At 50.7% G+C, this 137,280-nt stretch overlaps 8 protein-coding genes and 1 long non-coding RNA gene across 16 annotated transcripts in view; 5 read left to right on the top strand and 4 right to left on the bottom strand.

Annotated features, from left to right (window-relative positions):
• The window catches only part of NPAS4 (neuronal PAS domain protein 4), a 4,713-nt gene extending 312 nt beyond the window's left edge, over positions 1 to 4,401 (top strand). The window contains exons 2-8 of the mRNA XM_055414942.2: positions 565 to 716; positions 897 to 999; positions 1,111 to 1,384; positions 1,569 to 1,678; positions 2,028 to 2,163; positions 2,279 to 3,696; positions 4,373 to 4,401. Of these exons, the coding sequence (XP_055270917.1) occupies positions 565 to 716; positions 897 to 999; positions 1,111 to 1,384; positions 1,569 to 1,678; positions 2,028 to 2,163; positions 2,279 to 3,696; positions 4,373 to 4,401 (2,222 nt within the window). The remainder of the gene's footprint in view (positions 1 to 564; positions 717 to 896; positions 1,000 to 1,110; positions 1,385 to 1,568; positions 1,679 to 2,027; positions 2,164 to 2,278; positions 3,697 to 4,372) is intronic.
• A 12,309-nt stretch (positions 4,402 to 16,710) lies between these two features.
• MRPL11 (mitochondrial ribosomal protein L11) lies at positions 16,711 to 20,172 on the bottom strand. The gene is made up of 5 exons (XM_055415461.2): positions 19,960 to 20,172; positions 19,487 to 19,582; positions 18,605 to 18,698; positions 18,359 to 18,518; positions 16,711 to 16,978 (listed from the first exon to the last, which is right to left on the bottom strand). Exons 1-5 carry the CDS (start codon positions 20,080 to 20,082, stop codon positions 16,873 to 16,875), a joined length of 579 nt encoding a protein of 192 aa, XP_055271436.1. The 5' UTR covers positions 20,083 to 20,172; the 3' UTR covers positions 16,711 to 16,872.
• Positions 20,173 to 35,951: 15,779 nt separating this feature from the next.
• On the bottom strand, positions 35,952 to 37,988 carry LOC129548418 (uncharacterized). The gene is made up of 3 exons (XR_008684339.1): positions 37,886 to 37,988; positions 37,116 to 37,252; positions 35,952 to 36,228 (listed from the first exon to the last, which is right to left on the bottom strand). It is a non-coding gene; the product is annotated as an uncharacterized LOC129548418 (long non-coding RNA).
• Positions 37,989 to 38,124: 136 nt separating this feature from the next.
• Positions 38,125 to 51,130, top strand: PELI3 (pellino E3 ubiquitin protein ligase family member 3). Of its 4 annotated transcripts, none has more exons than XM_055415458.2 (8): positions 38,125 to 38,251; positions 39,398 to 39,550; positions 40,087 to 40,158; positions 42,556 to 42,685; positions 43,516 to 43,617; positions 44,570 to 44,764; positions 45,082 to 45,270; positions 46,866 to 51,130. In XM_055415458.2, exons 2-8 carry the CDS (start codon positions 39,399 to 39,401, stop codon positions 47,406 to 47,408), a joined length of 1,383 nt encoding a protein of 460 aa, XP_055271433.1. In that variant the 5' UTR covers positions 38,125 to 38,251; position 39,398; the 3' UTR covers positions 47,409 to 51,130. The 4 variants fall into 4 exon arrangements, with proteins under 4 accessions (XP_055271433.1, XP_055271432.1, XP_055271434.1 ...); XM_055415457.2 differs by having other exon boundaries at positions 46,839 to 51,130; XM_055415459.2 differs by lacking the exon at positions 40,087 to 40,158 and having other exon boundaries at positions 46,839 to 51,130.
• A 191-nt stretch (positions 51,131 to 51,321) lies between these two features.
• On the top strand, positions 51,322 to 81,513 carry DPP3 (dipeptidyl peptidase 3). The gene is made up of 18 exons (XM_055415456.2): positions 51,322 to 51,474; positions 52,857 to 53,131; positions 60,882 to 60,971; positions 61,570 to 61,707; positions 62,275 to 62,349; positions 63,199 to 63,292; positions 65,603 to 65,733; positions 65,845 to 65,975; positions 66,055 to 66,113; positions 68,363 to 68,557; positions 68,800 to 68,912; positions 69,265 to 69,357; positions 70,999 to 71,061; positions 71,158 to 71,282; positions 71,411 to 71,531; positions 72,898 to 73,077; positions 77,962 to 78,124; positions 80,979 to 81,513. Exons 1-18 carry the CDS (start codon positions 51,423 to 51,425, stop codon positions 81,128 to 81,130), a joined length of 2,250 nt encoding a protein of 749 aa, XP_055271431.1. The 5' UTR covers positions 51,322 to 51,422; the 3' UTR covers positions 81,131 to 81,513.
• Positions 81,514 to 84,056: 2,543 nt separating this feature from the next.
• BBS1 (Bardet-Biedl syndrome 1) lies at positions 84,057 to 100,404 on the top strand. Of its 2 annotated transcripts, none has more exons than XM_055415452.2 (17): positions 84,057 to 84,328; positions 84,676 to 84,752; positions 84,867 to 84,901; positions 88,006 to 88,278; positions 88,393 to 88,439; positions 88,587 to 88,625; positions 88,741 to 88,813; positions 90,385 to 90,516; positions 91,249 to 91,355; positions 92,911 to 93,031; positions 93,182 to 93,340; positions 94,477 to 94,546; positions 95,120 to 95,278; positions 96,148 to 96,281; positions 97,224 to 97,358; positions 98,128 to 98,214; positions 98,429 to 100,404. In XM_055415452.2, exons 1-17 carry the CDS (start codon positions 84,057 to 84,059, stop codon positions 98,513 to 98,515), a joined length of 2,007 nt encoding a protein of 668 aa, XP_055271427.2. In that variant the 3' UTR covers positions 98,516 to 100,404. The 2 variants fall into 2 exon arrangements, with proteins under 2 accessions (XP_055271427.2, XP_088688617.1); XM_088832491.1 differs by having other exon boundaries at positions 84,223 to 84,328; positions 84,679 to 84,752.
• A 4,776-nt stretch (positions 100,405 to 105,180) lies between these two features.
• ZDHHC24 (zDHHC palmitoyltransferase 24) lies at positions 105,181 to 113,399 on the bottom strand. Its single transcript, XM_055415454.2, has 3 exons — positions 113,042 to 113,399; positions 111,556 to 111,833; positions 105,181 to 107,590 (listed from the first exon to the last, which is right to left on the bottom strand). Exons 1-3 carry the CDS (start codon positions 113,320 to 113,322, stop codon positions 107,295 to 107,297), a joined length of 855 nt encoding a protein of 284 aa, XP_055271429.1. The 5' UTR covers positions 113,323 to 113,399; the 3' UTR covers positions 105,181 to 107,294.
• An 815-nt stretch (positions 113,400 to 114,214) lies between these two features.
• ACTN3 (actinin alpha 3) lies at positions 114,215 to 126,219 on the top strand. Of its 2 annotated transcripts, XM_055415448.2 has the most exons (21): positions 114,216 to 114,411; positions 118,085 to 118,199; positions 118,376 to 118,495; positions 118,795 to 118,881; positions 118,961 to 119,048; positions 119,531 to 119,609; positions 119,691 to 119,772; positions 120,505 to 120,590; positions 120,893 to 120,985; positions 121,407 to 121,637; positions 121,768 to 121,915; positions 122,335 to 122,485; positions 123,011 to 123,119; positions 123,215 to 123,355; positions 123,618 to 123,800; positions 124,246 to 124,380; positions 124,460 to 124,639; positions 124,900 to 125,046; positions 125,143 to 125,208; positions 125,688 to 125,846; positions 125,933 to 126,219. In XM_055415448.2, exons 1-21 carry the CDS (start codon positions 114,262 to 114,264, stop codon positions 126,089 to 126,091), a joined length of 2,709 nt encoding a protein of 902 aa, XP_055271423.2. In that variant the 5' UTR covers positions 114,216 to 114,261; the 3' UTR covers positions 126,092 to 126,219. The 2 variants fall into 2 exon arrangements, with proteins under 2 accessions (XP_055271422.2, XP_055271423.2); XM_055415447.2 differs by having other exon boundaries at positions 114,215 to 114,411; positions 124,900 to 125,208.
• A 140-nt stretch (positions 126,220 to 126,359) lies between these two features.
• CTSF (cathepsin F) lies at positions 126,360 to 131,831 on the bottom strand. 3 transcript variants are annotated; one of them, XM_055415451.2, is made up of 14 exons: positions 131,502 to 131,830; positions 131,219 to 131,317; positions 130,806 to 130,890; positions 130,654 to 130,715; positions 130,447 to 130,522; positions 129,420 to 129,530; positions 129,158 to 129,303; positions 128,973 to 129,069; positions 128,813 to 128,893; positions 127,878 to 127,997; positions 127,722 to 127,786; positions 127,368 to 127,458; positions 126,948 to 127,006; positions 126,360 to 126,867 (listed from the first exon to the last, which is right to left on the bottom strand). In XM_055415451.2, the coding sequence occupies exons 1-14, from the start codon at positions 131,712 to 131,714 to the stop codon at positions 126,793 to 126,795; spliced, it is 1,380 nt and encodes a 459-aa protein (XP_055271426.2). In that variant the 5' UTR covers positions 131,715 to 131,830; the 3' UTR covers positions 126,360 to 126,792. The 3 variants fall into 3 exon arrangements, with proteins under 3 accessions (XP_055271426.2, XP_055271425.2, XP_055271424.2); XM_055415450.2 differs by having other exon boundaries at positions 129,420 to 129,533; positions 131,502 to 131,829; XM_055415449.2 differs by having other exon boundaries at positions 129,420 to 129,533; positions 130,654 to 130,890; positions 131,502 to 131,831.
• Between the last annotated feature and the right edge of the window lie 5,449 nt (positions 131,832 to 137,280).

Raw genomic sequence — 137,280 nt, 5'->3', positions numbered from 1 at the left:
TTCCTACTTTGCCTCCTGAGTTCTGTCCAAACCTCACCTTAGTACTGAATAAATGTTAGAGAGCCTGGATAGTGTCCCTAGAGCCAGACTTACAGGAGCAGGAGAGCCAGGACAGAATGGTCCCAGTCCTCACCGGCGCGGAAGCGCTCCGGGAGCCAGGGGACGGGAGCTTGGGAAGTTGCAGGGACGGAGCAGCCAAAGCCTGGGGAAGCACAGCCGCTGTTCGCTATCGTGGAAGGGCTCATGGGCAGCCGGTGAGGCGCTGTCCACGGTGCTGACAGCACCACCGGTTTGCAAGGCGCTGCCCGCGGTGCTGAACGTTCGGCTGGTATTAGAGCGCTGTCCGTGGTCCTGAAACACAGACCCGCCAAACCCTCAGCCCCGACTTAGAAGGGTTCGCTAGTTGAAGAGATCCAGCAACAGGTTCCCCGGGCAAGAGCTGTGGGCAGTAGGTCAACAGGTGTGTGCAGAAGCAGGTCCATGAGAAACTCGATCCAATAGTCTCTCAGTTCTGTTTTGCTTACTAGTCTTACTCCTGATTCACTCTATCTTTTCACTCGTCAGGCACTCCTCTGGCGGGCTCCACAGGGCTTCTCTCAGCTCAAGAGCTTGAAGACATAGTGGCAGCACTACCTGGATTTCTGCTTGTGTTCACAGCAGAGGGGAAGCTGCTATATCTGTCTGAGAGTGTGAGCGAGCATCTGGGCCACTCCATGGTGAGTGCTGAGGATCCTTTCAGCTTGGACTGCAGTGCAGATAGGGACAGGATGCGTTTTCCCCTTCTGAGAGTCTGAGAATTACTGGGAAAGGGGAATTATACCCTACAAGATGCTCTGTGCCAAACACTGGCTTTTGTTGCCTTCACTAATGGTCATCTCTCCTTTACTTTTCTCCAGGTGGACCTGGTTGCCCAGGGTGACAGTATCTACGACATCATTGATCCAGCTGACCACCTAACTGTGCGCCAGCAACTCGCCCTGCCCTCTGCCCTGGATACTGGTGAGAACACCCTCCTTTCTCAATTCAATATCCGTCCTGCTGCCCTGCTTCTTCCCATTTTTGTCTCTCAGCCATTCACGCTCTCACTAGTTTTTCTTTTTACTCACCCAGATCGCCTCTTCCGCTGTCGCTTCAACACCTCCAAGTCCCTCAGGCGCCAGAGTGCAGGCAACAAACTGGTGCTTATTCGAGGTCGATTCCACGCTCACCCACCTGGGGCCTATTGGGCAGGAAATCCTGTGTTCACAGCTTTCTGCGCCCCACTGGAGACAAGACCCCGCCCTGGCCCTGGCCCTGGCCCTGGCCCTGGCCCAGCCTCACTCTTCCTGGCCATGTTCCAGAGTCGTCATGCTAAGGACCTGGCCCTTCTGGATATCTCAGAGAGGTAAGCCCAGAGCATTCAGACCCCGGAAGAAAAGCAGGTCAGAACGAGGGGACCCTAGCTCCTGGAGTCAGGGGTAGGGAGAATGAAATCTAAGGGTGTAGAAGACCTGGGGGTGGGGGAGGGAGATGCCTGGGTATCAAGCAGGGAAAACAGAAAGTTGATCTCATCCTTTTCACCTTCCCAGTGTCCTAATCTACCTGGGCTTTGAGCGCAGTGAGTTGCTCTGTAAATCATGGTATGGACTGCTACACCCTGAGGACCTGGGCCACGCTTCTGCTCAACATTACCGCTTGTGTGAGTGTCCAGAGAGGCTGAGGAAAAGACAGGGAGTGGGGAAGGGCATGGAAAGCCTGACCAAGAAGGGCTGTGACCAAGACTGAAGTTGGGGAGATATCAGAGGCTCAAAGTTTTGAATGCCATAGGGTGAGCACTAGGATAAAGAGTCAAGGTGAGAATAGAATCAGAACTAGGGGACTCTGAGTGGTGAGGTCAAAATGGGGTGTTGAATGGTGCAGGTGAGGGCAGTCAGAAAAGAGGGTGTTATGGTTACCCGAATTCAGTGGAGAGGTCAGTCAGCAAGTGGGGAGTCTGGGTGGTGCTGTCTGATGGTTGTTCTAACTTTGCATCTCTTCTTTCCCCTCAGTGGCTGAGAGTGGAGATATTCAGGCAGAGATGGTGGTAAGACTGCTGGCTAAGCCTGGAGGCTGGGCATGGATTTACTGCCTTTTATATTCAGAAGGACCAGAGGGCCCCATTACCGCCAATAACTACCCAATCAGGTGAGCTGCAAGGCAGGGGACTGGGAGGCAGCTGAGGTAGAGGAAGAGATACAAATCAGAGAACTCTGGGAATGGACACCAAACCCTTACCAGCTGCCTCTTCTTTCCTCTCCAGTGACATGGAAGCCTGGAGCCTCCGCCAGCAGTTGAACTCTGAAGAAACCCAGGCAGCCTATGTCCTGGGCACCCCGACCATGTTGCCCTCATTTCCGGAGAACATTTTCTCCCAGGAGCAGTGCTCCAGCCCTAATCCACTCTTCACCATGGGGCCTCCCAGAAGCACCAGTTTCCCTAGCGTTCCTGAACTAGGTGCTGTCTCAACATCAGAAGAGCTTCCCCGACCGCCCAAAGACCTTGGCTTCAGTTACCTGACATTCCCATCAGGCCCTCAGCCTTCTCTTCAAGCAGACCTGAGCAAGGACCTTGTGTGCACTCCACCCTACACGCCCCACCAGCCAGGAGGCTGTGCCTTCCTCTTCAGCCTCCACGAGCCCTTCCAGACCCACATGCCTGCTCCATCCAGCTCTCTCCAAGAACAGCTGACTCCAAGCACCATGACCTTCTCTGATCAACTGACGCCCAACAGTGCAACTTTCCCAGATCCGCTGACTAGCCCACTACAAGGACAACTGACTGAAACCTCAGCCGGAAGCTATGAAGATCCTCGCACCTCCACCTTCCCAGCCCAGCTGCTTCCCAGCACTGCCACCTTCCCAGAGCCTCTGAGCAGCCCTGCCCAGGAGCAGCTATCTTCTCCCAGCACATCATTCCAAGCACACCTGAGCAGCCCCAGGCAAACTTTCCCAGAACAGCTGAGCCCCAATTCCAGCAAGACTTACTTCGCCCAGGAGGGATGCAGTTTTCTCTATGAGAAGTTGCCCCCAAGTCCTAGCAGCCCTGGTAATGGGGATTGCACACTCTTGGCCCTAGCCCAGCTCCGGGGTCCCCTCTCTGTGGATGTCCCCCTGGTGCCCGAAGGCCTGCTTACACCTGAGGCCTCGCCAGTCAAGCAGAGCTTTTTCCACTATTCTGAGAAGGAGCAAAGTGAGATAGACCGTCTCATTCAACAGATCAGCCAGTTGGCTCAGGGCATGGACCGACCCTTTTCGGCTGAGGCTGGCACGGGTGGGCTGGAACCACTCGGGGGGCTGGAGCCCCTGGACTCTAACCTTTCCCTGTCGGGGGCTGGTCCCCCAGTGCTCAGCCTGGAACTGAAACCCTGGAAATGCCAGGATCTGGATTTCCTGACTGACCCTGATCTGTTCCTGGAGGAGACGCCCGTGGAAGACATCTTCATGGATCTCTCTACCCCAGACCCCAATGGGGAATGGGAGTCTGAGGATCCCGAGGCAGCGGTCCCAGGAGGGGCCCCATCGCCTTGCAACAACCTGTCCCCAGAAGACCGCAGCTTCCTGGAGGACCTGGCCACATATGAAACCGCCTTTGAGACAGGTGTCTCAGCATTCCCCTACGATGGGTTTACTGATGAGTTGCATCAACTCCAGAGCCAAGTTCAAGACAGCTTCCATAAAGGTGAGTCCAGCCAAAATGTTCAAGAACTCAAGTTCCTGTCTTGCCAACAAGGCGCTGGGTGGAACTAGACAAGTAAATTCCCCTCTCTGTACCTCAGTTTTATTAGTGAGATATTTATTATTCTAGTTGTTAGGATAACTTGACTTGCTGTATAGAGCAAGTACGAGTGGAAAATAATATGGAAGTTCTGGATAAGCAGGCCTTGAGGGCAGAGGTTGGGTGTGGGATAAAGTACAAAAGAATCTTGAATAATAGTCTGTGCTTCCTAACTCTATGAGGGACCTAGGTCTGCTATCCCAACCCATTTTACAAATGAAGATAATCAAGGTCCCAGAGTTAAAGAAACTTGCTTAGGGTTACACAACAAATTGATGGAAGAAGGATTAGTACTCTATGCCAGTATTATTTGTCCCCTAAAGGGAATACAAAGTGAGACTTGACAGGAATTTGAGAAAGACAATGGGACTCAGCCTTTGGCTCCATGAGAGAGTCCTTGCTATGGCTCCATCCTTTCCAAAACCACAGCCATAGTTTCACTCCATTCATCCAAACTGCTCCTTTATCTGTTGAGCCTCTGGTGATCAGTCCACGAGACCAATATATTTGAAGCCCATCACACCCTCAGTGTATCTCCTAATAAGCCTAACTGACAGTACGTCTCTCTATCTCTCTGCAGATGGAAGTGGAGGGGAACCAACGTTTTGAATAAGTCTGTGACTTAACGTCGTCAAGTATGGCATATTGTCATCAAGACGTGGAGCCGTTCTCCACCCCCCCGGGATTGTTGGGGGGATTCTGGGGGCCAGAGGGGGATAGATCTGATTCCCCAGGCCCTGCAGGATTTGGGGGGGGGGAGGTGGGAGGACAAGGGAGGGGAGCTTCTTTTTAAAATTTAGAGACATCAAACGATCCCAGCTTCCATTTCAATCTGTATTCACTCGTAGTGAGTTTCCTTGAATGGGATTTCAAGCGGAGAATGGGGGAGTCTCACTTCCCCCACCCCGCGCTGCCCCATGGGCCTGGGCCAGTTCTCCACTCCTGGGGGCCAAGTCACCCCTGGATCTTGGTGGGGGAAAGGCAGTGCCCACCCGGGCCAGCCTGTGCCCTGAGGGGCTCTTGACACCCACGTAGAATTCTCTACACACCAGTAACGGGATTTCAATTCCGATGGACTCTGCCGCCCTGGCGGCCCTTCTTGTGACTTTTGCGCCCCGCGCCTGGGGTGGGGGGCGCGAAGAGACGCTACGTTCCTTTCCGATGGAGGAAGGCAGACCTGCCGCCGTCACACGTGTGCTTGCACGAGTGCGTGTACCTGGTGCGGGACTCACCCGGCTGCCCGACTGCCTGGGCCTGCCCAGGTGGCCACCTCGTGGTGCTGCGGTGACTTTGTAGCCAACTTTATAATAAAGTCCAGTTTGCCTTTTCGGTACTCCTGGTGTCGAGCTCTTCTGTGAAAAGGGTAGGGTGGGGATTCACCAAGGTTGAGAGGCCCCAACAGGAGCCTGGGGGTCAGGAGGGAAACTTCAGATGCGCTGACAGCCCTGGCATTTCTTTGTTCACTCATGTGCTCATTCATTCACGCAACAACTAAGCATTCTACGTGTGGTCCACCCTGCGCTAAGAGCTGGGAGCCGAAACAGATGCTGCGTCTTAGCTTCAGGATGCTTTGGCATCCAGTGCTAGATGGTATTGGAGTCTTGTATCTGGTCCAGACTTCCAGTCCTCCCAGTGTGGGAGGGGGCAGAAAGGTCTGGGGTGGGTAGGAGATCCGGCTAGGCAGTTTCCTGGACGTGAGTGTGAATTTTCAGGACATGAGTTTCTTTCTTCAGCCTGGCCCTACAGGCAGGCAAGTTCCCTGGATTTAAGGCCTGAGATCTTCTCATTGGAGATGGTAACCTCTCCACCTCTCCGCAAGCCCTGCATGCAGCTTTCAGCTGACACTTTTATATCACTTATTCACTACAATAAAGCCTCTGGACAGGTGTATTTCATTGATGGAGAAATTAAGGTAAAAGGGAATTTGCCCCCACAGGTAGTGAGAAGCACAGGTGGGTGACATCCCCATGTCATCTGTGTCCAAGCCCTGGCCTGTCCCCTCTGCCCACAGAGACCATGAATCATCATCTCAAATCATCCATCCCAGATTCCCTGAGAAGGGCAGGCTTAGGCAGGAGCAGGGGCCTCTTCGCCTCCAGGTCTGGGAGCTAGAGCAGACCCCGTACTCCTGAGCAGAATATAACTTAGTCAAGAGAAGAGGTTTCCAAAAACACTGTCTTCATCCAAGCTTGAGGGTCAACAACCACAGAGTATGGTGGGGTCAGGAATGAAAATTAGGAGACAGAAAGACCTGGATTCAAATCCCACCTCCACCAACTATTTGCCGAGTGTGAACTGAGCCTCAGTTTCTCTGCAGGTGAAATGGAGTTAAAGGAAACATCCCCGACCTCCAAAAGATGCTCCCAAAGATGGCACCTCATATAAGGTGAGGAGCACAGAAAGGACTAAGTTATTAAAGTGAATTAGAAGTCAGTGGTGACTGAAAAGGCTCACAAGTTCCTTTCTCAAGGTAGGGAAGGTCCCCACCCCAATCCAGCGAAATACAGGGGCTGGATTCCAGGAACTGAGAGCTCAACATTGAGAATTCTGCAAACCTCCACTTACTCCAAACCCTCTAGCTCTGAGGCCACGCACTTCAGAGGTCCTATGGGAAGGAAGATATTCCAGGGATGATTTTTCCAGTAGTCACGTATGGATGTGAGAGTTGGACTGTAAAGAAAGCTGAGTGCCGCAGAATTGATGCTTTTGAACTGTGGGGTTGGAGAAAACTCTTGAGAGTTCCTTGGACTGCAAGGAGATCCAACCAGTCCATCCCAAAGGAAATCAATCCTGAATGTTCATTGGAAGGATAGATGCTGAAGCTGAAACTCCAATACTTTGGACACCTGATGCAAAGAACTGACTCAATGGAAAAGACCCTGATGCTGGGAAAGATTGAAGGCAGGAGGAGAAGGGGATGACAGAGCATGAGATGGTTGGATGGCATCACCGACTCAATGGACATGGGTTTGAGTAAACTCTGGGAGCTGGCGATGGACAGGGAGGCCTGGTGTGCTGCAGTCCATGGGGTCACAAATAGTCAGACACAACTGAGCGACTGAACTGAACTGATGACTTTTTTCCACCTTGAACACATCCTTGGGTGAAACAGGAAGGTGCAGTCTTGCCCTTAACTTTCCTGTACATCTGTTTTCCAACTTTAAAGAATTGGCCTACAGGCACTTCCTTGGTGGTCCAGTGGTTAAGACTCTGTGCTTCCACTGCAAGGGACACAAGTTCAATCTCTGGTTGGGGAACTAAGACCCCACATGCCGGACATCATGGCCCAAAGGGGAAAAATCTCACTCCTGTGATCCCTAAGAGGACTCTGTGCCTGCTCCACACCTGACCAAGTAAAGGGTCAGACACATGGCTGACACACTAGAAATATTTTATCGAGAGGACCACTTCTGAAAATCAGTCCAAGGATTTGGGTAGAAAGTCAGCAATTTCTACCACAAAACTTTGTTCCTAAGTTCCGCAGAGGCTCAAGAGTTGTAGCTTTCACCTTGGAATCTTAAGTAATCATAAACTCAAGCCATATGCTAGAGTTCCATCTAAAAACCTCTCTGGTTTGTTAGCTAAACTTATTGTGGCAATCATTTTGAAATCAGTTCAGTTCAGTTGCTTAGTCGACTGAACCCTATAAACCTCCCCCGTGGTCCTCAAAATCAAGGGTGAGCAAAATCAGTTCAAGTTTGAGAAGCTGCAACAGTCAACAGGAGCCTAAGGAAACATGATGAAAAAATACAATATATTCTAGATATGATCTTGGAACAGCAAAAAGGACATAGGTTAAAAACTAAGGGATTTCCCTGGCAGTCTAGTGGTTAAGACCCTTGCTTCCCATGCAGGGAACATGGGTTCAATCCCTGATCGGGAAACCAAGGTCTCATATGTCGAATGGCATGGCCAAAAAAAAAAAAAAAACCCACAAAAACAAAGGAAACCTGAATAAAGTGTGGACTTAAGTTAATAATAATGTATTGATGTTTGATCATTAACTGTGACAAAGGTACCACATAAGTGTACAATGTTAATAGTACAGGAAATAATAGGTGTGGAGTATCCAGGAGTTGGTGATGGACAGGGAAGCCTGGCGTGCTGTGATTCATGGGATCGCGGAGAGTCGGACACGACTGAGCGACTGAACTGAACTGAACTGATATGGAAACTACTCTTTTCACGTATCTGTACCTCTGAATCTATTCTGAAATTTAAAGATTCTTTAAAAGGAAAAACTAAATAAAAAACATTATAAAAACTAAAAATATGTGAGAATAGAGAAACACCTCTCTGGTGGTGGCCGTAGGTGATAGTAGAGTGTGTGTTTTGATCTGAAGCCATCTCAGCGTTCATTGAATAGGAGAGCCCAGCCACAAAGTTCTGAAGAGCCAGTGGCTCCACCTGCTGGACAGAGAAGGATCTGCTTCTGTTTCTCTCCCTGGCAAGGTCCCTGTGACTCAGACTGTCAGAGCTTAGAACACATGGATAAACTGAGGCTGGAGAGGAAAGAACTTGCCCAGATGGCACTCCCAGAATTGCTGAAGAAGCCAGATCAAACCCTCAGCCAGTTTCCTTCCCATCAATACCAAACTCTGTCCTGGGAGCAGAATGAAAGAGAAAAGGTTCGATTTTGGGGGGCATAGAGACGGACCTCATGGGCTGGCTCTGCATCCTTATTTTTTAATGTGGTAAATATTTACAAAATCTACATGTGCCAGGGACTGTTCTGGGTGCTTAGCGAAACAGCAGTGAACAGACAAAGTGGGGATTCTCTGCTGGTCCAGTGGTTAAGACTGCCTTGCAATGCAGGGGACATGGGTTCCATCCCTGGCCTGGGAACTAAGATCCCACACGCCATGGAGCAAGTGAGCCCATGCGCCACAACAAGGGAGTCTGTGAGCTTCAACAAAAGATCCCACATGAAGCAATGGAGATCCTGCATGCTGCAACTGACCCAAGGCAGCCAAATAACAAATAAAAAAAAAAAAAAAGATAAAGATCCCTGAGTCCACAGAGCTTACACTCTAATTGTGGGTTGTTATTGTTGTTCAGTAGCTAAGTTGGGTCCTACTCTTTGCAACCCCATAGACTGCAGCACACCAGGCTTCCCTGTCCCTCACTATCTCCTGGAGTTTGCTCAAACTCACGTCCATTGTGCCATCCAACCATCTCATCCTCTTTCGCTCCCTTCTCCTCCTGCCCTCAATATTTCTCAGCATTAGGGTCTTTTCCAGTAAGTTGGCTCTTCACATCAGGTGGCCAAAGTAGTGGAGCTTCAGCTTCAGTATCTGGCCTTCTAATGAATATTCAGGGTTGATTTTCTTTAGGATTGACTGGTTTGATCTCCCTGCTGTCCAAGGGACTCTCAAGAGTCTTCTCCAGCACCACAGTTTGAAAGCATCAATTCTTCAGCGCTGTCTTCTTTATGGTCCAATTCTCACATCTGTGCATGACTACTGGAAAAACCATAGCTTTGACTATACAGACTTTTGTCAGCAAAGTGATGTCTGCTTTTTAATATGCTGTCTAGGTTGGTCATAGCTTTCCTTCCAAAGAGCAAATGTCTTTTAATTTCATGGCTGCAGGCACCATCCATGGTGATTTTGGAGCCCAAGATAATAGAATCTGTCACTGCTTTCACTTTCCTCCATCTATTTGCCATGAGCTATTGTAATGGGAATTCCTAATAAAGTACTTTCACAACCTTGAGAAATTTCACAGAAATAGCACCTGCAAAAACAGCATGTATTAAGAAATTATGTTAATGATTATCTTTCACATTCTCCTTAAGAATAATCTCCTTGTTACAAACCCCAAGGCCAGACCCAGAAGGGAGTATGACTGGGATCATGAAAGCATGGACCTTGGAACACCAAGCTGGTGCCAGGCATGAATGCTGCCTGTGCACTTGCTAATTGTTCCTGAGACCAGCCCAGAAGGGAATGGCCTGGGGTAAACACAAGGCAATCTGGACTATGTCAGTGTAGTCCACGACACTTTGGAGTAGGTGATTAACACGACGTGTGTCTTGAGAAAGATAAGAGCTGAGAAAGTCTTGTAGTCTGGAATTAGGACTAAAAGCCAGACTCAGAGTGAACTATGCACCTCAGTCCAAAAGAGGCTGCAGGTCCCCTGACCCATTGCACCAGATTTCGTGTTCTGTCTTCATTCTCATCACTCGCTCCCAGTGAGTTATTAGGGCAACAAGTGATGGGACCAGATACCATGATCTTAGTTTTTTGAATGTTGAGTTTTAAGCCAGCTTTTTCAATCTCCTCTTGCACATTCATCAAGAAGCTCTTTAAATTCTCTTTGCTTTCTGACATAAGGGTGGTATCATCTGCATATCTGAGGTTGTTGATATTTCTCCCAGCAATCTTGATTCCAGCTTGTGCTTCATCCAGCCTGGCATTTCGTGTGATGTACTCTCCATATAAATTAAATAAGCAGGGTGACATACTCCTTTCCCAATTTTGAACCAGTCTTTTGGCTTCATGTCCAGTTCTAACTGTTGCTTCTTGACCTGCATACAGGTTTTTCAGGTGGAATGATGTTCCCATCTCTTGAAGAATTTTCCATAGTTTGTAGTGATCCACACAGTCAAAGGATTTAGTGCAGTCAATGAAGTAGATGTTTTTCTGGAACTCTCTTGCTTTTTCCATGATCCAGCGGATGTTGGCAATTTGATCTCTGGTTCCTCTGCCTTTTCTAAATCCAGCTTGTACTTCTGGAAGTTCTTGGTTCACGTACTGTTGAAGCCTGGCTTGGAGAATTTTGAACATTGCTAGCATGTGAAATGAGCACAGTCATATGGTAGTCTGAACATTCTTTGGCATTGCCTTTCTTTGGAAATGGGATGAAAACTGATCTTTTCCAGTCCTGTGGCCACTGCTGTTTTCAAAATTTTCTGACATATTGACTGCAGCACTTTAGCAGCAGAATCTTTTAAGATTTTAAATAGCTCAGCCGGAATTCCATCACCCCCACTAGTTTTGTTTGTAGTAATGCTTCCTAAGGCCCACTTGACTTCACACATCAACACGTCTGGCTCTAGATGAATGACCACACCATCGTGATTATCCAGGTCATTAAGATCTTTTTTTTTTGCATAGCTCTTCTGTGAATTCTTGCCACCTCTTCTTAATATCTTCTGCTTCTGTTAGGTCTATGCTGTTTCTGTCCTTTATTTTACCCATCTTTGCATGAAATGTTCCACTGGTATCTTCAATTTTCTTGAAGAGATCTTTTGTCTTTCTATTCTTTTGAGAATAGAAAAGAGATCTCTGTCTGTCTATTCTATTGTCTTCCTCTATTTCTTTTCTCTGTTCAGTTAGGAAGGCTTTCTCATCTCTCCTTGCTGTTCTCTGGGACTGCGCGTTCAGATGGGAATATCTTTCTTTCTCCTTGGCCTTTCATTTGTATTCTTCTCTCTGCTATTTGTGAGGCCTCCTCAGACAACCATTTTGCCTTTCTTGCATTTCTTTTTTCTTGGGATGGGTTTGGTTACCACCTCCTGTACAGTGTTACAAACCTCCAGCCATAGTTCTTCAGGCACTGTATCAAGTCTAATCCCCTGAATCTATTTCTCACTTCCACTGTATAATCATAAGGGATTTGATTTAGGTCACACCTGAATGGTCTAGTGGTCTTCCCTACTTTCTTCAATTTAAGTTTGAATTTTGCAATGATCTGAGCCACAGTCAGCTCCTGGCCTTGTTTTTGCTGACTGTATAGAGCTTCTCCATCTTCAGCTGCAAAGAATGTAATCAAACTGATTTTCGTACTGACCATCTGGTGATGTCTATGTGCAGAGTCACGTCTTGTGTTGTTGGAAGACGGTCTTTGCTGTGACCGGTGCGTTCTCTTGACAAAACTCTTTAGCCTTTGCCCTGCTTCATTTTGTACTCCAAGACCAAACTTGCCTGTTACTCCAGGTATCTCTTGACTTCCCACTTTTACATTCCAATCTCCTATGATGAAAAGGACATCTTTTCTGATGTTAGTTTAGAAGGTCTTGTAGGTCTTCATAGAACCATTCAACATCAGCTTCTTCAGCTGAAGAGGCCGAAGCAGCCGTGGGTAAATGCAACAAAAAGTGAATAAAATCTCAAAGGCGCATACAGTACATGCAGTCAAGGACAGAGCCGCTGCTTTGGTAGAGAACCACAGCTGAATTAGAGAGTCCTGACTTAGAGTGTGGTGATAGGAAGCCTTTTCCTAGGACGTAACATCGAGCTAAGACTTCAAAGATGAGAAACAGGAGTAAGAATGTTCCAGGCCAAAGGAAAGCAAGAGGAGATGGGAAAGGCCTTGACCTGCTTAAGGACTAGCGAGGAAATCGATGTGGCTGGATCCAGGCCAGCAAGAGGAAGAGACATTCGAGAGGAGGGGAAAGATTATTCAGGGCCTAAAACCGTGACAGGAAACTTAGATTTTATCTCCACAGGCAGTAGGAATCCATTGAGGAGATTTAAGCAGGAGAATGACATGATTTGATACACATATTAAAGCCAACCCTCTGACAATGTGTGGAGAAAGGATTGGAGGAGGCAAGAGTGGAAGCCGAGAGACCAGGTGGGCTCCTGCAGTGGTGCAGGCAGGAGGAAATGAGAGCTTTCACCAGGTATGAACGGAAGTAAAGGACTGGATTGGGGATACTTCGGAGATGTGTGTGTGTGTGTGCGTGTTAGTCAGTCAGTCGTATCTGACTCTTTGCGACCCCACAGATTGCAGCCCGCTCCTCTGTCCATGGAATTCTCCAGGCAAGAATATTGGAGTGGGTTGCCATTCCCTCCTCCAGGGGACCTTCCTGACCCAGGGGTTGAACCCGGGCCACTGGATTACAGGCAGATCCTCTGCCATCTTGGCCACCAGGGAAGCCCGCTTTGTTCACAGAACTAACATGATTTGCTGAGGCATTTAAAGCGGGGACGAGGAAATGAGAGGCGCCTGTACCCTGACTTCAGCAACTGGGTGAAGGGTTGATGTTTATTTAGACCGGGATGAGATGAGCATCAGGACTTTTGCAGTACTGTCTGGTGCTGGCAGGCCTAATTGCCAACCTCTCTGGATGAGGGCATATCCATCTTAAGCCTCAAGGAGCTCCCAGAAATAATGTGTCACAGGCATTGAGCAGGACACAATCAAAGATAACCAGACACACAAGGAAGCAAGACAATATGAAGAAGAATTTGCAGAGCAAACAAACACAGTAACATATATTGGAGTAGTCAGCCACTGATTTAAAACAACTATATTTTTTCATGTTCAAAGAAGTAAATTAAAAAGTCAAGAACATCTATGGGGAACATGAAATGTTAACAGTGATAAAGCAGACTTGAAAAAGAACCAATAGAATCTCTAAAAATAAAATAGATGAAAACTAAAATTAAAAAACAATCGGAAGGCTTCCTTGGTGACTCAGTGGTAAAGAATCCACCTGCCAACGCAGGAGACGCAGGTTCAATCCCTGATCCAGAAAGGTCCCACAGGCCTTGGAGCAACTAAACCCGAGTGCCACAATTACTGAACCTGTGCTCTAGAGCCTGGAAGCTGCAACTACTGAGCCCACGTGCCATAACTACTGAAGCCTGCCCATCCTAAAGCCTGTGCTCCACAATAAGAGAAACCACGCAGTGAGAAGCCCGTGCACCGCAACTGGAGGGTAGCCCCTGTTCACTGAAACTAGAGAAAAGCCAACACAGCAACAAGGACCCAGCACAGCCACAGAAAAAGAAAAATAATGGAAAACTGGAAGAGCCAAAAAGCCGTAGTGCCATATGAAGATTTTGTTTGTTTTGGCAAAAAATTATAAAACAATGTGCTGAGTGGCACATTTGTACATTTTCTGAAAATGAACTGCCTATGATCTGGGCCTCCTAATGTATCATAGGCTACTATAATCCAGGGAAAGTTTTAGTGAAAGTAGACAACCCAAAATACTATTTTCTATTTCAGTTAATTGAACTAAAGGAAATAAAATGACACTATTGATATAATGAACACATGTAATTAAAAATCATTATTTTAAGAAAACATTAGTGGCATATACGGGGGTTCCCAGGTGGCACTGGTGGTAAAGAAGCCATCTGTCAAGGCAGGAGACCCAGGTTCGGTCCCTGGGTTGGGAAGATCCCCTGCAAAAGGAAATGGCAATCCACTCTAGTATTCTTGCCTGGAAAACCTCGTGGATAGAGAAGCCTGGCAGGCTGCAGTCCTTGGGGACACAAAGAGTTGGACACAACTCAGCACACACACACACACACACACGCATTGCTGTATACTGCATATGGAGTATAATTATGTCATATACAGTGCCAGTTACTTAAGTGTGATAGTTTATTACCCAATGTTCCATTCTGATAACTAGAAAAGCATTAATAGATTGTAAAACTCAAATTTTACTAGACCGAGAGCCTGTTTCTTGCTGGTTGTCAGTCAGAGGCCACCCTTAGTTCCATTCTCCCTAATAAAACTCATGTTGCCAAAGACATCATAGAGCCGTAGAAAAAACAAGAACCAGATGAACTAAAGTTCCACAGAGGAAAGAGCCCTTCATGTGTGAGCTGATGATCACCAGATGTCTTCCTCCCTAGAGATACCTTCCCATTTTAGGTGCAGGCTGATTGGACTTAGTCCAGGCAGAGGGAACCCACTGGGAGTAAGATTTGGGTGGTCTCTCATAAAGATAGAAAAAGGTGGAGAGAATGTAAATAAAAAAAAGATCAGGCTGACTCTAAGCCAAAGAGAGATTGTCGTTGGTGTATTTAATAATAGACACAAGACTAAGAATGTTTTAAGCAAAGAGTGAATGGGAGATGAAAAGTATAGAGAGTCTGTTTAGATGATTTAAGTGTTACGCTGAAAAAAAACAGAAGCGCCGCAGTGGCCAAAGGAGATGTGCAGGGAGAGACCTGCTTGTTCTGGAATGATACTAGAGTTTAGGTGTATGCTCAATTTTTTTTTTTTTTTTTTTGCTACTGAGTCATATGAGTTCTCTACATACTTTGGATATTACCTCATCAGATATATGATTTAAACATTTTTTCCTCCTATTCTGTAGGTTGCATTTTCGCTTTGTTGATGACTTCCTTCACTGTGCAGAAGTTTTTGTTTGATGTGCCGTTAGTTTATTTTTGCTTTTGTTGCCTTTGTTTTTGAGATCAAATCAAAAAGCTCATTGCCAAAACCAATGTTTTCTTCTAGATTTATGGTTTCAGGTCTTATGCTCAAGTCTTTGATCTACTCTGAATTTTTACTTTTTAAAATATTTGACTGTGCCCGATCTTAGGTGCAGCACATAAGATCTTTGTTGCAGCCTGCAGGACCTTAGTTGCAGCATGTGGGATCTTGTTTCCTGACCAGGAATCGAGCCTCCGCTCCCTACACTGGAAGTGCAGTCTTAATCACTGGACCACCGGGGAAGTGTCTGAATTAATTTCTAAGGCTTCATTCTTCTGCATGTGGTTGTCCACTTTCCCCAGCACCATTTATTGAAGGCCTTTCCCTATTGAATACTCTTGGCTCCTTTGTCCTAAATTAATTGACCATATATGGAGTTATTCCTGCAACCTTTTGAGATAGGCACTATCTTCCCTATCTTATAGATGAGCGTCTAAGTCACAGAGTAGATAAGTAACTTGCCTAAGACTATACAGCTTGGGAGAATGGAACTGAGGGTGGCCCCTGACTTGACAACCAGCAAGAAACTGTGGCCCTCAGTCCAGCAGTTCAGAAAGAACTAAATGCTGCCAACAACCACGTGAGTTTGAAAGTGGATCCTTCCCCAGGCAAGCCTCAGATGAGACCACAGCCTCAGCTGATACAACTGATTGCAGTTTTAGGAGATCCTGAAGCAGAGGACCAAATGATGTTCATCAGAGGGCTGTGTGTTTTTTTGTTGGTTGGTTTTTTTATGCAAACAACAAACTACCCAACAGTTTAGGCCTTGGTAACTAAACAGGAGTCTACTCATAAGACAAAACAGGTATTGTCAGTTAAAAAAAAAAAAAGACAAAACACTAAGTAGCTATTAAAAACTGTTTTAAGAAAATAATGAAAACGTATTCTAAATAATTCCCAAGCTACAAGTAGAATACAACAGTATATAGAATATGAATCAAATTTGTTTTTCTTAAAGCATTACATATAAAGAAAAAACAAAATAGAAAAGATAAATGGCAAAATACTGGCAGGAGTCTCATCTGGGGGGGGGGATTACTTGAGGCTTTTTTTTTCCTGTAGGGTTTTTTCTAAGCTTTCCAAATCTTCTTGGTATAAAACCACGTGCCTGGCACATAACAGGTGCTTGGTAAATGTGAATTCCATTTCTCCCTAGACTCCTCTCTTTTCTGTGAGGACAAGAGTCCATTGTATTATGACTAATAGGAAAACAAAAGGCCAGGTTCCAAGAATTTCTCCCACTGCAGGCAGGAACCTACTGATGCTTTGCTTCTTCTGCAGGTCTGTAGCCATAAACCCCACAATATTCACATTTTGGTATCACCTGACTCTGAGTCAGGGTCAGTTTAACAGACAGGTCTGAGGCAGCCCTTGGGATCCAGGGCACTCTGTGTAGCAACCCTGCTTGGGGCGGTGATCTGAAGTCTTCAAAAGGGCCTGTTTCTGTTGAGGCTGCGAGTCCGCCAGAGACAGGAAGCCTTTCTGACGGAAGCAAGCCCAACATCCACAGTCCCTGCCCGCTCTGTCCATTCTCTCATCTCTAGGAAGGCGGAAAACACAAGATTTTCTCCTCCCTCTGTCAGGTCAGAACTTGGGCAAGTTGGTCTACCTGGCTGAACCTCAGACTACACATCTGAGAAACTCCTACTTCCCAGGGGGGCTAACGTCTGTCCGTGGTGGCTACCGTCAGTACCGTTCCTTTCCCTGGGGTCCCAAAGCAGAAACTGAAAGTGGGTGACAAAACATGTTTACTCAGGCTTGATCCTCTGATAGAGCCATACATAATTTAAAGTCAGAAAGATAAAATCAGCTTGGTGTGACCTCTCTTCCTCCCCTTGGGCACAGCTTTCTCAACTGGCCCCCTTCAAAATCCTAGAGGCTGGGGGACAGGAGTCACTTCTTGGCAGCTTCTGCCTGGGCTGCCAAATCCGCCTCTTTCTGAGCAGCCAGGAACAGGGCTCGCTCCTTCTGGAAAGCTGCCAGCTCTTCTGAACTGAGGCTGCAAGTACAGAGAAACAAACAGTGAGTGAGGGGCCGGTCACGGGTGGGAGCTCACAGCACCCACGTCGCTGTCCCAGAGCCCCTCCCTGCTCCTGGACGTCCCAGGCCCCATATGTGTGTGTGTGTGTGTTAGCCGCTTAGTCTGACTCTTTGTGACCCCATGGACTGTAGCCCACCATGGGATTCTCCAGGCAAGAATACTGGAGTGGGTTGCCACTGCCTTCTCCAGAGGATTTTCCAGACCCAGGGATCGAACCCAGGTCTCCTGCATTGCAGGCAGACTCTTTACCGTCTGAGCTATAGGGAAGACCCTCCCAGCCCCCACACCTTAGCTCATCTCTCTTCTCTGCCAGGAGTGCCACTCTGCCATCACCTCTGCCTTTTACTATTTTCTTAAATCCCTCCTTATCCTTGGAGGATTAGAACAGCTAAATCCCAATCCAGATTAACCTGCCCGTTCTCTGAGCCCAAAAACATTTTGTACAAAGAAGTCATCAGGTGGTATGTGTACGTCTCTCAGAGCAGGGATCAGATTCGCTCACTGCTGTATTCCCAGAGCAAGTAAAGATCTGAGCAAAGTAAATTCCACCGCTGCTCTATGCTCACCCCGCTCTTCTTGGGAAATAAGCAACCAGCAGCCTTTGCCAGGGGTGTGACATCAGCAGCAGGAGGCCAGGGGAGGGCTGAGCGCTACCCCCACTGGCGTGAGGGCCACACGCTCTCCCCCCCAACATCTCACCGTCCTGAGGTCTCCGAAGCCCCAGAAGGAGCCCGCTGTTGGCCTCAGGATCAGGTCTGGATTTGAGAACCAACTAGATCCTGTTCGCCTCACCTCCTACCATGTCCCACTCTATCTCTAGTGTGATACATACACCCCGATCACACCGAACTTCTCTGCTTCACTCTTTCCACCTGACATTCTTCACAGGGATTTTTCCACTTCTTGGAATGCTTGTCCCGAGTCCCTGACCTCCTTTCCCAGGGCTCTGCTTGGATGTCAACTGCCCTGCAAAGCCTTCATTGACACACAGGCAAAATCAGGAACCCTACTCCCTGTTCTCAAGATGCTTGTGGTTTCTTTTATCAGGGCTGACCATCCAGCAGTATAATGCTCCATTATGGATCTGCCTCCATCTCTGGACTGGGAGCTCTTTAAAAGCAAGGCCAAGCATGGCTACCTCCTTCCAGACTGTATCCAGTGTCCAGAACAGTCTCATACACATTGGGTGCATAACAATTATATTCCAAATGAATGAATGAGAATCTAAGATCCTTTAACACAGATGCTGACTCTCCCACTCAGTGGGACCTCAGCCTTGTCCCAGAGTCAAGAACTTTCCAGGCCCTTCTCTCACACTGAGCTTCCCCAGATACTCACTCCTTCACCACACGAATGCCCAGGGAACGGGCAGAGCCAATGATGGAGCGGACGACAGAGGACAGGGGCGCATCTTGGAGGGCAAAGGCATCATCCCGAGCTTTGACGCGGGCGATCTCATACACGTGCTTCAGCGTCACCAGGCCAGCCACCTCCTTCCCTGGAAGCAAAGCACAAGCAGGCCTTCAGGAGCCACTGCTTCCTTCCAGAGCCCCCAGAAGCACAGATGCCCACCCTGCCCCTTACCTGTGTTCCGGGCCCCCTTCTCAATCCCAGCAGCGGCCTTCAGGAAGTAGGAAACAGTGGGTTGGCCAATTTTTATTTCAAATGTTCTGTCAGGCTTAAGGGAAAAAAAGAGTTATGAGAATCTTCCTGCCTGCCCTAAGCCTGATGCCCCAGCCCTGCTGCTGCTGCTGCTAAGTTGCTTCAGTTGTGTCCAACTCTGTGCGACCCCATAGACAGCAGCCCACCAGGCTCCCCTGTCCCTGCAACTCTCCAATAGGAACTACTAACTTCCTGCCCGCCCCACCTCAGCTCACCTTCCAATGGTGTCCCTTTAACTGACCATAAAACCACAGGAAAAATAAACTTCTAACAAATGTCCCTGTCACCTCTATTCCAGGTCCAACTCTGCTCTGGAAGCCCTGGCAAGTTGGAGGGACAAAAGAAAAAAAAGATCTGCAACACGGCAGAGTGCACTCAGGAAAGATATGGTCTAGTCTCCACTGTGAAAAAGGGGAAAGGGGTTGCCGGGCATCAAGAACAGATGCGGGACTTCCCTGGTGGTGTCCAGTGCTTAAGAATCTGCCTGTCAATGCAGGGGACACGGGTTCGATCCCTGGTCAGGGAAAATTCCACATGCCAACCTAAGCTTGTGCACAACCACTGAGCCCGCGCTCCACAAGAGAAGCCGAGCACCGCAACGAGAGTCAGCCTGCAGGCAGCAACCAAGACCCAGCACAGCCAAAAAGCCTCAACTAAGACCCGCTGCAACCAAGTAAACAAAATTAAAAAAAATTTTTTTAAAGAGATTTGCCTCAAGCGGGGAGCCGAGTAGCAACCCCAGGTGACCAGCTCCAGCCCTTGGGGAAAATAAGGAAATTGGGGATCAGAGTGCCGACTCCGCACCTTCACAAAAATCTTGGTAGGCAGAGGAATGCCTTCTTTGATGTCCTTGGTCTTCTCGTTGAACTCCTTACAGAACTGGTTGATGGAGACGCCTCGCTGTGAGGGAAGCATAGAGGTAAGTGTGGGGAGGAAGGGCCGCGTTCCTACCACCCAGAAGGCTCCATCCCTTCTCTCCTCCGTCTTCACGTCTCTAAAGATGCCATCATCTTCTCTCTACCTACATTCAACTACCGCTTTATGTGCCAGATGATTCGTGTGCTTCATACCTCTCTATCCTTTCAACAGCCCGCTGACGAAGGAAGGAGGAAGGTGAGCCTCGAGGAGGTGGTATAACTAACCCTAGGACATAAAGTGTTTGGGCAGCAGAGCCGGGGGATGAGACGAGGCCGCCCTGCCCCAGTCCGCACCCCTCACCCTCGTACTAGATCCAACCCTCCCGCGCCTCCCACGCCTGGTTTCTGCCGCGGCTGCACCTGACCCAGGATGGGGCCGAGAGGGGGCCCGGGCATGGCCTGGCCTGCCCGCACGATGGTCCGGATCATGCCTTCGGCCTCGGGCTTCCTGAGAGCCCGAGTGGCCCGGCTTAGCTTCGACATGATGCGGAGTTCCCGGGCTTAGTTAACCTCAGATCAACACCAAGAGGGGGGCTCTGCGCGCCGCCATATTGGGTTAAAGGTCAAGGGTCCTCACGTTAGGGTAAGACAAATAAAGCTGACAAATAGCAATGTTGATTCAATCCTTCCGCCCTCCAAATGGCAAGACAAGGATAAGATGAAGCGGAAAAAACTTTTAACGTGCTACCTTAAGATTAAGGAAGGACTCGAATGGCTCAGATACACATATTCCTTCTGGAGAGTACACAGGCAAGACCTCAGACGGCCAAGCTGGGAAGGGGACCTTAATGCCCGCACTGCATTGTGGGTATGGTAGTTTTGACCTAGTATGCCAATCCCACAGATTGCGGTGTCTTGGGGCGCCCTCTGCTGGATTTGGTGGTAATCCCTGAGTTAAAAAAAAAAAAAATAGCCTGGAGTCCGCCTTAGGAAATCTCTTCACTTTCTGAGCCTGTTTTCCTCACTTGTTGCTGAAAGGGAATATGGTTAAGAGCACGGACCTTGGAAACAAATCGCCTGCTTGCTTCTCTTGCTGGCTATGAGCTTGATCAAGTTATTTAACGTATGCTTAGTATCCCCCTCTGTACGATGGGGGTTATAATATGTAGCACCTACACCTGGGATTGCTGTGAGGATTGAATGAGCAAAGTGCTTTAGTATACCTAGTCAGCAGGTGCACTTCACTATACAATAAGGAAAAAACCTTCAGAGAGCTATTGTGAGGCTTAAGAGGCCCAGAACATATTTGATACATCACCTATGTCCAGTAAAATAAGCTATCACATCATCTTATTCTTTTTCTTTTTCTTCTTCTTCTTTTTTTTTTTTTTTTTTTTTTTAGCATTTGGTATGTGCCAGGCACGGTGTTAATTGCTTTAGGTCACTACTTACTATGTCCTCAGTCATGTCTGACTCTTTGCAACCCCATGGACTATAGCCCATGGGGTTCCTCTGTCCAGGGGATTTTCCAGCCAAGAATACTGGAGTGGGTTGCCATTTCCTCCTCCAGGGGATCTTCCCCACCCAGGGCTCGAATCTGCATCTTCTGTAGCTACTACATTGGCAGGTAGATTCTTTACCCCTGAGCTACCTGGAAAGCCTGTTAACTGCTTTAAGGGTATTATTATCTTATTTAATCCTCACAATGTCATGAGACAAATTGTTTTATTATATTCTACAAATGGGGACTTCCCTGGTGGCTCAGATGGTAAAAATCTTTACAAATGAGAAATTGAGGCACTAAAAGAGGCCCCCAAACATATAACTGGTATGTGACAAGGCTGGGAAACAATATCAGGATTATCTGATTCTAGACCTTGTGCTGTTTGCCACAGTTCTGTACTGCCTCCTCTACTGAAATGAGATAATCCATGTAAAACCACATGGTAAACTGTGAGACACATCTATTTTTAATTCTGAATTCATGTTGGACTCCCTCTAATTAAGTGTGATTGTTCCTGCCTCTGATGTCTGTCAAGTTCTTTATAACACTCGGCTTCATTAGCCTTATCCAGACTCTGGACCCAAGAAGGCTCTTTTGATTTACTTGTCATAAAAGGTGGAGCACAGTAATTAACTTCCCTGTGCTTCCTGTCCTTAGGAGTAACATGGGGCTAAATATAGTACCTACCTCACAGGAAATTAATTAATTCGGGTAAAGCACATGGAAGAGGCCCTGGTCTGCACTTCATGCCTTGGGCCTAGAATACCCTGATGAGAAAAAAGAAGAGGAAAACAGGCTGTATCTACAAAACAGCCTCTCATCTCTGCTGCTGCTGTTGCTAAGTCGCTTCAGTCGTGTCCTACTCTTTGTGACCCCATGGACTGTAACCCATCAGGCTCCTCCGTCCTTGGGATTCTCCAGGCAAGAACACTGGAGTGGGTTGCTATGCCCTCCTCCAGGGAGTCTTCCCCACGCAGGGATCAAACCTGTGCCGCTATGTCTCTTGCCTTGGCAGGCAGGTTCTTTACCACTAGCGCCACCTGGGTAGCCCCCTACGAGGTATGCTGCGCTGCTAAGTTGCTTCAGTCCTGTCCGACCCTGTGTGAACCCATAGACGGCAGCCCACCAGGCTCCCCCGTCCCTGGGATTCTCAAGGCAAGAACACTGGAGTGGGTTGCCATGTCCTTCTCCAATGCATGAAAGTGAAAAAGTGAAAGTGAAGACGCTCAGTCGTGTCTGACTCTTAGCGACCCCAGGGACTGCAGCCCACCAGGCTCCTCCATCCATGAGATTTTCCAGGCAATAGTACTGGAGTGGGGGGCCATTGCCTTCTCCCCTATGAGGTGTAGGTGCTGTTATTATGCCCACTTCATACATGAGGAAACTGGAACACGGAGACGTCGAGTCACTAGGCCGAGCCATTGGCATGCAGGATGTTAGTTCCCCGACCAGGGATTGGACACGTGCCCTCTGCTTTGGGAGCATGTAGTCTTAACCACTGGACTACCAGGGGAGTCCCAGAACTTTCTGGAATTAAAAAAATAATGAATGAATGAATGAATGCCCGTACTGGGTCTTCATTGCTGTGTGGACTTTTCTCTAGTTATAGCAAGTGGGTGCTACTTCTGGTTTCAGTGTGCAGATTTCCCATGGCAGGGGCTTCTCTCATTTCAGAGTATGGGCTCTAGGGCATGCGGGCTTCAGTACTCGCGGTGCTTGGGCTCAGTAGTTGCGGCTCACAGGGCTCTAGAGCACAGGCTCAATAGTTGTGGAGCACGGGTTTAGTTGTGGCAACTAAGGGGATCTTAGTTGTGGATCTTCCCAGATCAGCGATTGAATCTGTGTCTCCTGCATTGGCAGGCAGACTCTTTACAACGGAGCCACCAGGGAAGCTTCTGGAATTAAAAAAATATATATTTTCAACACCAGATTGGTTGATGCTGTGGATATGGAATCTAGGTTGGTCTTTTGTTCCTGTTTCTGGCACAGAGCTCCTAAAACCCTTGGAATTTCCTAAGTGACAAGAGCCAAAAAGGTGAAAGGAGAGTCTTCTGTTATTCATAACAAACCCCTTTCAACAACTGGAGACTTTATGTTAATGAAGCGTTGTTCCTAAAAGCCTGTGGGTTCTGGTTGCTAGGGAAATCAACCACATAACTAGAGGACTGGAACTTTCAGACCCATCCACCTGACCTCTGACCTCTGGGGAGGAGAAGCAGGATAAAGTGGTGGCTGAGTCACTGATGGTCAATGATTTCATCAATCATGCCTACTTAATGCTCATTTTCGTGCTCATTTTCTCAGTCGTGTCCAACTCTTTGTTCTGCCATGGACCGTAGCCCACCAGGCTCCTCTGTCCATGGGATTTTTCAGGCAAGAATACTGGAGTGGGTTGCCATTTCCTCCTCCAGGGAATCTTCCTGACCCAGGGATCTAACCTGTGTTTCCTGCATTTCCTGAATCAGCAGGAGGATCGGATTCTTTACTACTTAACCACCTGGGAAGCCCCACCTATTTCATGAAGCCTCCATAAAACCCCAAAAGGCTAGGGTTCTGAGAATTTCCTGGTTGGTGAACATGTGAAGCTGCTGGGAGGGTCTTGTGCCTGGAAACTCCTTGCCACATCCTCACGTCTAGCCCTGTACAACCTCTTCCTCTGGCTGTTCATTTGTACCCTTTGAAGTAGTCTTTGTAATAAACTGGCAATCATATAAGTAAACTGTTTTCCTGAGTTCTGTGAGCCATTTTTGCAAATGATGAAACGCAAGGAGTGGGTTATGGGAACTTCCAACTTATCACTGGTTGCTTGGTTGGTCAGAAGCACAGGTGAATTTAGATGCAATTGGCATCTAAATTGGGGGCAGGGGCTTCCCTGGTGGCTCAGTGGGAAAGAATTTATCTGCCAATGCAGGAGTTTGATCCCTTATCAGGGAAGATCACACATGCCTTGGAGCAACTAAGCCTGTGTGCTGCAACTACTAAGCTTGTGCTCTGGAGCCTGGAAGCCACAACTACTGAGCCCTACTGAAGCCCGTGTGCCCAAGAGTCTGTGCTCTGCAACAAGAGAATCCTACTCCACAACCAGAGAGTCGTCCCCTCTTGCTGCAACTAGAGAAAAGCTCTCCCAGCAATGAAGACCCAGCACAATCAAAAATAAATAAATACAATTATTTTTTAAAATAAATAAATTGGGGGCAATCTTGGGACTTCCCTGGTGGCCCAGTAGTTAAAAATCCACCTTCCAATGCAGGGGACAATCCTTGGTCTGGGAACTAAGATTCCGACATGTCATGCAGCAATTAAGCCCAAATACTGCACCTAGAGAGCCTGCGTGATACAACAAAGACCCAGTCCCACGACTGGGAACCTTAACCTGTGGGGTCTCACTATCTTAAGGCAGATAGAATGGAGTTAAATTGTAGGATACCCAATTTAACGAAATTTAACACCCAGTTAAATTAAATCAAAGTTTCTGCCGGGGGGTCAGAATGGACTGAGTGTGAATAAAGAAGAAACGTCCCTTCATAGATAGATCACAGCCTTGTGATGAAGGGGCTTGCGTAACTCAGTGAAGCTATGAGCCATACCACGCATGGCTACCCGGAATGGATGGGTCACAGGGGAGAGTTCTGACAAGATGTGGTTTGCTGGGGGAAGGAATGGCAAGCCACTCCAGTATTCTGGCCACGAGAACCCCCCAAACAGTATGAATGGACAAAAAGATATGACACCAGAACATGAGCTTCCCAGGTCGGAAGGTGTCCAGTATGCTACTGGGGAAGAGCAGAGAAATCCTCCAGAAAGAATGAAGTGGCTGGACCAAAGAGGAAAAAATGCTCAGCTGTGGATGTGTCTGGCGGTGAAAGTAAAGTCTGATGCTGTAAAGAACAATACTGCATAAGAACCTGGAATGTTAGGTCCACGAAACAAGGTAAATTGGAAGTGGTCAAACAGAAGATGGCAAGAGTGAACATTGACATTTTAGAAATCAGTGAACTATAATGGACAGGCATGGGCGAATTTAAGTCAGATGACCATTATATCTACTACTGTGGGCAAGAATCCCTTAGAAAAAATGGAGTAGTCCTCAGAGTCAACAAGAGTCCAAAATGCAGTACTTGGGTACAGTCTCAAAAACAACAGAATGATCTTGGTTCATTTCCAAAGCAAACCATTCAACATCACAGTAAAACAAGTCTATGCCCAAATCACTGATGTTGAGGAAGCTGAAAGTGACCAGCTCTGTGAAGACCTATGAGACGTTCTAGAGCTAACACCAAAAACAAGATGGTTTAAAAAAAAATAAAGAAAGAAAATCCTTTTCCTCAGGGGACTGGAGTGCAAAAGTAGGAAGTCAAAGGATACCTGGAGTACCTGGAAAATTTGGCCTTGGAGTACAAAATAAACTAGGGCAAAGGCTAAGAGTTTTGTCAAGAGAACACACTGGTCAGAGCAAACACCCTCTTCCAACAACACAAGAGACCACTCTACATGTGGACATCACAACATGGTCACTACTGAAATCAGATTGATTATTTTCTTTGCAGCTGAACATAGAGACATTTTATATAGTCAGCAAAAACAAGACCTGGAGCTGACTGTGGCTCTGATCTTGAACTCATTATTGCAAAATTCAGGCTTAAATTGAAGTAGGGAAAACCACTAGGCCATTCAGGTATAACCTAAATCAAATCCCTTATGATTTGATTGGAAAAGTGGAGTTGATGAATAGATTTCAGGGATTAGATCTGGTAGACAGAGTGCCTATAGAACTGTGGGCAGAGGTTTGTAACATTGTACAGGATTCAGTGACCAAACCCATCCCAAGGAAAAAGAAATGCAAGAAGTCCAAGTGTTTGTCTGAGGAGGCTTTACAAATAGCTGAGAAAAGAAAAGAAGCAAAAAGTAAGGGAGAAAGGGAAAGATACACCCAACCGAACGCAGAGTTCCAAAAAATAGCAAGGAGATATAAGAAAGCCTTCTTATGAGAACAACGCAAATAGAGAAAAGCAATAGATTGGAAAAGACTAGCGATCACTTCAAGAAAATTGGAGATATCAAAGGAATATTTCATGCAAAGTGCAAAGTGAAAGTTGCTCAGTTGTGTCTGACTCTTTGCGAACCTATGGACTATACAATCCATGAAATTCTTCAGGCCAGAATACTGGAGTGGGTAGCCTTTCCCTTCTTCAGGGGATCTTCCCAACCCAGGGATCGAACCCAGGTCTCCCACATTGCGGGCGGATTCTTTACCAGCTGAGCCACAAGGGAAAGGGCAGAAATGGTAAAGAACTAACAGAAGCAGAAAAGATTAAGAAGAATCTGCAAGAATACACAGAAGAACTATACCAAAAAAGTCCTAATGACCTGGATAACCATGATAGTGTGGTCACTCACCTAGAGCCAGACATGAGAGTGTGAAGTCACGTAGGGCTTAGGAAGTATTACTGCAAACGAAGCTACTGGAGGTGATGGAATTCCAGCTGAGCTATTTAAAATGCTAAAAGATGATGCTGTTAAAGTGCACTCAATATGTCAGCAAATTTTGAAAACTCAGCATTGGCCACAGGACTGGAAAAGGTCAGGTTTCATTCCAATCCTAAAGAAGGGCAGTGCCAAAGAATGTTCAAACTGCTGAACAACTGCACTCTTAGCTAGTAAGGTTATGCTCAAAATCCTCCAAACTAGACTTCAATAGTACATGAACCAAGAACTTTCAGATGTAGAAGCTGGAATTAGTAAAGGCAGAGGAACAAGAGATCAAATAGCCAGCATTCACTGGATCATAGAAAAAGCAAGAGAATTTCAGAGAAACATCTACTTCTGCTTCACTGACTACACTAAAGCCTTTGACTGTATGGATCACAACAAACTGGAAAATTCCTAAAAAGAAAGGAATACCAGACCACTTCACCTGCCTCCTGAGAAACCTATATGCAGTCAAGAAGCAACAGTTAGAACCAGACATGGAACTATGGACTGGTTCAAAAATGGGAAAGGAGTATGTCAAGGCTGTATACTGTTGCCCTGGTTATTTAACTTCTTTGCAGAATGTGTGTGCTAAGTCACTTCAGTCATGTCCAACTCTTTCTGACCCTATGGACTGTAGCCTGCTGGGCTCCTTTGTCCATGGGATTCTCCACGCAAGAGTACTGGAGTGGGTTGCTCTGCCCTCCTCCTGGGGATCTTCCCGACCCAGGGATCGAATCCACATCTCTTAACATTTCCTGTATTGGCAGGTGGGTTCTTTACCACTAGTGACACCTGAGAAGCCCTCTATGTAGAGTACATCATGTGAAATGCCAGGCTGGATGCATCACAAACTGGAATCAAGATTTCAGGGAGAAATATCAACAAGCTCAGATATGCAGAAAATACCACTCTAATGGCAGAAAGTGAAGAGGAACTAAAGAGTCTCTTGATGAGGGTGAAAAGGGGAGTGAAAAGCTGGCTTAAAATTCAACATTGAAAAAACTAAGATCATGTCATCCAGTCCCATCACTTCATGGCAAATAAAAGGGGGAAAAGTAGGAGCAGTGACAGATTTTATTTTCTTTGGCTCCAAAATCACCATGGACAGTGACTACAGCCATGAAATTAAAAGACACTTGCTCCTTGGAAGGAAAGCTATGACAAACCTGGACAGTGTATTAAAAAAACAAAGGCAAATGTGCAAATTGGACCATAAAGAAGGCTGTGTGCTGTGTGCTCAGTCACTTAGTCATGTCTGACTCTTGGTGACCCCGTGGACTGTAGCCCACCAGCCTCCTTTGCCCATGGGGATTCTCCAGGCAAGAATACTGGAGTGGGTTGCCATGCCCTCCTCCAGAGGATTTTCCCAACCTAGGATTCTCCAGGCAAGAATAGGGGAGTGGGTTGCCATGCCCCCCTCCAGGGGATCTTTCCAACCTGTAGGTTTCCCTATAGGTTGAACCCAGGTCTCCTGCATTGCATGAGGATTCTTTACCTCTTTGGCTGAACACCAAAGAACTGATGCTTTCAAATTGCGGTGCTAGAGAAGACTCTTGAGAGTCCCTTGGACTGCAAGGAGATCAAACCAGTCAATCCTAAAGGAAATCAGCCTGAATATTCATTGGAAGGACTGATGCTAAAACTGAAGCTCCAATACTTTGGCCACCTGATGCGAAGAACTGACTCATTGGAAAAGACCCTGATGCTGGGAAAGATTGAGGGCAAGAGGAGAAGAAGACAACAGAGGATAAGATGGATAGATAGTGTCATTGACTCAATGGACATGAGTTTGAGAGAACTCCAGGAGATAGCAAAGGACAGGGAAGCCTGGCCTGCTGCAGTCCATGGAGTCACAAAGAGTCAGACACGACCAATCGACTAAACAACAATAGTAAAGAAGAAACACAGGAAGAAATTTGCTTTATACTCATCCTCAAACTCACCAAGCCTACTCCTGTCTCAGGGCTTCACACACACTATTACTTCTCCTTGAAAGGCTTTTCCCCAGACTGGCTTTTTTATCCTTCTGACCTCAAATCCAATGCTACCTCTTCAAAGAGGCCATCCCTAACTCTCCTAGCCATTCAAATACTATTGAGGAGGAATATTTAAGTACATGGAAATACACATGATATAATGTTAATTACTCAAAGCAAATGCCATACTGTATATAGAGGGTATAATTACAATTGTGCTTGTGTGTTTATGCTTGTGTGTGTACACTTAGAAGAAAGAGTGGAAGGGAAATACACCCAAACAGAGACAGTGGTTGGGGGTAGTACATTTGAGGCTGATTTTTTTCTTCTTTCAATTTTTCTGTACATAAAATGTCCTGGCTCAGATGTGTAACACTTCCATCATCAGAAGCCTCTCAGTAGCTCCCCATCACCCAGAAGGTAAAATTCTAAACTTTAGTTTTGCTTCCTAAAGGTTGATAGACCTTAAGTTGAAACCACCCTCCTGGCCTTGCCCCTGCCCTCCCCACTTCACCACACCTAACTGCTGTTCGTGGTGCACACATTTAGGGCCACTCCATGACCTAGATGTTCCCCATTCTCTGAAAATGCACCCCTGCCCCAATGCATGTGAAACCATTCACCTCAAGACTGGGACTTGAACGCACGTGCTAAGACTCAAGCCCAGCCAAAATCCAGTTTAGTTTGGGACTAACACATGTAGCGAGAACTTGAACCCAGCTAAAACCCACTGTCTTCCAACTAAGGTCACACATCTGGTTTCAGGACCTACTGAAACTCGGATTCTCGTAGTCTCATCTCAGAAAAAACTCAGTAAAAGACAAAGTGATAGGTAAGAAGTAGATTTATTTAGAGAGAAACACACTCCCCAGATAGAGTGTGGGCCATCACAGAGGCTGAACACAGCCTTGAAATGTGGTGCGGTTAGTTTTTATCAGCCTGGGACAGGGAAGCCAGATGTGCTACAGTCCGTGGGGTCACAAAGAGTCGGACACGATTTAGTGAATGAAAAGCAACAATTTCATAGGCTAATGAGTGGGAGGATTATTCCAGTTTGGGGGAAGGGGCAGAGGTTTCCAGGAATTGGGCCACCGCCCACTTTTTGGTCTTTGATGGTTGGCCTTGGAACTGTCGTGGTACCTGTGGGCGTCTCACTGAGCTTGCTGGCATGCTGTTGTCGCTGCTATTGTGTTACAGTGAGCATATTCTGAGGACCGAGGTCTAGTCAGAATTGATTTGTCTGCCATCTTGAACCTGTTTGATTCTGATCAGTTTATGTTATGTCCTCAGGCTATGTCATTCTTTCAGGTATCGTGTCCTGTCCATTCTGCTTCTGTTTCACATGGGGTTGGAGCCCATGCAAGAAAAAGGTGGGGCGTGAGAGGATGGTCACATCCCAGGTCTCAGGCAAGTCCCTAAGATGGGCCACCAAATGTGGGCTCTTGGCTTTGCATGGGAAAGAACTCAAGAATGAGTCTTAGCAAAGTGATAGCAGGTTTATTTAGAGACATATATGTTCCATACACAGAATATGGCCCATCTCAGCAAGTGAGAGCAGTCCTGGGAGAAATACAGAGTGTGGGGCCATCTCAGAAGGCCAGAGTCCCTGAAATATGGGAGTGGTTAGACCTTGGTTCGATCCCTGGGTCAGGGAGATCCCTTGGAGAAGGGAATGGCATCCTTTCTCCAAGTATTCTTGCCTAGAGAATTCCATGGACAGACCATGAGGTCACAATGAGTTGGACACAACTGAGCGACTAACACATTTTAGATTTTATGGGCTGGGTAATTTCATAGGCTAATTAGGTGGAGGATTATTCCAACTTTTCTGGAGAAGGGGCAGAAAGTTCTAGGAATTGGGTCACCACCCACTTTTTGCCCTTTTATGGTTAACCTTGGGACTGTCCTGGCACCTGTGGGTGGTCATTTAGTATTCTGATGTGTTACAATGAGACTATCCTGATGCTCTAGGTCTAGTGGAAGTCAACTCATCTGCCATCTTGGACCTAGCTGGTTCTAACCAGTTTATGTTGTGTCTCCAGTGGTTGTCATTTAAAAATGTTGTGCTCTGCCCGCTTCCTATCTCACAGCAACCATTTTTATATGACATGATCCTGCCTATTTGTAGTTGACTGGCTAGGTGCAAGCGTCTCCCCCAAGCTGGGTCAAAGTTTCTCCCCTTGTAATCTTTTATTAAAAGTTGGAAATTCTGGGGAATTCCCTGGCAGTCCAGTAGTTAGAACTCCATGCTTTTACTGCTGGGGACAGGGGTTCAATCCCTGGTCATGGAACTAAGATCCCACATGTTGTAGCCAAAATAAATAAATAAATAAAAATTCCATTCTCAGTCTGGACTGGCTTCTTGAAAGGAGAAGATATCAAAACTTGGAAGATGCAGCGTAGCCACTTCCTACCTCAGGCAACATGTGTTGGTCTGTGGGGAGGGAAGAGTGATGTCAACATACAGAGATGTAAAGGGACAAGAAATGCGGAGAGGCAATTCCTTCTGGGCTACTGATGTCTGTTCCCACTCTTCAGGAAGGGCTGCATTCAGGTTTCTAGAGATGTAGGTCAGAGTTCTTTTTTTCTTATTTATATATATATTTTAAATTTACTTTTTAAAATTAGAGGATAATTGCTTTACAATATTGTGTTAGTTTCTGCTACAACAGTGTTAATCAGTTATATGCATACATATATCCCCTCCCTCTTGAGCCTCCCTCCCCCACACACCCCTACCATACACACCCAGGGTTCTTAATTTCAAGCACAGAAGCCAATTCTGGACAATCTAAGCAGAAAGAAAACTTATGAAGGATATTGAGTAACTCCCAGAGTCTCCAGGCTGTGCAGGGAACTAGGTGCTATAGCCAGGCAAGTAGGAACACACCGAAAATCATGCCACGGAACTGTCCTGAAAAGACAGAACTGCCCCCATTGTGCACAATATCTTCACCACTGGCATCATGGACAGAGGGATGCGGACTCTGCAGTTGGAGCTACTTCCTCTGATACTTCTGAGATTGGACCTAGCCCCTGTCTCCACCACATCTGCTTCTTTAGGAAATAGCATCTGATTCAGTTGGAAGCAGGTATTTCCGACCAGAAGAATCTAAAACATGTGTCTGCACCCATGGAGTCACAGAGTTGGCATGACTGAGTGACTGAGCGCACACACACGTGTAAGTGAAATTTTCACAACCTAGGATGGAAGAGGCAGTTCTTATAGCCAGTGGAAGTTACCAATTATCCCTCAGTGTCTCTTGAGACCTGGGTAACTGCCCACTGAGGGTGAAGCTTTGGCATAGCAAAACCAGTTTTCCGAGATTCTCCAACTCTACAGCAGAGAAAGATTGTCTCTGAATCTCTGTTCCAAATTCCCCACAGACAAGATGTGATTGGCCCAGCCTGAGTCAGGTTGGCATCCTCACTCCCTTTAGCTGTGGCCAGGGAATGATGTCACAGAGACAAAAATGATTGCTGGTGATGTACCACTGGGGATTAGGGAGAAGCAGCTTCATTGGTGTGGCCGAAAGCAAGTACTTAATAACACTGTTGATTGGTTGGTAAATGGTTAAATCAAGCCAGCAAGACTTGAAGTCCTAGGGGCCCTTCTTAGCCCCTCTCCTGGTTTTCGCTTCTCTCTGTGCACTTGCTCTCACTGGCTTTCTCAGCTCCCTGGGTTTCTCTTCACTGATTCTGGCCACAGCTTCACCAGTCTCCTCCACATCCTGACCTTTCAGCTAGAACTACTCCTTACCCATTCACATTGCAGAATGTGGAGGTTTGATTGAACCAGCTCATCTTATTTTAAATGCTTTTATTGTAAAATATGATAAACACACCAAAAGTTCATGCAATATAAACGTACAGCTTAATAAGCATTATAAAGCAAGCACTTGGGTGAGTGCTACTCAGTCAAGAAACCAAACAGCACCCTGGACAGCTCCCCCAGAGCACCAGCTATGCTCCTTCCAGGTTAAAACCTCTGCCTAATTTTCATGCCCTTAACTCCCTCACCTTCCTTTAGTTTTGCCACCAAAATAAGCATCCTGAACTGATACGGCTTGTTTTGGACTACTGTTAAGATTTACGTCAATACAATTATACAGTATGAATTCTGAGACTTGTTTCTTTTGCTAAATGTCATATCTGTTTGTTTTGTTCTAGCTGGATCTTTTTTAGGAAAAGCTATATTGAGATATGGGGCATTCCCGGTAGCTCAGTGGTAAAGAATCTGCCTGCCAATACTGGAGATGCAGGAGATGCAGGTTCAATTCCTGGGTCAGGAAGATCCCTTGGAGGAGGAAATGGCAACCTGCTCCAGTATTCTTGCTTGAAAAATCCCATGGATGGAGGAGTCTGGCAGGCTACAGTCCAGGGGTCACAAAGCCTCAGACATGACTGAGGACAAAGCATATATTGAGATATAATAATTCACATATCATAAATTCACCCATTAAAATGCGCAGTTAGTGCTTTTGGTATATTCACAGATGCATGTAACCATCACCACAGCAATTTTGGAACATTTTCATTATCTCAAAGAGAAACTCATGCACTTTAGCTATCACTATTCCTCCATCCCTTCCTAGCTAAGTAACCACAAATCCACTTTCTGCCTCTATATATTCTTCTATTCTGACATTTCTTATAAATGAAATCATATGAGATATGGTCATTTGTGACTGACTTCTTTCACTTAGCATATTATTTTCAAGGTTGTAGCATATTTCTGTATTTTGTTCCTTTTTACAGCTGAATAATATTCCACTGTGTAGATATACATTTTGTTTATCCATTCAACAATTGAACATTTGAGTTGTCCACGTTTTGGCTATTATAAATAATGCTGCCATAGACATTTGTGTACAAGTTTTTGTGTAGGCATAGAGGGATTGGGGGTGGGAGGAGACGGGGACGACAGAGAATGAGATGGCTGGATGGCATCACCGACTCGATGGACATGAGTTTGAGTGAACTCCGGGAGTTGGTGATGGACAGGGAGGCCTGGCGTGCTGTGATTCACGGGGTTGCAAAGAGTCGGACACGACTGAGTGACTGAACTAAACTGAACTGAACTGATGTTTTCATTTCTCTTGGGTCTTTCCCTAGGAGTGGAATTGCAGGGTCACGTGGCAACAATGTTTAACTGCTAGAAGCAGCGCTGGACTGTTTTCCTAAGTGGCTACACCATTTTATAGTCCTACTGTCAGTGTGAGGGTGTCGGTTTCCCCACATCCTGACAATATCTGCCTCTTTTTTTCTCCCTTGTCTATGTGTCATCCATTCCTGTCTCTTTGCATGATTTACAATTTCTTGATGGAAACTGAAGATTTTAAATACTACATTGTGGCAACCTGGCACTTGCCCCATCCCAACGGCTTGTTTGTTATTTGCTTGCTTGGTGACTGAGTGGATTATTTTTTTTTTAATATTTATTTATTTGGCTGTGCTGGGTCTTAGTTGTGGCTTAGATGTGGGATCTAGTTCCCTGACCAGGGATCAAACCCAGCCCCCTGCATTGGGAGTGTGGAGTCCTAGCCACTGGACTACCAGGGAAGTCCTGTGTGGATTATTTTAGTGAATCCATCCCCCCTTCCCCCTGCCTGAGTTTAAAGCCTCTGTCCTTGGTCCTCAGAGGGTGCAGCCTTGTGCACCTCCACCCACAGTCACCTGGGAAGAAAGTGACTTGGGTTGGGCTTTCCTGGACTGACACTTTCCCTGAGCACAGCCACCTATTAAACTCCACTCACTGACAACAATGTCCTAGAACATAAGTTGTTCCACAAACCGATCCAATCTAATTTGGACAGTGAAGGAACAGGGTTTGGATGCCTAAATCTATTTGAGGGGTCTATCTTTTTCTAGCACCACCCTATCTACAAGGAGACCTCAGAGGCAGAGCCCAACATCATAGCTCTTCCTTATCTTCTCTCCAAATCTGTCAGGCCAGAAAGAGTTTGTTGTTGGTTGGCTTGTTTATTTGTTTTCAACATGCTTTCTCCACTAGATACACAAATATTCTTCAAAACTGTTTATGCCTGTCTCTGGGCACTTGAACCCAAGTGTTGAAGAAATACAGAGGACTTCCTGGTGGTTTGGTGGCTAACACTCTGTGCTCTCAATGCAGGGTTCCTAGGTTCAATCCCTGGTTAGGGAACTAGATCCCTTAAGCCATTTTAGTTGCCTGCTGAAACTAAGACCTGGCGGAGCCAAACAAAACTTTTTTTTTTTTTTTAAGAAAAAATGCAGGCTGTATTTTGCTCTTTTCTTTGTCCCCTTTTAAGCAGTAGGGTCAAGATCTAGAATGAAGAGAGAAGGGCTGGAAAGATTTTCAAAACAATACTGTCAATTTTTATCCCACTTCAGGTAGGTACTATATTTATTTCCATTTTATAAATACAGGAAGTGAGGCATAGAGAGATTAAGAAGCTGGAGTTCTTAGCAGAGAGCCTGGGACTTAGAGCCAGAAGCCAAGGCTGGGACTTGAGAATCTATGTCTGTTGGTGGTGTTCCAACTTACCCTTCCTCTCCCCATCCTGGAAAATGCAATGCCACAGTCAGACCCATCCCATGATTCCAGAGGTCCCTCCTGGTCTGGCTGTGCCCACCATACAACTCCCAGACCAGTGATTGACCACAGGAGAAATCTCTCTGCCTCTTGGGACAAAGCCTTTGAACCTCTCTTGGCCCTTCCTGCCATCTGGTGTCAGGTGGTAGCACTAGAGCTCTGGTCAAACCTCAGTTCCATACCTGTCTGGCTCTGTGACCTGGCCGTATCATAATTTTGCTGGGAGTGCAAAGGGGAGTAAGGCTGTTCCCAGTGTCCCCATGTCCTATTGCAGATATGTGTACCTGGTATGTAGGTAGGGAAGCAGGGATGGGAGTGATCCTGTGGTGCAGGATTAGTATGACCTGCTGCCAGGAACCCAGCAGTCCAGCCTGCTCAGGGACTGGTGGCCTCTCAGGGAGTTTCTCTTTGATTAGTGGGTACTTTTGTCCTCAAAGGGTGTGTGCTGTCGGCTGCTTTCTTGTTTCCTCTGGCTGCTGGAGCCCAAGAACAGTTGGCAAAGCAGTTGGTATCTTGGACTATTTTTAGATGGAGGAGTTAGTGGGGTGTGTGGATGTGGTAAGACCCAGGAGGAGTCTTAAAGATTGGCAGCTTCATAAACAAGTTGGAGGAAGGGAGAGGAAGTGTGCTCCTCCACAGTGTGTGGGCCAACTTTCACTTGCTTTTCTTGATGTGGGGGTCAAAGAATGCCTCCTCTGCGCAGCTCTCCTTGATTTCTTCAATAAAACATGCACTCTACAGATGCAAATTAAAGGGCCATCCTCTGGGCTTCCCCTAACTCTTGGTTATTGTTTTGCCCAAAGTTCTACTTTAGTTTTAGGTTTGAGGGATTTTTTTTTTTTACAAAAGAAACCACTTATTACACACTAATAATCAATTTCAATGTTTAATAGAGGATTATTTTACTTAATTTCAATATACAGTCATTAGGAGAAAATAAATAGAAACAATGGAGAGAAGCAATAGCATATACATTACCAAACTGGACCAACAACCTACACCCAGACTTCAATAGCACTGGGAAGTCGCTTGTTAACAGCAATCTGGAGTCCCAGTGGAGAAAGGATCCAGGGCGGTGTGTCCACTCCACAGGTGAGACTTCAAACTTCAGTTTGAGGGCTCCTGCTTATCATCCCAGGCCACAAACTAACATCATCATCAGTCTGCGTACAAAAATGAAGCCCTGGTTTCACTTTAACAATGCTGTTTGTTTCACCAATCATAGGATATCATTAGACCCTGGGTGGGGGTTGGCCAGACCTCCAGGGGCTTAAAAAATTCCAAGACCCACTCCCTTTCTTATCTAAAGCCCACCTGACTTCCTGTGTTTGCAGGCAGGCACAGAATCTAGGCAGTGTCTAAGCAGGTAAGAAGCAGGTCATGATGCTGAAAGCTCAGCTTCTGTGAACACCGTGCAGAATCAAATCTCAGAAAGAGTTTTGGGTGAACTAGAAAAGGATAGCTTTATTGCTTTGCCAGGCAAAGGGGGACAGAGCAGGCTACCGCCCTCCAAACCTAGTGACAAGTTTTACAGTAAAAGAGGGTGTGATCAGCTCATGGACATTCTTCTGATGGGTTGGTGGTGAGGTAAGTAGGCGTCAACATTATCAACCTTCAGGTTTAACTGGTCTATGGTCTACATGTTTGTAGGGAGCATACCATAACTTCTCCGAGGGGGTTTCAGTATCTGCAAAATAGCTCAAAGATATTGTTGTGCGTATCCTTTGATTGGGAAACCTGCCCCAAGTCTGCTATTGATTGCTTGTTTCTCCTTGGTCTCACATCCCCTCCCTTCCCTAATCAACAATTGCTTGAATCTGCCATTGGAACTCAGGAAAGGTCATGGAGGCTGAATAAATGCTGTTCCCTATAATCAAAGAAATGGGAGGCACAAAGGCCTTGTGCCCAGGAGCCCCAAAGGCCCTGCACGGTATCAGTCAGAGGCCTGCTCTCCTGCTTCCAAAGCCTGAGCAAGACTTCCTCCATTTTAATTTCCCTAACAGTTACAGTTCCAAATAGTCCAAGAGATAATGAGCTGTAGGGATCTTACCTGATGCATCTCTGGGTCTCTCCTGCTGTGCACCTCTGAGTGCACTCTTGCCATCCTGTGGTCCCGAGTCATAGTGACAAGGTATATAGAAGCTGAGTCCAGACTGGAGTCACACAGCTGAAATCCACTCTTGATCCCTTTCAGGGAAAATAACCATGACCAAGTCAGATTCCTAAATCTCTGTTTTCTCATCTGCAAAATGGGTGGTTATAGTGTCTGTCTCCCAAGAATCAAAGGGCTTATTTAGTTCAAAGCACAGCCCATAGCACCTGCCACAGACTAACAGATCTCTTGCAAACCCAGGCCCGGAAGGGTCTCCATCCCGTTTGTGGCACCTCCGGTGGGGTACGCAAGCTGGCGGGCCGGAGGGAGGCATTCCTGGACACCGGAGGGAGCGCAGAGCCAGCCGGCAGTCGCCCAGAAAGTAGTCCAGCTGGGCTGGAAGACAGATCAAACGCGGCGGCTTTCCTCTGACTCCCCGCTGATGCACACCCGTACCTCGGTCTCCTCCAGTATTTCCATTCTCTCTCTCCTTCCCGCCCCTGCCTTTCTCCTCTAATTCCGCAGTTTTCCCATTTGGAAGGCGGGGTCTCAGGCAGGAGGTGCAGAGTCCCTGGCCTAAGCTGTGGAAAGGGGCCTCCAGCCCAGGGGGGCAAGGTGCTAAACTGCGATGAGGGAGGGGGCGCCAATGTCTCAAGGAGAACCCGGGAGTCTCCAGAAACCAGGGCGGGGTCTGGGGAACACGAACTGGAGAAGGGGGTCTCACTTACCTGAGAGTCCCAGATCACGCCAAGTTGGGAGAGAGCGTTCCTAAAGGAAGGTGGTGGGCGTTGCTTCCAGGGGACCAGGCGGCGGGGCTCGATAAGGGGCGTGGCCTCCCGAGAAAGGGCGGGGCTCCGCCGACTGGGGCAGAGGCGGAGTCTAGAGGGGCGGGGCTCCCGTGGGGGCGGGGCATGGGGACAGGGGGCGGAGCGCGACTGTTTGCGCTCGTACCCCTCCCCCGGCCCCGGGTGTCCCCGTGACAAGGCAGCGCGGAGCCGCCGCCGGCCGGGCCCATCCCGCCGCAGCGGCCCCTGGGCCGAGCAGGGGAGAGGCGCAGAGGGAGCAGCGCCAAGCGGGGGCCAGAGCGCGGCCAGGTGAGCCCGCCGAGGCGGAGGGGGCGGGGGCTTCGCCGGGCGGGCCCCAACAGACGCTGGGGGCGTGTTTGAGTGTCGGGGTGGCTGGGGGTACTAGGTCCGAGGGCGGGCGCCTGTGGCTGTTTGCGCGATCGCGCCTGCTGTCGCGGGTCTAGGGTGGGCTCTGCGCCCGTCTGGGCACCGCTCGCGGGGCTCCGGTTGTGCGGGACTGTATGCGTGACCGCGCGTGTTTGTGTGGAGGGGCCGCCGGCTGTGTCTGCGTATGTCGCTGGGCTGTCATTGTGCCCGCCCCGGGCGCGGGGCGCCGGCCTGCCCCGGCGCAGTCCCTCCTGCGCGGGGATGTTTTCCAAACAGCCTTCCTGCGGAGACGGGCTCTGCTGCAGCCCAAGCGGGAGGGGGGAGCGCCGCCCCCACAGGCCTCCAGAGACCTGAGCGGCCAGGGGACTGCAGACTGACACCTGAGGGAGGGAGAGGGGCGCACCCGGGAGGGGTCCAGAGCCCTGTCCGCAGGGTGAGGACAAGATGGGGAGACTGAGGCAGGTGAATGGAGAGGCAGAGGTGGCCAGACAGGCGGAGGTGGGGAGGAGGTCGGGTAGAGAGGCGGCGAAAAGGACAGCGGCGCGGACAGAGAGTCATTGAGGAAACAGACAGACAGATAGAGGCCTAGACCAGCAAAGGGGCAGAAAGATTAAGATGGAGAGGTAGATTCCAAAATCCTGACAGAAGGGTTCCTCAGAGTTCCTGGGGCTGAGAGCCAAACCCAGGAACTGAATGTAAGATGAGCAGTAAGGGCCCCCAACTCCCGGGGTGCTTTTCTTCCAAGCACATCCCAGACAGAGGTCCTGCCAAAAAGAAGCTTCTGGCCACCCCAAGTTGAGCCATCCCTCTGGCTCTGCCAAATATTCTGACCCTCTGATTGGGCAGCTCCTCCCTCTTGGTTCCACCCCATCCATCTCCCTTCCCTGGTATCCCAGCAACGCTGACAGTTTAGGGGAGGCAGAGGTGAAGTGGTTGCCATAGCAACAGAGTGGGTGAAAGGTCACTCTGGTCTTAGCCTCGATGGCCTGCAGCAGGCTGGAGCTGGCATTGAGGGGGGCTGGGGTGGGAGGCTGCAAAGCTCTTTTTCTCTTCTCCCACTCTGCCCAGAATGGTGCTGGAAGGAAACCCTGAAGTGGGGTCTCCCCGAACCTCAGACCTCCAGCACCCGGGGAACCAGGGCTCTTGTGTGCTCTCTTCTCCCGGTGAAGATGCACAGCCAGGGGAGGAGCCCATCAAGTATGGCGAACTCATCGTTCTGGGGTGAGCCTCCCTGGTCCGAGGGGGTGGGGCACCAGGCACCCCACAAGACAGCCAGACCAAGGGTCCCAGCTCTCCCCATTTACAGCCTTCTGCTCTTCGTCATTCCTCACCTTCCCAGCTGAGAGGCAAAGTTGACCAAGTCCACTTCAGTTCACAATTGTTGTTTTATCTTCCCATTTTTCATAAATTGTGGAGACAACTCTGCCCACCTAAGTTTCTGAACAGAAGACAGTAGCACCAGTTGCCTTTTATCAAACACCGCGTGTGTGTGGTCTGGGATGAACTCTGCTTCTCCAACAAAAGTGCTTGGTTCAAACCCTGACTCTGTGAGTGGCTTAACTTCCCTGTGCCTCCGTTTCCCCACTTACCAGGAGAGACGATGATAATAATAATACTTCAGAGGGTTGTTGGAAGGAACGACTGAGGTGATTTCTGTAAAGCACGGAGCACAGTGCCTGGCCTGCACCAAGTGTTCTGGGAGGTAGGCCTGTGCCAAGCCCTTTCATGGACACTATTTCATTTCAATCTTCACAAAGATGCTGTGAGGAAGGAGGTGAGGAAACCGAGGCTCAGAGAGGGGAAGTGACTGGCCCGAGGGCACACAGCTGGTAAGTGGCAGGGCTGGGATTTGGACCCAGGTCTTTCTTACTCTAGGTTTAGTGCACTTTCACTAAGCGACAGCTGACCCTTGTGCTACAGAGGAGGAAACTGAGGCCAGGAGAGAGGAAGCAACGTGAGCTGGTGGCTGAGTAGACCTTATCCATTCCTGGTCTTCACCTGACCAGGATGCTTGCCCCATGCACAGATCCCTCTCCTTCCTCCCTTCTGTACCTCCTTTTGGCCTCTCTCTCTGCCCTGAAGAGAGTATCTGATAAACTATGTTATCACTGTGATGACTATTTAGAAATAATAATGGCTACTGTTTGTTGACATGTACATGCCATGTGCTTTTATTTTTAGTTTTTAGTAATAATAATCATAGATAACATTTATCAAGGGCTTGTTAAATATATGCCAAACTGTGCCAAGCATCTTAAAATGCTTTATCTCATTTAACTCTAATAATGAACCTGTGAGGTAGATCTTGAAAAAATTAGCCCCATTTTACAGAGGTTATAGGGCTTCCCAGGTGGCACTAGTGGTAAAGAACCCGCCTGCCAATGCAGGAGATGTAAGAGATGTGGGTTCGATCCCTGCCTGGGTCGGGAAGATCCCCTGGAGGACGGCATGGCAACCCACTCCAGTATTCTTGCCTGGAGAATCCCAGGGACAGAGGCGCCTGGCAAGCTGCAGTCCACAGGGTCACACAGAGTCGAACATGACTGAAGTGACTTAGCATGCACAGAGGTTATATGAGAAGCAGAAGAGCCAGGATTTAAGTCAGGTCCATCTGAACCCTCAGCCTGTGTCCTGAACTGCCCTACCCTCCATATGTGGAAAGAGCTTATAAGGGCAAAAGTGATGCTTGCATCTCAGGGGTGCTTGCATTAGAAAAGCAACCAGTTGGGAATTCCCTGGCGGTCCAGTGGTTAGGACTCCACGATTTCACTGCCGAGGGCCCAGGGTTTGATCCCTGGTTGGAGAACTAAGATCGTACAAGTCACGTGGCACTGCCCGCTTCCCCCCCACCCCCTGCCGCCCCAAAGAAAGCAACTGCTTCATGTCCCAAAGGAAGAGCTGGAATCACAGCTGGGAATGAGGCCACTGATGAGGGAGAGCTCAGACCTAAGGCGACAGGCCCTCCTGAGAGCCATCTGTTCTCCACGGAGCAGTGAAGCCCCACGCCGGCTGGACATCAGAGCCATCCAGAGAGCACATTGAAAATTACCCACTGACAAGTTCATCCCAAACCTACAGAATCAGAATCTCCCTCTGTGAGTCCAGAGGAGATTCTGATTCAAGTGGTCCTTGGCTGTATTTGGCAGCTATTCATCCTTTTCACTTCCTGCTGCCAAACCTGCTGTGGCTCCCCAGTGATTATGGAATAAAGTTCAGAATACTCTTCCTGGTGTTCAGGGCCCTCCCACCAAGTTCAGTTTCCCCGACTGCACTCTTCCACCCAAGTCATCACTCAAACCCTGCCTGCCATAGGGCCTTTGCTCAGGGTAAGCCCTCCTTACTGAGAATCTTCTGCAAAAGAGCCTGGAGTCAGACAGATGCGAGGTCAAATCTAGACTTTTCCCACTTCCTAGGCTGAGACCTCAGGCAAGTCATTTTTCCTCCCTGAGCCTCAATTTGCCTCATTCACAAAATGAGAAGAAAGATAGAAAGATACTTGCCTGGCAGGACATTACACAGATTCCATTAGGTAATTAATAATGTGAAGTACCAGGAACACAGGAGGCTCCGGTTCACGGCAGCGACCAAGGTTATGACTCACCCCATCTTTGCCTTCTACAATCTGGACAAGGCTGGAAAGGAAGAAGTTTGATGTGTATGGATATGCAGAGATAGTGACTTTGTGGGTCTTTTTTTCTTCCTTTCTGGTTTCCAGTAGTACTTGTGATGTAATAAATGACAGTTTGCTAAAGGTGACTCCTTTCTAGTTCTTCAAGGCCCGGTATAGGTATCCCCTCTCTTCGAAAACTGCTCCTGGGGTCAGAATTCCTTTCTCCTGTCTCTAGGCCTGGGACACACTTGGCTTGTGCCTGGGTCAGGGCAGGTGGCATCCAGGCTCCTCAAACAACTTAGGGCACAGAACTGACCTGTGGTATGTCACCTGTACCACCCCAGCCCCTAGTGCCTGACCAGGCATGGTTCAGGAGTCCAGAAAACACTGGTTAATTGAATGAAAACCCTTTTGAAGATCTTCTGACCACCATCCCCCCCACCTCACTTCCCTAAGGCACCAATTTGATAGAGTAGGGTCTTCTAGCTGGTAGTTCTAGGGCTTGTTTATGAAGGCAGGATCTGCCCAGAAGTTGATGGTTCCTCCTAGTCTCTCAGGGGCTCACCTGCTGTCGCTCTCTCCCTGCAACCTTTTCTTGTTACCCCCTCATCCACAGCTACAATGGGTGTCTGGCAAGTGGGGACAAGGGCCGCCGCCGAAGCCGCCTGGCGCTGAGTCGCCGGCCACACGCCAACGGAGTGAAGCCAGATGTCATTCACCACATCTCAACACCGCTAGTCTCCAAGGCAAGCAGCCTGTCCAAGCAGACCCGGGAGCCAGTCTTCCCAGTCCTACCTGCCCACGACCCCTCCAGAGCAGGGGAACCCACGTGTCTTCACTCACGACCCTGGGAAACCAGAGGATGGGGCTGGTGGGAGACTCCTCGCAGTATGTCGTAGCTTGCAAAGTATTTCCTGGACCACTAGATCGCATCCCTTGTGGGGAAGTGGTCAATATCATTTGAGGCGGCCAAGGCTCCGGAAGGGGACATAACAATCACACCGCAATGACAAAGGCAACGCCTTTGGCTTTGGAGGTTTAGGGTTGTAATTCGGGCTCTGCTGTTTCCAGTCATTTGACATCTGATCAGTTTCTTCTCTTCTCTGAGCTGCAGTTCCCTCAACAGTAAAATGGGAATGATAACCATGCCTCCTTTGGGAAGCTGTAGGGCTAAATAGGGGCTTTTCCAATGGCTCAGTGGTAAAGAATCTGCCAGCAATGCAGGAGACACATAAGAGGCGGATTCGATCCCTGGGTTGGAAAGATCCCCTGGAGAAGGAAATGGCAACCTACTCCAGTATTCTTACCTGGGAAATCCCATGGACAGAGGAGCCTGGTGGTCTGCAGTTCATGGGGTCACGACGAGTTGGACATGACTGAGCGATGACCATGCACACAGGGATCAAATAAGATAACCCGTGTAAAGGGCTGGTTGCAGAGTTCGCCCTCTGTAAGCGGTGGAACCGCCCCTTCCCTGGGAGTGGCTGCTGGATGTCAGGCTCCAGCTTCTGTCACAGAAGCTCACGCTTTTCCTGGCTATATCCCCAGAGAAATGACTTCTCCTTTCTGTCCCCAGGCACTGAGCAACCGTGGCCAGCACAGCATCTCCTACACACTGTCCCGGAGCCACTCGGTCATAGTCGAGTACACACACGACAGTGACACAGATATGTTCCAGGTAGGCTCAGGTGCCTCCACGAGCCTCCTGGCCACTGCGCCACCAGGCCTGGATGCTCAGCTCTGCAGGTTCCCCGGGGGAGGCTGGCGGACCAAAGGCCAGGGGGGCAGGTGCTTTGGAGTCCTCAGTGCAGAGACCACTCTTCAGACGAGGAAGCAGGATACCCGAGGGAGGGCTGTTGACTTCCCACTCACACAGCAAGTCAGTGGCTGGATCAAGATTCACACCCAAGCCTGGACTCCCAGGCTATGGGAAACGTACAATTTAGGGTTTCAGAGTGTGGTGTGAGAGTCCTACTGCTTGGCCTCTGCTCCCAGCTCTGTCGGTTAGTAGCTGGACGACTTTGGGCAAGAGTCCCTTAACCTCTCTGGGCCTTGGTTTCCTCATCTATAAAGTGGGGCCCATTACAGTCCCACTGCATGGCATCATTGGGAAGGTTAACTGAGATCTGCACACGAACTGCTTAACATGATATATAGTAAATATTTACTCCAAATTCACTATTTTCTACTACTATTTGAGCTTTCCCAGACTATGAGTGTCAGTTACCCTTTCACTGTTCTATCTGCAAATCAACTGTTTTTTTTTTTTAATTATTTATTTGGATATGCTGGGTCTTAGTTGCAGCATGAGGGATCAAATTCCCGGACCAGGGATCAAACCCAGGCCTCTTGCACTGGGGAGCATGGAGGGCTGGACCACCAGGGAAGTCCTGCAGATCAGATAGTTTTTAATTGAGTGGGGCAGTTCCCAGAACTGTGGGGGAGACAGAGAAAGAGAAACCCAAACACCAGCGATTGGGTGTGGAAACCTGGGGAACTGGGGTGGTGTTAACTCCCTGTCGTTTGGTCACCCTGCCCACAGAACAGCTTCCGGGAGCCCTGGGGTGGGAAGCCCTTGGCACTAACCTTCCCACACAGCATTCCTGTGCTTGCCCTCCCCTCCCTTACAGATTGGCCGATCCACAGAGAACATGATTGACTTCGTGGTGACAGACACGTCCCCTGGGGGAGGGGCTGCCGAGGGCCCCTCTGCCCAGAGCACCATTTCCCGCTATGCCTGCCGCATCCTCTGTGACCGCCGGCCACCCTATACTGCCCGTATCTATGCCGCTGGCTTCGATGCCTCCAGCAACATCTTCCTTGGAGTGAGTGAGCCCCCCCAGGCAGGGACCAGTGCTGCATATGACAGTGAGCTGAGGGGTAGGCTGGGGAGGGGCAGCCTCCAGGGGTGATGGACCAGCCTGCAGTAATCATAACACAACCTATGTGGGGACTAGCACCCCCACTTAACAGATGAGCAAAGTGAGGCTCAGAGAGGTCAGGTGATGCCCAAGGTCATACAGTGCCAATTCCAGTCCTCTCCGGGCCACCTCTGGGCTCCAGGGTAGAGGGGCAGCACTCCCGGCTCGAGGCCTGCTGGGGGCCACTCAGGGATGTGATCTGATCCCACGTGTGGTCCCAGGAGCGGGCAGCCAAATGGCGGACCCCCGACGGGCTGATGGACGGCTTAACCACCAACGGGGTCCTGGTGATGCACCCAGCAGGCGGCTTCTCTGAGGACTCGGCCCCGGGTGTCTGGCGGGAGATCTCGGTCTGTGGGAATGTGTATACTCTGAGGGACAGCCGCTCGGCACAGCAGCGGGGGAAGCTGGTAGGTGGCCTGTCCACCCTCCTCCCCATCCCCTTGTCCTTCCCGGGGCCCTCCTGATCTGCCTGCCCCCTGCCCAAGCCAGGAGGTGATCTCCAGTCCTGCTGCACAGGGCAGCCCCCAACAGGCTCCATGTGGGGGCACATGCCATTTGCCCCACAGAGGGGACCAGGCCAGCATCTCCAGGTGTAGCCCGCATAGTGCCAGAGGCCCAGGGGGTGATGTGAAGCAGCACGCACAAACACCTGGTACAGCTCCACGCGCCTCTGAGGATGTCAGCTGCTGAAAAAACTCACACCCTCTTATGAGGGTGACACTTGGCCCGTGTGTGAGCAGTTTATAGCCTGAAGTGTTGGTGGTTTTTAATGTGTCTGTCACGTTCAGGCAAGTTTAGCTTTATTCTTTCCCAGCAGGAAAGGGCCTTGGAGTAGTGCTAACACAGGTGAGGAGGAACCTAATGTTGGGAGCTGGGGGAGTCCTAGAGAAAGATGGGGCTTCCCAAAGTCACATGGCCATGATCCTCAAAGGGGCCACATAGAGGTTTTCCTAGGTGTAAGCACATGGGCAAGGGGTGCTGAGCCTCAAGGAAAAGCGTGGGTTATCTTCCCAGGGCCTCAGTTCCACTGGGAGATCTGAGGAAACGTTATTTTGTAAAACTAGGCTTGTGAACCTCTCCCTGGTACCCGCTTCTGAGCGCCTCCTATGTCCCAGGCACTGTTTCAAGTTTTCACATTGATTCATGAGAACCACTGCTACACAGGGAAGTAAAACCCATCTTGAGGACAAGGAAATTAAGACATGGAGACAATACGTTACTTGACCAGAGACACAGAGTTAGTAAACACTGAGGCCAGAATTCATGCCCAGACTAGCGCTAGAGTCCTTGCTTTTAACCTCAGCCCTTAGGCTTTGGGCTAAGTCCCTGGTGTTTTGGACACAGGAGATTCTGGTCTCCGCCATCAGGGAAGATGAGCATGAGAAAATGTTTTAGAAAACTTCCATTTTGGTCCAGGTCTTGTTTTTGGCCAGTATGTGGCATGTGGGATCTTAGTTCCCCGATCAGGGGAAGCACAGAGTCTTAACCACAGGCCCACCAGGGAAGCCCCAGTCCAGAGTCCAGACTTTCTGACTTGACAGATGAAGTGACTAAGGCTCAGATTCCAATGAGAGGAAGGCATGGTGCCTGCCTGGGATTATTATATTCTTTTTGGGCTTGCTGCCTGGCTTGCAAGATAAGATCGAATCTTGGAAGATTTAGAAGAATCAGAGATTGAACCTACTCCCACAGCAGTGGAAGCGTAGAGCCCTAACCACTGAAAGTCCCTGCTAGTTTTTTGGGTTTTGGTGTTTGGGGGATGGTGCTTACCCAGGACCACTTTTCCTGCTCAGTCTCCCCTGGTCCTCTGCCCCAGCCCTTCCCTTCCTCTGCCCCATCCAGCCCCAGGGGTCCAGGGTGCTCCCTCCAGGGAGGTTCAGGGGAATGGATGGGTAGCTTGACTGGGGTGATGCTGCCGGATGGCTGGGGGTTCAGGAGCCCCTTGGGCACGAAGGCCCCTCTGCTGCCCCTGCAGGTGGAAAACGAGTCCAACGTGTTGCAGGACGGCTCCCTCATCGACCTGTGCGGGGCCACGCTGCTGTGGCGCACGCCGGCCGGGCTGCTGCGGGCGCCCACGCTGAAGCAGCTGGAGGCCCAGCGGCAGGAGGCGAACGCGGCGCGGCCGCAGTGCCCCGTGGGCCTCAGCACCCTGGCTTTCCCCAGCCCGGCGCGCGGCCGCACGGCCCCCGACAAGCAGCAGCCCTGGGTCTACGTCCGCTGCGGCCACGTCCACGGCTACCACGGCTGGGGCTGCCGGCGAGAGCGGGGCCCCCAGGAGCGCGAGTGTCCCCTCTGCCGCCTCGTGGGGCCCTACGTGCCCCTGTGGCTCGGCCAGGAGGCCGGCCTCTGCCTGGACCCCGGGCCGCCCAGCCACGCCTTTGCACCCTGCGGCCATGTCTGCTCCGAGAAGACTGCCCGCTACTGGGCTCAGACGCCACTGCCCCATGGCACCCACGCCTTCCACGCCGCCTGCCCCTTTTGTGGGGCCTGGCTCACCGGCGAGCATGGCTGCGTCCGCCTCATTTTCCAGGGGCCGCTGGACTAGGCTCCCCGGAGCCCCTTGCCGCGCCTGCCTGCCCGCCTGGGTCCCCCACCTCCAGGGAGCTCTGCATGTGAGACTCTACCTGCTGGCTCATCGCCACGCCAGATGGACGCGTTGGGTGGGCGGTGCCCTTCCCCTCCTAACTTGGGCTCCAGAGGGGGTCCCTGGACCCCCACCCTGGGCAGAATGATGGGGCTCTCAGCACCAGCTCTGTCCTGGGCTGATGGAGGGAGGCCCAGCCCTGTTGCCCCCACCCTTCTAGGGGCATCCCACATCATGCCGCCTACACTGTGCCCCTGGGGGAATGAAGGGGCCATGGGTCCCTGACCCCCAGCTTAGGCTGGCTGTGCCCTGAGGCTGCCAACCCAGTTCCAGATAATCACCCCGACGCTGCCGCCCTGGGTTCCTCTATAAACCTGCTGCTCAGCTGCCCTCACGAATCCGCGTGTCCCACATGCGTGCAGCGCCTCCAGCCCCCGAGTGAGTGCCGGGTGGGCGGCAGGCTGGGACCGACATCTGCGGATACCCACTGGGGGCTGGACTCCTTGCCAAGTGTTATCTGGGGACACAGACCTGGTTCCCTGCCTGATAAGAGTTCCCAGTAACTGAACGACAGACCAATTACTGAATGACAGCATGGCTTCCTGTGTGCTAGGATCAGAGAGTCATCAGGAGTTGTGAAACTGGTCTCACAGGTGGCTAGGAAAGTGAGACGTGAGACAGGCTTCACTGGAGGGGCTTAAAGGCTCTGCCTCAGTGGCCTGCTGGGAATCCCTACAGGAAAGGGGGTGCTCTAGGCAAAAATGGGGCTGAGGACAGGCTCAGGTGTAAGTATGCAGGGAACTGTGTGAGGGGTTCAGAGTGGCTGAAGCATGGGCTGCAGGGGGCAGAGAGAGGCTGGAACAAGAGGCTGGGGCCGTGCTGACAGGGAAGATGCTGGACAGAAGTTTGGATCCTCATTTCTGGACAGTCGGGGTCGAGGAGAGGGAGAGGACTCGCGGTCCAGAGCGTTGGCTGTGCACAAGGGTTACTATCAACCGAATGCCCACTGTGTGCCCCGCACTGTGCTAATGGTAATAATTACGTTCATTGAGCACTCCCCAGTCACCAGGCTCTGCTTCTCAGAGGTTTTATTTAATCCTCACAGTAACCTAGGGAAGGAGGTGTTACCATTTCTGTTCACAGGGAGATTAAAGAACATGGTCCAAGTCACACAGTTTAGAAAGTGGTCAAGTCAGATTCTAATCCACAGCTGCCTGCCTGGCCTCAGAGCCTGCCCTTTCCTCCATACCACTAGGCAGCTCTCCTTGGATGGATGGGGTGGGAGGAGTTCGGAGGGCAACCCAGGTAAGGGGAACAGCGTGGGCCAAAGTGTGGCAGGGAAAATGCTTGGTGACCAATGAGCTGGTTATGGAGGGAGCAGAAATGAATGAGGGGTAGGAATGTTGGGCTGGCGTCTGGTGGGCCTTTGTTGCCATGGAGACCAAATCTGAACTGGATCCCTATTCATCCTGGCTAAGTGTCACCTCCTCCTGAGAGCCCAGGCAAGCTCAGGGTGCTACTGGGGTTGCCCCAGACCTTTCCTGGGACAAGCAAACTGGAAAGATGAGGTAGATGGAGGTTGTGGAAATATAAAATTCTGAAAAAGAGGCTCTGAGTACCACCTCGACCTGGACATCATCCCTAATAGAAGGCAGAGCCTTAGGGATTCCAAGGGGAGGGACCTGCCCCCTTCCACACAGCTGGTTGGAGCCACAGATACCAGACCTGGGGCTGTTGAGAGGACAGAGGGCATTTGCTGGTAGTGAGATGAGGATGCGATCAGATTCTTGCTTCACACGGCCACAGCGGGGAAGCCCCAATAAGGATGCTGGGGTGGACATGGGAGCATTGCAACTCCTACACACACACACACACACAGAGAGAACAGTAGGAATCCAGTTCTTCCCAGCTCTCTGTTCTCACTCTGTTGGGAACCAGACAGGGGAACACTTGCATGCCATTTCTATCAGGGAATCTCAGACTCTAGAAGGAGAGACAAGCAAAAGGCACAGGTGCCCTAAGAGGGAGAACTCAGTGTTGGTGGAGGGGGTCAGACAGCTCTGCCCCTTTCTAACTCTTGGAGCCTCCGTCTCTTTAATTGTTAAATGGAATAACCGAACCTCCATTACCAGGTGGTTGTGAATGTATGAAGGGCAACTGTAGCATAGGATGTACTTAATACTACTTCCTCACCTACCCCTTCTTTATCCCCATGGAAAAGAGCCAAGGCTAGGGGTGGCTATGACTTCATTGAGTGGACTGTTGCGTGTAATTCTGTGTGTGTGTGCATGTGCGCACACGCATGTGTTGGAGCAGGTGGAGGGGACAACGTAGTGGAAGGCTAGACCCTGGTTCAGGGATACCAGAGGACTTCCTGGGTGGCCTTAGTGAACCCATCAGCCTCCGTTTCCCCATATGTACTCTAGATTAAATTATATCCTAACTCAGGTTTTTTGCAGGAATTAAATGAGATCCTCCATGTCAAGCTGCTAGCATAGAACTTCAGGAAGTGCTCTTATTAGCTGTCTTGATGAAAATACAGCTTGGCTGGGGGTTTCCCAGGAGTACTGGGATCTTCCCTTGGCCTGAGCTGCTCACTGGTGGCGTTGGACGGCACTTCCTCCTCTATCCGTGTACATGTCAACCTCTCCCGAGTGTCAGGGAAGACTTTACACCCGTTTTAAAGACAATAAAAATTGGGGCACAGGAAAGAAGAGGGGCGATTTTCTAGGGACATAGACCAATTTATTGAGTTCCTCCCTGTCATGATAATCACTATCAGTGCCAACAGTCAGCACTGTTGTGCCAAACAGGGCCTTGGGCACCTTTTGTGAATGAGAAACCGGTGCGGGTGGTGGACAACAGCCGCTCTGGGCCTAGACACAGGTGTGGCAAAAACTGGCACGGAGGGTGTGTGGATTTCAGGGTAGACCCTCTCCTCCACACTTCTCTGCACAGCACTAGGGGGCGTCAACACTTCCCTCAAGCTTACAACTTCCCTCAGGTAAAGACAGGGATTTTTAGCCCGGTTTTCTGACTGAGGAAGTCAAGACTCAGAGGTAAAGAGACTCATCCAAGGACACACAGCTACCAGGCAGTGGAGGCCTGCCTCAACCTTAGATGGCCTGGCTCTGCTCCATTTCTGATTTGGGACCCTCAAAATGTTCCCCACTTGGCCCAGGCCAGGCGCTAGGCACTTCCACATGCCATTCCCCAACCCAGTCCACCCTCTTGTGAGTTTCTCCAGACATGCAGGCTTGGTTCTGCCCTGGGCAGCCTTTTGGGGTTGCGGTCGGCTTTCTCATCCATCCGGCACCTGGCAACACCCCGAAACTGCCAGGCCCCTCGCCCCTTGTTCAGAAGAAACTGAGACGCGAAGATATTTAGCTGCTGCCCTAGTCAGGCCCATGGCAAATCGGAGAGGGTACAGGGCAGCACTTGCGGGCGTTTCTTCACGCCCCCCGCCTCCCCCGCCCCGACCCGCACGGTGGGGCCATCTCAGACCCGGCTGGAGCCCACTGGTCTTAGCCTCGACTCCCTAGACGGAGGGCTTTGCAGTCTCGTCACTACCCACGGTCCTGGACTCCTATACCCAAAACTGAAGTCGGAGGACTCAGCAAACTCCAAAGGAGAGCGGGGGTCAGGACAGTGCGGCGGTTATCGCCGGTGCTCGGTTCGTAACAGCCACGCTGCCCCGCCTGGATTCGGGGTACCTTTTCTGCGCCGTCTGTTCGGACTAGGCCTGGGCCAGGCTGAACACGGAGGTTTCTGACCCCCCGCGCGTGTACCGCCTGCGGACAAAAGGCCAAGGCCGCAGGGGCCATTCCGCTCGCCACCCCCTTAGCGCCTGGGGGCGGGGAGCCGGCGTGCCGGCGGAGCCCGGGTCAGAGCCCCTATTGGCTGGAGGCGATGCCCGTCCGGGCCCCGAGGCTCAGCAATTGGCTGGTGGAGGCGGAGTTGGCGGAGCCCCAATGAATGGGGGAGCCGGAAGCAGGAAGTGAGTGTGCGATCGGAGCTGCTGCTGCAGGTGAGGCTCGGCGACCGGGTTTTGGGGTCACCATGTGTCATCCTCGGGGGACAGGGCGCGTCTGGGCCGAGCTCAAGATCATTCCTTTTCTACCCCCCCTTCCAAATTCATCGCGGCCCCGAAGCCAAGAATCGCTCCGGACAGCAAAGGGTTAACGTCCCTTTCGGAACCCAGGGGCTTGTGCCATTTGGGAGCAGCTTCAGGAGTGGCGGGGGAGGTTGGAAACTCTTTCCGAGTAAGAGAGGGCGTTGTGAATACTCTGGGTTGGGAGACACCCAGGTCCTTACCAGGCAGCAAGACTTTCAGTAAGCTGCTTGGCGTCTCTAAGCCTCAGTCTCCCTATCTGTAAAATGAGTTTTCTCTCCGCTCTGAGCTTCTGCAGCTAGGGAGGGTCCCCTGGCTGTGCACAGGGAGAGGGCAGGGGGATAAAAGTGGGACAGATCCTGCCAGCAGTGAGAACTGAAGAGTACAGAGAAAATCTTGTACTGCTGTAGGTACCTTCTGTCGATCAGGGTGACCTTGTGACCTCATCTAATTTGCATAGCCACCCAGTGAGGTTGCGGTTATTATCAGAAGCTGTCTTCTAGAGGTAGAAAAGTAAAACTGACTTGACATTTGGAGTCTGGGGCTGAGCCAGTCTTGGAACCTGGGTCTTACAGCTGGGACTCTGTCCTTGTGAACACAGTGGTGGGCAGAATCGAAGAACATGCAGGATGATTCTGAAGGGGAGGCTAGGAGATCAGAGAGGGAAGAGGGGCGACCACGGAGAGGGGCCTGGGATCCCAGAGATGCAGAATCTCGCTTTTGACCCCTCCCTTGTGTTATTAGCCAAGCACCCCACCTCCCTGGCCCTGGTTTCCCCATCTGTAATAATACTGCTGCTGCTGCTAAGTCGCTTCAGTCGTGTCCAACTCTGCCCACCAGGCTCCCCCGTCCCTGGGATTCTCCAGGCAAGGACACTGGAGTGGGTTGCCATTTCCTTCTCCAATGTGTGAAAGTGAAAAGTGAAAGTGAAGTCGCTCAGTCGGTGTCCGACTTGTAGCGACTCCATGGACTGCAGCCCACCAGGCTCCTCCATCCATGGGATTTTCCAGGCAAGAGTACTGGAGTGGGGTGCCATTGCCTTCTGCGATCTGTAATACTAGGTAGCTGGATTCAGTCTTTAAGTTTGGGAGGCCACAGGCCGAATATTGCCTGCCAGAATATTGCGTAATCTTCTGGGGTGAGTCACCTAACCATCTCTGAGTCTCACTTGGCATATCTGGTGCATGGGTGCACTGGTACTCCCTTCCTCATTCAGACCGGGAGTGTGCAGACTCAGCTGTACACGCCGCTGGTGTGGGATAAATGGCGCCTGTGATCACAGTGATGGTTCTTAGCAGGGCCCATGGCGGACACCCAGTACATTCTCCCCAATGACATCGGCGTGTCAAGCCTGGACTGCCGCGAGGCCTTCCGCCTGCTGTCGTCCACAGAGCGTCTCTATGCCCACTACCTGTCACGGGCCGCCTGGTACGGGGGCCTGGCAGTGCTGCTGCAGACCTCCCCTGAGGCCCCCTACATCTATGCCCTGCTCAGCCGCCTCTTCCGTGCCCAGGATCCCGACCAGCTGCGCCAGCATGCCCTGGCCGAGGGCCTTACTGAGGAGGAATATCAGGTTAGTTCTCTCAGGCCAACCTGCATTCTGGGTGTGAGGGGCCAGGAAGCAGGGGTCCAATGGACTCTCTGTCTCTCTCTGGATTAGATCAGAGGTTTTAAACACAGGGACATCCCCTCCTGGAGTCTCAGTCTTCTCATCTACAAAATATGCCTGAGGGTCGTCTGTACCTCTTAGGGTTGTGGCCCCCTGATGAGATAAATGATGGCTGTTGTGATGATCACGAGAGCTGTGGAGTAGAGGAAACAGCTGTGGACGTTCGGAGACGGTAGAGGAATGAGTCCAGTGTAGGAATCAGGAGGTCTGAGTTCTGGACCAGATCTTCCTCTACCATGTTGCGTGTCCCTGGGCAGAATGTTCTACCTGTCATCTTGTTTTTATCTGGTCTGTGGGTCTGTTGGCCAAGGAATACATGAATGCATTCGTAATGCTTTACAGCATTGCAGAAAGGCACAAAATAAAACACGAAGATCATTTTTTCTCAATGCCTAGCCCAGAGGTAACCACCAAAGATGGTATGGTGTGTAGCCTTTTCAGTCGTCTGTCTATACTGCATACCTGTACAAGTAGAGATGCACATGTGTTAGTTGCATATTTTCTCTTTCACGTATGAGATCACATTCTATAGATTCTTATGAGTTCTGCTTTTTTTCACTGAACACTGTGTCTTGGAGAACTTCCATGGGGTACATAGAAATCCACCTCGTTTTCTTTTATTGACTGTGAAGCATTCCATAGCTTTGTATGCTGTAATCAGTTTAATCCTTTGTATATTGATGGACATTTAGGTTGTTTGTGATTCTTACAAACAAGACAAATAAGCATCCTTAAGCATGTGTGTCACTAGGATCTATTTTTAGAAGCAGAATTGCTGGGTCAAAGGCTCTGTACATTGACAGTTGACTAGTGTTGTTAAATCATTTTCTGAAAGTGCTTCTCCAAAAATGTATGAGGATACAGTTTTTCTATATGTAAAATAAAGGGATTAGATTGCTTATCTCTGTGCTGAGGCCCAGGCTGTTTCTTCTACTTTTTGTTTGAACTTTGAGTAATCACATCCCATCTCTAGGCCTTGATTTCCTCATTAAAAGAGAGAATAGCTGGGAAAGTTAATGGAAAAGTGCTACCCAAGTATTCACTATTTGCAGTGGGATTGTTTTGTTTGGAAGTAGCAGAAACCCACCTCAAATTGGCTTAAATGAGAAAAAAAAAAAATCATGACTCCCAGTTTCTGGTCTGGCATGTTGGGAGCTTAGATGTTGCCCATCTCTTCTAACAAGTAAAAAACTGAAGAAATTGAAAAATCAACAACTCTTCTTAGATCCTTAAGAGAAGTGAGGTTCCAGAGCAAACTGCAGCCCCCAAAATTGGAGAAACAGGCAGGCAGGTACAGAGAGTCACAACTTACCAGAGCAAAAACTCATGAACAGAAACCTCCATGGAAACAGTGCTGGGGTAGGAAAATTGGAACTGTAATTGATGACTTGCTAAAGGCTCAATGTGGACAATTCTGAGTTGAAAACTCCAGGGGGAACTGGACATAAGGGGGCCCCGACACTTTGGGGGGTTTTACCTTCAGGAGCTTCACCTGGTTCTCACAGTGAATTTCAGAGAGAAAAATCCCTCTTGCTTCTGGCAGGGGGAGGTGAGAAGGAACCATTTAAAAAATATGCTAGAGCATTTTGTTCTTCTTAACATGATCTGCCCTCAGGAGAAACTATTTAACCAGAACCAAACCTGTTAGGGTTTTATTGGAGCCTAACTGATCTGGAAGAAGGGAAACACACAACTCTAGACAGCTCTGACCATCCGGTCCCATCTAAAAGGAGTGGTGGGTATATGGGGCTGAGAAGAACATGTCAAGTTCAAAGGCCAGCAGCAAAGATTCACTAAAATCATGGGACTCTAGAATACTTCCCCTGACACCATTCCTTACTATCCCACTACTGCTGCTGCTGCTAAGTCACTTCAGTCATGTCCGACTCTGTGTGACCCCATAGACGGAAGCCCACCAGGCTCCCCCGTCCCTGGGATTCTTCAGGCAAGAACACTGGAGCGGGCTGCCATTTCCTTCTCCAATGTGTGAAAGTGAAAAGTGAAAGTGAAGTCGCTCAGTTGTGTCCGACCCTTAGCGACCCCACGGACTGCAGCCTACCAGGCTCCTCCATCCATGGGATTTTCTAGGCAAGAGGACTGGAGTGGCTTGCCATTAAGGTCTATTTATGACAGTTCCTTTTACCCAGCACATCATGTTTGGCTATCAAGAAAAAAATTACAAAACATTCTTAAAGGCAGAAAGCACAGCTTGAAGAAACAGAGCAAGTATCAGAACCAGACTCAGATACGGCAGGGACGTTGAACTCACCAGACCAGGAGTTAAAACAACTATGACTAGTATTCTAAGGGCTATAATGGATAAAGTAGACAACATGTAGGAACAGATGGGCAGTTTGGGAGTAACATATATACAGCACTATATATAAAGTAGATAAATAACAAGGACAGACTATATAGCACAGAAAATGATACTCGGTATCTTATAATAACCTATAATGGAAAAGAGTCTGAGAAAGAGTCTAAAAAAATGCTAGAAGTCAAAAAATATTACCAGAAAGGAAGGGCACTTTTGATGAACTTATTAGTAGACTTGATACAGCACAGGAAAGAATCTCTGAGCTTGAGGGTATCTCAATAGAAACCTCCAATATTGAAAAGCAAAGTGAAAAAAGACTGAAGAAAACAGAGTAGGATATCCAAGAACCAAGGGACAACTATAAGAAATATAACATGTATATAGTGGTAAAACCAGAAGAAGAAAGGAAAAAACAGAAGAAATGTCTGAAATAGCAATGACTGAGAATTTCCCCAAAGTGATGTCAGATACCAAACCACAGATCCAGGAAGTTCAGAGAACACTGAATAGGATACTAAACGCAAAACAAAAAAGAAAGAAACAAAACCTCCATATTGGCATATCATGTTTAAACTACAGAAAATCAAAGAGAAAGAAAAAAATCAAAGAGAAAGAAAGAACCTAGATGAAAAAAAAATCTACAGAGGAACAAAGATAAGAATTACATCTAATCTTTCAGAAATCTTGCAAGCAAGAAGAGTAGACTGAAATATTTATAGTGTTGGGATAAAAAGCCACCAATCTAGACTTGTATGTCCTGTGAATTATCCTTTAAAGTGTAGTGGAAATAAAGACTTTCTCAGACAAACAAAAATTGAGGGAATGTGTTTTCAATAGACCTGCTTTGCAGGAAATGTTAAAAGAAGGTTTCTAGAGAGAAGGGAAATGATATAGGTCAGAAACTCAGATACATTAAAAAAGAGAGGAAAAGCCATGGTGAAGGAATAAGTGAAGGTAAAATAAAAACTTTTGTTTTTCTTATTCTTAACTGATCTAAGATATACACTTGTCCAAAATAATAATAGCAGCAATATATCCAACTATGTATGCTTATGTACAAGTGAAATGAATGACAGCAGTGATATGAGGGAGAGAAGGCAAGAATTAGGATTATTTTGTTATTATAAAGTACTCAAACTGCCCATGAAATGGACTTGGATTAGTTGTAAATATATATTGCAAACTCAACCACTAAAATGTCTATTGCAAAGTCAACCACTAAAAAAAGTAAAAAAAAGAAGTACAATTGATATGCTAAGAAAGGAGAGAAAATGAAATTTTATACAAGGCTAAGTTACAACCACCAAGGTAGAAAAAGAATGGACGACAGGTGCCAGCATGGTTGGGTTCTGGTGACACTCCTCTTTTGGACTGCAGATTGCCACCTTCTCACTGTGCTTTCACATGGTGGGTCATATGAGCTAGCTATCTGGGGTCTATTTTGTAAGTGCATTAATCTCAATGAGGACGGCTGTGCCGTCATTCATGATCTAATCTCCTCCCAAAGGCTCCCTCTCTTAATAGCCATCACCTTGGAGGTTAGGTTTCAGCATACTGATTTTGGAGGGACACAAACATTCAGATCATAGCAATCAATAAACCTCTAGCTAGACTAAGATAAAAGGTGAGAGGTCACAAACTACTAATATCGGGAATGAAAGAAGGAAAAAAGAAAAAGAAATTAAAGAAAGGCTATCACTACAAATTCATGGGAAGTAGCCTTCAAATGATAATCAAACGATACTCTAAAAAAGTTCATATGCACAAATTTGATAACCTATGTGAAATGGACATATGATATGAAATTCCTTGAAATTCCTTGAAAGACAATCTGCTAAAATTCACACAAGAAGAAATAGATAATCTGCAAAGCCTGTATCAAAGAAACAGAATCAATAATTAATAAACAACCTTCCTAAACAGAAAACATCAAGCCAAGATAAGTTCACTACTAAACATTTAAGGGTGACATTATACCAATTCTCTACAATCTTTCAGAAGAGAAAAGCAGAGGGAATACTTTCTAACTCATCTGTGAGGCCAGTATTACCCCTAACACCAAAATCAGACAAAGATTACAATGAAAGAAAAGAAAACTACAGACTAATATGTCCCAAGACCATAGATGCAAAAGTCCTCAACAAAATAGTAAATTGAATCCAGCAATGTATGAAAAGAATTATGCACTATGATCAAGTGGGATTTATCCCAGCTATGCCAGTCTGGTTCAACACTCAAAAATCAATAAATGTAAATCATCACGTCAATAGACTAAAGGAGAAAAATCACACAGTCATATCAATAGATGCAGAAGAAGAAGCATTTGGTATTTGACAAATTCTAACACCCATTCCGGAGAAGGCAATGGCAACCCACTCCAGTACTCTTGCCTGGAAAATCCCAGCCTGATGGGCTGCAGTCCATGGGGTCGCTAAGAGTCGGACATGACTGAGTGACTTCACTTTCACTTTTCACTTTCATGCATTGGAGAAGGAAATGGCAATCCACTCCAGTGTCCTTGCCTGGAGAATCCCAGGGACGGGGGAGCCTGGTTGGCTGCCGTCTATGGGGTCGCACAGAGTCGGACACGACTGAAGTGACTTAGCAGCAGCAGCAACACCCATTCATGATTAAAAAAAAAAAACTGTAATTAGAAAATTTAGAGTTAATATCATATTGAATTGTGAAAAACTTTCCCACTAACATCAGGAATAAAGCAAGGATGGCCCCTCTCACCACTACTTTTCAGTGTTGTACTGGAAATTCTAACTAATGCAATAAGACAAGAAAAAGAAATTACAGGTATACATAAAGGAAGACATAATACTGTCTTTGTTCACAGATGACATGATTGTTTAAATGGAAAATCTGAAAGAATCAACAAAAACTCCTAGAACACATAAGTGATTATAGCAAGGTTGCAGGATGCAAAGTTAATACATGAAAGTCAATTGCTTTCCTGTATTTCAACAATGAAAATGTAGAATTTGAAATTAAGACACAATTCCATTTACAATAGCACCCAAAAAGGTTGAAATAGTCATAAATCTAACAATATGTAGAAGATGTATATGCAGAAAACTATAAAACTCTGATGAAAAATATCAAAGAAGAACTAAATAAATGGACAGATACTCCATGTTCATGGATAGAAAGATTCAATATTGTCAAGATATCACTTCTTCCCAACTTTATCTATAAATTCAATGCAATCCCAGTCGAAATCCCAGCAAGGTGTTTTGTGGGTAAACTTATTCTAAAGTTAATACGGAGAGGCAAAAGACTCAGAATAGTCAATACGATAATGAAGGAGAAGAACAAAGTTGAAGGACTGATGCTACTGTAGTTCAAGACTCACTGTTAAGATACAGGAATCAGGACAGTCTTCTGTTGGCAAAATAGTAGACAGTAGATCAGTGCAATAGAATAGAGAGTCCAGAAACAGATCCCCACAAATATAGTGAACAAATCTTTGACAAAAAGCAAAGGTAATATAATGAAACAAATACAGTCTTTCCAATAGATGGTGCTAGAGCAACTAGACATCCACATGGTTAAAAAAAAAAAATCTAGACACAGATCTTATATCCTTCACAAAAATTAACTCAAAATGAATCACAGTCTTAAATACAAAACTAAAACTCCCAGAAAATAACATAGGAGAAAATTTAGATGACCTTGGGTATGCAGTTGACTTTTAAATTATAACACCAAGCATGATCCATGATAGAAATAATTGATAAGCTGAACTTATTAAAATTGAAGTTTTCTTTTTCTCGGTTATGTTATGTGGCATGTGGGATCTTAGTTCCTCGACCAGGGATCGAACCCATGCCCCCTGCATTGGAAGCACAGAGTTTTAACCACTGGACCTCCAAAGAAGTCCCTTAAATTAAAGTTTTCTGCTCTGTATAAGACACTGTCAAGAGAATGAAAAGAAAAGTCATGAATGGGAGAAAATGTTTGCAAAAGATATATCTGATAAAGATGTCCTTCGGTAGCTGAATCAATAAACAAACCGTGGTATATCAGACAATGGAACATTAGTGCTAAAAGGAAGTGAGTGATTAAGCCATGAAAAGACACAGAGAAAGTTAAATGGGTATTACTGGGTGAAAGAAACCATCACAAAAAGGGTACATACTGTATGATTCCAGCTATGTGGAAAAGGCAAAACTATGCAGCTAGTAAGAAGATGGGTAGTTGCCAGGCGCTGGGAGGTAGGATAGAGCACAGAGGATTTTTCAGACACCGAAACCGCCCAGTATACTTCAGAGTAGTGTATCATGTGTAATGGCAGATATGTGTCTTTATACCTCTATCCAAACCCATAGAGTATACCATGCCAAGAATGGTCCCTAATGTAAACTATGATCTTCGGGTGATGAGGTGCCAAGGTACATTCCTCAATTGTAAGAAATGTACCAGACTAGTGAATATTAATGAGGTGGAGGCTGTGCCTGGCAGTGGGGTGGCGAGGTGGTGGGGGGGAGCACTTTGAGGGTAATCTCTAATTTCCACTCAGTTTTGCTGTGAACCTAAAACTACTCTATAGAATAAAGTCTAATTTTTAAAAAAAGAACTATAGGTTCACATAATTGAAAAGTCCAGGGCTAGAGAGGCTTCAGTCATGGCTGGATTCAGAGACTCAGGGATACCATTGCAATGCAGCCTTCATTGCTCAGCTTTGCTTTCTTTTGTCACTTTAGTAGGGGAGCTCTAGGGGCTTTGGGCTTAATGATTCCTGGTGTGAAGCAGTAGCTCTTCACCGCTGGGAAACTTCCTGGTCAGGCTCTGGCTGGCCAGCTTGGGCCTGTGCCTACCCCTGGAGTTGGGGAAGGGAGATTTTGCCCCATCCCAAAAGGAAGCTGAGGTCATATTGCCAGAGGAAGGGAGAGTAGATTTGGAGCCTGCAAAAGCTGTAGAGTTGTCAACCAAGGCCCCTCCATCCCTAACATTTTGATGCCTCCAGCACCAGCTGCCTATCAGATGGGGGCTAAGGACGGGCTTCCTACAGGAGGTGGTGTCTGCGCTGGGCCTTCAAAGTCAGATGAGATGCAGGTAGCTGAGAGGGTAATGATATGAAGGGAACAAGGTGGATGAGGGCTTGGATGTATCAATATTTGGAAGCTGTTGAGAAGCCCCGTTTGGCTGGACCATGGGTGTATGAAGATTGGGCCGTGAAAGTAGCCCAGACTAGCGCCTCCCAGGATGTGGGTCCTGCCCCCTAGATCTCCCAACCTCATCCATACAGCTTCCTCTGGGGTGTTAACATCCCAGGAGGGAACCGCCATGGGGTGGGGAGGCTGCGTTTCCTCTGATGCTCCCTTCCCCCAGGCGTTCCTGGTCTACGCCGCTGGCGTCTACTCCAACATGGGCAACTACAAGTCCTTTGGCGACACCAAGTTTGTTCCCAACCTGCCCAAGGTGAGCTGAGGAGGGCTGGGGAAGGTGGGCAGTTTGGGGCTGGTGGGGTGGAGTGGGGAAAGCAGCAGATGGAGCCCCTGCGGGAGTCGGGCTTCGACCTTGTCACCACCATGCTGCACAGCCTTGGGTCAGCCACCCTCCCGAGTGCTGCAGCGACCTCCTGACCATGCTGACCTGAGGGACAAATGAAGGGAGGCTGTGGAAGGGTTCTGAGCACCGTTCGGTGCTGTAGAGATGGGACCTGTTGGTCACCCCTGGAGACAGTGGAGGAGAGTGGACGCAGGGAGTCCTCTGGACCACGGGGCTCGGGCCCTTCTGGGGCAGACCCGGGCCTTACACCAGGGCTCTCAGTCCCTACTCTGCTCATGACTGGCCTGATGATCTTACTGAAATACAGCCCCTGACCCAGCCAGCTTGAGCAGGCAGGTGTGAGGTTCTGCTTTTCTCCGGTAAGGTCGATGCTGCCAGTCTGTTGACCACCCTCTGAGCCAGAAGGTCTTAGATTATGGGAGAAGAGCTTGGGGGTGGCTGGGGGGCTCTGGGAGGCAGATTGGGTAGTGCAGCCTTGGCCAGGCCAAGGACCTCCCTTCCCCTGCAGGAAAAGCTGGAACGTGTGATCCTGGGGAGTGAGGCTGCTCAGCAGCACCCAGAAGAAGTTAGAGGCCTCTGGCAGACCTGCGGGGAGCTCATGTTCTCACTGGAATCGAGGCTTCGACACCTCGGGCTGGGAAAGGAGGTGAGACCCCAGCCGCGCTAGGGGGTGGAGGGCATCGTTGAGGGCCACCTGTCCTGGAGGAGAGGGGAAACTGATGGGGAGACAGCGGGTTGTCCATCACACCTGAGGCCAAGCTGCTGTCCACGGCGGGTCTCAACGTCATCCTCAGTAAGCGGGTTGGATGGAATGCTTTCTGAACGCCCTCCCAGTTCTGACATCCTGGGATGCTGTGTACCAGGAGGAGGGAAGAAGAGATGAGCTGAGAGCTGGAGGGAACTGGGAGCAGGGGGATGGAGAGGAGGGAGGTCCAAGCTTCTTACGTCTGGAGGTTGCTTAGGAGTCTCATGGGGTGAGGGATACAGCGAACCTTAGGGGTGGATCTGTGAGAGGCTGGGGATGGTTCTGTGTGTTGTTTGTATCCCAATTTTCTTCCCCTGGAAAGAGATGGAGAGGGACCTCGGAGGCTGCTGAGAGGAGGTGCAGGAAGTCTGAGGCTGGAAAGGGTGGCCAGGAAGGAATTTGCCAGCTGCCCCTGCAGCTCCAACCTCAGCAACAACTCCTATTTCCACTCTGCCCCTTCCCCGACAGGGCATCACCACCTATTTCTCTGGGAACTGTACCATGGAAGATGCCAAACTAGCCCAAGACTTTCTGGACTCACAGGTTTGGGGGATGGGCAACTTGGGATAGTGGCTTGTTGGGGTCCCCTTGGCACTGGCAGCCTCTCCCGGGTCTCAGCTTGAGCCCAGAGGCACAGGCATTGGGGGTCCTTGAGGTGGAGAAGACTGGGGAATCCTTATCTAAGGGTCAGCCTGAGTGCCCTGATGGAGCCGCCCCCACCCCACCCCAGGATGAAGGGCCTTGTGACAGCCTCAGGGAAGGAGGACACAGAATATCGGAGCTGCTTCAACTGGGCTCTGGTGTCCATGTGTCAGTTTCATCTCCCAGCTCAGCCACTCAGTGACTTCCCTTATCTGTGGCTTGAGGTCCGCCTCCTATAGCCCAAGTTAGCTGAGGTCATGAAGTGTCTGGCAGGTGTGATCACATGTGCGTATGTGCATCCTCAGACAGGTCCAACTCTTTGTGACCTCGTGGACTGCAGCCCACCAGGCTTCTCTGTCCATGGAATTTTCCAGGCAAGAATACTGGAGTGGGTTGCCGTTTCCTACTCCAGGGGATCTTCCCAACCTAGAGGTCAAAGCTGCCTCTCCTGTGTCTCTTGCATTGGCAGGTAGATTCTTTACTACCAAGCCACCTGGGAAGCCCACTGTCTGGCACAGCACTTAGTAAAAAGTGCTGTGTACTAAGTACTCACTGTACTGAGCTGAGCAGGAGTCTGCCCTGGCCTGCCCATCCTGCTCCCTTCCCCCGCAGAAGACTCTGACTGGTCCCCCAGAGGCCCGGCCCACTTTGCCTGTTTCTTCTCTCTCAGGTGTGCCCACTTTCCCTCCCTCCCACCCCTTCACCCACTCTGGATTTACTCTCCCCCAAACCCTGCCCTGTCTTTTCCAGAACCTCAGTGCCTACAACACACGGCTCTTCAAGGAGATTGGCCAGGACGGGAAGCCGAGCTACGTGGTGCGGTTGGCTTCCGTGCTGGGCACAGGTGAGCTCACATCCCCCTTCTTCTCCCTCTTTAGTGTTCCTGGACCAGCGTGGATGGGGCAGGAACCCAGGACAGGGGTTAGCTGCCTGCAGTAGCCACAGGGAGTAACAACAGTCATACTAGCTATGGCGGATGTCAATGGAGGCTTACTGGGTGCCGAGCCCTGTGCCGTGCTCAGGATATGGTGTTTCTAGGAGGTGAGCACCCCTAGCCCTGGAGCTGGTGGTGATGTAAAGCTAGGGGAGACCCGAGGGCAGAGGAAGAGCCTTGTTTCACTGGTGATCGTCACTGCAGCTAAGCCTCTGATAGGAGCCGAGTGTTGGCTGTGGTCCCCATCCTCCAGGCAGTGGTGCAGAAGATAACAATTCATGTAAACAATGGAAATAGAGGCTGGACCATATGTCTCATGATGGCCTAGAGGAGAAATCCAAACTGTACCATATGTCTCATGATGGCCTAGAGGAGAAATCCAAACTGCACATCTATGAAGGCTTAATGGAAAAGGTGTCCTGGAGGTTGGGGACAATATAGAAAGGTGGGGGTGGTGAACTTGCTGAAAGGTTGTTGCTGAGCCATGAAAGACGCTGGGATTCTTGACCTCCGGAGGAGAGGAATTCAATCTGGGGCCAGAGACAAGGCTTGACTGCTCAGAGCTTTTGTGTAATCAAGTTTTATTAAAGTATAAGAGAGATAGAGAAAGCTTCTACATAGACATCAGAAGCAGGCAGAAAGAGTGCCCCCCTGCTAATCTTTAGCTGGATGTTATATAGCTAATAGCAGTCTGCTAATTAGAGAAAGGCAATGTCTCAAAACTCAGAGACTGGCACCAGGCCCCTTACCCACAACATGCATTTTGAGATAACATTCGCGCAAGGTGAGTTGTCCCGGGCCATAACATGACCTGGTTCCAAGCCTACCTCATAGTCAGGTGATAAGGTCAGCTCCTCCTACTGCCTGGACTCAGGGTGCCTGTAGGGGGTCGGTCCCAAAGGAAAACTGGAGTCTTTTACCAGGTGAGGGGGATATAGATGCAGTGTTGAGACAAGCATCCAGGCCTCTATGAGGACCTATGTAATCTGCCCCTCCCTTTCCCAACCACCTCCCACTTCCTAGCCCCCAGCCTCCCACTTAGACTCTGGGCCACAGCCATGCTCATCAGCTTCCAATTTCCTGAAAACCCCATGTTCTTACCTACCCACTCCAGGCCTTCGCACAGTCTGTTCCCTGTCCCCCCCCCGAATGTCTCCTTCCCCTCCAGGTGTTCACCTGATGAGCACCCACTCGTCCCGGAGGCCAGGCTTGGACCTCACCTTCCCAGGACCCTTCCCTGTCTTATAGCCTCTTTGCCCATCAGCACACCCAGTAATTTCCTGGTTATTTTTTTGTTGACTGCAAGCTTCTTGAGAGGAGGACCTTTGTGTTTCATTCACCGGTGTCTCCCCAGCGGCCAGGCCTTGGTGGATCCTCAGATGCCAGGCAAATGAGGCCAGGTCGGGGACTGCACTCCTGGTGGAGGGAACAGCAAGAGCCAAAGCGAGGTGGTGGGAAAGTTTAGGGTTCAGCATGTATGTAGATCGACTTGACCAGGGCTGTCCACCGAAATGCCTCATGTGGCATCTTCATACTGTTCATGGCAACCGTGCTCCAGAGTGAACATCCCCAAGAGAGCCAGGCAGAAGCTGTGTCGCCTTCTACGACCTGGCCCTTGGCAGCCACTGTGTCACTTCTGTTGTAGTCACAAGCCTGCCTGCCCCTCTTCAAGAGGAGGGAATAAAGCCCCCACATTCTCATGAGAGAAGTCACATTGGGAGATAGGAAATACTGTGGCCATATAGGCTATATATATATATATATATTTAAAAATATAATCTCCCCACAGAGTTGATGTGAGACTTCATTGAGTTAACACATATAAATCACTTAAAACATTTCATGTTACAGAATATATATATATTTAAAATATTTATTTGATTGTGCGAGGTCTTATTTGTGGCACTCAGGATGTTTCATCTTCGTTGAGCATTCAAGATCTTTAGTTGTAGCATGTGAACCCTTAGTTGTGGCACATGGGGTCTAGTTCCCTGACCAGGAATCGAACCCAGGCCTCCTGCATTGGGAGTGCAGAGTGTGAGCCACTGGACCACCAGGGAATTCCCCCATATATGTATTTTTTTGAAGATGCAAGTTTATAATTTCTGTGAGCAAAGGGGAGCCATCGAGGATGTTAGAGTAAACGAATGTCACAGTGAGAAGCCTGCTGAGATGTCTCACACTCGCCTTTCCCCTGAGCGACTATCCTTCTTCCCTCAGAGCCTAACCTGGACTCTGAAATGACTTCCAAGCTGAAGAGCTACGAATTCCAGGGAAGCCATTTTCGGGTGACACGCGGGGACTATGCCCCTATCCTCCAGAAGGTGGTGGAGCACCTGGAGAAAGCCAAGGTAGGGGGCGCTCGGGGCTGAGGTGTGCTGCTCCCTGCCCCTCTGGGCAGCACAGGCGGGTGCCAGGATAGGGGGGTGGCCTGAGGCTTACCAGCCCCTGCTCACCCCCAGGCATATGCAGCCAACAGCCACCAGGAACAGATGCTGGCCCAGTACATAGAAAGCTTCACCCAGGGCTCCATCGAGGCCCACAAGAAGGGCTCTCGCTTCTGGATCCAGGACAAAGGCCCCATCGTGGAGAGGTGAGGCGCCAGCCTCCGTTCTGCCCGCCCTGCCTCCTCCTGCCCGCCCCTCCTCCATCTCAGCCCTTCTCTCCCCCAGTTACATCGGGTTCATCGAGAGCTACCGAGACCCCTTTGGTTCCCGTGGAGAGTTTGAAGGTAACTTCTGGGAGGTGGGAGGTCAAAGTGAAACCCTTCCCCCTCCCCCCTGATGACTCTCCCGTGGTAGAGAGTCATAGCAACAGCCATCGATGATTCGCCATGGACTGGACACCTCCCTATCTTCACTCATTTTGATAACCATCGTCCTATGAGAATTTCCCTCCTCACTTCACAGACGTGGGAACTGAGGCAGAGTTGGGGGGGTGACCCACCCCAGGCACCTCAGCTCCGAGGCACTTTGCCGTGCTGCCCCCTGTGTCTGGTCCAGGCCCAGGCTCCAGCTTTGTCACTTAACCCCACCTCTGCGTCTCCACTCCTTTTCGGGTGTCATGGAAAGTGAGGTGTTACATGCAGACAGTCTAGCACAGTGCCAGGCATGTCAGTGGTGCTGGGTTGATGAGAGCAGAATTAACGCTGTGACTGTGAACTTGGCTGCTGTCATCCCAGGGCAGGTGGCAGGCTGCCTTGGCCCTTGTGCCCAAGCCCAAGTCGCAGCAGCTTCAGTCTCGGAGGTTCCCCCTTTGTACATAACTCATCATGATTATCAGAAAAGTAATCCATGTTCACGGTCAAAAATTATGGAAACACACACCAAAAATAATCAACTGTGACTGCACCCACCCCAAGATTGAAGTTTGGAATGTGCTTTTTGTCTTTTGTTTTTATAGAGAGCAATGCTTAGAAACGTATGTGTGTAATTTAAAAATCCACACTTGTTAGTAATTGGAAAAGTACGGTCGTGTGTAGGATAAACCGTGAAATCCTTCTTTCACTGCCTCTCCTGTATCGCTCCCCGCCAAAGGTCACCAGAGTTCACGGTTGAGTACAGGTCCTTCTAGACCTTTATTTAGGTATTCACACACACACACACACGTTCCTTTTAACTCATCCAGGTAAATGAGATTATATTCTGTATATTCCGTCACTTGCTTTTTTCACTTAGTCATGTATCTCGGATATCTTTTCCTATCAGTATATATAGGTCTACCTCATTCTTTTAAGTAGATGTACAGTATTCATAACATATCATAAATAATTTCCCATAACATTTGATATTGTCCTCCATGTCTGCCAGCTGCATGGTGTTCCATCACATAGCTGTCCCCTGATTTTGTAATAATCCCCAGTTGTTGGACATTTAGGTTGCTTTTCGTGCTTTGCTATTGTAATCATCCTTTCTTCTTGCCCTGGTGTGGCGGTTTCATCAGACAGAGTGAATTCAGATAGGGAGCCTTTGCCAAGCCCATCCCTTGGCCAAGGTTGTCCCCTTCCTTAGTCTAGGTCAGTCTTTCCAGGGTGTAGTCTATGCAGAGTTAGCAGGAGTTATTCAGGGACTTCCCTGGCGGTCCAGTAGTTCAGACTCCATGTTTCCACTGCAGGGGACATGGGTTTGATCCCTGGTCAGGGAACTAAGATCCTGCATGCTACAACCAAAAAAAAAAAAAAACCAGAAGAAGAAAGATTCAGTATAGAGCAGCAGAGAGTCTCTGCTTGCAGGACTCTTCAGTACCTTTAATATGTGAATGTGCATTGAGAGCCTTTAAGAAGTTGGAGATAGAGTGTATAGTGTCGCCCAAACTTCTTTGCACAGGGAGGTCTTTCTTTTTGAAGGCTCTCATAGAAAATGTGTTCTGTAGAGTGCAATTTTGAAAACACTGCTTTGAGTCAGGAACTTTTAATGGTATTAAATCTGAAAGGATCAGCCCCAGGCCTCCCGTGCAGCAGCCTCACTCACCACCACGTAAGCCATGCAGGACAGCTCAAAGTCCCCCCCGAAAAAAGAGCATCTTTTTTTGCTCACATAGTCCCTTCCACTGGGCATCTGATCCTTGATCCTTTCCCCATCTCCCACTAGGTACTCCCCACATACCCCTTTAAGATCCATCTCAGGGCACTCCCTGGCAGTCCAGTGGGTTAGGACTCCATGCTTTCACTGCTGTGGCCCCTGATCAGGGAACTAAGATCCCACAAGCCACCTGGCATTGCCAAAAAATTTTTTAAGAAGTTTAAGAAGATCCATCTCAGGTGTTACTCAGCGAAGCCTTTTCTCTGTACCCTACTCTCCCCGAAACAGGGACCTTCATGAAGGCACAGTGCAGGCCCGGGTTCTCCCGAGTGGCCAGCACAGGGTCACTGCACACAGCAGGCAGTCAATGCCTGCATAATGGCTGGAGGGTTATTAGAGGAGAAGAGGTGTGGGATCCCCCCAAACCCTGCCCGCTCACAGCCCACTGTCTCCCCTACAGGCTTCGTGGCCATGGTGAACAAGGCCATGAGTGCCAAGTTTGAGTGGCTGGTAGCAAGTGCGGAGCAGCTGCTGAAGGAGCTGCCCTGGCCCCCAGCCTTCGAGAAGGACAAGTTCCTCACCCCCGACTTCACCTCCCTGGACGTTCTCACCTTTGCCGGCTCCGGCATTCCTGCCGGCATCAACATCCCCAACTGTGAGCTTCCCCGGGGGGTCCTGCCCACCCCCCATCCCCGCCTGAACAAGATGGGGGCTCCCCAAACCCCCTAGGAGACGCCACTGAGAGTCGCCCCCTCCCCCTCCACACACTCGCCCTGGCCACACATCACCCTGCTCCGCTCACATTCCCAGCCTGTCCCTCTGGTTAGACTCCTTGCCTGTGACCCTTGACCTTTGCCCTTGCCCTTTTCTCCCTGGTCACCTTCCCACCTTCTCCAGATGATGACCTGAGGCAGACGGAAGGCTTTAAGAACGTGTCCCTGGGGAACGTGCTGGCCGTGGCCTATGCCACACAGCGGGAGAAACTCACCTTCCTGGAGGAGGAGGACAAGGTGGGCAGCGGCGCGGGGCCTGGCCTGACCTCAGCTGACATAGGAGGGCGGAACAGGCCAGAGCAGGCAAAAGGATGGGGCTTCAGGTCCGGCTCTGCTGTTTCCCCGCTGTGTGACCTCGGGTCCTTGGAGGCTGTTTCCCCAGCCAGCCAACAGTGGAGGCAGCCCCTTCCTCGTGGGTTGTTGCCAGGATGAGATGGGCTCTGCAGTGCCCAGTGTGGGGCTGGCAGGTGGTAGACCTTTAGCAGATGTGTGCCTCACAATGGGCCCTCGGGCTGGCACGGGGGCCGTGGGCAGGCTATGTGGCCGTGGTGGGGCAGTGGGCAGCATGGGTCTCTGCTTGTCTTGGCAGGACCTGTACATCCGCTGGAAGGGACCCTCCTTTGACGTGCAGGTGGGGCTGCATGAGCTGCTGGGCCACGGCAGCGGCAAGCTCTTCGTGCAGGTAAGAACTCGAGACCAGGGGCTTCCCCAGCGGTCTGGTGGCTAAGACTCCGCACCCCCAACGCAGGGGCCCAGGTTCAATCCCTGGTCAGGGAACTAGATCCACGTGCCGAAACCGAGTTCACATGCCACAACTAAATATCCTTCTTACTGTTAAGAATCCCACAACTAAAAGATCTGCATGTCAAAACTAAGACCCGGCACAGCCAAATAAATACATTTTTTAAAAAAGAATAAGGGGCTAGTGGTGGTACCAGCGGGACCCTCCCCAGTTCTAGGCCTGTGGCTCCCCTTCCCCATAGTCAGCCCCCTGGGGTGGCTGTCAGTGTCTCACCCTCCCCCAAGATGTCCCCTGATTGAGTGAGATCTGTAGGACAGGCCAGCGGAGGCCCCCCCCCAGAGTCTCCCACACAGAAGGACTTGCTTGGCTCAGGCCCAGGAAGCCTGCCCTGAGGGTATGACCCAGGCAGCCCCGGGGCAGAAAAGCCGGGCAGGGGTAGTGTCTGGATGCCCCCAGTCCTGAGGCTGCAGCACTGTCTTTGCACTGCTGTTCCCTGGAGCCTGTACTTTTCCAGGTTTTGTAGGGAGCTGCCCCTTCCTGTGGGCCAGCCAGAGTGGCTGGAGCCCCCTTGACACCTACTCAGGGAATATGAGTAGCCACTGGCCTTGTTAGCAGACCAGGCAGAGCCCACTGTGGACTGCACAGATGAGAGGACTGGAGGCAGGTGGGGTGGGGTCTGCTCCTCTTGGGGGCGCGGCTGCCTCCCTAAATGGGGATCAGCTGGGCCTGGAAGTCAGAAGGATCCAGAGGGCAGCTGATGGGAGAGCAGCTGGGCATCGGGCTTTGTCTTGGCTTCAAAGTCCCAGGGAAGCGGCGACAAACATAATCCTTCTGTGGTCTTCTTCAGTCAGGTCCACTCCTTGAGCCTCAGTTGGCCCATATGTAAAATGGGTTTCCTGACTCCTACCATATGACTCTTGTGAGGAATAAAGGTGAAGCCCTGGGATTTGCCTGGCACCCAGTAGGCCCTCTGGAAATGGGTGTTGTTGTTAAGAGACATTGTGCATAGTTATTGTATGTTCTGGCTCCACTCTGGGGTTCTTAGTCTCTGAGCCTTAGTTTCCTCCTCTGTGAAATGGGGTAATAATCCACCTTCCTAGGAGGATGACTTAAAGGGTTAAAAGACCAGTGCATGAATGACACTTGGCACATGGAGAGGATGGTGAGGGTGCTGCTTTCAAGGCAGAGAAGCACCTGCTGTGGCTTCTCTGCATCAGAGGGACCACAAAGGTGAGGAGCCGCCAGGCCTCGTGGCCCACCCACTGGGACATCTCTAGCTGGGGTCTGGAGATGCTGGGTCTGGGTCTTCGCGTGACTTTCTGCAGCCCCTCGCCCCGATCCCCGGCCCACAGTGTCGCTCTCTGCGCAGCAGATAGAGGTTCTTCTACCTCTGGGGGCTCTGAGAGGTGTCTCAGAGCAGGTGTGGAGGCCACCGTGTGTCATGAACCTGCCACTCCTGCCGTCTGCTCGCTGCTCCCTGGCTGCCTTTCTGAGCCCCTTGGATCCCAGGCTGAAGGCCTAACCTGGGCCCCGGGGTACCCCACCCTCACCCGCCCCACGTTCATGACCCTTCTCCTGCAGGACGAGAAAGGAGCATTCAACTTCGACCAGGAGACTGTGATCAACCCAGAGACGGGGGAGCAGGTGAGGGTGGCCTGGGTGGAGCTCCAGGGTACAGGAGGGGGGCCCAGGTAGAATGGCAGCCACCCCTAAAGCCTGCTTCCTGGGTTCCCCTCCCAGATCCAGAGCTGGTACCGGAGCGGGGAGACCTGGGACAGCAAGTTCAGCACAATCGCCTCCAGCTATGAAGAGTGCCGAGCCGAGAGCGTGGGCCTCTATCTCTGCCTCCACCCCCGAGTGCTGGAGTACGAGCCGCAGACCCGGGGTGGGGGGTGGGGGGGTGCTCCTCTGTGGACGGGGGGCTGCTAGCAGGGAGGGTAGGGCCCAGGCAGCCTCTGACCCTGCTCCCCCACCTCTTCCCTCCCTCCCCTAGGATCTTTGGCTTTGAGGGGGCTGATGCGGAAGATGTAGTCTACGTGAACTGGCTCAACATGGTTCGGGCCGGGCTGCTTGCTCTGGAGTTCTACACCCCTGAGGCATCCAGCTGGAGACAGGTAGGAGCTGGGGGACCCCTCAGGAGGGAATGGGGACCAAGACGAGGATTCTGGGTGTAGGGATGGGACAACTGTACCTATGAGGCACATGAACTGGGTTGATCCCAAACTCTGCCACATGTGAGGGCAAGTCACATCACTGTTGTAAGCCTCAGTGTTCCTGCCTGTAAATTGGGAGTAATCGTCTTCTTGCCCAGCTTTAAGGGAGAATCAGATGAGGTGATGTTACTCTGACCACTGACAGATGGATGCACAGCACTCACTCTGTGCCACTTAGTTCTAACCAGTTTATATGAACTGACCCATTTGTCCCCAGCGTCAACCTCGGTGGTAGGTGCTGTTATTACCTTCATTTTAGAGATGAGGAAACGGAGGCACAAAGAGATTAAGTAACTTGCTGGCAAGTAAGAGAGTCAGAATTTGAATCCAAGCAAACTGCCTCCAGAGCCATTAGGCTATGCTGTTTGGCTATGAGATGTACTTTGGAAACAGGGTAGGCAGGGGCTTCCCTGGTGTTCCAGTGGCTAAGACTCTGCACTTCCACTGCAGAGGGCCTGGGTTCAATACCTAGTTGGGGAACTAGATCCCACATGCCACGACTAAAGATTCTGCATGCCACAACGAAGACCTGGTGCAGCCAAATTAATTGGTTAATTAATTTAAAAAAAAAAGAAATTCAAAGCAAAAAAGAAAAAAAGAAACAGGGTAAGCAATAGAAATCTTTTAAAAAGTCACCTAAGTCTGTTTTGAGGCGGCAATATTGGGTCATCAAAAGAACACACGGTTTAGAGTCAGGAAACTTGGGTTGGTCCTTGTTTTCTCTTACCAGCTATGTGACCCTGAGCAAGTCACTTCACCTCTCTGGGCCTCTGTTTTGTCATCTGTAAACTGGGGATCGTGATGCCCTCTTGATCCCACAGAACTGACTGCAAACAGGATTGTGGAGGAGAAAGTGCTCGGGGTGGCAAGGGACCCCCTTGGGTAACTGCTGTCATCAGGGCGGGGTGTGGAGCAGAAGAGGGCAGGCTGGGTGACAAGGGGGCGCAAGGCTCTGGATCCTGCCTGGAAATGGCCTCCCCGTGCCCCAGGGCAGCCTGCCCTTCCTTGTGAGAGGAGAAGGGAAGCACTTGAGAGGAATTAAACACCAAAGGACCCACAGAGTAGGGGAGAATAAAACAACAATAATAATTGACAGTTAGCAAGCACATATGATACATCAGTCCTTGGAATGAACTCTTGATACTGGGTTGGCCAAAAAAGATCATTCCCGTAACATCTTAAGGAGAAACCTCAACGAGCTTTTTGGCCAACTTGATACGTCTTACCCTGGGCCTACAAATGATTCCTTTCTCTTTGGCCCTGACAGGCCCACATGCAGGCCCGGTTTGTGATCCTGAGGGTCTTGCTGGAGGCTGGCGAGGGATTGGTTACTGTCACTCCCACCACAGGCTCCGATGGGCGCCCCGATGCCCGGGTCCGCCTTGACCGCGACAAGATCCGGACAGTGGGCAAACCCGCCCTGGAGAGGTTCCTGAGGAGACTCCAGGTAAGCTGCGGCCTCTTGCCTCGGAGGCCCCCTCCAACTCAGCCTGTCTATGCACTCTGTAACAGGGAAGGCATAGGTTGTGTTTAAGCCGGAAATGGGAGTGCCAAGGAAGAAGCAGCTGTGAAAAGATCTGAGCGCAGAAGAAACAGGGCATAAAAGCTGGTCTTGGGACTGGAAGGAGCTTAGTGGGTTGAGGGACAGGAAGGAGGAAGCCTGGAGCTTGGTGAGAGAAGGAGGGAAGGACAGTGCTCACTGCAGTGCTCTCCCATGTTGGGATGTTTAGAGTCAGGAGACCTTTTGGGGTTCTGGTGCCAGGACTAACCAGCTGTGTAATTGCCTTGCTGGCCTCCACTTTTCTCATCTGTTAAATACATCACCTGCCTCACCTGGCAGGAATTCAGTGAAACAACATATATACGGAACTGAGCAATAAAATGGAGAAGGCAATGGCACCCCACTCCAGTACTCTTGCCTGGAAAATCCCATGGACAGAGGAGCCTGGTAGGCTGCAGTCTATGGGGTCGCTAAGAGTCAGACACAACTGAGTGACTTCACTTTCACTTTTCACTTTCATGCATTGGAGAAGGAAATGGCAACCCACTCCAGTACTCTTGCCTGGAGAATCCCAGGGACGGGGGAGCCTGGTGGGCTGCTGTCTATGGGGTCACACAGAGTCGGACCCGACTGAAGTGACTTACCAGCAGCAGAGCGATAAAAATCATATTATCCAAGCTGGTGTGACACCAATTATGGTCCAGGGACCAGCAGTAGCAGCAGCACCCAGAACATGCAGATTCTCAGGCCCCACCCCAGATGTCCTGATTCAAAAACTCTGAGTGTGAGACCCCAAAACCTGTATGTTTACTAGCCTTCCAGGTGAACCTGACACTCAGCAAGGATGGAGAACCCCTGATGGTGACCCATTCCTTACTGGGCAGTGCCTTCCATCAGAACAGGGTCCTGCTGGCTTTGCCAACCTGAAAAAGGCCCAGCCTTCAATTCAGCAAATATCTTGCTGCGATTATACTCCCACCTATTTCCAGAAGGGATTTAAGGCATTTTTCCTTAAAAGATATTTGTTTGGCCATTAAAGTAAAATAAAATTAGAAATGAAAAAATATTAGATGCCCAAGGCAGTGCCATGTTCCAGATTAGATTCTGGAATAGAAAACGGTCTTTCGTGGGAAAATGAGTGAACTCTCAATAAAGTCTAGAGTTTAGTTAAGAGTAACGTACACATTTTACTCAATGTTGACAACAGATGAAACTGGGCCAGGAGCCCATGGGAACTCTCTGCGCTATCTTTGTGGCTTTCCTGTAAATCTAAAATTATTCCAAAACAGTTTATTAATAATAATAATGTCACTAGATAATGGAATCAAATCTACAAAACCCTAGGCCAGTATTGAACTGTGACTTAGGAGTGACTGAACACAGAGCATTCCATCTTAGAGACTGAAGCGGGTGGATCTTTGTCCAGGATCCTTCATTCAGCAGAATGGACAGTGTCCACAGCGGTGGCTTTACAGAACACACAGGACATGGAACAGGAGATACAGAACATGGAAGCATTTTTTGGTGCAGCTGTTTCTTTCATTAGCCCCCTAGGAAAATCCAAGAGCACACCAAAGAGCTAGCCAGCAGGGAAAGCCTTCAGCCACGGGATTACAAATAGTCATAGCTTTGGCTCACCCATATTGTAAAAACTGATGAGGTGAGATATAAATCTGTATTTCTGGCTTCTTGGAGGGCCTGCCATCAATAGACTCAATTCCCTGGAACTGAGCCATGACCACTGCGTTTGGCTATCTATACGTGCTCCACTCTCCAGTCTGCCGGGTCCACGTCCTGTTTCCTGTACCTGCCTTAGTCACTCACTCATGATACCACCTGGTTCCCATGGACACCCCTGTCGCCAGCTCTCTGGTTGGAGCTCCTAGTGGCTAACATGTCCACTTCATGAATCTATGTTCACATGCTGGCTGTTAAGTATTATGCAAAAGAGAAAAAGGTGAGACAGTCTCTCTAACCTTCCCCCAGGAGTTCCCAGTCAGTTTTAATTCCTGCAGAGCTAGGGAAAATCAGTCTACCCCTGGGCCTAAGAGGAGGAGGCTTACCCGGAGGGTGCCCTAGTTGGAGTCCTACTTTGCCAGTGGCAAATTGGCAGAATAAGTAAGGATCAGAGCCACAAATGTCAGTTACTTGGAAGAGAGCCAACTAGATCTCTTAGTCGTAATCTTTCTAATCACTGAAACTAAAAATAGGCAGCTTAAACAGATTTTAGATCCAGCTGAAGAGAAGTTGCAGAGCATGTATCATGCATGCTAAGTCACTTTAGTAGTGTCTGACTCTGTGCAACCCCATGGACTGGAGCCTGCCAGGCTCCTCTGTCCATGGGATTCTCCAGGCAAGAATATTGGAGTGAGTAGACATGCCCTTCTCCATGGGATCTTCCTGACCCAGGAATTGAACCTAGGTCTCCTGCATTGCCGGAGAAGGCAATGGCAACCCACTCCAGTACTCTTGCCTGGAAAATCCCATGGACAGAGGAGCCTGGTATGCTGCAGTCCATGGGGTTGAGAAGAGTCAGACACGACTGAGCGACTTCACTTTCACTTTTCACTTTCATGCATTGGAGAAGGAAATGGCAACCCACTCCAGTGTTCTTGCCTTGAGAATCCCAGGGACAGGGGAGCCTGGTGGACTGCTGTTATGGGGTTGCACAGAGTTGGACACGACTGAAGCGACTTAGCAGCAGCAGCTCCTGCATTGCAGGTGGATTCTTTACCATCTGAGCCACCAGGGATGCCCAGAGCATGTAGCACAGGAACACAAGATAGAAAATTTAGAAGAGATTAAGAGACATGGAGGAGGGAGACTTCCCTGGTGGTCCAGTGGCTAAGACTGCACTCCCAATACTGCCTGGGTTTAATCCCTGGTTTGGGAACTAGATCTCACATGCCACAAATAAAGATCCCAAATGCCACAAGAAAGATAAAAGATCACAACTAAGAACTAGTGCATGAAATAAATAAACATTAAAAAAAAAAGACATGGAGGATAGTGTGAAAAGATCTAATGTACATGAACTGAAGTTCCAAGAAGAAAGGAGAGAGAAAAGAAGGAATTTTAGAAGAGATAATGACTGAGCACTTCATAGAACTGATGAAAGACCCAACTCAGAAATCCAAAGAAGCTCAAGAAATTCCAAGAATGGCAAGCAAAACCTGTGTCTAGAAATATCATAGAATAGAAATTCCCTGGTGGCCAGTGGATAGAACTCTGCACTTCCACCCCAGGGGCGCAGTTTCAGTCCCTGGTCAGGGAACTAAGATTTCACAAGCTGCAACCATGTGGACAAGTAACACTGACAATGGTAGCTTTTATTCATCAAAACTTACCAGAAGGAAGGTGAGAAGATGCATCTTAAACGAGGATAGGATATTTATCACATACGAGTTAACAAAAGGTTAGCAGCTAAATATATAAAGAACTTTCCAAAAACAGTGAAGAAAAAACAGCCTAACAGAAAAATAGGCAAAACTCATGAACCGAAGAGGAAAATAAATAACCCACCAACTTGTGGGATGTTGTTCCATCTCATTAGTCATCAGGAAAACATAGCTGAAACCACATGAGATTTCCACCCACCAGCTCAGCAACATGAAAAGCTGTCAACATCACCCTGGTGAGCCGAGCCGGATGGACTGCCACCCCCCTGCCTCTGGGAGTGAAAACAGGTGCACAAAGTCTGAAAAACAATGGTGGCATCATCCTTTAAGGATGAGCATTATCCAGATCTTGATTCTCCTGGGAAAACCTGCCCCTGATCACCAGGAGACGTCCAATATGTCCAGAACAGCCTCAGAGGGCAAGAATCACAGGTTATATAGCAACAGGGGAAGAGACAGAACTGTGGCGTGTTTGTAAGTTTGTAAGTACAGCTATGGGACTATATACTGCACTCACACAGGTGGATCTCAGACGTAATTTGAGCAGAAAAAGCAAATCACAGGATGTGGGCAAAACTGTAACATGAATTGAGAGTAAAACTCAGGGAAAACAGGAGGCTAATAAGCACAAAGTCAAGTGCTGATTCCGCAGGCGGGGGAGGTCACAGGGTGCAATCAGGGAGGGATGATGTGAGTAACTCTTAAGCTGGGTGGTGGTGGTGTGGGTGTCATTCTTTATAAGGGAGGTACTGTATGTTTTTTATTTGAAATGAAATGTTTTTTATATGAAATGTTTTATTTAAAAAAGAGGGTGGGGACTTCCGTGCTTGACTCTGAGCTCCTACTGCAGGGAGAGTTCAATTTCTGATCGGGGAAATAAAATCCCACATACCATGCAACCAAGAAGAAGTATTTATTGAACACTAAGAATATATTGGGCTTCCCTGGTGGCTCAGGTGGTAAAGAATCTGCTGGCAGTGCAAGAGACCTGGGTTCGATTCCTGGGTCAGGAAGATCTCCTGGAGAAAGGAATGGCTACCCACTCCAATATTCTTACCTGGAAAATTCCATGGACAAAGGAGTCTGGCGGGCCATAGTCCACAGAGTTGCAAAGAGTCGGACACAACTGAATGAATCTCACTCAAGAATATATTGTCTGAACATTTGTCACAGTAAAAATTTTAAAAAAAAATGTTTTTAAAAAGAAGATGATGTTACTGCCCTCCGTGTGTACAGTTCAAGTTAGACAATCAAAGAGAACCATTAGCTTCACCTTAATATGGTCCCTGCTCAGTGCTAACACGTGATCTGCGTGCCCGCAAGACAGCAGATGCGGTCCGGGGCTGGGCGCTGCTGGCAGTGGCTCTTGGCAAAGCCCCATGAATGCACAGAAGGCATCCATCCAAAGGCACTAACTCCTGCCTTCCCACAGGTGCTGAAGTCCACGGGGGATGTGGCTGGAGGCCGGGCCCTGTATGAGGGGTATGCAGCGGTCACTGATGCGCCCCCCGAGTGCTTCCTCTCCCTCAGGGACACGGTGCTGCTCCGCAAGGAAGCCCGGAAGCTCATCGTTCAGCCCAACACTCGCCTCGAAGGTAATGGACTCCTGGGCCCCCTGTGATAGAGGGCCCTCCATAAGCACAAAGGAGGCCTGGAACTGACCCCTGAGCTTGGTAAAGGCTACCCAAGGTGGCTCCTGTCTCCCCAACTCCCTCCCAGCCCAGTCCTCCCCATGCCAAGCCTCAGGCCCACACCTTCGCATCCACCACCACCACAGGCCACCCCCCCACACACACACACAGGGTCAGGCTGCTTGGGAGATGGCAACAGAAGGTTGAGGGCAGCCAGCAGAGCAGGGGCTAGTGAAACAGACACACCCCGGGCCTTGGAGGAGGCCAGGTATCGTGCTGGAGAGTCAGGCCTGGTGGGGCCCAGGAGCGAGGTCAGGTGAAGCAGAGAGGAGGCGCCCCGTGAGCTGAGAGCAGTCAAGTCAGAGCAGAGGTCAGCAGCCCCGTGGTCCCTCTCCCCTCCTCAAGTGATGGTGCCATTTCCAAAAGCCCTGACCCTGTCAGCCACGCACTTGTACCTTTTGTATTAAGAGCGTTTGCGCCTCCATAGTCATGGGTAAGCGTGAGAGTTAAATGAAATAATTACCTCCTCCTGGTGACGAGAGAGCATTTCAGAGGTTTAGCCTAAACTCTACTCTGGGGGAATTCTTGCCTAGAGAATCCCAGGGATGGGGGAGCCTGGTGGGCTGCCATCTATGGGGTCGCACAGAGTCAGACACGACTGAAGTGACTTAGCAGCAGCCACTCTGGGGGATTCCCTGGCAGCCCAGCAGTTAAGACGCAGCGCTTTCATTCCCGGGGCCTGTGTCCAATCCTTGGGGTGCCAGCACCCTGCTGCATTCACTCACTTCTCATCCCTTGACTCGCCTTTCCTGACACTGGCACGTGAGGCACTTGAGACGAGGCGGTGCCAGGCTGTGGTTAAAACATGAGCTTCAGAACTGCGCTGCAACCTTGGCTGAGTCACTTAACCTTTCTGAGCTTGGGTGTCTTCATTCATAAAGCTCATGTGGATTTTGCGTTGACACTAGTGAACCTGAGTACTTCCTTCAAGTTCTAAGTGCTTTCCAGGGATTAACCCTTTAAATACTCACAATACCCAGTAAGGTGTAGGCATTATTACCCCCATTTTACAGATAAGGAAACTGAGGCACAGAGTCAATTTCTTAAGGCTTACAGCTTTTTACTGGAGGAACAAAGAGTCAGATTAAGAGCATTTGCTCCTCACTACAATAGTCACGGGAAGCTGTGAGGGTTAAATGAAATAATTACCTCCTCTTGGTGAGCAAAAAGCATGTAAAAGGTTTATTCTAAATTCTAGGGAATTACCTGGTGGCCCAGTGGTTGGGACTCAGTGCGTTCACTACTGGGGCTTGGGTTCAATCCCCCATGTAGGTCGCATGGTACAGCCAAAAAAATAATAAGAATAATTAAAATAAAAACCACTTTAGTTAAAAAACAACATAAACTCCACTCTGTGCTCCAGAGGTGTCATGGGTTTGCCAGCCCTCTCCCCTGGCTCACCACCCTGCAGGCACACCCTCTGAGCTATCACCCAGCTTCCTCTTCTTCATGGCGGCTGTCACTCTGCTGTTTTCCTGTCTGCTTCTCTCCATGGCAACAGGAACAGCACGTCCCCAGCACCTAGCACAGGGCCTGGCCCACTGGAGCCGCTCAATGCCTGTCAGTGAGTGAGTGAGTGAGTGGATTATACCAGGCTCCCAGCAAGTGCTCATTACATGGACAAGATCATCATTGCTTTGACTGTCCAGCCCTGGGCAGGCATTGGGAATGGACTCGTCACCTCAAGCTGTTCTTAGCCCATTAGGAATAAGACAGAGAAATGGCCTTACAAGTGAAGTGTTCATGGGTGCCCAAAAGACACAAACAGTGTTCTGAACACTTAGAGAAGGGAAGATCATATCTACCTTTGAGAGAATTGGGGAAAGGTAGGTCTGGGGAGGAAGTAGGGGGTAAACTTTGAGGCCCAAAGAACAGGTTGAATTTTCAAAGGTGGTGGTGATTGTATTAATAGCTCACTTTTGAGGACTTCCATGTGCCAGAGTCTGGGTAAAAACTCTCCATGGATCAACTCCCAACAACTTAAATGAGGAAGTTTCCCCTTTTTCAGCTGGAAACTGAGACACCAAGGGGCTGTGTATTTGAGGTCACACAGTGAGTGGCTGGCAGAACCAGGATTTGAACTCGGGCCATCCGAGCACAGAGCCTGTGCTCTTAGCTGCATACATCCCATAAGGCCACAGAGTACAATGAGGCGCTGTGAGCAGGGAGAGAAGTGGAGGGATTTTAGAAGGAAGTGCTTCCCGTGAGTATTCAGGAACACCACATGGGTTAGATGGGTACCCTTGGAACAGTCCCAGTGGACAGATGAGGAAGTAGGTTCAGAGATCGTGATGCTTATGATAACTCGCACTTGGTGAGTGTGCCCTCCACCCATTATATGATATTTAATCACCGCAGCTTCTTGAGAGATGTACTGTGCTTGCTCCCATTTTCCAGATGAGGAAACTGAGGCTTAGGTTAAGAAACTTGCCCAGGGCCCCACAGTAGATGGAGATGAAGCAGTTCCTGGACTGTAAGCTCCTGGAGGCTAAGGACTGTCTGTTTCACCTAACATGGCACTGTTGTAAATCTTTATTAAGTGAATGAATGAATGTATGCAGCAATTCATTGAATACTCCCCCTTTAATGCTTCCTATCTCATAGGATTATGGAGTCAGATGATGAAATATTGAGCACAATTTTTGGCACATGGTAAAAACTCAGGAAGAGAACTAGCTGCTTCTATGATTACGATTATGATTCTGTTTCCCTATTAAAACCTTTTCCTGCTGCTGTTTTTTCTCCATCTCCTCCCCAGGCTCAGAAGTACAACTTCTTGAGTACGAGGCCTCAGCTGCAGGCCTCATCCGATCCTTCTCTGAGCGCTTCCTAGAGGATGGGCCCGAGTTGGAGAAGATCCTCACCCAGCTGGCCACAGCTGATGCCCAGTGCTGGAAGGGGCCCCAGTGAAGCCCCATCTGGCCAGGCTTAAGGCACCTGTGAGGCCCCTCCCCGACTCGATCAAGCCAAGGCTGTAAGTGGCCCCCTTTTTGTGGGCCCAGGAGAGGGGCAGGAGCCTGGACCTTGGTGCTACCTCAGCCAGGGGTGGTGACACTAAGCCCTTCCATTTGTCAGCACTTGCCAGCTTACCAGTGCTTCCCTTGTGTTATCTCATTTGATCTACACTGCCTTCTGCGGGGTGGGCAAGGCTCCTTGTCCAGCTTCCCAGATGAGGAAATACAAGTTCTGAGAAAGTGACCCGTCTAAATCCTGCAGGATTCAAAACCTCTCCCAATTTAGTGCTCTTCATGTATTACTTTTATAACCAGAAAAATAAATATTGGAAACCACCACCATCTTCGCAATTTGTGTAGTTCTTCCTGGCCTTGGCCTCACGTCTCATTTGCTCCCAGCAGGGTGGTGGGATCAAGTCCTAGGGAGGGGGAAAGAGGGTCATTTTTAGGCTCCCATCTGCAACAGGATTTTGCTATCACCTCTAAATATGGATATGCAGAGAATCACATGGATGAACATAACACAATTTTTGCCAGCCTCCCTCATGGCTTTTTTTCTATTTTAAAGAAGAACCTAAAGCTGGAACTAAGATCATGGCTGTAGCCATGAAATTAAAAGATGCTTGCTCCTTGAAAGAAAAGATATGACAAACCTAGATAGCATATTAAAAAGCAGAGACATCACTTTGCCAACAAAAGTCTGTATAGTCAAAGCTATGGTTTTTTTCAGTAGTCACGTATGGATGTGAGAATTGGACCATAAAGAAGGCTAAGAGCTGAAAAACTGATGCTTTCCGATAGTGGTGTTGGAGAAGACTCTTGAGACTTCCTTGGACAGCAAGGAGATCAAACCAGTCATTCCTTAAGGAAATCAATCCCAAATATTCATTGAAAGGACTGGTGCTGAAGCTGAAGCTTCATTACGTTGGCCACCTGATGTGAAATGCCTACTCATTAGAAAAGACTCTGATGCTGGGGAAGATTGAAAGCAGGAGGAGAAGGGGCAACAGAGGATGAGATAGTTGGATGGCATCACTGATTCAATGGACATGAGTTTGAGCAAACTCCGGCAGATAGTGAAGCACAGGGAAGCCTGGCTTACTGTAGTCTGTGGGGTCGCAAAGAATTGGACAGGACTGAGTGACTGAATAGAAACAAAAAAAAAAAATTGGAACACCTCAATCCTAGAATTTAATCTCTCTTTCTTTCTTTTAATCTATTTTTGGCTGCTGGAGTACAGGCTCTAGGACTGGGGCTTCAATACTTGCCACAGAGGGGCAGAGTCAGGAGTTGTGGCCTACACAGTTGCTCTGTGGCATATGGGATCTTCCCAGACCAGATCTTTTTCTAAACTGAACAGGTGTTTCCTTCATTGGCAGACAGATGGCTTCTTTACCACTCACTGAGCCACCAGGGAAGCCCAGGAGTTAATCCCTTAACCTTTGTGTTTTGTTTCTCTATCCTGGACCTCGAGAGTAAGCAGGAAAGAAAGGACATGGCCCCCTTTGCACCCAGTTAACCGTGAGGATGAGCAGACGAGTTAGTTTTGCTGTTGACCTGACCTGCCTCTTGAGAAACCTGTATGCAGGTCAGGAAGCAACAGTCAGAACTGGACATGGAACAACAGACTGGTTCCAAATAGGAAAAGGAGTACGTCAAGGCTGTATATTGTCACCTTGCTTATTTAACTTATATGCAGAGTACATCATGAGGAACGCTGGGCTGGAAGAAGCACAAGCTGGAATCAAGATTGCTGGGAGAAATATCAATAACCTCAGATATGCAGATGACACTACCCTTATGGCAGAAAGTGAAGAGGAACTCAAAAGCCTCTTGATGAAAGTGAAAGAGGAGAGTGAAAAGGTTGGCTTGAAGCTCAACATTCAGAAAACGAAGATCATGGCATCTGGTCCCATCATTTCATGGGAAATAGATGGGGAAACAGTGGAAACAGTGTCAGAATTTATTTTTTGGGGCTCCAAAATCACTGCAGATGCTGATTGCTGATTGCTGCTGCTGCTGCTGCTGTGTCACTTCAGTTGTGTCCGACTCTGTGTGACCCCATAGAGAGAAGCCCACCAGGGTCCCCCATCCCTGGGATTCTCCAGGCAAGAACACTGGAGTGGGTTGCCATTTCCTTCTCCAATGTGTGAAAGTGAAAAGTGAAAGTGAAGTCGCTCAGTCGTGTCTGACCCTTAGTGACCCCACGGACTGCAGCCTACCACGCTCCTCCATCCAGCCATGAAATTAAAAGACACTTACTCCTTGGAATGAAAGTTATGACCAACCTTGATAGTATATTAAAAAGCAGAGACATTACTTTGCCAACAAAGGTCCGTCTAGTCAAGGCTATGGTTTTTCCCGTGGTCAGGTATGGATGTGAGAGTTGGACTGTGAAGAAAGCTGATCGCCGAAGAATTGATGCTTTTGAACTGTGGTGCTGGAGAAGACTCTTGAGAGAGTCCCTTGGACTGCAAGGAGATCCAACCAGTCCATTCTAAAGGAGATCAATCCTGGGTGTTCATTGGAAGGACTGATGCTAAAGCTGAAACTCCAATACTTTGGCCACCTCATGCGACGAATTGACTCACTGGAAAAGACTCTGATGCTGGGAAAGGTTGGGGGCGGGAGGAGACGGGGACGACAGAGAATGAGATTGCTGGATGGCATCACCGACTCTGTGGACATGAGTTTGAGTGAACTCCGGGAGTTGGTGATGGACAGGGAGGCCTGGCGTGCTGTGATTCATGGGGTCGCGGAGAGTAGAACACGACTGAGCGACTGAACTGAACTGAACTGAAACTGGAGAAGGGCACCTCTCCAGGCCTCAAAGCTCGAGGGGCCCGCGGCTGAGCCAGAGGTGCAGGGCCTAGAGGCTCCTGATGGGAAGAATCAGAGATAAATTATATAAATCGGAACGAGGGATTGCATCTCACCTGGTAGAAACCCCGGCAAGGACCAGCGCAACTTGCTCAGCAGCCTCTCTGTCCCGGGCCGGAAAGTTGAGCGCCCGGAACCTTGACACTCGAGCTTCCTCCCAACCCGGGAGCTTTTGGACGCTGCGCGGCGGCAGGCCACAGGCGGTTGCCAGGGTGACGCCTGGGAAGATGGCTGCTACATCTTCGTCGGATGCAGACGGCGGCAAAGGCGAGAGGTGAAGGCTGGGATCCTTGAGACCCCTTTTCCTACATATGTAAAGAGGGTGCCCCGGTCCCTGGGATCTGGGCTCCTGCGAGTCTCAGCAGCGCTGGCAGTCCTTAAAGGGCTCTTAAAGATCACATAGGGAAACTGAGACCCAGGGAGTGAATGGCTGTGTGTGGGTGACTCGAGTGCTGCGGTGGGGGAGCCGGAACTTGGACCCAGACTCTACAGCCCTAGTTCAGAGCTCCCTACACACCTCATTCCCAGAAACCAGTTCCCGCAAAATGTTCTTCCTTCCCTTGGAATTCATCATCTGCCCCGCCCTCGCCCCGTCCCCCGACTGTGTCCCTCTTCTCCTAGCAGTGAAGCGAGTTCGAAATGGCTGGACGCACTCCACGATTCCATGGCTAACGTCCACACCTTTTCCTCCTGCCTGGGTGAGTCTCTGGGACCAGGAACCCTGTTCGGGGAGACCGGGGTGTCAGATGGTCCTATAGTTAAGTTTCTAGGATGCTGAGACTCTGGTTTATGGCCCTTTTAATGTTTTCCAGCACTGGCCGATTTTCACGGGGACGGGGAGTACAAGGTAAGCCTGTAACCCCAGAAGTGAGGTTTCCTGATAGTTCCAAAGAAGCTCGACGTAGTCTGGAATCATGTGCACTTTGAAAAAGCACGTTTAGTGTTACACTTTATTTTTAACGTGGAAGTGGAGAGAACCTGTTGATTTCATATGACAGACTTTGCCGAAAGTACAGCTAAACAAAATGCCGATGGAGATTATACTAAAACAAAGCCTCTTCATTTTGTTGACGTTAATTCTTCGCTGGAAGGGTACATCCCATGGTTGGGGGTGGGGCGTTAGAATCTGGAGGGAATTTAGAAGGGAGGAGACTGAGAGTTTTATGTTTATCAAAAGGGTATACATTTTAAGGTTAGCCATGAGCTGATCATCTTGAAGCTGGCTGATGGCTATTTGGGGGTTCGTTATATGAGTCTTTACTTTTGTATATGACTGAAATTTTTCCGTAATAAAAAGATTAAAATTAAGATAAAAATATAAAGATAAGTAAAGAAATAAAATTTAAAAAATTTAAAGGCACAGATTTTTTTAAAGGTTGAGAAATTATTGAGCTAAAAGAAAGGAAGTTAGCATATATTGAGTACTCATTTCTGGACTAGACCCTCTTTGAGGCATTTTCACATGCATAGATATTGTTTATCTCCATTTTGTTAGTGGGAAAATAGATTCCAAATGGCTGAGTTTACCGAGTTTGTAAAAGGTGGCAGACCTGGGTCTGTCAAATTCCCCATCACATGTTCCATTACAGCTCAGCCCTCACCACGGGCAGTGAACCTACAATGGATATGTTATGATGGCAGCTAGAAAGGAGTCATATCCTACTTGGACAATGCACTAAGATTCATAGCTTTGGCCCCCAAATCCCTGTCCATAGAGCATTCAACAATTTAGCAAGCATACAGTGAACCCCTTGGTTAAGGGAATGGCAGTCCATTCTAGTATTCTTGCCTGGAGAATCCCATGGACAGAGAAGCCTGATGGGGTACAGTCCGTGGGGTTGCAAAGAGTCAGACACAACTGAGTGACTAACACACACAGTGAACCTCTACTGTGTGTAAGTTGTTGTGCAGACACTAAACTGAGAAACTAATCAGTTCATAGTCAGAAGGAAATACGGATACTGTCCTTGATTCATCCACAGTGTTGACTGAATCCTTGGTGCTGGATTGACAGCAGTAAAGGGTAGAGAAATCACAGACCACATTTGCTTAGTTGCTCAGTTGTGTCCGACTCTTTGCAGCCCCATGGGCTGTAGCCTGCCAGGCTCCTCTGTCCTAAACCGGAGGCAGGAGGAGGTAGTACTATGTGAACTGTATTGAAGGATGAATGAATGTGTCAAGAAGGCACAGAAGAGGGGAGGGCATTCCAGGCAGAGGGAATTGCACAAACAAAGGCAAAGAGGCTTGGAAACTCACAGTGTATTTGGAGAGAGTAAATTGCTTTTGAACTGTGGTGTTGGAGAAGACTCTTGAGAGTCCCTTGCACTGCGAGGATATCCAACCAGTCCATCCTAAAGGAGATCAGTCCTGGGTGTTCACTGGAAGGACTGATTTTGAAGCTGAAACTCCAGTACTTTGGCCACCTGATGTGAAGAGCTGACTGATTGGAAAAGACCCTGATGCTGGAAAAGATTGAGGGCTGAAGGAGAAGGTGACGACAGAGGATGAGATGGTTGTATGGCATCACCAACTCAATGGACATGGGTTTGGGTGGACTCCGGGAGTTGGTGATGGACAGGGAGGCCTGGCGTGCAGCGGTTCATGGGGTCGCAAAGAGTCGGATATGACTAAGTGACTGAACTGAACTGAAATTGAACATTAGAAAGTTGAGGCCAATATAAAATAGTAGTGAAAACCACTGGCTTTGTTTTTTTAATTTTTGGCTGTACCCTGCAGTATGTGGGACCCTAGTTCCCCAACCAGGAATCAAACCCATGCCCCCTGCATTGGAAGGCAGAGTCTTAAACACTGGACTGCCAGGGAAGTCCCAAGACCACTGGCTTTGGATTCAGACAGACCTAGGTTCAAGACCTAGCTGTACCACCTACTAGCTGTGTGACTTTTACCTCACATCTCTAAGTCTTATAGTTTCCTCATTTGTGAAATGAGGCTGATAATTGTATCTACCTCACAAGTTGTTGCTCAGATTAAATAAGAGTACATGAAGTTACTAGTGTGGCTTCTTGCACACTGAGCATGCTCAGAATCAGGCGTTCTGTGGCAGCCTGCATTCTGGCTGGAGCATAGCATGGATGGGGAAGTGATAGAAAACCTGTTGGGATCCAGATCAGAGGGGCCTTGCAGGCTTCACTCAGGAGAATGGGCTTGCATGGCAGGCGCAGTGGCTTGGAGGGTGGAAATACAAGAGCTTGGTTCTCTGTGGGTTGCTAGAGCACGTCCCACTCTGCGCACTTGGTTCTGCTCCTTTCCCGTTTGGAAGCCAGGCCTCAGAGCCCAGATATGAGTTTCAGGCCCCCCAGTGACCTCAGTCACTGTCCCAGTGTGTAGAACAGTGTCTGGCATGGAGCAGGCCCTGAAGAAACATTTACTGAACAAATACTGAAAGTATCAGCTGCCCCCTGTTCTTCGCTAGGTTCTGTAGTTCATTGTCTCATTTGACTTTCAATACAAGTGTCCTACAGTGTATGTGGGTGCATGTTAAGTTGCTGTAGTTGTGTCCAACTCTGTGCGACCCCATGGACTAGCCTGTCAGGCTCCTCTGTCCATGGCATTCTCCAGGCATGAATACTGGAGTGGGTTGCCATGCCCTCCTCCAGGGGATCTTCTGGCCCAGCAGGGATTGAGCCTGAGTCTTTTTGGTCTCCTGCATTGGCAGGCAGGTTTGTTTTTTTTTTTTTTTTAACCACTAGCACCACTTGGGAAGCCCTTGTCATGTGGTAGGTATTCCCATTTTGCAGGTGGGAAAACTGGCTCAGGAAATCATTTTTCCCAACGTCACACAGCTTGCAAAGCCTTTGCCCTCCTCCCACCCACCTCTGGTACACTCTGAGTATATATGGGTGTGCACCAGCAAAAAGCTAAGCCCAGGAAGAGGGGCAGTAGGGGCGTCTTTAGACCCTAAGCCTGGAATCAGCCAGCCTCTCTCTGCAGCTGGCCGTGGGAGACCTTGGCCCAGATGGGCGGCAGCCCCGCCTGAAGGTGCTTAAAGGAATCACACTGGTGAGCCAAAAAGTGCTACCTGCCCTGCCAGCCGCTGCTGTCACCTTCCTCATGGGGCCACATGAGCCCCGGACACCGGCACTGGCAATCGCATCAGGCCCTTGTGTGTATGTGTATAAGAATCTCAAGCCCTACTTCAAGTTCAGCCTGCCTCTGTTGCCTGCAAACCCCCTGGAACAAGACCTATGGAATCAGGCCAAAGAGGTAAGTGACACGGGGGATGAGAGCAAGAAGGCAGAGGTGGCCACCGCAGGTGGGCCTCATTCCCTGCCTGGCTCTGGAGCTCACAGGCTCTACCTTCTTCCCATGGTGGCACAGGACCAGATTGACCCTTTGACCCTGAAGGAGATGCTGGAAGGCATCAGGTGAGAGCCCACGTTCCCCTTCATGTGCCTTCCTCACCCCCCAGTTTCTACTCCTTCATCCCAGAGCCCACTGTCTGACACCCTCACCCCCACCCCACTGGCCCTGTTTCTCAACTAAATCTGCTGGGATGGTCCCTCTTCTTACAGGGAGAAGGCAGAAGTGCCTTTGTCTGTACAGTCACTCAGGTAAGGGCCCTCTGGACGTCCAGGGCTCCAGAAGCTCCCTGGAAGGGTAGGGGGAGAGGCTGTGGAGTGGCCTTGGGGACCTGGGCACACAGATGTCCCTACTCTGTGTGTCCAGGTTTCTGCAGCTGGAGCTGAGTGAAATGGAGGCGTTTGTGAACCAGCACAAGTCCAAGTCCATCAGGCGGCAGGTACTGTCCCCTCTCATTGCCCTGTAAAAAATACAGACAGTTTTTTAAACAGACCATGTAAAGGCAAACTCGACTAGTTTTACTTTGCAGTTTCCCTTCCAGCCTGTGCCACCTATGTAGTCTACAGGGCTTCTCCATTTCGGTTAGCAGTGACAGCTTTGAGTTGATAGATACATTTATGTAACTTATATAACTTTTATCATCTTGGGGGTAAACGTAAAATATTTTCATTAGGGAAAATTTTGAAAATAGAAATACAAAGGAAAAATACAAGTGATTATACTCTTACTATTCAGAGTACTCTTACCATTTTGATACATTTTGTTCATAAATAGGTTTTTATATCCTGCTTCCCTTGAGCACGTAACATTGTATCTTGAGCATTAGTCTTGAAAAACTCCATTTTTAGTGGCCCCTTGATTATTTCATTGATGATTGATTATTCATTCATAATTTAACTATTCGGTGCAGATCATTGGTCAAGAAGTGTCTTCTTTTTATTCACTTCATATTTTTCTTAGTAAAGATTTTAATGACTTTATTGATAGACCTACTCATTGATGAGCTCCAGTGGTTCCTGATCTTGGGGACTGAGCCTTGTCCAGGGATGTGCTTTCAAAGCTGTCCCTGCATTTCAGAAAGCTACATAGGAACCACCCACTTGCTACAGAGGACACTTGAGCTGAACATGTTGACCAACACATGCCTCCATGTTTGGCTAGCTGTAGATAATTCCCTGAGAAACATTGTTCTGTCCTGCTGATCAGCAGCTCAGATCCACAATTGTCACTATCTTTGAGTACTTTTAAAAATCAGGAAGTGAGTTAAGTATTGCTTAAAAGATAAAGTGTAGGGGGAGGCCATCTTTCCAGGTATGCATCCTGGCTACATGATTGGGAGCCACTAGCATCCACATTGCTGTAACTTTCCTCCTTCCACTAGGCATTGAGGATTCCTCTTTTTTTATTTTAAAGATAGTCACTCAGTGAACAGCTTTATCCAAAGAAACATTTTAGTCCTGCTAAATTATTTCCATAGGATAAATTCCTGAAAAGGGGATCATCTCCTTCTCTTTTGTTTTTTCTCCAATCACAATTAGAAGAAGAACTTATGCCCACTGTAGAAACTGCAGAAAAGCACAATGAAGAAATTAAACCTTGCCTGTGATGTCATTGTCCAGAGATAACCAGTGTTTGTATTTAAAGATTTAGCTTTCCAAGGTTTTTTTTATTCATATATATATATTTAAAACTGGGTAACTTTTAACCTGTATTTTCTATTAATGCATTAGAAACATTCTCCCTGTCATTGAATCTTCTTTTAAAATCTGATTTTGGTAAATGAGTGTGTGGTTTTTGATCATACAGACAGTCTATAATTGACTTAGAGAATCCTCTTTTGTTAGGAAATTAGGTTTGCTGCAATCAACACTTTTGTAGATAAATCTTCTGTCACAACTCTAATACTTTTCTTCCTCCTTTGCCCTCTTTCTTTCTGGGGCGTCCTGGGAGGAACTGGGGTGGGAGATGGTGTGAGGGGATCTCCTGGGTGACCCTGGAGTCCTTCTGCAGACAGTCATCACCACCATGACCACCTTAAAGAAGAGCCTGGCTGACGAGGATGCTATGTCCTGCCTGGTGCTGGGTACTGAGAACAAGGAGCTCCTGGTGCTAGACCCGGAGGCCTTCACCGTTCTGACCAAGGTCAGTGTGGGGACCTGGCCCTGGGCACACCCAAGGCACAGGCTCCATTCCCTCCCCCTCCTCCCCCAAATCTCCTGCCCCAGTTAGTTAGTCCTTGGTGATACCTGTTCATTGTAGAAAGCTATCAAATGTAGACAGGCATAAAGAAGACAGATAACCCCAAATCCTACCACTCATGCATATCTTCTGTTAAAGTTTGGGCACAAGTCTTTGTAGACATTTTCATATTTAGACACAGGTATATAAATTTCAATATTTTTTTCTTTCTTTAACAAAAACAGCCCCATGCTGTAGGATCCTGAAACCTGCTGTTTTCAAACAGCAGTAGCTCATCAGCATCTTTCCGTGTCCATATAAAACCACGTCAGCCTTTTCAGAGGCCGCATAACATTGATTATATAAATATTCTGTAATTTCTTTACCCTGTCGCCAATTGTATGTTTATTTTCAGTTTCTTGCTATCATTAACCACCACCACAGTAGGCTTCCTTGCCAAATATCTTTGTATGCTTATCTAAATACCTCCTTACATGCATTCCGAGAAATGGCATAGTTTAGTCAAAGGGTGTAGACTTAAAGGTTTCGCTACCTGTTCCTCTCCAGAGAAACCGCTTAAGTTTTCAACTGTGCCCAGGAGGGTGTGAGTGAGGAGATGGGTACTGAGAGGAGTGACGTCAGGTTAGGGCGGGGCTGGGGCTCCAGAGAAACCGGGGTGTTTGAGTCTCTCTGCAGATGAGCCTCCCCAGCGTCCCTGTCTTCCTGGAGGTTTCTGGCCAGTTTGATGTGGAGTTCCGTCTTGCCGCTGCCTGCCGCAACGGGAGCATCTATATACTAAGAAGGTAGCCACATCCGAGCTCTCTAGGGTCAGAAGGAACATCTCAGAAACCTAGTGGTTTTGAGGGCTGGCAAGATGAGCAGGGCTTTGGAGTGAAAATGTGGGACTGGAAGGAACCTAGAACTTCATAGGAGGCAGAGCCCTTGAGCATAAGGGATGCCTGGAGGCTTGTCCTGTGGGGCCTGGCAAAGTGAGAGACTAGGCTGGGTGGCTGTGACACTAGCAGTGCAATCAGATATTAGATAAAAATGGTCTTTCCTGTTTGTTCTATTGCTTTTATAGGTACGGGAAATTTCCTTATGCATCAGTTTGATGTTTCTTAACAGTGATTCTTTTAATTTAAGAAATGTTTTTTGAGTACCTGCTACGAATTAAGCATTGCATGAGGTACTGGGGATATATTGATGAACAAAATACGTAGTCCCTACCCTTGTGGGAAGACATATTAAGACCAAGATTATATTACAAATTGGATACATGCTATGGAGGAAATGTACTGGCTCAGTGAGGGATAAAAGGGGGTCAGGGTGATCAGCGAATGCCTGTCTGAAGAGATTACTTGAAGGTTAAGAAGGATCCAGTTCAAAAAAACGGAGCAAGTGTTATAGGCAGAGAGCACATAAGCGAACTCTGGGTGGGAAAGGCATTGGCATTTGCCACTTGAGCTTGGTGGCAAGAGATAATATAGAGATCAGGTCAACTCATGCGGGACCTGGTAGGACATGGTAAAGATTTTGGGTTTCATCTGAAGGGCAGTGGAAAACCATTATGGGGTTTGACTCAGAAGATATGATGAATGACACGATCCATGTTCGTTTTGGAGGATAGATTGGGATGAGGCCCAGAGACCAATGGGAACCTCTTCAGATGAGTCATCAGATGGGCGATGTCTCTGGCTTAGACTTAAGAAAGGTAGGCCAGAGTCTTTCTGGATAAGAGAAATTAAGATTCAGATGCCAGGAAGCTGAATACTCTGCATCCACATGGAGCAAACAACTCCTGCTTTTCTGATAAATTACTGAGCTGTTACACTGAATGGAGTCTCAGTCCACTACTTCGTCTCACCTGAGGTAGACTCGCTGTAAACCGGTTAACGCCAAGTTATCACACGCATCACTGTAGTGAAGTTGGGAGGAGGACCAGGAGGGAGAACACACATTGTGTTATCCAAGGTCATGCAGCTGCCAAGTCCTAGAGGTGGAGCTAGTTCCTGGGTCCTCGCTGTGGGCCAAGGCTGCTCCCAGGATCATCTGTGGGGCCTGGAAAGAGGAGGGTCAGCCAGGGAAGGAGAGAAGGTTTCTGGGCTGGGAGTGAGTGAGCGAGCAAGCGAGCGTTAGTCGCTCAATCACTCTGCAGCCCCATGGACTGTAGTCCGCCAGACTCCTCTGTCCATGGGGATTCTCCAGGCAAGAATACTGGAGTGGGTTGCCCTGCCCTCCTCCTGGGGCTCTTCCCAACCCAGGGATAGAACCTGGGTCTCCTGCATTGCAAGCAGATTTTTCACCATATGAGCCACCAGGGAAGCCCTGGGGCTGGGAGTGTGTGTCTTTGTTCCACAGAGACTCCAAGCGCCCCAAGTACTGCATCGAGCTGAGCGCCCAGCCTGTGGGGCTTGTCCGTGTACACAAAGTCCTGGTGGTGGGCAGCAACCAAGACAGCCTGCATGGCTTCACCTACAAGGTGTGATCTCACGGCAAGCACCCCCAAACCCCTCCACCTGTGTCTCCTCAGTACCCCTCAGCAGGCGAGCCCTTCTGGCATTCCCTTCCCAGCAACTCCCGCCACCACTTCTTTCCACTCCCCAGCAAACACTTAGCTCTTCCCTCCCAGGGTAAGAGGCTGTGGACAGTGCAGATGCCTGCAACCATCCTGGCCATGAACCTCCTGGAGCAGCGTTCCCGGGGCCTGCAGGCCGTCATGGCTGCGCTGGCCAATGAAGAGGTCCGCATTTACCACAACAAGGCCCTGCTCGATGTCATCCGCACGCCGGTGAGCTGCTGACTCCTCCCTGCCCCGCTCCCACCTTTGGGACTCACTCACTGCCTCTCCCAATCCCACTCCACCTGCCACCCTTAACTTTTGATGTCAATGTTCATTGAGTATCTCATATGCACAACTCACTGTATTGGAAGGATAAAACAATGACCGAATCCTTATTGTCGAGGGACTTGCAGTCTAAGGTGCCAGCCAGCCAGAAACACAGCTGATTCAAATACAAGACAGACTAAAGCAGACCAAAGCCCAGAAAAAGCACAGAGACAGACTGTAGTGACTGGGGGTAGGGAGGTGGGGATGGTGAGAGATACAAAGGGATGGAACTCAGGAGCCATTTCACAGAGCACGTGACAATTCAGCTGGTCCTCGAAGCAGTTTGCTTTGAGAAATGGAGTGGATAAATAAAGGTGCAATATTCCAGACTGGAGATAACATGAACAGCGGCTGAGAGGCATGAGTGTTCTTGATAAAGGAATCCAGGTAGTTTGATGAGTTTGGACCAGAGTTTTTCAAACAGAGTTTTGAGTCATCAAATTGATTTAATGAACCAGTAACAGAATCAGAATGAAGTTCAGAGTGTGTCACGCGTGAAACTTTTGTGTGTACGTGTGTGTAAAGTGTCATATGTCACAATATAAAATTTGAAAGCAGCTGGTTTGGACCACAGGCTCTCGGGAGGGCAGGCAGTGTGGTGTACAGGTTGGGGAAAGGACAAGGAGAAAAGGCAGGTTGGAGCCAGATATGGAAGGCCTTGAGGGTGTAAACAAGGAGGGCAAAAACCACTGGAGGTTTCTCAGCCGAGAATAGATGTGATCATATTTGTATTTTGAAAGGCGATGGAAGCAGCTGTTTCAAGGACAGACTGGGGAGAACGATGGCTGGGAGACCTGTTAGAAGGCTGAACCCAAAGGCCAGTGATGTTCAGTCTGGAACTATGGCCATGACTGAGCAGGGGGCGGGGTGGGGGGATAATACAGGAAATATTTCAGAGGCAGCATAGCCCCCGGCCTCACCTCACATCTTACCTCTTACATCATATGTGGGGTCTCCCAGCCTTATCCCCCCTCCTCCCAGTCCTGTTCTCTTCACTGAGATCTTTTCCCAACTAAACTCTGGTGTTTCCACCATAGGAGGCAGTGACCAGCCTTTGCTTTGGCCGCTTTGGGCGGGAAGATAACACCCTTATCATGACTACACTAGGTAAGGCGGGTCAGGCCTGGTGAGGGTTTTAGAGTTGGGAGTCTGTGGGACAGGCCAGACCCTGGGAAAGAAGAAGTGCGTGTGGAACATGGGTGGGCTTGGGTTTGGGAAGCAAGGCCTGCCTGCAGACACTATCCTGTCTGGGGCTGGGCCTTTACTGGGGACAGCTCATTAGCAGTTTGATGTCACTACCTGGGGCCAGGCCCTGACCGTGTCTCCAATTCACACCAGTATCTGCCACAGTGCCAGGAACATCAAAATCGTCAGTAAATAACTGCTAGGAACTCTCCTGGCGGTCCAGTGGTTAGAACTCCATGCTTCCACTGCAGGTGACCCAGGCTTGATCCCTAGTCAGGGAACTAAGATCCTGCAAGCCAAGTGGTTTGCCCAAACAACTAAATGACTGCTGAATGAATGCATGCACTACTGGTAGGACACACTTCATTGCTTTCAGAGACCCACAGTCTCAGCAAGAAGACAGAAGAGGGTCAACATGAGGCAGACGGGGGAGAAAGAATGGGACTGTCGGGTGGGCCTGGGGAGGACACGTGTGCCGTCTGTCCTCTTCCCTAGGCGGTGGCCTGATCATCAAGATCCTCAAACGCACAGCGGTGTTTGCCGAGGGGGGAGGTGAGGCGGGCCCCCCAGCAAACAATGCTGTTAAACTCAACGTGCCCCGGAAGTCCCGGTTCTACGTGGACCAGACCCTGCGAGAGCGGGAAGCGGGCACCGGTGAGGCTCAGGCCGAGTCCCTCCTCCTCCTCAATTGGTCCAAAGTGGCAGCAACTGGATGAACGCCCCCTGGCTGCCCTGAGCAGCGGGAGGAGACCTGGGCGAACCGGGCAGGTCTCACACCTCTAGAGGCCCAGAGACAGCCTAGGAGGTACACCCTGCCAACAAGAACTAGAGCTCAAGGTAGAAGGTGCTGCGGCTGCCCTTCAAGTTCAGAGGCGGGAGTAGCCACTTCTAGGTACAGGAGTTCTTGTAAGAGGAGTAGAATTTGATCAGGTTCTTCCTTTTCCTGTTTAATTTTTCATGCTCTTTTGTTCATTCAGTACCTATGATTATGCCAGGCCCTGTGCCAAGTGCCTTGGATTAGGCCAGTCCCTACCTAAAGAGCTCAGTAGACTTGCTAACTTCACATTGCATGACAGGTGCGGAAGTCTCTGCAGAGTGCTTTTGAGGCGCACAAGAGAATGTGTTTGCCTGGGAGCCTGGCAAAGGCTTTAGAGAGAGATGACATTGGATTTGACTCTAAAAGATGATTACAAGTCCACCAGCCAGACAGGGACAGGGAAGGGCGATTTCGGCAGAGGCCTGGGTAAAGGCACAGGGCCCTGCCTGGGTTCAACCAGGAGCCAACAAAGGAGGCCAAGACTGCGCGGGCGGCCAGGTGGTGGGAGAAGCCGGGCAGAGGGGCAGGGAGCGGGCCACAGCACCCAGAGGCTGGCTGTGGGACCTCGGCCTCCTGTGGCACGCTCCCAGCCTCTGCTCACTGTGCCTTCCTCTCCCCGTCTCCCCACGGCAGCCTGTGCGGGAGCCTCCTCCCCGCCCTGCCCCGCTCCCACCTCACCGTCAGCCCCTCGTGTCCCTCCCCTCAGCCATGCACCGGACCTTCCAGGCGGACCTCTACCTGCTGCGCCTGCGGGTGGCCCGTGCCTACGTGCAGGCCCTTGAGTCCAGCCTGAGCCCCGTGTCTCTGACGGCCCGGGAGCCGCTCAAGCTGCACGCTGTGGTGAGCTCTCGGGGTGGGGGGTGGTCAGGCCACCTCAGGGCCAGAGGGGCAGAGGTCATGGGTGGGTGGGAACCACTCAGGCCAGAGCCGGTTCCAGGGCAACTAGGCCCCAGGCCCCTTGTCACCTGCCCACAGACTCAGGTACCAAGACCTCCTCCGTGGGCGCTCTTGCCTTCTCTCACCTGTGCCGCCTCTTCCCCTCAGCTGGCCGCAGAGCAGTCATACTCTCCAGCCCCCTCATTCCACATGGGGCCTCAGACGAGCCCCCAGACATGGGACCTGGCCCTCAGGTCCTCACCTGGGGACGTTTCTTCCCAGGAGCCTGGAGGGACTCTTCAGGAGTCTGTTCACTTCAGTAACTGCCGGCAGCCAGAGGAGGTGGGACTGCCTGGTGCAGGGATGGGGCCGTCCTGGGACTTACACGGGCACAAGGAGGGCGAGGAACCCTTAGACACGCCTCACCTCAAGGTCCTCAGGCCTCGAAGCTGCTCTCAGTGGCTCCCTGAGGTGTGTGGCCTGATCCAGTTGGGGTTCTAGTCTCTCTCTCCCTGAAGACAGTGGAGAGATCCAGAGAGGAAGAGGCTACAGAGCGCAGGGGAAGAGGGAGAAAGTGACATCACTGCAGCCCTCAGAGGCTGAGCGGTGGAGGTGGCGGGGCCCTGAGGAGAGGGGCAGGGCCGCGGGCGGTGGGAGCCGGGCATGCTCGCCCAGGCCAGCTCTGCCTCCCACCCACCTTTTCCTCCCGGAGCCGCCGCTCAACTCTGCGCCCACAGAGCCAGGCTTCCGAGCTCTGGGCCTTCTGATGGACAGTGCTTTAGAGCCGCTGGAGGAGCGTGACTTGAGGCTGACGAGGAAGCGGGAGGGCAGGGCTGGGTCGGCCATCCTCAGCACCCAAGCCCACGAGGTCCTAAGGGCTCTCTCCCCTCCCTGCCCTCTCCACAGGTTCAGGGCCTGGGCCCCACTTTCAAGCTCACCCTTCACCTGCAGAACACATCAACAGCCCGCCCCATCCTGGGGCTGGTGGTCTGCTTCCTGTACAACGAGGTGCTCTATGCTCTGCCCCGGGCCTTCTTCAAGGTACTGGCATGACAAAGGGTGGGGTGGGGCCTGATCAGATGCCCACAGGTCAGAGGTGAGAGGGCTGGCAAGTGGCAGCTACAGGGCAGGTTAGAGTGCAGCAGGGGCCCTAAGGAGAGCCCCCAAGATTGCCTGCCCCAGCTGCTTTTCTCCCCGCCTATGCGAGGTCTGAGGGTGGCACAAGGAAGGTGCTGGGAGAACAGTGAGAGTTCGGGTCCCACCTGTGCCTCTCTCGGAAGCCTGTTGGTGCTGGGGGGTCCCAGAGCCCACCCTGCTGTCCAGCCCCTCCCTCAGCAAGAATAGGAACCCCAAGGAGAACCATCCAGAGTAAAGGGCCTGGTGTTCCCCAGGTCCACATTTGAGCCTTAGTTGGAAGGACCAGAAACTGAGAAGGACTTTGGTATGTGGAAGAAATAGCCCTGGACATGGTTGGAGGTCAAGAGGTTTAGGGACTTGCCTGGCAGTCCAGTGATTAAGACTCCACACTTCCCCTGCAGGGTTTGATCCCTGGCCAGGGAACTAAGATCCAGTGTGCTGTGCAGCACAGCTAAAAAAAAAAAAAAAAGTGTAACTATGGACACGCATGCAGCCCTGGGGCATTCACTCCCTGCACTGAGCCGTGTGCTCCTCGAACGGGCCTGTCACCCCTGCCTGCCCAGCCAGGCTATGACGTTCAGCTGGGACAGCAGGTGTGACAGCGCTTTGAAATCTACCAAACACTGGCTGGGCATGAGGGCTGACTTCCTGACCTCTTTGTCCCCAAACTTAGGTCCCATTGCTGGTGCCAGGGCTCAACTACCCCCTGGAGACCTTTGTGAAGAGTCTTAGTGACAAGGGCATCTCAGACATCATCAAGGTGGGTCGCCAGTTGGTACTAGTGCAGGAGAGAGTGTGGACAAGGCCCCGGGTGGCTGCCAAGAAGGGCTGGGTATCTGCACAGCAGAGGCTTCCCCTCCCCTTGGACTGAGCCCTGCACTGGGGCCGGTACAGACCAGGCCGTGCTGGCCTTCTCGGGGAGCAGGGGGCAGAGGGCAGAATGCCCCTTACTACCATGGCCACCTTCTCCGTAGGTGCTGGTGCTTCGAGAAGGCCAGAGCATGCCGCTGCTGAGTGCCCACATCAACATGCCCATGAGTGAGGGGCTGGCAGCTTCCTGACCCCATGCGGGGGTTAAAGCCCCAGTGGAACTAGAACCAGGAGGATCCAGCCCCCTCCACTGCGCTGGGCAGAGCCCATAGTCCCAGGTTCGCCCCCGTGCGGCACCACGCTGGGCCGCCGCCTCCCTCTTCCCTCCCCCACTACCCCGACCAGTGGGTGACCCGCAGCACAGGTCAGTGAGCTCCTTCCTCCTCAGGAAAACCCAGGCGTTGACCCTGTGGGCCCCCGCCACTCTGCTCTTGTCCCCACTTTCCCCCAGAAAGCACTCCCAGGCCCAAAGGCAGAGTTCTGCAGCAGTTACGCTGAGATGAGGGCATAGGCCCCGCCTTCTCCTCTGCCACTCTCCTTGGGCATGTCTCTTTGCTGCTGCTCCAGAGTTGGTGGGGGCCTGGCCCCAGACAGTCAGAGGCTTTTCTTGGGTGAGACAGAGTCCCCTGTTCCTCCCTGGGGTGCCAGAGGTTTGGCTGTTGCCAGCTCAGCTTGCAGGCAAAGTACATGCTCTGATCTCCCCCTCTTTCTGTTCAGGGGCCCTGGGAATAGCTGCTTTCCCACAGGGGGCCTTTCTGAAGTCTTGGGCTCAGCCAAGGTCTCAGGCCTGTGATGCTCCATGAAGATTGCTAAGGAAGAGGCTGGCGCAGGAGGGCAGAGAGTGCCTAGGCAGGGACTAGGGGCCCAAGGAGAGGAAGGCTCAGCTTGACAGAGCAGAGGTGGGATCAGGGCACACAGGAGGGGCGTCTCTGGGGTCCTGGGAAGGGAGCTTGGGAGGCAGAAGCCTAGAACTGCCAAACAAAATGCTCTTCTATGCCCTGAATCCCAGATCAGTCCGGTGAGTGGCAAGTTCACTGGGCAGTGGCCATTATGTATGAGATTTGCTGGAAAAGCATAGGCCTTAGATGTTGAATCAGGGATTGAATGAGGTGCATGTTAAGATCTTGGGGGTCAGAGATGCACAGTCTGGGCCCTTGGTGCCTCCTGGAGTCCCCTAGCTAGTCTGCCTGGCTAACCTACCAGCTGTCTTTTGGGTTAGTGCTACCCACGGCTGCCCCGAGCCACTTGTAAACCAGGAATCCTGTTCACTGAGGAAGGACCTGTGTCTTCTGACCAGGTACAGCCTAGCCTGTGGCAAACAGCTCAGGCTTGTGGGAAGTAACCAAGTTTCTGTGTTTCCATTTCCCCAAGTGTAAAAGGAGGCGGTTTGACTAGATTCTGCTCTAATATCCTAGAGTTTGGCAGCCCCTGTAAAGAAACCAGGAGTCAACTCCAGAAAGGGCATATTTGGCAGGAGTAAGCACAGAATTTTTGCTCTTGAGACCAAGGGCCCCACATTGATTGATTCTGCTGGACAACAGCCTCTGTGCTCGAGATGGTGAGGGACAGCCCACAGCCACACTCTCCGCAGGGAATGCATTTGGGGCGAGGTTAAGAGAATTAAGGGGTCTGGACCAAAGAAAGAGCCCATCCCCCTCCTGTCTGCACGGTCCAGCAACTCACAAACATAGACCAGTTAGGTCGGGTTGGCCTGGGGTTCCTCGATCAAGCTGACTTGAGGCTCAGGGGGAATAAGGAGGAAGTTCAGTATGGAAATGGAAAGACAGGTAGAGGGAGCATCACTGTCAGTCAGATTTTAACCAAACCTGAAGCGTTTTCCAAGAGAGCTCATCGGAGATGGAAGGCCCTGCCCCAGAAGGTATCAAGCCCCTTGTCGGAGCTGTGTCACTGTGGTGAGGCCAGATGACCTTACAGTCCCTTTCACTCCCGTGAAGTAATGAACTGTGTGAACTCAGAACGAAGAAATCTCATCTGGGTTCTCTTCATAATTATCCACGATGATGAAAGTGGAGAAACGATCCCGAGGCCCAACTCGTAATATGAATTTACATGAGTGTGATACTGTGTTGTTGTTCAGTTACTCAGTTGTGTCCAACTCTGCAACCCCATAGACTGTAACACATCAGGCTTCCGTGTCCTTCACCAACTCCCAGAGCTTCCTCTAACTCAGGTCCATTGAGTCGGTGATGCCATCCAACCATCTCGTCCTCTGTCGTCCCCTTCTCCTCCTGCCTTCAATCTTTCCCAGCATCAGGGTCTTTTCCAACGAGTCAGTTCTTCACATCAGGTGGCCTAAGTACTGGAGCCTCAGCTTCAGCATCAGTCCTTCCAGTGAATAGTCAGGACTGATTTCCTTTAGGAGTGACTGGTTTGATCTCCTTGCTGTCCAAGGGACTCTCAAGAGTCGTCTCTAACACCACAGTTCAAAAGATTCAATTCTTCACCACTCAGCCTTCTTCATGGTCCAACTCTCACATCTGTACATGACTACTAGAAAAACCATAGCTTTGACTGGCCAGACCTGTTACTTAAAAACACATGAACCGCATGGTGTGGACAATGCAAATAAAGCAGTACGAAGCAGGAAGCAGTGCGTGGTGCCCAGTGCCCTCACTGGCTAGAGCTCTGAGAAACTAGATTAAGGTGAGGAGAGCGGTGCCGTGTTTAACGTCAAAAACACAGACTTCCTTAGTGCTCTATTTGCACTCAGCATCGCTCAGCCGTGTCTGACTCTTTGCAACTCCATGGACTGTAGCCTGCCAGGCTCCTCTGTCCATGGAATTCTCCAGGCAAGGATACTGGAGTGGGTTGCCATTTCCTCCTCCAGAGAACCTTCCTGATGCAGGGATCGAACCTGGGTCTCGCGCACGGCGGACAGATTCTTTACTGTCTGAGCGACCAGAGAAGCCCCACTGAGTACCATGGAATCAGGTGGTTTGTAACAAGGAAACAGCCTCTTCCCATTCCAGGTGCTGCGCCCCTGCTACAGTCGTTTCGGGCTCTGTTAGCTCTTCTGTAAATATGCTTCTACAGTATTTGTTGGCTCCCTGTTGTAATAGATGAGGCTTTAGCTCTCTTGTGGCAGCACCCTGCCTGCTCCTTTTCTCCCCAGTTAGGTAAACCCATATTCACTGTTTAGATTACTCCGTGACTCTCCACTGCAGAGCCAAGAATAGGGCTGTAATTAAATTACCTTTTTGTGTATTTATTTTTCATGGAGTTAATAGTTGCCCTGGTTTTTTCTCCTTTGCTTCGTTTTCTATGTATCCCAACTGCTGGTTCTCCGACCAGGTCTGACAGGTCCTCGGGGTGCATCCCTTCATCCCCTGCTTAAGGGAGTGCAGTTTGTTCGCTAGAACTGCAGCAAGCTCTTCTCCTGGGAATTCTGTTTGCCATGTTCTGGGTCAGATTCCTTAATTCCTGGACCCTGTGTCCTTTTTCATAGTTCTTTTACCCCTTACCTGGTGAAGCACATCCATGGGTACCTTCTCTAAAGAGTCACTAGAGTTAGGCTTTCTTGGTGGCTCAGTGGTAAAGCATCAGCCTGCAAATGCAGGAGACCTGGGTTTGACCGCTGATCCGGGAGAATCCCACATGCCACGGAGCAACTAAGCCCACGCACCTCAAATGTGCTCTAGAGCCCTAACCGCAACTGCTGACTCCCGCACGCCCTAGAGCCTGTGTTCCACACCAGAGGAGCCACCGCAGTGAGAAGCCTGCGCACTGCAACTCGAGAGCAGCCCCTGCTGGCTCTAACTCGGGCAACGCCATGCAGCAATAAAGACCCAGCACAGCCAAAAAATAATTATTTTTAAAAGAATCTTTTTTAAAAAACTCACTAGAGTTAAAATTTTTAAGACACCATTTGTCTGAAGATTTGATTCAGTTCATCCATGTATGTGATACTTTGGGTCGAAACTTTGAAGGCGAAAGTCATTTTTATGGAAGGAAACCGTTGTTAAGGCAGTGCCCCCTCGGAGTCTGATTTTTGGTCATGCTGTTGACACTCTCCGGGCCATCTTTGCTTCTGACTTCTCTGAGGTTCTGAGACACCTGACGCATTACCATGTGTCACTAGATGTTATGCTGTGGGGTGGAGGCTTGCATCCAATTCCAAAAAATTGTTTCTTGAGTGATTTCTTCCCATTTTCTCTGTTCTCTCTGGAATCCTGATGAATCCCAGCATCTGATAAATGATAATTCCAGAGAGAATAGAACTGAATCCTCTGATTTTCTTCTGTCTTCTCTTATATTATCTCTTGGTTCTATTTTCTGAGAGGTTTTTACCTTTCAGCTCTTCTCTGGAATGGTTTTTAAAATTCTATTTTATTTTTTGGCTGTACCACATGGCATGTAGATCTCAGTTCCCCAGCAGGGGATCAAACCCGCACCCTCTTTAGTGGAAGCACAGAGTCTTAACTGCTGGACCACCAGGGAATTTCCTAGAATTCTGTTATTTTAATTCTCAGCTCTTTTTGTTCTCTGTTCAGTCTTTAATTATGGTACCTTTTCAAGGACATAGTTGAGTTCAACACCATCAATCAACTGGATTTAATTGACATCTACAGACTACTTCAACAACACTAAAATACACATTTTTTTGGAGCTCACATAGAACATTCACCAAGATCATATTCAGGACCATAAAAAACACTTTAACAGATTTACTAGAAATCATGAAGTGTCTGCTATTACACCAAAATGTAAATCGGTAACAAAAAAATAATTGGAAAATTTAAAAATACTTGGAGATTAAGCACTAGTCTTCTGAATAATACATGGGTCAAAGAAGAAATCTCAAATTTTAAAATATTTTTAACTAAAATGAAAACAACTTATCAAAATTTGTGGCTGTAGTGAAAGCATTGCTTAAAGGGAAATTTATAGCACTGAATGGATATATTAGAAAAGAAGAAAGACCTAAAATCAATAATCTACATTTCCACCATGGGAAACTAGAAAAAGAAGAGCAAAAGTAAATCCAAAGAAAACAAAAGGAAAAGAGCAGAAATCAATGAGATCGAAAATAGGAAATCAATAGAGAAAAAGCAATGAAAACCAAAAGCTGATTCTTTGAAATCTTAATAGAATCAACAAGAGCAACTGCCTATTTCCAAGTCTCGTACTGGGTAGAAGGGGTGGCGGGGCGGGCGGGGGGGGATCTCTCCTGAGAATTTTTAACCACATGCCTGCCTGAATAAGTCTGCAACCTGAATTGACAATACCTGGGTGATCCAAAACAGCCCTAGCTGAGAATTTAAAGTGCCGGGTTGGTTTGTCATCAGGCAACTGATAAACGTATTTCCTCTGTGGAGGAATTTACTTTTAACTCAATCTCAAAATATCCCCATTGAGATTCATTCTAAAAAGTATGAATTCACAGTCAAAACTCATGAATTGCAAGAAAATATGGCATTGTGATCAAGAGCAAACAATAAACCTGCATAATCAGGCCTCAAAAACTTAAGGTACTGGAATTACCAAACAATATATGTGTTTTCAATATATTTAAAGAAAAAGGAAACTTAAAATGTAAGATAGCAAGAGTATATAAAATAAGCAAATCTGAAAAGGAACCAAACAATTTCTAGAAATGATAAAATATTTGACATGTAAAACTCAACAGATAAGTGGGTACAACCACTAAGAACAGAAACAAAAAAAACTTCAATAGGTTGGTTTAGCAGCTGAAGAAAGACTTAACTGGGAGATAGATTTGTAGAAATTATCCAGAATGCCAGAAACAGAAAATATGAGCTAGCTATATAAGAGACAAGGAGGATGGAGTAGGAGGGTCTAATCAGAGTTCCAGTGGGGACAGAGAGATGACTGAGAATTGAAGAGAAGACAATTTTCTAGAACAGATGAAAGACATCAATTCATAGAATCAGGAAACCTAAGGAATCCTGTTAAGATAAGTACAAAGAAAACCACACTGGGACACATCACAGTAAAGCTGCAGAATACCAAAGAGAAAAGAACCTTTAAATCGGTTGGAGACAAAAAGTATCTTCAAAGAAACAGTAAGGACAGCAACAACAAAATTGAGACCACAAGGACAGAACGAAGTTTTCAGTCTATTGACAGGAAATAACTATTAGCCTGGGATTCTACATCCAGCAAAAAATGACTTTAAAAAGTAAAAAACTACAAAAGACAGGCGATGGCACAAAATAAAGGGGTAGAAATTTATCCAATAACTTAATTAAAATAGATAAAAGTGACTACTTCAAATAGAAAATATTTAAAAATCCATATTCAGGCCATTCTTAGGCAGAGAATGAAAGTAAAAGGATACAAACGCAACATATTTGGAATAGAAGGGAAATTTCTCAGCCTAATAGACATTTAAAAAAAAAAAAACTAGCAAATATATTTTATGGTAAAATATTGAAATTATTCCCTCTAATGTCAGAAACAAGTCAAGGGTGCCCACACTTTACTCTACCCAGACAGAGAGGCAAGAAAAATAAGATATAAAAAGTAACTTTTCATAGAGATGATTATACATACAGAAAACTCAGAATTTTCAAGTAAATCATAAATTTTAGGTTTCTTGGACATAAAAAATTATTTTCATAAGCCATGAATAACAGCAGCACAATATCAAGTACTTAAGTTTAACCAATTTATGAGACAAAGTAATTTTATTGAAAACATTAAATGGAGAGATACACCATGTTCACGACTGGAAACTTCAGTCTCATGTTGATGCTGATTTTCCCCAAATTGATATATAGATTCAGTTGGGTTCCATCACAATTTCAAAGGGGTTTTTATTGATAGAATGTAACAAGCTGATTCTAAAATTTATATGGAAGAACAAGGGCCAAGCATAGATCTTAGGGGAACACACACAGGCAGATAAAATGATCAGTGGGACAAAACAGAAAAATAAATTGTATATTTGACAGATCACTATACAGCAAGGAAAAGGAATGCCTCATAGCTACACATATTAATTTGGATAAATCTCAGAAACATGGTATTAAAGAAAAAAGCAAACTGCAGTAAAATAAACATGGTATAGCTTCATTTATATAAAAGTCAGAAATATGCAAAACAAAACATCTATAATAAAATCACAAAGCAAGCAAGGGAATGATTGAGACAGCACAGCATTTCCTCTACCAGGGAGAGGCACAGCAGGGACTACAGAGGGTATCCCCCTGCATTGGGAGCGCAGAGTCTTAACCACTGGGCTGCCAGGGAAGTCGAGGTCCCCATTTCTGAAATGGGGGTAGGGAGGGTGTTCTTTGTCTTGAAATATTTCCTTTCATCTCTTCACTTATTTAATTCAAAACCAAACAAAACAAGAAGATTCTAGAGGATGGGGGTAAAGCAGAGAAGATGGGAAGTCTGCCAGTGCTTATGTACAAAGAGACGGCGACACCAAGTTCCTAACAGAGTTAAATAGTAATAGTGCACGCTGTTTAGAAAAGCAGACAAGTCCTAAGCAGCCCAAACCTTCTGGCGTGGGCAGAGCCTTGGACTTCTCTGAGGGTTCTTGGAGGGCAACCTGCCACGTCAGTGGAGGGCTACCCCCTGCCCTAGCAGCATTTGTAGATTTTCACTTAACCCCACTTTGGGTCCAGCCCCTCACCCCCACCCTCCCCAGTTCCCCCAGGACACAAAGCTGCTTCAGAAGCCCACACCTCCACCCCAGTGGGGTAGCTGCTTGGCTGCAGGGGTCAGGTGGGTCCTGGGAGGAGGGAGAGCCTAGCTGCTCCTCACAGTCCCTCTTGTCAGCCCCAAACCTCGCCTTCCGTGGTGCTGGAGGAACCCCAGAGCCTCTCCAGGGCTCAGGGTGGGGGCTGGGGGGTTTGGTGGCCTCTCAGCCCCTCCCTCGGGGAACACTTAATTGCAGCGTCTGGTTCGCTAGGAGAGTAAGAGCCTCTACCCACTTTTCAGCTCTCAAAATGTCAGGGTTTTTGGTCTACTGCTGTCTCCGTATTTTCTCTTTGTAAATTTACATCATTTTTCATTTCTTTATTATCATTTTAGATTTTAAGAGGAAACAAGTAAACTCACAAAGCTAAACTTGCCACATGTAACTGGAAGTGTCTACTTACTGTATTTAAATAAGTGTTTAACAAGGAGCTCCTGAAGAGACCAGAGAGGAGGAGCTTAGCCATCTCGGCACCATCCTGCACAGATGCTTGAACATACCTCCCTCCCACCACCCCGATTTCTCTGCCTTGATTTTTTTGGTCAGGCAAAAAAAGGATGAAGTACAGAGTGCAAAGATCTGGGTTCATATCCAGACTCCTCCATTTACTACTGTGAAATCTTATCACATCAACTCTCACAGTGTGAAGTTCTTCACTGGCTTAATTACTGCCCGGGGAACTGGGTTAGCCGGAGACAAGTTCAGTGAGGTGGTGGCTGTTGAAAAGCTCCTCACTATAAAGCACCCAACCTGGGGAAGAATTGTGGTTTCTCATACCCTGGATCAGTACATTCTGCCTTAGCCTGCTGCTCCCCAACTCCCCAGCCCCCCTGCCCCAAGGCCACAGGAGGCAGAGCTCTGGATCCTCACACCCTCAGGCATTCTGTGGTTCCCAGGCCTGACAGTCAAAGAAAACAAAATCAGCAGCCTCGACCACCGAGGAGGACCAAAAACCCACAAAGCTGGAGGGAGTCCCAGAACCAAGTGGGCACTTTATTAACCTGGCAATGGGGCAGCCAGGCAGGCCGAGCAGCCCCTTGCCAGACCTTTCCTGGTCCTCAGGGGCCACTGACAGAGGCTGAATCCCAGGGCCCAAGCCCTGGACCCTAGGAGTCCAAGCTGGGCAAGGGCAAGCCCAAGGGTGGCGATGGGAGTTGCTGAAGCAGGCATTAAGTACCAGCCTGCCTCCCTCTGGGGGTGGGGGTGGGCCTGAAACGAGTTATGAGTCCCCTCTGCCGCTCGCCTTGTGCAGCTTGTACAAGCTCAGGCGCTTCCTGGAGTCAGGAAGCCATGAGTCCCACGTCGGCTGCGGTCTGGAAGGTGATCCCGTCCCCCGGCAGCGGGGAGGCCAGGAAAGGCCAGAGCCAGACGAGGACCCAGCGGGGCCCCAGAGCTGCCTGCAGGTTGTGGCAGGGGCCCAGGTTGTACGCATGCTGGCCCCGAGCCCACTCCCACGTGGTTTGGCCCCTGAGCAGCAACATCCCATGGAAGAGCAGTCCGGCCCCGCACAACAACGCACCCGCCACACACGTGTCGGTCACGAAGGCCAGGGCGAACTGCGCCAGAGACACTCTGCCTGCAGGGAGAGAGCAGAGAGGGTAAGGGAGCAGCAGCAGGCCCAGCCCTCCCAGAACCCGGCTTCTGCCCTCCCCTACCATGAAGCAGGGCGCGTTCCTCTGCTCCGCAACCTGCAGAGTCGCTGCTCCCTGGCCAGCCCATGCTGGCTAACAGGAACACACCGGTGAACTGGGCACATACAGCCCCCTGCCCTAGACACACCTTCACTCCTGCACCACACCCTTGTGAACACCCCCCACAAATGCCAGGCTAGCATCTCCAATCTCAGGGAACTCACAAGAGATTCAAGATATCATGTCTCAGTTACTTAATGACACCTGTGATGAGCATGACGACAGAAAAAGCATCTTGGACCATCCTCATCTATAACAGGTAGTAAGTATCAGCTGAACCAATGAAATGCAGGATGCCATGAAATGTTTTGCCAAGCAAGAGAAGCCTGACACATGTATTGTATGGTGCCATTTATATGAAATGTCCCAAACAGGCAATCCATGGAGATAGAAGATCAGTGGTTGCCAGGGGCTGGGGAGTGACTGCTTAAGGGGTAGAGGCTTGCTTTTGAGGGCAGTGAAAATGGTCTGGAATTAGACAGTGGTGATGGCTGGACTACACTGTGAGTATACTGGAGACAACTGAATTGTGCAGTTGAAGATGGTTACAATTATGAGTAATTGTAACTGTAGTTACAATTAGTAACTGTAGTTACAATTATGCTATGTGAATTTTTCTTCAGTAAAAAAAAGAGCTCGCTTCACTGTTCACCTGAAACTATCACAACACTGGTAATCGTCTATAGCTCAATACAAAATAAAAAATTCAGAAAAGAAAAAAGAGAGAGCTGGGCTTCTCTGGTGGCTCAGTGGTAAGGAATCTACCTGCCAATGCACGGTTCAATCCCTGGTCCAGGAAGATCCCGCATGATGTGGAGCAACTAAGCCTGTGTGCCACAACTATTGAGCCTGTGCTCTGGAAGCTGGGCACTGCAGCAACAAGCTCGTACACTCTCGAGCCTCTGCTCTGCAACGAGAAGCCCGCACTGCCACTGGAAAGTAGCCCCTGCTCACCACAACTAGGAGAGCCTGCTGAGGCAAAGAAGACCCAGTGCAGCCAGAAACAATGAAAATTCAAAAATTAGTTTATAAAAAAGCCTATTGGTGGGGGTGGGTAGATGACACGCAAACTTATTAAGAGGCTCAGGTAAATAAACTTCATCTATTTTGAGAGTGTTGTCTACTTAGGGTGGTTTGCCTTTTCATACTGTTCATGGGGTTCTCAAGGCAAGAATGCTGAAGTGGTTCGCCATTCCCTTCTGCAGTGGACCACTGCAGACTGGTTTTCTCAAACCAGTCAATCCTAAAGGAAATCAACCCTGAATATTCATTAAAAGGACTGATGCTGAAGCTGCAATACTTTGGCCACCTGATGCGAAGATCCGACTCACTGGAAAAGACCCTGATACTGGGAAAGATTGCAGGCAGGAGGAGAAGGGGACGACAGAGGATGAGATGGTTGGATGGCATCACTGACTCAATGGACATGAGTTTGAGCAAGCTCTGGGAGTTGGTGAGGGACAGGGAAGCCTGGCGTGCTGCAGTCCCTGGGGTCGCAAAGAGTTGGGACACAAGTGAGTGATTGAACAGCAACTGAAAGTTGAGGAGGTATTTACTAGGTGAAGAGGGAAGGAAATATTCTGTTTGAAGGTCCTGAGGCATGATGGAGAGGTGTCTGCAAAACAAGTGAGTGGATGGTTCTGGAAGCTCAGGAAAGAAGCCAGGTTGGATGTGCAGATTTGTGAGTGGTTGGTACCCAGGCGGTTCTGAGACCCGGCAGAGTACGTAGAGAGATGAGAACGGTGTCTCAGTCAGAAAACCAGGCCCTTGGGGACCAGAGAGAGGGAAATCAGAAAGGAAGGAGGAAACTCTAGTACAAGCTGTTGGTGACGTCCAGGTAGAGCCCTTTCAGGAGATAGAAGGCCATCGGTGGTAAGAGGCTGAAAGGTCTCATGAAGCGAGAGAACTCAGAAGCCTCCTCTGGGTTTCGTGGAGACAGAGTCCGGGGGACTGTGGCAATCTTGGAGAATGGGTGGGGGCAGAAGCCAGTTTGGAACAGGGGTGGGGAGAGGCAAGGAAAAATAGCCTCTGAGCCCAGGCGAGTTCTTTGACTTGGCAGCTAATGGAAGACAGAAAGTGTGAGCCAGAGGAGGAGGACATGGGATGAGAGAGGCTTGGTACCAGGTGGAAAACCCAAAGGAAGCCCGGGGAGGGAGCCTGGAGTGGCCGGAGGAGAGGCAACTCACAGTGTGAGGCCTCCGAGCAGGGACGAAGGGCCGGCACCCGGGGAAGCTGGGGCAGTCAGCTTCCGCCCCAGGGCAGGACAGCCAATTCTGAACTACTTCTCTCTGTGATGGATTTTTAAGAGATGGGGGTTTGGAAGACAGGAAAGTGAGAAGGTCTGAGCTGCAGTGGAGGACAACCAGGAACTCCTGAGGGCCTGCTGAGGTCAGCAGCCGTGAACGTGACATGGTATCAGCTGTCATGAAGGAACAGGCATGTCTGGCAGCTCAGAGCAGACACAAGGGCGGATGCACAGAAGCCAGGAAGGCACAGCGGAAGGAAGATGGAGCCGAGAGGCCGGAGATGCTGCAGGAGGCTGGTGGAAATGAAGGCTCTATGCGGGACCTGGGGCAGTGAAGTGGAAGGTGCTGATGGACAGAAAGGTGAGGCCTAGGAGCTCCGGAGCGGATGTCACGGAGTAAAGAGTCAGAGCTGGGTAGGAGAGGAGGTGGGAGCAGACAGGGGGTGACTGATGGGGTGATTTGGGAGGTGACACATTTTGGATTCTGACGGACCGGGGTAGGATGTGGGAGGAGAAGATAAGAAATTGGGCCACTGGGGCCATTCACCCAGACTTTCGGATGCTAATGCACTCAACAAGGCCCAGGGCTGAGAGAGACTTGGTGCTGGCCTGTCTTCAGTGACTGTGGGGAGCACGTGGAAGACCATGGATGACCAAGAGGGGTCATGTGTTCAGAGAGGAGCAGCTGAGGGCTTGAGTGTCTGTGGAGACAGGGAGGTCACTGAGGAGGGCAGTGCAGGAAGCCAGGGTCAGCAGAGGAAGGCCCTGACAACCCCACTGGGCCTCCTCCCAAGGTCTCCCCTGGGCCACAGGGAGCAGATCCTGGGGAAAGAACTGGGCCTGGACAGGATAAGGAGACATACTCGCTGTTCTGAGTGGTTTCCAGAAATTTAGTAACTGCAGGACAAGGTTACAGAGAGGACTGTGGACAGCTCAGGAGGAAGGGGTCTGGGAGAGGAAGCCCGAAGCATTGCGGGGGGCGGAGAGCAAAGTATGAAAAACCAGTGGGGTTTCTATTTTCGGTGGTGTCGGAGGAGATTGCATTCATCCAGAACAGCCTCTCCAGCAGCCTCCTGATCCAAGATGTCCCCTCCCAACTTCCAAACACTGGACCTCCACCTGCCTGTAACCTTCTCTGGCTCCCCACTGCCCAGCCAAATGAGGGCCATCTCCTCACGCAGTTCTCATCTACCATCCTGGCCTTAATCCTCACATTTCCCACCAAATGTCTTCCCTGCTCCCAACCTCCAAGCCTGTGTTCACGCTGCTTCTCTAGGTATGAATGCCACTCCCTACCAAGACTACCTCCTCACCATCCCATCTGCCCTGCCCAGTGAGATCCCAGCAGTATTTCCTCCTCTGACTCTCAGCTAGAACTCTGTACCTGTGTCCAGGCCCCATGTTTTACCAGAATGCACACCCACGTGAATACCCGGCTGCCCCTGCCTCCTGAAACTGACCTTGGGACTGGGTCCCTAGGGCACTACCTGGAGAAGCTGCCAGGAATCCCACTGCCCGTCAGGATGGGCCTCGGCCTCTGTGGGGAGGTTCCCCCCGACCCCCTCCACCAAACACACACACTCCCCCACATCTAGGGCTCCCCACCTGTGAGCAACATGAGCCAGGGCAGCAGGAGCAGGGCGGCGGTATGGAGGGGTGTGTGGGCTCGCAGCAGGGCCGCCAGGGCCGGGCCCAGCAGCACAGAGGCGTGCAGCAGGATGCCCGCGCCGTGGAGCAGGAGACACAGGAAGGGCCGGTAGTTGCGGAAGCCCACGCAGCGGCCCAGCAGGCGGCAGTGGTGGTCCCGGCGGAGGATGCAGATGCGGCAGGTGGAGCAGTGCCCACTACGCGGTGGCACCTGGCTTTGGCACTGGTAGCAGTAACTGCAGGGGAGAAACCACAGGGTCAGTCCCTCCAGCAGCTCAGAGAGCCCCTCATGGTGCCAGGATCAGCCCCTGAGCCCATCCTGGGGAACCAGGCACAGTCCTCCCCCCCTGTTCTCGCTAAGCCTCGGGTCCCTCACAGGGGAGTAAATGCAGGCTGGACACCACTTCCCAAGCCTTTCCACTTCTAGCACAGTAGGTCTGACAACCCCAGTCCTGAGGTCTTTGGCTGGTTTCTGACATCTGGGAGCAAACTTTTGTCTTCCACTGTTACCAGCTTGGTCCAAGTCACCATATAACTCTGCCCAGAATTATTGCAACAGCCTCTTGACTGGTCTCCCTGATTCCACCTTTATCCCCTCTACTGTACTCTTGCCCCAGCAGCCTGACTGATCCTTTAAAAATCTAAGTTGGGAATTCCCTGTCAATCCAGTGGTTAGGACTCCTTGCTTTCATTGCTGAGGGCCTGGGTTCGATGGGCCACAACTACTGGCCCATTCCTGGTCCAGGAAGTAAAATCCCACAAGCCTGGCAGCGAGACCAAGAAAAAGAAATAAAATAAAATCTAAACCATATGCCTTCTCTGCTCAAAACCCCGAGATGGCTCTCCATTTCACTTCTGGTAAAAAGCAAAGTCTTCAAAGTCTGTTTACAAAGTCTTTACATCTCTAATCTCTCTTCTCCCCCGGCACACCACCTCAGCCACACTGGCTGTCTTGCTGTTCCCTGAACATGCTGGGCACACAACTGCCTCAGAGCCTTTGCATTGCCTGTCCCTTCTGCCTGGCACATGCTTCCCCCAGATGAATATGGCTAACTCTCCCCTCTCCTTCAAGTCTTTGCTCAAACGCCACCTTCTCTATGAAGCCTACCTTGACCACCCTATTTGAGACTGCACTCTTTCTGTTTCCTGACCACCAACACCTTCTAACATTCTACATTATTTATTTACAAGCCTGAGGTTTATCCCCTCCCCCACTGAAATCAGGAATACGTTTTATTGTACCTCCAGTGCCTAGAATAGTACCCTGCACATAATAATGTACTCAATAATATTCTTAAGTGAATGAATGAAACTCGTTCTGCCTTCTGGTTGTAAGAGAGTTCTCTGGCTCTAACAAACGACTCAAACATCTTCAGGTCCTAGGGCCCTCCCCCTGCGCCAAGCTCCCGCTTCTCCCCCGCGCCAGATCCCAAGCCCCACTCACGCCCAGCCCTGGCCCAGACCACGGCCGGCCAGCATCACACCCCGGATGCTGGGGTCCGAGCGCAGGAAGAGCCCCACGTTGCCCAGTAGGTTAAGCAGCTGGAAGGCTGCCAGCGCAACCTGCAGGGTCCGGGCCAAGGGTCCCAGCGGAGGTGGCCCGGGGCCCAGCACTAACACGTAAGCCAGCTCCAGGCCCACCGCCGCGGCCCAAAGCGCGGTGAGCACGAGGGGCAGCCGCGCGGGAGCCGCCTCCGCGGTCCCCACCGCCCAGGGCTGCCCCATGGCCTGCACCCACTAGCGTTAGGAGCCCCCTAGTACCCCGCCGCTTCCGTATTGAGGCAGGGATAGTGGCAAACGGACGTCTGCTACAACCAATAGAAGCTCGGAAGGGACGCGTGAGCGTTCCGGTTCACTGGGCGGGCCCACAGGTACGGAGATATGATTGGACGGCCGAACGAGCCAAAGAGATGCTTGGAATCTCGTTGGCGCTGGAGCCGGGCAGGGCCGCGCCGTTATAGCCCCGCCCCCTCTGCGGACGCCCCGCCCACCCGCGGCCACCGGGCAAGCTGGCGAAGGTGGCCTGCAAGCCAGGATTGAGTTGCAGCTTTGGTGGCGTCGGGGATTCCCGGCTCAGCACATTCCCCCTCTTCCCCCAGTAGCCCCGATATTAATAGCCCTGCCTTGGTCCATCCAGCTGACTTGGAATCCCTCTTCATGCTCGAGTGTCTCCCTTCATCAACCCAGAAAACATTCAAAAACAGCTCGGCGCCTCGGTGTTTCTGACTGTGAAATGGGAATAGTGGTCCCTGTTTCCCACCAGCGCGGCTCAGGAAAAGGGTCAGGAGGAGGTCCAAAAGGCAGCTTCTAGAGCGATCTGCAGCCACGATTATTCTCGTCATCTTCGTTGTACACATAGGGAAAGAGACTCAGAAAGGGCCCGTGGTTTTCTCAAAGTCACACAGCGCCCAAGCGGCGGAGCCAGAACGCGAACCCCGGATCTCCGCCACGGGATCCATCCCAGAGCCTCAAAATTCCGCAGTCTCTTAGCCCCAGGACAATCTCCTGCCTGGTCCCTACCCGATCGCCCTCACCCCCATCCGGCCCCACCCTCCTCCCCCATATTTAGCGCGAATCCGATCCGGGGCTGGGCCGGTCGCTACTTAACGCGGCCCCCGTGTTCTGGAGCGCGCCGAGCAGAGCGGAGCCAGGAGCCCGAACAAGATGATGATGGTTCTGCAGCCCGAGGGTCTGGGGACCGGGGAGGGGCCCTTCGCGGGCGGCGGCCGCGGGGGCGGCGAATACATGGAACAGGAGGAGGACTGGGACCGCGACCTGCTGTTGGACCCTGCCTGGGAGAAGCAGCAGCGGAAAGTGAGTGCTAGCCCATTTCCTGATGGCAAAACTGAGGCCTGAGAAGCCAGGCGGTTTGTTCTTGGCATCTCAGTAGGTCAGGGGCAAGAGCCTGTCTTAACCCTCAGTGCCACTTCCTAGCCCGGGCTCTGGCCATCAATCCTCTGCTGCCACCAGAGCCCGACGAGAGGGCTCGGGACCCTCATGAGGGGTTTAGGATGACAAGAAAGATTTCTGGGATCCCTAACCCGCCAAGGGTTCATTCACCTGGGCCCATTTTTGCTAAAGAATATGGTTTGGGCAAAGCCCTGGAGATCCAAATTTGGGTGGGGTGGGGCTGGGAAAAATCAAACTTTTTCCGCACAACCCCGCCTTTTCTGAAATATTGCCAAATCCCATCTGAGGACTTGCAGCTAGGCAACTAGTGGACTTAAGAGTATGGGGGAAGTGGCAGCCATCCCAGACTTCCTACCCACCCTCGCTATACTCTGCCCATCGTGATGTCCACGGTCACTCTATCCCAATTGTCAAGTGAGGAAACTGAGGCTGAGGGAGGACCCACATCATACAGTCCCCCTCCCTAGGCAACCTGAGGGTCTTTGCCCTTTGCTTGTCCCTCCCCCATTCTTTCCCAAGACACCCCTCCCCACCCCCAGGGACCCTGAATCTGCTGAAAAGGCCACAAGGTTGGGAAGGAGGGGAGCCCTGGGTTCCCTTTCGCGGTAGGTAACCTGACTCTCAGGCCAGATGGACACTTTGTGCTGAGGCAGCGCCTTGGAGGAGCTGAAAGGGCAGCTGCTGCCCAGGTCCAGCCTTGTAGGGCACTCAGGCCTCCCCTCCCCGATCTATTTTCACTCCTAGACTTTCCCAGATGGAGGGGGCAGGACACCTGGGGACCCAGAAGAGAAAGTGATCTGGGCCTGGAGTTAGGAAACACTGGGGAGTGGCAGGCTGAGGGTAGGGGGGCACTGTGAGGTCATTAGACTCATCACTTGCCAATAGTGTGTTACCCCAGGAAAGGCTGGGAACAGGGGTGCTTGGTGGAATTTGCAGGATTTAGAGAATCCCAGATTTAAAATCAGAGCACTTCCGCTGAGTTAGATGACAGGAGGTGACCCCAGGGCCTGGGAGGCTCAGCTGACTCGGCTAGGGTGCACCGGGTGATTCGCCTCCCCCCAGGCTCCTTCTGCACCTGTCTCCAAGCAGGGCTGTGGTCCTCGGGTCCAGCAGTCTCCCAGTGATGTCATCCCTGCCCCTGGCTCCCGCTGCCACCTGCTCTGCAACTCCTCTCCCCACCCCACCCCCACCCACCCAGGCCTCTCCCAGATCCAGGTTCATAGGCCCTTCATAAGACACAGGCTAGTCGGAGAAGGCAATGGCAAGCCACTCCAGTACTCTTGCCTAGAAAATCCCATGGATGGAGCAGCCTGGTAGGCTGCAGTCTGTGGGGTCGCTAAGGGTCGGATACGACTGAGCGACTTCACTTTCACACATTGGAGAAGGAAATGGCAACCCACTCCAGTGTTCTTGCCTGGAGAATCCCAGGGACGGGGGAGCCTGGTGGGCTTCCGTCTATGGGGTCACACAGAGTCGGACACGACTGAAGTGACTTAGCAGCAGCAATCTGTACCTCACTTTCATCAAAGTATCAGGAACATCCTTCCAACCCAATTTACACGCCACCCACTTCATCTACTTACTCAGTGACTGCACCCGTGCAGACGCTCTGTCAATTCATTAGTGTTCCCTGAAGTTGGATAATCCAGTTGTTTCTCATCCAGCAGTGTTTATTACAAAGTAATGAACATCTCTGTGCTCAACTTCAGCCCCGCCCCATCCCTGCTTCTCCTCTGTATTTTACTGCACTCCTGCCTCCTCCCATCTGACACCAGAGTCCTCTTTATTCAACCTCATTTGAAAACAATCGTTTAATGTTTCTTAGGGACGTCCTGGTATGTGCCAGGCACTGTGTCAGGTGTCAGAAATTCAGCAGGGGATGAAATAAAGCCCCTGCTTCAAAGAGCTTAGAGTCCAGCAAGGACAAATGTTTCCATCCCCTCGCTCCTGACCCGTCCCACTCACTGACACCCTCCCTCACCCTGGTCTCAGTGGCCACCTCCTCACTTCTCCCTTCCGCTCTGCCAAGCCATTCTCAGCAACCAGAATGAACTTTCTAAAACACAGTTCTGCCCCGCTCCCTCCCTGTTGCCCTCAGGATCAAGTTCACACTCCCTGACTTAGCACTCAAGATTGTGCATGACCTGGCCTCTGCCGCCCCTCCGGCCCGCCTCTCACCACTTATACCCCAACCTCCCCAGAGCAGTGCCCAGATAGCTGGAGCCCCACAATCCCAGCAACTGTTTCTCACCACCAAGCCCTTGTGGCTGTCCCTGCCTGGAATGCCCTTGCCCGTCCTTCCCTGCCTGAGTAACTCCTGCTCTTCCATCACAGTTCTGACCCGTTACTCACTTTCCCCAAGAGGTTTGAAGAACACCTGATTTGAAGAACACCTCCTCTAAGCTCCTCAATGCCAGTCTCTCCTAGCACTTCGCAGGCCCACAGGAGTCTTTGATTGACTCTGAGTTCCTTTAGGGCAGGAACCAAATCTCATTAAGAGTCATGTTTGTCCTATGAGGGAATCTGCTTCCTCCACTATGGAGGCCTCGCGCAGACCTGCCTTTCCCCCTGCCCTGTCTGGACCCAGAGCATCTGAGACTCCAAAGCAGTAAGGAACTACAGAGAATCCAACAGCACTCTCCTGTGCTCGGGCAGCATCAATCAGTGCTCAGCACTTATACATCTGAGGGAAAGAATTCCAAATAACTTCCTTGGGATGTCTGCTTTGGGGGGGATGGGAGGGGAGAAATGCTCTGAATTCCAGGATCCTGCAAGATCAGGGGAGGAAGAACCTGAGACATCATCGACTCTGAACTGTAATTGTACAAACAGAGAGACTGAGCCCAGGAGAGGGCGAGGGGCACATCCCAGGTCACAGTAGCTCAGCTGGGGTGGGAGTCCAAGTAAGGATTCTACCAAGGACTGCCAGCTGAGGGCAGAATCCGGGGCCTGAGGACTTGGGAGGTTGTAAATCACTGCCATCCCCCAAAGGCACACAGCATATATCACCCCTCCCATCTCAGACAGAGGCTGAGGCTGAAGAATACCCTGGCCAAAGAGGGCGGGCAGTCTCCTCCAGAAACTAGGTCAGGCTGCGCCTCAGTGTCCCGCTGTTCCTTGAGGGCCTGCAAAGTTCCGGCAGCCTCATGGTCTGCTTGGGGGCCAGTTCACAATAGCCTTAGGAGGTCAGTGGGGCTGAGACGATAATAACACAGATGCACAGTCCCTCAGACAAAACCCTCCAAGCCATCTGTGCTATGACCTGGAATGTTTCAGATTTTAGTAAGGCAGTGTCCCTGGTATCTCAGGGGGCCCCACACTGGCTGGAGACTGGCCAAAGCTGTTATTGTGCTGGCAGCATCCACACTGGGATCTGAATGGGACCCAGACCCCATTTCTCCCCATTTCCAGGAGAATTAAAGCTCAGAGAGGGACAGGGGCTGGCCCCAGGTGCACAGCAAGTGAGTGACTGAGCCGGAACTTGCATCCAGGGCCTTGGGCTCTGAGATCTACCCTGACCGAGGAGCCAGAGCCCTGTCCTCAGCACTAGGGTCTGAGCACTGTCCTCTGCCCCCAGACCTTCACTGCCTGGTGCAACTCGCACCTGCGCAAGGCTGGCACCCAGATCGAGAACATCGAGGAGGATTTCCGCAATGGCCTCAAACTCATGTTGCTCCTGGAGGTCATTTCAGGTGAGGGGTGCAAATCAGTGCACAGGGACCCCAGGACCTAGGGGAACCCAGAGAGCTGGGGGAGCAGTGCCAGCTGAGTGCTGGAGGGGTCCTGCTGAGGGAGGGGGAAGTTTGAGGACCGTATCTTCAGCTTTCACTCATGACCTTTGACCCTTGACCTCTCCTCTCACACCCAGGAGAGAGGCTGCCCAGACCAGACAAAGGCAAGATGCGCTTCCACAAGATCGCCAATGTCAACAAGGCCCTGGATTTCATTGCCAGCAAGGGGGTGAAGCTGGTGTCCATCGGTGCTGAAGGTGAGGAGGTGGCAGGAGGTAGCCAGGGGGTCTGAGGGCACGGTTCCTCATCCCAACCATAGGGACAACCATCGCACCTCACAGGAGCAACTGTAAGGAGCAAAGGTACCCACAGTGCTGGCACAGGCCCTGGCACCGAGGAAGTGTTCAGTGAACCCTTTTGAAGTAAAATGATTGAGCATCTACCTTGTCGGCGCCAGCCTTGGAATGCAGACAAGGGGCCAAAGGGCAGGGCAAGGGGGAGGGGGGCTGAGGCCTGGTGTTCAGATGGAGCATGTCCCCACCCCCTCACCCCGCAGAGATTGTCGACGGGAACCTGAAGATGACCCTGGGCATGATCTGGACCATCATCCTTCGCTTCGCCATCCAGGACATCTCCGTGGAAGGTGAGTGGTGGGGAGGTGGGGTGGATGAGGGCTGGCCCCGACTCCTCCCCAACCAACACTCACCCCCATCCCTGCCCAGAAACCTCGGCCAAGGAAGGCTTGCTCCTGTGGTGTCAGCGGAAGACAGCTCCGTACCGCAACGTCAACGTGCAGAACTTCCACACCAGGTCTGTCCACCAGTCAGTGTGCAGGGCCTCTGCTGGGGTCTGGGCCAGAGAGCTGGAGTCTGGCCCGGGAGGACCAGGGAGGAGAGAGGTCACAGCCAAGTTCCTGCAACAGGGTCTGAAAATGGCAGGACTCAGTCAATGCTGAACTGAATCCAGGAGGGTGAGGGGGAATTCCTGGAGGAGGGAGCACTGGAGACATCCCAGGAAGGGTGTTCCAGCCAGAGGGAACCTTGTGAGCGAAGACCCGGAGGCCAAAAAATCCTAGAAAGTGGTGTAGCGTAAGCCCAGGGTGAGGGAATCATGATGAACTTGGAGGAAATGGTCCATGGCAGGTAATCAGGGCCTTAAATGCCAAGCAAGGAATTAGAACCTGACTCCATTTCACAGATGAGGCCACCCAGATAGAAGGGCTCCTGGGACCAGGGTAGGAAGCAGGGCCCCAGTGTGAACCCAGGCTTGACCCCCCCCTTCTCTCTGTCCAGCTGGAAGGATGGGCTGGCCCTCTGCGCTCTCATCCACCGACACCGTCCCGACCTCATTGACTATGCCAAACTGCGCAAGGTAGGCCCCCCATGTCCCAGCCCCGACTCCCCAGTCTCTGTCCCAGATGACCTTTCGCCTCTCTCCCCTCACACCACCTAGGACGACCCCATCGGCAACCTGAACACTGCCTTCGAGGTGGCTGAGAAGTACCTGGACATCCCTAAGATGCTGGATGCAGAAGGTGAGAATAAGCCTTGCCCGGGCGAGGACTCCACTTCCACACCAGGCAGCACTGTCCCACCTCCGCCCCTTTGTCCCTGCTCCTCCCTCCTCCCGGGATGCTCCGCCCACCCCCCTGCTCCCTGGGCAGAACCCTTCCTGCCAACAGGCCCCTTTCTCCAGGAGCCCTTATCTGGTCCCCTGTCCCTCTCATCCAGTGGAACCAGCCCCTCCCGCCTTGGCCCTTATGTAATGACTCTACCCTCACATCCCAGTTACCTGGGTCACTTGGTGGCATGATAGTCACTCATCCTGGGAGCTCCTCTGGGGGGAGTCCTGCCTCCTGTCCCTGTGCCCATAAGGCTTTAGTAGTTGAACCAGCAAACCTTTTCTGGGTACTTACTGTGCCTGGTACCCTGGATGTGAACTTGGAGGAAAGCCAGCCAGTCAGCCAGCCAGAGGCATGGCCTGTTTAGAGACAGCAGGCAGTGGACACTGGTGGTTCATGAGGGCTACAGGGTCTGCTCATGCAGCCACTCCTTGATACTGTCCTCACCCCACTGAGGGGGAGGTCGCTGGGCCCTGGAGTGATCCAAGAAGGCTCCAGGGAAGAGCTGGCTTTGGGGAAGCTGGTGGCCATGACTAGATGTCTCTGTCCCTTCCCATCCCGAGGGAGCTCTCTGCCTGGGTTGGGGCATGAGCCCACTCCCCACCCCTGGCTTTGCTCAACTGACACTTGGCTGCCACTCCCCAGACATCGTGAACACCCCAAAGCCTGATGAGAAGGCCATCATGACCTACGTCTCCTGCTTCTACCACGCCTTCGCCGGGGCAGAGCAGGTAAGGGGCTCAACGGTTGCCACCTGGACTGGGCGTGTAACCCAGGGGCCCACCCTTGGCAGCCCCTCAACATTTGGAGGTGCCAGGCCCCACCGGGGCACCACTGTCCCAGCTGCACATACTCGATCCCTGGGGCTCTCAGGCGCAGAGGCCTCTGGCCTGGAAGCTCCCTCCTCACCCTACAAGGCATGCGGCCCTCATCCTCTCGGTTTGCATGGACACAGGGTTTAGGGATTGCAGAGGGAGTCTGGGTCGGGGGTGTCCTGTTCTAACACCAGCCTTTCTGCCCACTCCCACCAAAGGCAGAGACAGCCGCCAACAGGATCTGCAAGGTGCTGGCCGTGAACCAGGAGAATGAGAAGCTGATGGAGGAATACGAGAAGCTGGCCAGTGAGGTAAGAGTGGGGCCACAGAGGGCCTCCCCCATCCCGGCCCTGTGGCTCCTCCCATCCCAGCTGACCCCGGCCTGGACTGCAGAGCCTCCTTCTCCTCAGAGTAGCCTTGGCCTCCTCCAGCCTCCTCCTGCCATCTTTACCCGCCTCCTGCCTGCTTCTGCCCATCCAGGCTCCTGCCATCCACTCATTCACCCATTCAGTCACTCATCTCTAGACAGTCTCACGGCCCTTTGCTCTGGGCCAACCACGCTGGCCCCTGGACTCAGAATGTAACCATCTTGCTCCTTCTCTGACTAGTGGGGACCCCCCTCTGCTCAAGGCCCAGCCTGTTGGCCACAGCCTGGGCATGGCTGGAGACAGGTAGGCAAGGTGAACAGGCTCACTCAGCCCTCTGTGCTCTGCCCCTGCCTGGACTCCACAGCTGCTGGAATGGATCCGCCGGACCGTGCCATGGCTGGAGAACCGCGTGGGTGAGCCCAGCATGAGCGCCATGCAGCGTAAGCTGGAGGACTTCCGGGACTACCGGCGCCTGCACAAGCCACCCCGCGTGCAGGAGAAGTGCCAGCTGGAGATTAACTTCAACACGCTGCAGACCAAGCTGCGGCTGAGCCACCGGCCGGCCTTCATGCCATCTGAGGGCAAGCTGGTCTCGGTGAGCCAGGCCGGGGGCAGAGGGGGAGGGGGGACCCCCCGGCCCTGCCCACATCCCCTTGGACTCTCTGTTCCCACCTGTATAATGGGTGAACCAAGATAGAGGGTGCCTCTCTCTGCTTGGCCCGCAGGACATCGCCAACGCATGGCGGGGCCTGGAGCAAGTAGAGAAGGGCTATGAGGACTGGCTGCTCTCCGAGATCCGGCGCCTACAGCGGCTGCAGCACCTGGCAGAGAAGTTCCAGCAGAAGGCCTCACTGCATGAAGCCTGGACCCGGGGTAGGTGGCTCTGGGGCCTGAATGTGTCCTGTGCAGACTGTGGGGAGCCTGGTGGGAGGGGGATGGGGTCCTGGTAGAAGGCACAGGTCAGGGGTAGAGGTTCTGCAAGGAAGCTGGAGACCTGTTTTCTAGTCCCTTCTGGTATTTGCAATTAAATAATACCGGAAGGGAACCAAGGGCCACTCCAGATCATGTAAGTTCGGGGACCCTGACGTCACTCAGGAGCCATGCCCTGGAACAGGAGCTTCCCTTCACTTTATCTCACTGGCGTCTCAGAGCAGACCCCTAGGTGTAGGCTGGGCAGGAGTGATCACCTACGTTCACGGATGGGGAATCTCCAGTGTCACACACGGGGCTCGGACCCCCTGCTCCTGCGTAGCCGCCCCTGGGTGATGCAAGCAGGGCTTCTCTCCATGCAGGAAAGGAGGAGATGCTGAGCCAGAGGGACTACGAGACGGCTTCGCTGCAGGAGGTGCGGGCCTTGCTGCGGCGCCATGAGGCCTTCGAGAGCGACCTGGCGGCGCACCAGGACCGCGTGGAGCACATCGCTGCGCTAGCCCAGGAGCTCAAGTAGGCATGGAGTCTGCTGGGCCCACCCCGGGTGGAGTGGTGGAGTGGGGAACGACGCCCCCACCTCGCCCCGCCCCTCGGCCTCGGGCCCCGCCCCTGCTCCCAAAGCCCTCCAGACCTTTCACTCTTTAATAACCCCACCTTGGCACCCCTGTCCTTCCCAGCACCACTTGCTGTGCCCTCCTCCTGTAGCCCTGTCCCCTAAGCTGGCGTCTCCTTGCAGCTTTGGGCCGGCCAGGCCCTCACCACAGCCTGGGCTTCCTGCCACCTCCTGTAAACCTGTCCCGGAAACTCCAGGCCCCGCCCCTCCTCCCAAACTATTCCAGGGACTGGAGCTGAGGACCCCCTTCTCCTAGGCACGCACTGGGAAGGCCCTGCTCTAGGAAAGCCCTGTTTCACACTATCTACCCCGGCTCCTTTATGTCTTCACCACACCTGGGCCCAGAGTCCAGCCCCCTGAGGCACAGTCAGGCAGAAACCTGGGCTGGAATCTGGCTCCGTGGACACGCCCCTTCCCGTTCCCAGTGAGCTGGACTACCACGAGGCAGCCTCGGTGAACAGCCGCTGCCAGGCCATCTGTGACCAGTGGGACAACCTGGGCACGCTGACCCAGAAGAGGCGGGATGCGCTGGAGGTGAAGCTGGGGACCCGGGGGTGAAGGCTGGATGCTGGAGGAGGGTGAGGGGCCTGCTGGGCGAGCTGCTGACTGGCCATCCCTGTGGCCCCCAGCGGATGGAGAAGCTCCTGGAGACCATCGATCAGCTACAGCTGGAGTTTGCCCGGCGGGCAGCGCCCTTCAACAACTGGCTGGACGGCGCCGTGGAGGACCTGCAGGACGTGTGGCTGGTGCACTCGGTGGAGGAGACCCAGGTGGGTGCGGGGGCTCCAGACGTGCCGGGGTTGGATGGAATGACAAGGAAGTGGCCTGTCTTCTGTCGGCCACCCCTTTGGGTTCCTGAGGAATGGGGGGCTGCAGGAGAAGCCCAGTTCTAGAGTGCCGGGAGTCAGGAGGCCTGGGTTCTCTGGCCAGTGCTGCCCTGGCCCCCAGTGAATGACCCAGAGCCCCTGGCCGTCCTTTGCTACTTGCGGGAGGTAGGGGCGCTGGTTGATGCTTCCTGCCTGTCGTCCCCAGAGCTTGGTGACAGCACACGACCAGTTCAAGGCAACACTGCCCGAGGCCGACCGAGAGAGGGGTGCCATCCTGGGCATCCAGGGTGAGATCCAGAAGATCTGCCAAACTTACGGACTGCGGCCCAGCTCCACCAACCCCTACATCGCCCTCACCCCGCAGGACATCAACACCAAGTGGGACATGGTCAGTGCCACCGGTGGCCTTTCCCCGCCTCCCTCCTGCGCAGACGCCTTCTAAACCACCCTGAGACTCTCAGGTGTGCCGAGACACAGAGAATCAAGTCCGCCTCCGGATCTGTGGTCTGCCACAGACTTTACATGGCGTTCGACAGGTCCCCTTGCCTGACTTGACCCTCTCTGTACAATGACCATAACAGCATTTTCCTGTTGGGCCTGATTGAACCAGAATTAGATCTGGTGTGGGGGCCAGATTGTTGTACAGAACAATCTAAGTTTGTTAAGAGTGTTGGCGTGGGCCCTCATTTACAGCCAGGAAATGAGCAGAGAGAGGCTGAGTGACCTGCTCAGAGCTTGCCCCCTCCCCAGAGCCCTTGGCTCAGAGTAAGGAGCCCTGTGAGGGGCTGGAGCTCACTCCCGAGCTGCCCCTGACACCACCACCCTCCCTCCAGGCCCGAAAGCTGGTACCCAGCCGTGACCAGATGCTGCAGGAGGAACTGACGCGGCAGCAGGTGAACGAGAGGCTCCGGCGGCAGTTTGCAGCCCAGGCCAACGCCATCGGGCCCTGGATCCAGGGGAAGGTGGAGGTAAGGCTTGGATCAGGGAGCCAGCCTGGGAGAGGGGGCCAGGGGCTGGAAGCCCTCATCCTGCCTGGTTCCCCTGTAGGAAGTGGGGCGCCTGGCCGCGGGGATGGCCGGCTCTCTGGAGGAGCAGATGGCGAGCCTGCGGCAGCAGGAGCAGAATATCATCAACTACAAGAGCAATATCGACCGGCTGGAGGGAGACCACCAGCTGCTGCAGGAGAGTCTGGTGTTTGACAACAAGCACACTGTCTACAGCATGGAGGTGGGACCACACCACTTAGGACCGAGGGGAAAGCGGTGCTGTGGGGAAGCCTGGGCAGCCATGGCTGGTTGATCAATATATAATAAATCATCAAACTTTACGGCAGGAAGGGCCGCTGGATGTCACTCAGTGGAACCTCCCGATGGGGCCCAGCAAGGGGGAGGACTTGACCGGGGTCAGACAGTGAATTGGGGGTGGAGCCAGAGCTCATGGCCAGGCACTGGCCGCCCACTGACCCAGCCTGTCTCCTGCTTTCACAGCACATCCGCGTGGGCTGGGAGCAGCTGCTCACCTCCATTGCCCGCACCATCAACGAGGTGGAGAACCAGGTACTGACCCGAGACGCCAAGGGCCTGAGTCAGGAACAGCTCAACGAGTTCCGGGCATCCTTCAACCACTTTGACCGGGTCAGCAGGGACCTCGCCCTGTGGGGTAGTGGACTTGGGGGCTGGCCGGGGGATGGGGATCGGGGCCAGAGCCTGACATCTGCTCCCCAACTACAGAAGCGGAACGGTATGATGGAGCCTGATGACTTCCGGGCCTGCCTCATCTCCATGGGCTACGACCTGGTGAGTGTCCTCCAGCCCTGTCCCGGGGTCCCCTCCATGGCCCCTCCTACATACTGATCACCCACTGTGTCCCTCCTACCTTCACACCTTCATTTCCTCCTCCTCCACCTCCTGGGGCTGGGGAGAATTACCCCATTTCTCAGGGGGGCGGCTACCAAAACTTCCAAGAGGTAAATTAATTTGGAGCTAGTTCTGTGTGACTCCAGACCGGAGCTTGCAACATGTCCACCTCAGAGAAGGAGAGCACTACAGGGGCGTGGGGAAGAGGTCAGGGGCAGCAGGAGCAGGGCGTCGCCATGGCAGGAAGCAGAGCTCAGCCCAGCGGAAAGGATTTCCCAGAGCCAGCGCTACGGCTGCAGGGGACCGTCTACGGAGAAAGGGGACCGTCTTGTCACAGGGGTCGTCAAGCCAGGGGGACACCAGGAACCCTCCAGGCTTAAGCACCCCCCGGGCACGGTGCCCGGCCTCTAACCCTGCAGGGGGAAGTGGAGTTCGCTCGCATCATGACCATGGTGGACCCCAACGCAGCCGGGGTCGTGACCTTCCAGGCCTTCATCGACTTTATGACCCGAGAGACAGCCGAGACGGACACGGCTGAGCAAGTTGTGGCCTCGTTCAAGATCCTGGCGGGAGACAAGGTGAGTCCCTGGCGGGGACGGGGGAACCTGGTGGGTGGGGGGCGGGGAACGGGACCAGGGGGTCCTCAAACCCTCTTCTCCCCCAGAACTACATCACTGCCGAGGAGCTGCGGCGGGAACTCCCGGCGGAGCAGGCCGAGTACTGCATCCGCCGCATGGCGCCCTACAAGGGGGCCGGGGCTCCACCTGGAGCCCTGGACTACGTGGCCTTCTCCAGTGCCCTCTACGGGGAGAGTGACCTCTGACCTTGACCCCCGAGCTTCCCTACTCAAGCCTGGAGAGAGGGTGCTCCCTCTGGCTGATCCCACCCACCCCTTGGAGCCAGGGCCACAGAGCCAAGTGTTTCTCAATAAAGAACCATCGTGGGCCCCTCTCCATCTCCAGTTGATCCCTAAGGCAGACGCTTGGGCCCTCGGGTTTCTGGGCAGGATCAGCTGCCCCACACTGATCCTCCAGGGGCTCCCCAGCAGCCATCCTGGCCCTCAGGGTCTGAGCATTCACAGCACACTGGGGTCCAGGACACTCTTTATTGTGTTAGGAAAGGTCGGTGACAACAGTTTCTCTAGATGTGGGAGGCAACACGGTCCCCCAATCCAGGGGAACCAGAAAATGTACGGCTTCAGAGGAAAACCGGGGCGGGAAGACAGAGCCTGCTGAGGACAGAGCTGGCTTTAAGACCAGAGTGTTTTCTTCCTACCTGCTCCTTGCCTGAGCCCAGGGTTCTTGCCCCAGCTTCGGCTGCCAAAACATCATCCTTCACCTCAGTCCTCCTAGCTACCACCATTCAACAAGGTGCTGCTGGGGAACTTCAGGGTGGGCGTGGGGGTAGGGCCTGTGTCCCTGTGGCCTCTGCTCACCCTGGGGTCCCCGGTGCCCGTCCCTCGGCCAGCTGTGCCTCCTGGGGAGGGGCCGTTCTAGTCTGCACCAGATCCTGCGCAGGTGCGCCTCAGTTTATCACCGCTGAGCTGGCCATGATGTTCACGCCACAGGCCCCGGAGCCACGGTGCAAGTAGTAGTAACCCTGGGGGGAGAGGGGCGTCGGGGAGGGCGCCAGGGCAGGGCGGGGGCTGGGGGGCTGGGGGCCAAGCAGGCGAGACTCACCTCCTCACCCCAGTCAGTGCCCCAGCTGTTCTTGATGGCCCAGAAGGGAGTGGCAGAGCCTAGGGGCGGGGCAGTGCAGAGCGCAGGGACAGTCAGGGACCCCTGAGTCTCCAGCCAGGGCCCCAGGCACTGGGCACTCTTCACGTGTCTGCTGTGGGCCTACTGGGCGACAGGTACTAGGAGAAGAGCGGAAAGCAAGACAGGCCCACCTACCATGCTCCCGGAAACCGGGAGCAGTTCTGGGGCTTGGGGAAGACACCCACCCATCCACAGCTGCTCACACCTCCTACCCCCTTGGCTCTCCTATTCACAGAAAGGATGGGTGATCCTGCCGGGCCCACAGCTCAAGACGGGGGTAGGACAAGGGTCCTGAGATGCTGTGGCCCGGGCTGCATGGGCAGCGGGGCAAGCAGGACTCACGGTTGCCATAGCCCACGAGCAGCACGGCGTGGTCGATGAGCCAGGGGCTGCAGAGGGGGCGCAGGGGGTGGGAGACCCCATGGCGGTAGAACTGGGGGGGAGAGTAAGAGTGGGGGCCCAGCGTGCTGCAACTGCTGCAGCCTGAGCACCCAGAGCCCACGTTCCGCGAGAGAAGCCACCGCAGCGGTGAGTCCGCACGCTGCAACTAGAGAACAGCCTACACAACGACGAAGATGCAGCACCACCAAAAATACATAAATAAAATTATTAAAAAAAAAGGTAAGGGGCCAGCTCTGAGAAGTGGGGGAGGAGTCAGCGAGAGCCGGAGCTGGAGCACCAAGGGTGGGGCCCTACCTGCATGCCAAAGGCGTTGATGGCAACGGAGATGGGGCCGTTCTTGGCCAGCCAGGCCGCCAGCTCTGAGACAGGGGAGGACCAGCGTCAGGGGGCACCCAGGCCCCGGAGCCCCCTCCCCCAGGCCTCTCCTCACCACCCGCCGCCCTTCCTTACTTTGCTCATTCTTGCTCAGCTCCACTGAGTCGTTGATATAGACCTTGGCCTTCTCCACAGAGAAGCTGCAGGTCTGCAACCGGCCTCGGTAGCTGTAGTCATCCTCTGTCTCCAGCCCTCCTGGGATTGTGCGGAGGCGGGCCGGCAGATCAGAAGTTAGAGGAAAGGTGGGCTCTACTTCCCATACTCGTCTGCTCCTGGCCAGGGGCTGTGCTGAGCCCCTCGTACACAAGGCCTCGTGCTCTCCATCTGCCCCAGGCCACAGGCCATCCTCTCTGAAGGGGACCTCTTCCTCGAGATGGCTCAGCTGAGGCCCACAGGCATGGGGCAGCCTCCAGTGAGACGTGTGGCAGAGAGGGATCCCAGCTCCCAACTTCTGAGTTCTGACTCCCCCCAGTGCTTCTAGGACTCCTGATCTTGGCTTATTTGTCCTGCCCTGACCGTCTGCTCCCAATCTGGCCCAGACCCCTGCCAGGCTCCCTCCCCAGTCTTTGTACGGCCAGATCAATCCCTCAGCCCTCCTCTTCCCACCACTGAGGCCCACTGCTCAGCAGAACTGCCAGGTTAGGTCAACACCTCCCCTCAAGGGGGATGAGTGCTGCTCTTCGGTTTAGCTGCACTGCAGAAACACAGTCCTCCAAGCAGTGAAATAGCAAGACCCCTGCTATGCACCAGGAACTTGACACCCCTTCCCCTCACTTGACCCTCAAGGCAATCCTACCGAGTGGGTGTGAGAAAGCCCATTTCACAGGTGAGATAAGTGAGGCTCTGAAAGAGCTGACCTGCCCAAGGTCTTCAGCCAGTTAAGGGTCAGCATTAAGACTTGAACCCAGTTCACAGGACTGCCACGCTCGCGTCTCCCTCCCTCACAAAGTGACTTCCGGGGGAGGGAGCTGTGCTCCTGCCGCCCCTCCTGAGGCCCTGTGAATGCTTACCCAGAGTCCTTATGGCTGAATAGGCGTTGGAGGGCAAGCCACCCAGGCAGGCCTTGTCAGTCTTGTCACAGTCCAAGAGCTCTAGGAGACAGAAGGCTGGTCCCGAGGAGCCCTCCAGAGGGGCTGGGCTGGGGACAGGGGGGCATAGCGGGATGCTCACCCTGCTCAGAGAGGGAGAGCAAGGTCCCCCGTTTGAGGAACCACTGGCCCTCCACGTTGCCTGTGACTGAGAAGGCCCAGCAGGAGCCGCACATGCCCTGCAAAAGACAGGCAGAGTCAGGGCTGGGTCCCTTCCAAAGACCGGTGCAGCCCACACGTCCCACCCTCGCTTCTTCGGGGTCTGACCTGGTCCTTAACATTGGTGACAGCCCCCTTATTCCTCCAGTCCCACTGAGGTGGAGGAACATTGGTGACGGGCTGGGCCAGGCGCATGTTCCTGCCAGGCACATCTTTCAGGAGGGGATTCAGGTAGATGGTGCGGAACTCCTCCTCTGTGAGCAAAGGTGGGCGGGGGGTGGGAAAAGAGTATTCGAAGCCAATCCTATCCAGGGGCCTTGGGAGCAGGCCCTGTCTCTTCCAGGCACCGGGCTATGGCCACCACCCCTACCTGTCAGGTCACTGAACTTGGTGACCCCATACTGAGCTGTGCCACGGTCCAGGGCCTGGATCTTCTGGGCTCGTACCATGTTACTGGCAAAGACGGACATGCGCCAACTGGCTTCTGAGGACCAACGAGCAGAAGTCAGGCTTGGGCCCCAGGCAGATCACAAAGGAGAGGTGCTTGGGGATAAGAGACAGAGGTTTCCATGGGGAACAGTGGACCTTGGATCAGGTCTGAAGCTTATTTCAAGAAGGGCAAGGGACATCCCTGTGGTCTAGTGGCTAAGACGCCACGCTCCCAAGAAGGAGGCCTGAATTCAATCCCTGGTCAGGGAACTAAATCCCGTATTCCACACCTGAAAGATCCTGCATGCTGCAACTAAGACCCCGTGCAGCCAAGTCTTTATTATTTATAATAATAGTTAAATTATTATACTTAAACACTAATATTTAATTATTTTATAAGTTTTTTTATAAAACAAGTATTTATTGTTAAATATTTATAATACCTAGTATTATAAGCATTTTGTTATATTATCAATATATGCTAATAATATAATATCATTATATTTTATTATTTATATATTTATTATTAAATAAATAGAAATAAATTTTTTTTTAAAAAGAGAGAAGGGCAGAACCCTGGAGTGGGTGTCAGGACCACATCTGCAAGTGATAAGAGTGAGGCCAAAATGGGGCGATGACTCCCCAGGTAAGGAGAACCAAAATGGGCTCCAAAGACAGAAGGTCATGGGAAAAGGCCACCAAGCCAGGGGTCCTCCAGCAGAGAAAATCTGGCCTTTGCTCCATCCCACTCTACCCAGAATGCTAGAGATCTATGGTTTCTGACTAGGAAAATCAGATGGGAGAAGTGCCAGCTCCCTGAGGTGACTGCCAAGTCCTGGGAGGCTAAACAAGAACATGGGGGGACTTAGGGGTCCCTCTGACCTTTCCCTTCTCCAACACTAAGGTGCCAAGTTGGGGGGGAGGTCTTGATCTGATCAGGACACATCCAGCCAAGGCTAGGTCCTCACCTTCCTTCGAATCATACGTCCGGTTATAGGTGGTGACAAAGTCCTTGAAGATCGAAGCCATCTGCACTGAAAAGTCCTGGAAAGGCAGAGAGAGGGAGTCTTTACAAGCAGACCTCCTCAGATGGAGGTGGGAGCCCCAGGCCAGGGTGGAGGGAAGAGAGTGAACATCAGGCCGCAGCCAGTTCCCCAGACGGGCAGGCTCCTCACCTGGGGGAGGGGATCCTTGTTCAGCAGTGGAAGGAATGAACTGAAAGTCTCATTTTTGTCATCTAGAGAGAGTTGGAAGAGAGGAGAAGCAGGACTGAACCCCGAGTGAAGTCTGACCTGAACCATCCCAGCACCCCATGCCCTCCCAGCACCTGTAGTCTTGGTATCCACTGGGCCACAGTCCCGCCTCAGTAGCATGTGTTTCCCAAGCTCGTCTAGGACTTCGAAGCTGCAGAGCTGCGGGAAGAGGAAGGAGGAAGCCAGTCAGGGGGCTGAGAGGAGAGGAGAGCAAGGCCTTTGGCAAGATGGAGCTGGAAGGTCCTCAGATGAGGACAATCTCGAAGGCAATCTCGCCCACAGTGGAGAGCCAGGCACCATCCGGGAGCGAGCATCCAGACCCCCTCCCTTTTACAGCATCTTGGTCTCCGACGACCTTCCAGGCCTGGGTAGTGACGGGGTGGGGTAGATGCGGCCTCAGATCCCGCCCCCTTGACTTGACAGATCGTCCCAACAACAGCCAGACTCTGTCTGGGGGCAAGGGAAAGGCAAGAACCCCATCACTCACCAGGGTCTTCTTGGACACCGGGAGCTGGCACACCGTGGGGTCGTTGCAGGGCGGCTCCACCAGGGTCGCCTTCAGCGAGTACAGGGACCCCCGGCCCGCCTGGACGGAACGGCGGGTGAGTGGCGGCACGGCCACCCTCTCCTCTGTCCAGCCTTCATGGGGCCCGCAGCCCCACCGTGCCCCCTTCCCCCTTCCCCTCACTAGAAGTCCAACGTCCCCGCCCCAAGTCAGGCCCAAAGTTCCCAACCCTCGGACGAGAGCCCCGCCCCAGGCGCGTCCTCACCCGGCGGACGCGACCGCGCAAGGCCCCCAGCGAGGCCCGCGTCCCGGCAGCCCGGCCGCGGTTGTACATCTCCAGGGCGAAGCGGGCGGGCTCCCGCAGCTCCGGGGACGCCAGCTCCCAGGCCTGCGCGCCGGCCGCCCGGGGCTTGCTGGAGGCCGGAGCGGCGGCCGGGAGCAGCCCCAGCAGCAACAGCAGCTGCAGCCAGGGTGCCATGGCGAGGGCGAAGCAGGCGGCCCGGACTCACGCACAGACGGACTCGCGGATCAACCGACGGGGCGGAGCAGCCCGCGGCTGGTGGGCCCTAGTCCTCCCCCAGCTCCGGGGCCGCGGGGCGCCGGCCAATGGGCGCCGGCCGGGGGCGCCTGCGCGCTCGCTTATTTATGCGAGGCACGTGGGTGCGCTGACTCTGCAAGACCGGCGGGACCCAGTTTCGACTGTAGGCAGTCTCGCAAAACAAGCGTGATCTGGGGAGACGTGGCCCGATCCCCGACCTTGAAGTGATCTTCTTAGGTCTGGGAACTGCTGTTTGAGGTGAGGAAACGATACTGGCCGGAGAATAAAAACAACTACCACTTATTGCATATTTATTATGCCCTCTCTCTTTAATCTTTGTAGCAGTCCTGTGAAGTAATAAATGTTATTATCCCCATCTAGTAATTGAGGAAATATAGGTTTGGGGAGACTAAGTGGCTTGTCAAACATCTGCTAAGTCAAAGGGCTGGACTTGAACGCAGGGAGTGGACTTCAGAGCTTGAGCTCACAGCTCCATCACCTCTTTGAGGCCCCTCTTCTCATCAGCACAATGGCAGCTAATATTCCCTGGACTGGCAGTGTCACAGGCTGTTGCACGGATCAAACACAAACATGTAAACAGTGCACAGGGTTGGGACCGTCCTTTCGTTCCTTCAAGCATTCACCCCTGTGTTCCAGGGCGTAGCAACAGGAAGCATGATCAGATACGCTGGGCATAATGCTGCCTGCTAGCAGCTCACAGTCTAGCGGAGAGACAGATGAGAAAAAGGAATTTTCCTCCAAGGTGTTACTAACTGTGGGAGAGGAAACAGAGAAGAGAGCTTTTGGCAACCCACTCCAATTTTCTTGTCTGGGAAATCCCGTGGACAGAAGAACCTGGAGGGCTACAGTCCATGGGGTTGCAAAGAGTGGGACAGGACTGAGCGACTAACACTTTCACTTCCAAGGCCCTTCAAGCTCCAGTCAGGCCTTGGACCTTGTCCTGTGCTATGCACTTGACACTCCAGTGACACTCTGTTTGCAGAAATTCAAGCTCTTGCACACCCTGGAACCTTCACACTGCTCAAACTCCTAGACGCCTCGCTGCTCTCAGTTTAGACGACGACTTCTCAGGAAGGCTTTCCTGACCCACGTCCATTGCCCCTGACTAAGCTCAATGCCACTGTCTCTGTACTCCTAGACTCCTAGCCCGGTGAACTTCCTCCTTCTGAAAGATCTAAAGCTGAATAAATTAAACACAGGAATTTCTGAGGCCCAGCAGAAGCAGTGAGACTTTTCCTAGATCTGAGTTTCCAGAGATTGACATCATAGTTCACCCTCGTGGGAAACAGTCATCTTCCCCAGAGTCTGTTTCTTGGTCACTGGAGACACCTGACAAGTGTCTAGGGGAAAGGGTGGCTCATCTCATCAGAATAAGGGAAGACAGCGTACTTGTAATTCATGGAGGGAAAGGAGGAATTTTTTTTAAGCCACATGTATGGCATCTCAGGCAATTCTCACAACCTTCAAAAGAGAAACTGTATGATTACACATGAGGAAAGTGAAGCAGGGATGTGTCAACATTCAGAAAAAGTGCAAGTGTTAGTCACTCAGTCGTGTCTGACTCTTTGTGACCCCGTGGACATAGCCCGCCAGGCTCGGAATTTTCCAGGCAAGTTAACACTGGAGTGGGTTGCCATTTCCTTCTCCAGGGGATCTTCCCGACCCAGGGATCAAACCTGGGCCTCCTGAAGCTGAGCTGAAAAGAGGAAGACGGCAGAGGAGACTGGGAAGGAATGGATACTGCGTGAGGAGGAAGATGAAGAAAGATGTCAAGAAAGTAGAGGAAGAGAGTGGATTTCAAGAAAGAGGAAGTGGCTGGTTGTGTCGAATGCCATGGAGAGGACCAGTAAGATGAGGGGATTGGGCAGCATGTAGGTCACTGGGGACCTCATTAAGAGTGCTTGACTGGGGACTTCCCTGATCGTCCAGTGGTTAAGAATCTGTGTGCCAATGCAGGGGACACAGGTTCGATCCCTGGTCCAGGAAGATTCCACATGCAAAGGAGCAACTAAATCTGGCGCCACAGCTACTGAAGTCTGTGTGTCCTAGAGCCCGTGCTCCGCAACAAGAGAAGCCACTGCAATGAGAAGCCCAGGAATTGCAACTGGAGAGTGGCCCCTGCTCCCTACAACTAGAGAAAGCCCATGCACAGCAATGAAGACCCAGCACAGCCAAAAATGAAATAAATAATTAAATGTAAAACAAAATTTTTTTAAAAGAGTGTCGAGGTGAGACTGCCCTAGTAGTCCAGTAGTTGAGACTCTGAACTTCCACTCAGAGGCCCGGATTCAATCTCTATTAGGGGAACCAGGATCCTATAAGCCATATTGTGCAGCCAAAAAAAAAAAAGAGGAGATAATATGAGAAATATGGGCAATGAATGGAGACAAAGATTTCAATAATTTTTGTCGTGGAGGAGAGTAGAGAAATACAGTATTGGGGGGGGGGCATGGGACATCTCCAGAGTATTTGGGGAACTTCCCTGGCTGTCCAGTGGTTAAGACCCTGCATTTCCACTACAGGTGACACAAGTTCTATCTGTGATCAGGGAACCAAGATCCTGCATGCCACAAGGCACAGTCAAAACAAAAAGCGTTTTTAGGATGAGAGATCCTAGAGCATGCTTATGACTTGATGGAATAGGAAGGGAGATATTGATGATTCAAGAGAGAGAGGGGAGAATTATAGGAATGAAGAACTTGAAAGGAGAGGGATGGTAGTTCTCTACTGCAGTGTGGAACATTGCCACAAAATGAATGGTTCCGGCTGCAGTCTCACTGAAGGCTGGACTGAGGAAGGATCTGCTTCCAAGCTCATGGTGATCCTGGGTGGCCTTGGCCTGCAGCGGTTTGAAGTAAGGCTTCAGTTCCTGGCCAGAAACTGAGGTTGGGTAGGGGTCATAAGAGCACCAAATCCCAGCCACCAGATCAGTGGTCAGTGACAAGGCCCTGGCCCTTTGACTTTGCAGAAAAGAATTCCCATAAAGACAGAAAGTAGTGAACCAAGTAAAGTGTTCATTAGGAGGAAAGAGAGTATAGTAAATGTGGACAGACACATGGGTGGACTCAAGAGCAAGACAGAGTCGTGCCCTCGTGGTAGCTTTATGGGGCATTTCTTCCACGTTTCCTTTGGCTGGCCATTTTGATTTACCTGGTTCAGAGTCCATATTTGGTATAACTCAGGATCCTCCCATGTGTGCATGCACATCACTTAGCCAAGATGGATTCTACCCAGGAGGCCTATGGGTAGTTAGCATCACTTGGCATCACTCCCCTTTTGACCTCCAAGGAGTCTTTCTGCACACGTGTAGTCGTAGAGGTCTCCTGACTTCAAGGATGAGAAATATACGGTCTCTTATCTTCTATCTGGGCAGAGCCCAACATCCTCTCCCGATCGTCCTGCTGTTTTCATCTTGGAATATCAGTCCACAGAGACTGAACTCCAACTGTTTGCCCCGGGACCCATCACTCTCCTGCCCCAGGGAGGCTGTCGGCAGCACTCAGTTCCTCGTGGGACCTCAGCCTGGTGCCTCAGCTGTTTCCTGGCTGATGGCTGTCTGCCACCCTCAGCCCCTCACCGTGTGGATCTTCCCAACATAGCTGCTTGCTTCCCCAAAGCAGGTGAGGGAAAGCGAGGCTATTAAAATCTTGTCTAATATAGTCACACATGTAATCACAAGTACCCTTCACCTCTGCTGAATTCTGTTGGTTAGAAGCAAGTCATGGGTCTCTCCCATACACAAGGGATGGGAAGGGGAGTACACAAAGATGTGAGCACCAGGATGTGGGGGTCATGGGGGTCACCTTAGGAGTCTGTCTGCCACGAGTGTTCCCCAGGTGTGCCCCCAGTACCTCAAAATATTAACAACAGTAAAAATAATACATGCTTGGGCTTCCTCAGTGGCTCAGTAGTAAAGAATCCACCTGCAGGAGACTTAAGAGATCCAGGTTCAATCCCTGGGTCAGGAAGATCTCCTGGAGGAGAGCATGGCAACCCACTCTAGTCTTCTTGCCTGGAGAATCTCATGGACAGAGGAGCCTTGTCGACTACAGTCTATAGAGTTGCAAAGAGCTGGACATGACTGAAGCGACTGAGGTCAGCACAGCATATCTACATGCCAAGCACTCAGCATTTGCAGCACATGTACATGTGTTAGCCCACTGAACCCCACAACCACCCCACAAAACAGCTATGATGCAGATAAGGAAACTAAGACAACAAAAGATTCAGGGACTTCCCTGGTGGTCCAGTGGCTCAGACTGTGGGTTCTCAATGCAGGGGTCATGGAGCCAAAGTGAAAAATAAATAAGTAAATCTTAATAAAAACAACAACACAAAGATACTGCATGCTAAGACCTGGTGCATTCAAATTAATTTAAAACAAAACAAGAGATTCAGTTACTTACCCAAGTTGCAGAAAGGGCGAAGATGGAAACAGGGTTTGAATCCAGGTCTAATAGAGATAGAGATTCTGCTTCTCACACTGGCCTCTGCAGACCCTGGAGTACAAGATGGGTGCCACTGAAAGTCTGGATAAACAGAGTGTTGTTCCTCCAGGCACACTCATGAACTAAAGTGGTCGATCACCAGTGGCCTGGGGTCTAGAGTGAGAGGTGGGGGGTAGCTGACCATGCACGGTCGTGGCTTCTGCTTCAGTAGGTCTAGGTAAGGATCTTGGAATATGTGGGTGAATCTTTGGAACACTTTGGCTAGAAAAGTATGTCCTTTTATGTCAATGTCTACCCTGAGATGAAGTTTATTTTATTTTCTATTGGAACATCCTCCAGATATTAGGAATGGTGTGCAAAATTTGTAGCACTTTTTTCTTTTTTTGGCCATGCTGTGTAGCTTGCAGGATCTTTGTTCCCCCACCAGGGATTGAACCATGGCAGTGAAAGCACTGAGTCCTAACACTGGACTACCAGAGCATTCCCGCAGCACTTCTTTAGACCCGAATTTTCAGTAATTGGCCGTTCATCCCTAAGTCTCAGGATAAGGGGTTGATGTTACTTTCTTCTGCCACTAGGGTTTGTGAAAGTCTGCGTTTACACTGAAGCAAATGTTGCCCAGAAATGAAAGTGTCCAGGGGATGCCCCAACAGCCAGGACATGGTGGGATGGAACTGGACTTTCTAGGACAAGGTGAGGCAAACAGCAGGGTTTCCTTCTGGGAATTTCACCTGATTTATGGAAATGGTAGTTAACAACTGTATGATCTGAATCATTTCCAGACATCACCAACTCACCTCCTGACCTTCAGGAATGGTGGGCAACTTATCAAAATTTTACCCAGTAAGTGAAATACTTCAGTTTCATAAGACTTGTTTCCCCAAGCCTGAGAGGCAGGAGACAGTGATGAGAAAAGAGGGCAAAATCATAGATTTTTGGTTCAGACTGACTGACTAGCTTTTAATTCTGGCTTGGCCACTTCAAATTGGCTGTGTGACTATGAGAAAATTACCTCTCTGTGCCTTTTTGAGAAGGTT

The sequence above is a fragment of the Moschus berezovskii genome, chromosome 25, assembly GCF_049115385.1.
Source record: "Moschus berezovskii isolate FMDL1 chromosome 25, NW_MosBer_1.0, whole genome shotgun sequence".
In the NCBI taxonomy this organism is placed as follows: domain Eukaryota; kingdom Metazoa; phylum Chordata; class Mammalia; order Artiodactyla; family Moschidae; genus Moschus; species Moschus berezovskii.
This window is presented reverse-complemented; position numbering and strand designations above follow the sequence as displayed.

Coding starts and splice junctions, on each gene's coding strand:
- MRPL11 (XM_055415461.2), bottom strand. CDS start 20,082: ATGTCGAAGCTAAGCCGGGCCACTCGGGCTCTCAGGAAGCCCGAGGCC. Junction 18,519..18,604: donor GAAGGGGGCCCGGAACACAG/GTAAGGGGCAGG, acceptor CTTTGCTTCCAG/GGAAGGAGGTGGCTGGCCTG. Junction 16,979..18,358: donor GGCATTCGTGTGGTGAAGGA/GTGAGTATCTGG, acceptor CTGTACTTGCAG/CCTCAGTTCAGAAGAGCTGG.
- PELI3 (XM_055415457.2), top strand. CDS start 39,399: ATGGTGCTGGAAGGAAACCCTGAAGTGGGGTCTCCCCGAACCTCAGAC. Junction 43,618..44,569: donor GTGACACAGATATGTTCCAG/GTAGGCTCAGGT, acceptor CCTCCCTTACAG/ATTGGCCGATCCACAGAGAA. Junction 45,271..46,838: donor CACAGCAGCGGGGGAAGCTG/GTAGGTGGCCTG, acceptor CTGCCCCTGCAG/GTGGAAAACGAGTCCAACGT.
- DPP3 (XM_055415456.2), top strand. CDS start 51,423: ATGGGGGAGCCGGAAGCAGGAAGTGAGTGTGCGATCGGAGCTGCTGCT. Junction 68,558..68,799: donor CGGCATCAACATCCCCAACT/GTGAGCTTCCCC, acceptor CACCTTCTCCAG/ATGATGACCTGAGGCAGACG. Junction 68,913..69,264: donor TCCTGGAGGAGGAGGACAAG/GTGGGCAGCGGC, acceptor TTGTCTTGGCAG/GACCTGTACATCCGCTGGAA.
- BBS1 (XM_055415452.2), top strand. CDS start 84,057: ATGGGAAGAATCAGAGATAAATTATATAAATCGGAACGAGGGATTGCA. Junction 84,753..84,866: donor CACCTTTTCCTCCTGCCTGG/GTGAGTCTCTGG, acceptor AATGTTTTCCAG/CACTGGCCGATTTTCACGGG. Junction 88,440..88,586: donor GAGATGCTGGAAGGCATCAG/GTGAGAGCCCAC, acceptor CTCTTCTTACAG/GGAGAAGGCAGAAGTGCCTT.
- ZDHHC24 (XM_055415454.2), bottom strand. CDS start 113,322: ATGGGGCAGCCCTGGGCGGTGGGGACCGCGGAGGCGGCTCCCGCGCGG. Junction 111,834..113,041: donor GGTCTGGGCCAGGGCTGGGC/GTGAGTGGGGCT, acceptor TCTCCCCTGCAG/TTACTGCTACCAGTGCCAAA. Junction 107,591..111,555: donor CTGGCTCATGTTGCTCACAG/GTGGGGAGCCCT, acceptor CTCTCCCTGCAG/GCAGAGTGTCTCTGGCGCAG.
- ACTN3 (XM_055415447.2), top strand. CDS start 114,262: ATGATGATGGTTCTGCAGCCCGAGGGTCTGGGGACCGGGGAGGGGCCC. Junction 120,591..120,892: donor CCTTCGCCGGGGCAGAGCAG/GTAAGGGGCTCA, acceptor CTCCCACCAAAG/GCAGAGACAGCCGCCAACAG. Junction 125,209..125,687: donor TCTCCATGGGCTACGACCTG/GTGAGTGTCCTC, acceptor CTAACCCTGCAG/GGGGAAGTGGAGTTCGCTCG.
- CTSF (XM_055415449.2), bottom strand. CDS start 131,714: ATGGCACCCTGGCTGCAGCTGCTGTTGCTGCTGGGGCTGCTCCCGGCC. Junction 128,894..128,972: donor GCTCTCCCTCTCTGAGCAGG/GTGAGCATCCCG, acceptor TCTGTCTCCTAG/AGCTCTTGGACTGTGACAAG. Junction 126,868..126,947: donor GCACTGACTGGGGTGAGGAG/GTGAGTCTCGCC, acceptor CTCTCCCCCCAG/GGTTACTACTACTTGCACCG.